The sequence below is a fragment of the Populus alba genome, chromosome 14, assembly GCF_005239225.2.
Source record: "Populus alba chromosome 14, ASM523922v2, whole genome shotgun sequence".
Taxonomy (NCBI): domain Eukaryota; kingdom Viridiplantae; phylum Streptophyta; class Magnoliopsida; order Malpighiales; family Salicaceae; genus Populus; species Populus alba.
The window spans coordinates 9,944,340-10,085,533 of NC_133297.1; the positions used below are offsets into that span (position 1 = coordinate 9,944,340).

Sequence of the window (141,194 nt, forward strand, 5' to 3'; positions counted from 1 at the left end):
AGAAATCACTATAGTATTGCATGGGGCAGAAAATTATCTTTAGAGAACGACCAGCACACAATAGGCATGCCCTATAATAGTCCAAATGGCCATGCCAATCAGCACATTTTGGAACAAATATATAGAACTGTTAGCCGAAGCAACATGGAGTTGAGGCACTTATGAAAATCACAAAGTCGGACACACAACTCCTCAGCATGCCTTACAATATTCTTCTTCTATCTTGTAATAATATAAAAGTTGATAAGATGGCACAATGAGACAACTTTCAACCAAAACAAGTCTCTAATCATGCTTCCAAATTACTTTGAAAAAGAACACAACTTTTCAGGAAATAAATGCAATTAATGCGACTAGAAGATGATCCTGTCATCAATTATAGATATATGTAATTGCAAACAAGCATATGCCAGCACATTATGTGCATGTTATAGATCATGTTTGTGCCATTTTTATCTCTTTTTTCTTGGCTTTTGTCTTTTTTCTAAAGATACAAATTAAGTAAACTAAAAACTTTCATGATGTGCTAATGTTCTGAATCCATGTCAGCCTCCATGGAAATGCAACAAAACCACAAGCTAACTAGTAAACTTTTGATTTCATAACATCCCATTTGCTTAGAGAAAGAAAAATAAAAGGTATTTATTACCTTCAACTCCAAAAGTTATGTTCTTACTAAAAGGAACAGCTTTCAATTTAAAATGATGCCCAGGTAGTGCATGTGGATCCTCTTCCAAAGCAAATCCATTTTTTCTGACCATCAGAAACACCAGAACACGCATCATTAAAAAGCATAGAAATTTTAGCAGAAAGTAGAAATTACAAACAGAAAAGGCTAGTGATGATTGAACCATATTTCACCTGATTATGTCTAGGTTCATTGAAGCAACTACTTCCTCTTCTGGAGATAACTCCAGCCTCAGTGGCCTGTGCATGATTTTCAAAGAAAGAGAGCAGAATTTGATGATTAATAAAGTATTGGCTTATTCAAAGCATTAAGTGAAAAGTGCATCAAAAACAGAAGTGATGCAAAGGAACTACCAACAATGTAACCTAATACATTGCAACGTATTATCCCTCGCTATTGCTTTCACATCCAAATATCCAGGTGAAAATTATGTGCCTGAGAGCCCATAATGCTTTAGTAAATGGAGAACACAATAGTAATCCTAGTATCTGTCACTCTATTCCTTGACTGACAAGCTACATGCAAAATTGAGTTGAAAGAAATACTAACAGCATATAGAAATGCAGCAACTAACTTCAAGGACACTAAGTTCCCATTTCGTAGTGTAATAGCTTCTGCTTTAGGTGTTTTTCAAAAGTGCATTTCACTTGAAAATGCATCAAAATAAATTTTTTTCAGGTTTTTTTTTTTTTTTTTACATTAGTACATCAAAATTATTGTAAAGCACTAAAAAAACATCAATTCAATGTATTTTCAGGGCAAACACACTTTTATAACGCACTCAAACATAGTTGCAAACGCAATATAAAACAAGCACTAAGTGATAAAGTGGATAAGTCCCAAATAATGTAAATATCCTATTCCACAGGTCCAATCCCCCTCTTGACAAGTGAGCAAAGGGATGTACAATTTCTCTTTCCCTTGATAATAACAAGTCCATTTTGATTTTCAATGGCTGGATTACGAAGAACTCATGTAATGTAGGCAAAGAAAAAGGTGATGTTGGCTCTTCTTTGCTTAACAGGAGGCTCACTGAATGGTTCAATTGGTTTATGTTTTATCTTAAAATCAGGAATTTTGGTTCTGTGTCGTAATAATGACAAACCCTTGGAATTCAGGAATGGGAATCTAAACAGTTTGAGATACTTTATACTACTGAATATAGAAGAGCTTCAAAGCAGCAATAAAGCACCAGGAGGGAATATTTCGAAATAAATCTTACACAAAATATGCTACATTAGAGAGAGTGGATAAACAACACTGGGGGGGGGGGGGGAGAACTTTTCCACAGTCCAGAATATGGTGTTGATCTCTTTTACTTAGGGGTGATGGCAGGGGACAACTTATTAGTGGACTCCCTGTTCATTAGATAGAGAATATACCCATAATGTCATGATCTCTGAAACTTATTTTGATTAAAAGGATTTTAGATCGAGTAGGTATTTTAACACTGAATTAATCCGAGATCCACATTCACTACATTGCAATTTAGAAACTATATCAAGCATCTTACATTCCCAACTTACAAGAGAGTTAGCAAGAGCAATTCAAGAGGTCATAAACTCCTTACCGAAGCAAGGGCTGCTGGTTTAAAATCGTTGATTGACAGAGTCTCTCAAAATTATACTTCTCATCAGCAGCATGCTAAAGAAAAATGGAAAACAGTATGAGAATTCTACACATTCTCCGTGTAAGTGCAGTCTCGAGGCAATTAAACACAAGCATTTAATCAACTTCAGTGTTCAAATGAAATAGTCAGAACACACAAATGATGAAAAATAGATGCCATACACAATCTAGGATAGAAAATCACCTGATCCACGATAAACAAATCCTGATCTAATTTCCCAATGATAAAACCAAGATTAAATTGACCAATCACCTACAGGGAAAAAAAACAGTAACCATGGGTCATCCACCAGTTTGTTGTCATCATAGAAAGCATTCTTGCTAAAAATTTGGCTACCCTAAAGTTTCACAAACAGACCAGCCCAATTTAAAAAGGGCCAACCACAATGCTGAAAAACTCTTGTTTAAAGATCTTCACAAGACACTGAATTGATTCATGAAATGATGAATAGGACAGCAAAAAAATAGAAAAGGAAAGACTATGTACACAAGTAAACTTATGCTTCTACTTAACTATGTGCACTGTTCAAGCATATGATCAAATAAATAGAGTAAACAACAACCTTCATTCTACCAAAGTCTTCTTTTCTGAATAGTCTTTCTAACTCAGTTGTAGCAGCAGCTAAAGCCCTTAATTTCCGCTCCTCATTGTCTGGTTGGGAGAGCTCCAGTGTAGCAGCAGCATAGCTCCTATGACTGAGCAAGAAAAACCAAGTTGGTTACGAACAGAAGAATTTATATTTCTCGACTTGAAGAAAGTCATTAATTTGTAGACCTTCTCTTTGTGCCTCCAAACGTGAAATTGCCAGATTGCAACCTTGACAACCTCTGCATCCTTCTTGAATGCAGGTCTTGAAAGCTAAAGTGCAAGGTGGAGCATATCTGTTGGGCAGAAAAAGGCACTGGAACATCTAATATTTCGATGGAAGATTGAGTTGGAGGAGAGGCAACAGGAAGATCCTCTAACAAATTTCCAAGCCCTTTGCAAGGGGAAGTAATTGATGGGACATCATCAGGAGAAGATGAATTTTTCTCACCTAATGGATCCTGCGGATAAAGTAGTAAAACTCACACATTAAGAGTTTAGGCTGCAATCGTGCATTAGGTCACACATACATTCATGTGAAAAGGTTAAAAAGGTTTTCACAATCAAACAAGAAAGGGAGGAATTATTTTGAAAAAGAGCTAAGAACCACGTACCTCCCCAAGTTTAGGCTGCAATCCTGAATTATTCCTTGTTTTATTGATGATCACGTCTGTGCTGTGATGTTTGGGGGGCTCAGCATCAACAAACTCAGTAGAGTCATCAATGTGGTGATGATTAAAAGGAAGGCTTGTAACCGCATCATGCATGTCAATATCACTTTTCTTCAATTGACATTCAGAGGTCTGATTTCTTAGAACAGGAACTTCAGACAATTGTGTAGTAATGTCTTCACGCTTTCTCTTATTGACAGTTAAAAAATTGCTGAGTTTTGATTGAAAGGAGCCAGAAGGACCATTTGAATCCCCCTTTACTCGCTCAACCACTCTTGACAGGCATTGTGCATTTTGATCCGGCACAGTATTGAGATGTGTCGTTGCTTTGCAGCTGTTACTGTTTGTAAGATTATCAGTTTTCTTAATGCCATGTAATCTAAGAGCAAAGTCCTTCATCATAAACTTTTCTTCGATGTCATGGATAGATCTTTCTCCAACTTGAAAGGGCTTAGATTTGACTTCAACTGTCATGAGTGGACTGCTGTCCTCTGCATCTGTTTGAGTTTCTTCACTGTCATTGCCATTTGCAGATGATTGTTTTGATAACATATTAGATTTCTCACGAGGAGAGCACAGCTGAGAGCTATCTGCTGCCTTAGCATGATTCTCAAATTTATTAACAGAATAACAGGAATTACTTGAAGAATAAATCATTTCCAGTCCCTCCCTTAGAGCAAGCAGTATAGAAACCTCATCAGAAAAGAATATTTTTCTTTTGTCAGGAGTTACATTAACATCACACGCTGTAGTTGGAATGGTGAAATTCATGATTGCAATGGGATATTGTCGGGAGTTTGCACCTTTGTATAGTTCATTCACAAGCTTGCTGACTTTAGGCATGTCCACTGGTCGACCATTTACAAAATAGTATTGTCTATCACCCAAATTGCGACCACTGCCTTGACCAGACTTAGAAAGGAAGCCTTCAACCTTGCAACTGTCTGATATATCTATATCCACAGGCTCTAAGCAGCTGAAGGTGTTCACACCAAACACTGTTATGATGTTATCTTTAAGGGAATCACTTCCTTGGGTTTTTAGTACTACAGACTTTGCATTTTTACCAGTTGTGTTAGAGCAGACTATGCGAACGCCTTTTGAAATAAGAGCATAGGCCTGAAAATAAGGAAAAGGTCTTTAATTTAATGGACAATCAGAAGACATCATCATATAGCAGAATTACTATATTCTGTTTCATAGGCACACCACATAGCATTTCTTTGAAGTTCAATCAAATCCCTCGTATCCAAAACACTAAATCTAATAGACACAAATGTTATGAAATGAAGAGAGAATTAACATCAGAAAACACTCACATTCAATAAAGAAATAAGCTTTCCGTATTCCTTGCGAATGTTGCGGCTAAATTCTTTGCTTCGCACCGGCAAACTGGAAAACAACTTCTTAACAGTGACTGTCGTACCAACCTGTCGGGCTGTCTTTCTCTCGGCTGTTAACAAACCTGAATGATTAAAAGTCAAGTGTGTAGCCACCGACTCGTTTTTGGTCCTTGTTTCAACGGTGAGGTCTCCTAACACGCAAAGCGAACTCAATGCCTCTCCTCTGAAACCAAATGTGGTCAAAGACTGAAGATCATGAAAGTCCCCCAATTTGGACGTGTGGTGCTTAAGTGCCAGAACCTGCGGCAACAAGCACGCAAGCAACATAACCAGATACTCAATGCTTAATCAATCAATCAACAAAAAATAATTTGTATTACCTTGAAATTATTAGGAGAGACGCCGCAGCCATTATCAATGACCTGGAAGGATTCCAGACCGTAGTCTTTCAAAGAGATTTCGATGGAAGTAGCGCCAGCATCCAAGCTGTTTTCAACAAGCTCCTTGACTGCGGATGAGAGGTCCAAGATCACTTGACCAGCGCAGATTCTGTGGACAGCGGCTTTGTTTATAGGCCTGATAGTGATAGCGGAAGATTCCATGGAAGCCTTAAATTGAACATTAACCCTAGAAACTTGATTTTGTAGAGCAAAGAAGAGAGAAAACAAATGGGGTAGAATCAATTTGGTTAGGGAGCTAGGGTTTTGGATTTGGTAGTGAGAGAGAGAGAGATAGAGTGGGGGACTGGAAACTGTTGCGCTAGTTGATTTGCCGCCAAAAGAAAAAGGTTGGATTTGGTAAAGTATTGTTTTTTTAAAATATTTTTTATTTAAAAATATATTAAAATAATAATAATATTATTTATTTATTTATTATATTGAAACATCAAAATAATATAATAATATCAAAATAATAATAATTTATACACGTTTTCAAACCACTAAAACAAATAAAACATTAATCCAAACATGATGAATATCAACTTGATAAATGAATATTTTTTTATAGTTATTTCACTTGATAAATAATAAATATGATATAAATATTGTTAAACTAATCTAAAAGAAGCTCGAACATAGTTTAAAAATATATATTTATAATATATAAATATATTTACAAAACATAAATTTTTTTAATACTACATAATACGCATCTCATATTCTCAATATTAATATAACATACATTTATATAAAGACTCGAACTCACACTATGTGGGCGAATCTTGCTAAGAAATCCTTAGGTTTTTGGTACATTGCATTCTCACTGATGTTTGTCTTACTTAAATCAACATTCTTGTTTCCGCTTCATCCATCCGTGCTCGTGTAGGTACTTCTTTTTAAATGAAATACTCCTCTACTTATGTATTTTTACATCTTATATATTAATTATTTTATTTTTTTATTAAATGATAAATAATAGTAATATAATGAATACCTAAAATCTAATAAATAGTTTAAATAATAAATAAAACATGAGTATTAATAAATATAATCTTTGTATACCCATTATCCATCTCTAAAGTCAATTTCCTTTTACGGAATCTCAGAAGCATGCTCAATGAGAGTGATTTTTTTAGCAGGATTTGTGAAATCTTAATTTGTTTTAGCAAGTTTCCATGTGTGGTAACGTTTTCGTGACATTATAATATGTGCCTGCTAGGAAAAAAAAAAAGTTTAATGACGCTACAATTTAAGTGACTTCATCAGTTTTAGAAAACTTAAATAAATCATGGAAAAATTATATATATGAAAACTAAATTAAAAGAAGCTAAAAATCATTATACTTTCATTATACACCTATTAGTATATACCTAAACCCAATGTTATTATGCATGAAAATACTAAAATGGTGATTTTGCCCCTCTATACATAACATAACTGGCCTTGGCAGTTGGCAGTGAGGTTATAATTTTATTTTTTTTCCTTATTTGCACGGCTTGTTTGCTGGCAGGAGTAATTATTTTCAGTTTAGTTGGTTTTTATTAAAACAAAGTAACCAAACTGATTTTTTATATATATAAAAAAAAAACTGAGATTGAATCGGAATTTATTCAAACCGACTAGTTTTGACTCGGTTATTTTGAAACAAAAACCGGTTCAAACCAGCTTGACTTGGTTTTTTCAGCTTGACTCGGTTTTTTTTATTTGATTTTTTTAGTTTAATACTTATAAAATTGAATCGAATCAGTTAATTTTTTTTAAAATTATAATCGGTTTTTTTCACAATTTAATTTTTTTAATTTAATCAATTTTTTAATTTTTTTACTCACTACTATCTACTACGCCCTAGGAGGCAAAAATTAAAACATTTCATGGCAGGAGCACTTTTATCTTTTCCGTTTCAGTTGCATGGTAAAATTAACACATTATCCTTAAATCAGAATTGTTTTGCCTTGGATGATACGGTATTTTTTGTTTTTTTTTTCATTTATTTGTGGTTATCTAGTTTGATAATGGATTCTTTAGTATTTTTACACAAATCAAAATATTATTCAATCTAAAAAATACAATTATGTGTAAATGATGCAAACACACGTAAGTTCTGCTGTGTGTGGCAGCATGTGACAACCGAACTCTAACTTTCAAAATGAAGTTTAAATCTTAAGAGCATCACCTCCATTAATAGGCGCGACACGTGTGGCTAGAACATGTTGGTTTTGTATTGGTGGCCTTTTTTTTCTTCATTTTTCCTTCTTTTCTCAATTCTAAAGCTAACCTACATATTTTCAAAACAACCTTTTTATTTATTATTCTTTTAAATTTAGTCCCTTTTCTTTTCATCGCTATTTCTTTTATTTTAGACTATCTATAGAATTGAGACTTTCTTTCAATTTAATCATTTTTTGGTTTTTTCACATTTCAAATTTGGTTCTCATACTTTTAATTTTAAATTTTTAAATATTTTTTTAATTAAATTATATTTTCAATTGCATCTCTTGATATTTTATACCATTCTCTTGATTGGATAATTTGTTCAATTGTATCCCTCGGTATTTTATATCATTCTCTTAATTAAATTTCTTTTTCAGTTACATCCTCTATATTTTAGTTTGTTTTATTTTATGTCAGATTTGATCACTATTTTTATTTTTATTATTTGTTTTGCTTTTAATTATGTTTTTGTTGAAATTTTCTTTTTCAATTTCATCATTTAATGTTTCATTGATTAGGGTTTTGTTAACCTTTTGGGTCATGAGTTTGAAAGATTGGGCTAGATTAGTTTAAATCTTTTTTTTTTTTATCAAGTGTTTTTTTATTGTTGATTTTTGCTGATATTATCCTTCTATAAGATTATCACAATCTCATGTGCTAGACCACAGGTTTCACATGTTCCCCATTTTTGCTTGAGGCAATATCATATATTTTTAATTTACTTGTTGTTCTTGCCAACTAATTATTTATCACATTATTAAATTAATAAAGGTTTGACCTGATTATCGAGTTTTTCTTATTTTTTTAAAAGCACAACTCTTTGTTGAACATTTTTTAATGTTGAAATTTTTTTGGTACGACCCGTTGCATCGCGCGAGCCACCAATCTAGTAATACCTATAAGTGGGGATGATAGTAAATATTTATGGAATATTTGTTATTATATCCACACCTTATTCATTATTAAACCAGAAAGACATTTAGGTGTTGTTTGGTATTCTGAACAAATATAGACTAGACAATATATTTTTTTATGAACTTATTTGGTACATTTTTAATAATATATATATAAAAAAATTTATCCCGTCCTAGATTGTTCTAGTGAAGAATTTTTGTCCCATTAAAATAAGTAAGACAAGTTTATCTAATTCTAAACCCAATGATTAATCATAATTTATTTGAGCTTAACTTTAAAGTGCAAAAACTAAAACTTTACATTTTAGTCGTCTAATTGATTATAGATTATAAAGTAAGGAAAGAAAGTAATCGGTCCATAAACTAAAAATTGTATATAGGATTAAAAAAAAATTGAAAAATAAAAGAAAAATGCTCTCGCCAATAACAAGTTAACAACAGCTAAAAAAAAACCTTAGAAGACTCCCAAAATCCAGAGAAAAAATCGTATAAAAGATTATTGGAATTTTTAATAAAAAATAAGAATAAGAATAATGTTATATAAGTAAAGTTTTTTATATAAAATTATCATACGAACACACGCTTCAATTATTTTTTTCATGAACGGTCAATGACTTGATACTAATCTTAACGGGGTCAGCACTTTATAACTAAAAAGTTTCATATTCTCAAACGGCAACACTTTGACTACACTTGCCTCTCCATGTCTCACGCCGTAAAGAGGAATTATTGTGGGAATGGGCAGGGATGCAAAGTGGCAAGCACAGCTTTCGCTCCCATTGTTTATTAGTCAACTCTTTCACAATCATAACAGCAAAAAAGTAGTAATTTGAATTTTTTTTTTTTGTAAAAAGTCTCTAATCACCAGTTCCACTGATTTTTTTTTTTGTGGGGATATTTTATGCAGTTTGGAGAGAATCTGTGGAAAAACCTCGAGGTAAAAGTAGAATTCCTAAATAGTTTGCTGCCAGGTGGGTAAGAATATGTTGCCAAGAGGTGATTGCAAGTTGCAAAATTAAGTTGAAATCAGTGCCGCCGCCGCCGCCACCACCGCACCTCAAATATTCGATTCTGTATGATTTTTTGAGCATAAAAAGAACATCTGTATAGAAAAATAGAAAGACGTCTCCGCTTTTATTTTCAGTTTAATTTAATTAAATAAGCAGAAAATGGAAGTGATGACCCATTCTTCCACGTTCCTTCTTCCCAGTAACCACCACAGCTCTTCTGTAACCTACGCACTTGTCGTCCTTAACCGACCCCTCCCCAGATTCACCCCGCTTCTCTGGAACCACGGTTCGGTTTCCCTTGTGGCTTTATCTTTCTTTCTTTGCTTGCCAGCGTGAGCGTGACAATTTTTTTCCTGTTTTTTGGGGGTGTGTTTTGTGTGTTGAACAGCACAGGTGAGGGTGTGTGCTGATGGAGGTGCCAATCGGGTGTTCGACGAGATGCCTCTTTTGTTCCCTAGCGATGACGCTCTCGATGTTCGACAAAGGTCTCTTTCTCTGTTTAATTTTATATACATAGAGAGGTTGCTTTTGAGATTTTACATGATAAAAATCTGTTCATTCAATTTACTATTGGGTCTTAAACTGGTTTTGATTGACACAAAAACGAAATCTTTTTTGACGGGATCTATGCTAATGGTGGATCCATGGCTGAATGAGATCAGCAAGGCCAAGTCAGGTGTGGATAGAGTTGTTCTAAAATGAACGAACCCGGAATTATTTATTTTTGTTGGAAAATCTTGATGCTTGTTTTGAAGTTTTCTAGGAAAGAATACGTATTCGTGCGCAATGATCTGCCTCTTAAAATGTTTGAGGGACTGTTGAGACCTAACTCAAAGTTCTATATTGGATTAGGTTTGTCACGGTGTCCAAACATGTTAGGCAATTTAGAATTCTTAAAAGTTACTAAAACTTTTATAGTTGTTTCCAAACAACCTTTGTGCTTTTCTGATTGACATCTACTGAGCATATCATCGTTACTCTTTCCCCAGCAAGGCAGTTCATGAAGGCTGCTGTCAGAGCAGACAAGAGTGAACACTGTAGAGTTTTAGATGATTTGGAATATTAGTTAGACATATCATACTTTAGAGGCATGAATTATGTGTGGTGGTTCTTGACACCGTGGTTCTCAAATCACTGCTTGTCATCTTCAGTAATTCCGACTAGTAGCTTTAACCAGGTACAAGCCGGACATAATCAAAGGAGACATGGACTCAGTTCGGACAGAAGTACTGGACTTCTATACCAACCTGGTAATTCAGTCTCTTTGCCCCACTTATATCACAGTAGTATCATCAGGATGTTTTCCTTTTATTCTTCCGAAGTATCATCGTTTCATGCCTTGCCAGCTTATCGTGCTAGGAGTTGCACCTTATGATTGAAGCTCTTTCTTAATCTTCTCAATTGTTTTCTGGGCCATGCTTTTACATGATTTTTTCCCCTGAGTGTGTTCAGTCAAACCTTGTTCAGATACTTTTGTTTGCTTCCAAAATGCAGGGAACCAGGGTAGTTGATGAATCCCATGATCAGGACACCACAGATCTACATAAGTGTGTAGCCTACATACGGGACCTCACTCCAAACTCGGATAAATCGAATGTAAGATAAACTTATTCATATCCAAATCTTCCTTTTCCAAGGTGCCTCCTCATCTCGTGCATGTACCATCTACCTGGACACTTGTATAAAGAATTTTGGTTGATTTACTTTTTGAGTCCCTGTGATTTGGTGAGTGCAGTGCCTGCCTAAAGCGTGCATGTGTGAAGATTTTACGATAGCATATGTTTGAGACACTAAGTTTTTAGTGCAGCTTAACTCTCACTCCTTGTAAAACTAACACAATAATTTCCGACTTTATATGATTCCAGTCTTTGCCTGTTTCCATATGCTACACTGTAAGTCATTTCGTTTCTTTAAAAGTACAAAGTTCAAAATTTCTGAACTTCCTAGAGTTGCAAAATAAATTACAAGAATCATGATCTCCCTGTTCTTCATAACAATCCCGGCTAGTTTTTGCTTAAGAACTTGTTAGTATTAATTAAACTGCACCACCAAAGTTGTGACTGTTCCCTACTCAGATTGGCAATATGACAGGTTTTTAGCTTTTGCTTTAATTTGCAGCTCTGCATTCTTGTAGCTGGAGCACTTGGTGGACGATTTGACCATGAGGCTGGAAACATGAACGTGCTGTATCGTTTCTCAACCATGCGACTAATTCTTCTATCAGATGATTGCCTAATCTACTTACTTCCAAGTACTCACCTTCATGAGATTTATATTCAATCTTCTGTCGAGGGTCCGCATTGCGGACTCATTCCCATAGGGATGCCATCTGGGAGCACCACAACAACAGGGCTTCAATGGGATCTCAGTAAGTATATTGCTTTGAAATTATTCTGGTGATTGCTCTCATTTGCTGAGCTAATAAGCAGAAATATGTAGTTTTTTCAAGTTTTTTATTTGATTAGATGTAATCTTTCTTTTATGCTATAGTGACCGTTCTTTTTTTTTTTAACAGGTTCTTGTGGTTTTTTTTTTAATTTAAATTGGTCCATTAATTGTTATTATTTATTCTTTTATTATCTGATTAGATTATAATTGTTTTTGCTTCGAGTTGGTTTTGTTTTGGTGTGATTCTTTTCGTCTTTAACTTCCTATACTCATCGAATAAACTTGTAGTGATAGTTATTGTCTCATAATTTTCTTCCATCCTCTTTTTCAGCTATAGCGTTGTCTTCCGCAGGGGTTTGGTTTACAGTTTTTTTTTTGTTTTTTTTGCAGATAACACGGAGATGAGGTTTGGTGATGTGGTAAGTACGTCAAACTTAGTCCGGGGAGAAAAAATAACGGTGCAGTCCAGTTCCGATCTTCTTTGGACGATATCCATTAAGGTGTAACGGTGCAGTGGTTTGTTCATATAGAATAATTATTCGGAGGGAACGCTATATTTTATGCTGTATTAGCATTCCTTTTTCAAGCCCTCCAAGGCTGCTCCTATTTTTGTACTTCGCCTCCAGTACACTGAGGAAAAATAATTGTAACAGGTTTGCCGTTGTTTGGTTTTCACTGACCGCCTTCTCGTGTGTTTACTTTGTAGCCTTTGATACTTTTAAATTATTTTGATGAATTGATATAAAAATAACTTTTTAAAAATAAAAAAATAATTTTAATACAATCGTTACCTTACTTGATATGCAGGATGTTGCCTAGAGGGAAATCTCATGATGATGTGTGAGAACTAGTAACATGACCTAATTTCTCTTGCCTTCGGATAACTCTCTTTTCTTTAAAATGAATACAGATTAGCATTTTCCATTTTCCTTTTCTAAGGAAAGGTCTCCCTGACATTAACATCTCTCCTCCTTCAAAAGGTTTTTAAACTTAAACCTCCTCTGCGTGTTTGGTGTTCTAGGCATGAGGTATTTTTAAGCCTCTCTGGACTTGTTATAGAGATTGAAATGATCTCAAAAGTCGCTAGGTGATTGAAAGAGGGAAACGCCAAACATCGCAAGCCATGAACCTGATCGATTAAATTTAGATATATCACGAAATTAATATTAAGATACATGAGAGGCGAATAAGGTAAAAACTGCTTTATTCATTGATCAAAACTAGTATTTACATGCTAACAAGATGGGGAAAATTGAATTAAGAAAAGAGAAAAAAAGCAGCTGTGGCCAAGTTACCTGCAAATAAATATTGGTAGAAGTCCTAAACGCGGTGAATAAATTAAAACCTACTCTATGGTACAGGGAGGGGGACCCTGCAACGGAATTTCCAAAAACTACAGGTCCCCCACCTTTTGGGTGAATCAGGCGACTCAAGAACAAATTAAACAAGAAATGCCTATACATAAAGATAGGATCTCTACATGAAATAGCTGAGCGATTTCTTCTTTCTAGATCCACCTTCTCCATAAAGATCATTCCATTGGAGAAGTTCGTTCATGTTTGTGGACTCTGATGACACACTTGCGCACACCTGCAATAAAAGTATCAAATATGACGTGAAGTTCATGACTTTCTCCGCCCTCCATGAATAATTATGACCAAGCAGCGGAATATTAGACATGCTCATTTACAATGTGGGGATTTTAGAAGTACAGGGACTGACTGGTGTTCAAACATACTAAAACATCAGAATGTAAATTAACAAAATTATCCAAAAGGGGTTAAGTGTTATAACCCATTATGCTCTCTCTTCCTCAAAGCTATGGGGCGTTACTATGGCTGACACATTTTTACTAGGAATTTTTAGTCATTTATTCAAATTTTAATTTAACATTTATTGGGCCACACCATCATGCAATTTTTACACATCTACCAAACCTCATTTAATGTTTCACTCACCCCTTGACATCGATCTAAATGCAACCTCAAAAGAAAAACCTCCCAACCAAGCAAAGACTTGACAAACTATTGTCCACACTGAGAAACTAGACCAGACGTCCAAGAGAACATATCCGAGCCAAGTTGTGAAATTAACAAGCTACATTGAAATGAGTATATTATCCTACTCAGTCCACACCCCAAACAATTAATGTATAAGTTCTAAATTATCATACCTGTTCATGTGCATATCTAAAATCCTCCATCTTGAGAGGGCGGATGTCAGCACTGCTGTACAATATGGGTAAAGGACTATTCTCAGCCAATGCCAGAGTTCTTTCCTGAAATTTGTGCCCCCCAAAAGTCAATGCTTAGCCAATAAGTGAACAAAATCATGTGCGAAAGTCAAATCACCACGTATAGGATTTAAAAAGGCAAGCAAGCCAGTACTTTAGAATTTTGTCACACCAAGTTTCCTCCCAAAATTTGTCTAAAAGAAGCAGCACAACCAAATAAAAATGATTAAAATAGGTCCAAAAGTTGAATCAGGACATCTTGAGTTTATAAGTCAACAATCGACTATATTTGAATTTCAAAGAAAACCCTAAATGCAGTAGATGGTTAACTAAAATGTTACTGGCAATGTGAAGAGTCTTCACATTACATACTAGGACCTGGTACTTCCATGTCATATTTAGAGCAGCCACGCTAAAGTTCCAAGAATGTATCTACAAACATAAACCACATGGCACTTTCATAACTGGTAGCCGCTCCTTGAGTTCCAAGAATGTACTCTTCCCGGCTCACTAACAGCTTAACAGGAAGAAGCAGGCAAGTAATTATGAGCAAAACTTGTATTACAACAATGTGAACTAAAATGACTTCTAGGCAAGAAACATTTCATGGAATACATATCCACAACCAGTAACAATAGTCAGAATCTATACACCCACATTGCACTTAAAGAACCAGATATAGGGTTTCAATTAGACATCTTCTATAATACAAAACAAAAATATAATTTGCATTAAACTAGTAGCAATGTCCAACAAACCTTCTTTTCCTTCTCTAATATTTCTCGTATAGGACAATGAGCAGCAGTAACACATAGATTCTGAAGAGAGAGAGAGCGAGAGGATTAGAGGAGAATGATGAGGGAAAAATCAAATGCTATGTAAAGAGTAAAACAACCTTCAGGTCACTTCCAGAATAACCATCGGTCATATTTGCAACAGCTTCTAAATCAACATCAGGTGCCAAATCCTCTTTGGCCAAGATAACCCTCAGAATTTTTTCTCTATTCAGTGCATCTGGCAAGTTAACCATTAATCTGCCAACCATTTGTAGAAGAAAGTCAATGATGTTTCTGCTGTGCCAGTTTAAAGAAAAGGGTAAGATAAACATTAGATAGAGTACCTCCGGGGAAGCCTCCTAATAACAGCCTCATCAAGGTCAAAGGGCCTGTTTGTGGCAGCAAGTACCAACACTCGTTCTTTGTCTTTTGTACGCAGACCATCCCAATTCACCATGAACTCATTCTTCATCTTACGCATAGCCTCATGTTCCCCTGGATTTTCACGTCTTCCCAACATGCTATCCACCTAACAAACATAAGCCAAGTGAGGCAAACATCTATTTCAAACAGACTCGAATGCAGTTCTTGTTGTTGCTATAATTACCATGATGACAATGATGGTATGCAATATAGCCTCTTATGCATTTTGTTAATTGCCTTTTGTTGCGAGTTCACACTTATTTCCTTAAATATCTGGAAAGACATGTTTGAGAAGTTGGGAACTTTAGAAGACTGCTAAACAAAGAGAGAGAAATGGTGGGCAACAGTCTAATAAGGGCAAAAGAAACACTATCTTTCTTAAAAAATGCTGGTCACAGGCCTTGTAACAAAAGGATGTCTTAAAAAAATCTATACTGTTCATATATGTTGATTCAATTATTCCATTAACATCATTCCAAATTAATTATTATGTTTCAGTTGTATGACCAGCAACTGCTTTTGTATCATTTAATAGAAATTCTATACGCCTATTAGGAAATTTAGCTTTTAACATCGCTGAACATAACAGGAGTAAAAAAGGAACCAAAAACGGGATAAAATGAAGATAAAAAATGTGAATCCAATCTATCAGCCTACCAGCAATGGCCATGGACAATCAGGGGGTAGGGGTTTGAAAATCAACTATCAGAATATGAGAGCGACCAGGAGATATAATGCACAAACCTCATCAACAAAAACAACACTGGGAGAAATTTTACTAGCTAAAGAGAACACTGCCTTGACATACTTTTCGCCTTCTCCAAACCACTGCAATAAATATTGATGCAAACAGTTCAGTAAACACTCGCAATGCTCAAGTGAAAGCTCCCAGAATAACAAATAACACACCATGTACACATCAGTACCTTCGAAGTAATGCTTGACATAGATATATTTATAAAGTTTGCACCAGCCTCAGTTGCAACAGCCTTTGCAAGCATTGTTTTCCCAGTACCAGGAGGCCCAAAAAGCAATATTCCCTTACAAGGCTGTAAAAGGAATACCATCTTGTAAAGACAGAAACACGTATACATATAGCAGGAAAAAAATACTGTATTTTGCAATTAACCTTAGTCAGCTGTCCTTTGCAAAACAATTCAGGTCTTTGCAGAGGAAGCATAACCAATTCCTTCAAGGTATCCTTCACATTTTCTAAGGCTCCAATGTCGTCAAAGGTAACTCCAATGTCACTAGGAGGAATAACATCTGCTAGAAGTTTCTTCTCAAATTCATTCTCAGTGACCACATCCTGAAAGATGTTTTATGTTAACTTGATATGTAATGAAAACAAATGTTAGATAAGTATCATCTGAAAAGATGCGGCCATCAACTTTACCTTCAGTGAATTCTTCAAGCTCTTGCTTTCATTTTGTATGCCCTGAAGAATGCTTAATCCATACATGACGCTGCAGCATATACATCAAAGAAAATATTAATACACGATAAGTGTGGCATTTCATAATTAATGATGGAAAAAAATATGGAGAAAAAAATAACCTTTCAGAAGATATAAGAAGTTTGGAATCTTTGACGGAGGCTTCAGAACAATGCATGAAGTGGTGACTCAAAGCCCACCCCACCATTTTCTCCACACCTATTGAAGTAAAATAATAGCACCATTGAAATATTGCAGTTTAAAGTAAATATCAATAAATAAATAAAAATAGAGAAGAAGAAATGCAAGACTTGAGTCAACAACTCTTACTCTCGGTCGCAAGGGCCTGATCTTTAACACATATGGTTTCTAGGTCAGGGCAACACAAACCAACTCGGTTAAGAACCTGCATTCATCACGTGGAATGTAAATAAGCAAATAACACAAGTCAGAAACAACATTATAGTTTCTAATTTCTAAATTTAGAAAACCAAAAGCATTAAAACAACATAACAGGGGGGAAATGTAAGATACAAAGCGAAGGCTTAAGTTGAAATCTTCAAACGGATCCATATAGATAGGATTGGAATAACATCTAATGTGGAAAACATATGTAACTCGGCAAAAAAATGGTTCTTCATAGGCAAATCTAAAGCAGAGAGTCCACAGCAGCATGTAAGGACCTAACTAGAAAATTTTTCTAAGCTAGGAGGAATCTGTGTGCTTGGAAGCCACACACAAGCATGAAATGAATCATCATTTGACTATATGCAGGGGCACATCAAAAGCAGTAAAACTGCAACAGCATCAGATAACCAAACAAGAACAATGTTTGATTTTAAGCATGGAAGCATCTGTGTGTTTTGATGCCATGGGCGAGAGCAATGCTACTCATCATTATAAGCAACTTCAACTGCATAAAGGTTGGCTACCATGCATACACTACAGGAAGTCATTTCAAGACAAGCAGCTGCCATGTAGAAAGTAGGAAAATCAAGATGAAACTGGAAGTAACAGGTCAGGATACAGAAGAGATAACACTCACTGAACGAACACTAGCAATGTTGGCCTGCACTTTCAGAGTTTCAATATCACGTTCCAGCTGCTGTTTCCAGTCCACAAGCAAAGCTTCATCCTGCCAGGATGCTCAAAAATGTAGGCTAAGGCATGCAAGGGATGGAGAATAAAAAAGCTTGTCTAGATTATGAACTGAATGCATGAACAATACCTGAGGCAACTGTACTGTCACTTTGTTTGGGAACAGCCGTGAGAGCTGCTTCATTGCTTTGGGTGTTTCTTTGCTCCTATCACTCAGTCTACCAAAGCTATCCTGAATGAGAGGCAATACTTGCATCATTATCATTCTTCAGTGATGTAAAATTAGTGTAAATGACCTAAAACAACCAGCATAGAAGCTTTTGAAATTCTGGATAGTAATAAAATGAATCCAGTCCAAATAGCTTCATAGTCCGATAAAAATCCATTGTGTATGATTATAATCAATGAGCTCTACTTGCACATAAGAGGTAACGTACAAAAACTTTACAGTTTTACAGTGAGAATGGGTACAAGTAAGAGCAAACAAGATTGTTTATATAAGAGCTGTGCCGAGCAATCAAATCTGTAATCACCTCACCACTGCACTCTTGGTCTGGTTATGTCATGGGTAGTAGTTAAGCTTTATACCAGGTGAAAAGATGCATCCGGTGTCAAGAGAATCATGCATAACAGATTTTATACTAAAAAGAATTAAAGAAAAATCGCATCCATAGCCAGGCTACCAAGGAGAGTAATCCATGCGCTGAGAAATGATAACAGGAAAATAACTCATGTTAAAGATCCTAATGTTGTAGAGTTTCTCAATCGTCGATAATCCTAATGCTATAGCATTTCTCAGTAGTTAATTAATGGACTTGCATGATCCTCAGCCTATCCTACTACATGTCAACCACAAGTATTATGATTCTAAAATAACAGAAATTCACACAGAATAACAAAATCAGTTCCTTTCAATTTAGATGTCTTCAAATGGGCTAGTGAAACACAAGGATTTGCCTCGTTATAAGGTTCCTCCTGGAGCTGGATTCTGCAATATGTAGAGGACCAATCTGAATTCATTTCAAAATATTTGGAAATGTTTCTATAAGTTCCTGAGATAAAATGCTTTTTACTTCATAACTGCAAGCTTTGTAGCATAAGTGTGCAAACAACAATAGTCAAACTAGAGAATGAAGGCGTTTCATGTTATAGTTTCATCACATGTAGGAGACTGGCATTGAATTCTTTTCTTGCCAGTATGACATCTTATTTTAAAGTTTTCATGTCTTATAGCTTATCACATGCCGATTTCTGGGAATACTTCAAGGAAAGAAATCAATTTTTTGACACAAATGCCGATCATTAAACCTATTGACTTGATTTAATATATGATGTTGAAAGCTACTAGCTAAATTAGTCTTTTATGATTTTAAGTCAAATAATAAATACCGAGTTTACCAGGAGTTCAGATCCAATTGTTGGAATAGAAAACGTTTATACATTTTTGCTGGGCAAATTTGTTACCATTATTTAGGTCCAATAGGGAACCCTCCTTTTATTCTGCATTCAAATGAATTCTTCCAGAAATCAGCAGATTCGGCCATCATATCATCACCAAGTAAGTCTTTTCAGCCCAATCTAATTCCTAAATCTCAGCCAAGGCATAACCTAATTGTTCAGGCCTATCTCTACAAAAAGGGAGGTTTCTTGTACAAACCTACCCACTGCCAAAACCATCGAACTATCAAGAAACATAACACTAGAATGTGCTCGTATTGTTGAGGAGATCTGCATTAGAGAGTCACTTAGGCCTATATGGGCTTGCAAGCGTGAAGGCTTACACACAAGTTTGGACACCACTTTAACCCAAAAGTATTTGGTTATGGGTCCATCTTATATTTAAGCACCTCACTTTTCTCATTCCCTTTCAATATGGGATAGCTATCACTCACATGTGCACCTAACAGTATTAATCCATATAGCAAGCAAAAAAAAGGCGGCAATGAACAAACGATAGGAGAATAGTTCAAACTCACATCATTTTTACCCATAAAATCATTGGAAGCATAATTGTAAAATTTGCAGCATAAAGATTTGCCTAGCACAAGCCTGGATAATAATATGATTAAATATGCCCAAGCTATATCTGTTTAAATATACCTCATCACATAAAATGACAACAAAGCCTTTATCTCAAAATTGTTGGTATAAATTAACAGGTATCCGAGTAAACAAACACGGCTATCGTGAGAAGAGAATGGTTACGTGGTTGACTCTATCTCTATATGCACAAATGTACACACACATGCACTATGGAGGGGGGGGGGGCAGATCAGCCATCAATCAGAAAATGCAGAAACATATAAAATAGAAGTTACTCTACGTACAATCATGAATTTGAGAAGATCAATATGGAGTAGAAAGAAAAAAATACGTCCATAATCATTATGGCAGTGCTTTGCATACCGGGAAAGCAAGATCTAGTAATGCAGTGTGGTTGCCTCCAAACTTTGTAAATAGAAGACCACCAGCATGGGACTGTAAGATAAGAAGTCAGAGAAAATGTATGAAATTGTCAGGGTATTAAAAAACAGTGTCAAAATAGCAAAGATAAAAATACAGTTACCAGAATATCTGCAACCTGCTTACCTTCTCCTTACGATTGTCAATCTGGGTATGGGAGCCAACTACAACAACTTTCTCTGGTAAACTATCAAGCTTACTCCTTAAGGAAGAGTATGCATCTTGATTTCCCACCACTGACTTTTCTAAGTCTTTCACAAACAAGATTAGGGGGCCATTTTTACTTTCATTTAAAGCAACCTATGAACATGAGAACATTCAGCTCAGAGCCTTATATGAGAACAAGAAAAGGAAGAAAGCACCAACCAACATCACTCAGTGAAAGCAGCAAGGACCTCAAAGAGCTCATTAATAGCAAGCCTGTCAACATCTTCTCCTCCAGAAATATCCAAACGAAGTGAATTGGCTGCAGAGTAAATAAGGCATTAGCGACAATGGATTATGGACTGTGGCAAGCAAGTACCACCATCTAATTATCTAATAAATCAGTGAAAGAGTCTAGATGGTTCAAGAAAAGCACCAGTACAATAGAAACCATGATCCTCTTCACAACGACCACCCAGATCATTGCCTTCTGGGATGGATCTATCAAATCTAACGCCAATTTTAGAGGAGTCATTTCCTTCAAAAGCAAGGACCACCTTGCCTCGTAAACCAATTGTCGGTCCCCTATCGAGAGAGAAAAGGTTCCAATCAAAACAGAAAGGAATACTTAAAACTAAGCAACTGGTTGAGTATGGTATCCAGGAAGCTGGGCAATTTTGAAATTCAGCCCATGGCACTTATGACATAACCAAGAAGCTTGAATTCAAGACAAATTAAAACCCCGTGTACTTGGGAGAGCTACAGCCAATAAATTGGGAGGAACCCAACAAGACACTTTAAGAAAAAAGAAAGAAAAATACTTCAAAGGAGGCTGCAACGAAGAGATTGCAGATGCTAAAGAGGCGCCCACAAACTTCACTCTGTCACCTGCAATTTAACAAACTGTAAGCTCAGCTAGCAATTTAGGTATTAACTCTTAAGGTAGTCTATGAAACCAGAACTAAAAGACAATTATCTCAAAAAAACTGCTGTTAAGCAAATATGCCTGTTTTAAAAGTGTAGTTTTTGGATGATGCGGTAGAAGTTTCCTGCTTTGGCCGAGCATGAGAACTGAATGTGGAGCAACCAGTTATGTCGGCCTCAACACTAGAAGTAGGTTTCTTAGATTGTAATGCCGCCTGCACGGCTCTTTTGGCAAACACAGAGACTCTTTCAGATTTTGAACTTTCTCTAGAAGAATCAGCTTCTTTGGGTATTGATCCCTGAATTTATTAGAGCGCAGTGTGAGAAGAAATTAGTCAAATAAAAAATGCTTACTTGGTGCTCCAAAAAAGCAGCATATCCTAAAATGGATGGAAATTTGTGTGAGGCATGCCTTAAGGTATGGTAAAGCATGCTCACATACAAAGAACAAAAATATAGATTCTGAAGATATCCAAAGAGCTTACACCAGGCAGTTGAAGTGAATCCACAATTAGTAGTCTAGCACCAACATCTTTGGCAAGTGCCTTTGTCAGAGTCTCCTGATATATTTCTGAACCTACAACAAAATTTCACAAGAATAGGAGCCAGTAACGATGAACATACAAAATGAGGCACGAAAATAAATCATAAAACAAATACGAGGGGGACTACCTGCAGGACCAGATAGTAACATGCGCGGGGACACAGTAGGGAGATCGCAAGCAAACTTTGCAACTTTGTTACCACACTTCAAATGGATGAATGCAGCACCTATCAAAACTTTCTTAGTTGTATCACTGTAAGAGAGCTCATTGTCAGTAAAAATACCAACTTCCAAAACACTTGGGATCAATTACAATAAGTAGTATCAATTTGGTCCAGCACAAGAAGAAATAAGATAACAAAACAAATGGTTTATCAGTTATGAAGAGCTTGATTAGATTAGTGACTTCTGTGGAATTTAACTCAATTCATTGCCTTTTTCCAATTCCATTGTTCAATAGTGAACTAGAGTATAGTTGAATTGAAAGGGTGAATTTGATACAAGTGCTAGTAGTGCCTTTTATAATCTAAAAAGGTTTGATTTTCTTAAAGTAGCACATCCTTTTCATAAATCTGAGAAGAGGTTAGATCCCACCAAGCAACGGTCATATTTAACCATTTTTAAATTTGTTAGTACACGGTTTTGTCCTTCCTCCTTGTGTTTTAAGTCGTAAGGGACACACAAGCATGCAGAGCATGAATAATTTCCATGCTGAACTGGTTCATAGCTGAGAATAATATATTCAATGAGATAAGTATTTTATTCAACTACTTAACAAAATGAGAATATGCACCTTAGATAATATGGGAAACTGTCAAATGAAACTTCAATCTCTTCAGGATTTAGAATTCCTTTTTGTAAACTATCCTTGAACAATTGCCGTCTAGTGGACATCAGAACTGGTGGAGGATCAAGATCCTTGATGATTTCTCTCCTTTCCCTCTCATCAAATATTTTATCAAGTTCAGAAGATGAACCTGCAAGCATCCGCAACAGTGGCTTTAATTCATAAGTTGAATTTGGAATCCTTCCAATAACCGCATCCGTACAAGCGCCCGATCCCATGCTATCAACATTAGCATTTTCACTGGCAGCGTTAGAAGATGGAACAGCAGCTTTCTCCCCAGGGGAGACATCAGCAGTATCATTATTGCTTGTGCCGTCCTTCATTTCAACATCTGGAATACGAACTTCAGATGCTTCACAACCAGAGGGCAAGATGGAAAAGTCTGTATTTTGCTGTGTCTCCTCACCAGTTTTGGCAGTAGGTGGAAGAAGATGTGACAAAGAAGCCAATATTGAAGCGCCTGTATAATCTGAGGGATCTCTAGGCCTTGCCTCAATATGAATCCCTTTTATAGGAGCGCTCTGGGCTTCTAAGATGCTCATGGAAGACATACCTGGAGTGCCTACGTTATTGCTTGTTAGCTGCTGAAAAATCTAGAATTCCCATTAAGGAATTCAGTGATCCTTAGAGGAGGTAATGGACATTTTAGTCAAATGATACAATGCAAACACACAAAAATCTAGATAGGAAAAGGAATTTTCCTGCTATGCTTTCACACAGACAAAATAGTAATACAAACAAGAAAATAATGATGATGATGATGATGATACATAGAGGGTGTTTGGGAGTGTGGTAGCGGTTGCTTTTCAAATAGCTTTTCATGCCGAAAAGCATGCAAATAATGTTTTTTCATTTTTTAAAAATCATTTTTGATATCAGCACATCAAAACGATCCAAAAAGTACAAACCGCACTCAATTTTAGCAAAAAAAAAAAATTTGACGAAAACCAGGTTCAACCTCAATGCCAAACACCCTCATAACGCCACATTATTTTGCCAAAGGCAAAGCAAAGAAAAAGGATACATATGCATGTTTGCCAGAGGTGGTGAAAATCACTTCATCGCCTCCGTTTAATACTAAACTTTCATTCTTCTGATAAAGTTTGCCATTTACTTGGACCGCTCCTTTTCCCCCAGTGATTTCCAATAAGACAACAGATGCACCTCCACGCTGCAGGGTGATTATAAACAGATTACCAAAGAGGAGAACAGAGTTGCATTACATAATAATGGAAAATGATGCAATGTCTTACTTTGATGCATTTATTTTTTGTTAATTAAGAAGTAAAAACATTACAGGCATTAGATTGTGCAAAGAGTACTACCTCTATGTGCTTCAGTTTGCATAAAACAGAACTGATGGATGGATCATTAAGCCATAAATTGCATTGACGACTTTGACCAACAGAGAAAAGAGTGCTACTCATCAGCTTGTGAGGATTCTGGAATGAATAAACGGTTAAAACCATCACAAACAATCACTTGTTCAATTCCATAAAATATGGTAAAACATCCAGATCAATCTTCAGAATTCTGCCTTTAAGACAGAAGAGGTAAACAAAATTCAGCACTAGTTTTCCAGTTGCTGTCATAACTTAGAGAATGAAAAAAAGAAGAAGAAAAAAAGAACCAGGCATCAATTTCAAAAAAATAAAATAAATAATCCCCATTTTCCCAATTGAAAAAAATTCATGATATTAACAAAGCGAAAAAAAATAAAATTACAGGCTAATATAAAATCTTCCCAACTTCCATTCATTTTTCAAAACCAAATCAACAATCCTTGCATAGGGGAATTAAGAAAAAAACATATTAATCACAAGAATTTTTGTTTCAACGGCTGCTTATATACTTGAAAAGCAACAGAATGACCTGGATATGATAAAGTAAATGATCTCAACATAACAAGAATATACAACTAGCCTTATTAAACAGAGATATGAACCACAAAACGAAATGAGCAAAGAAACACTGAAATTCCATTCCCTTCCCTCTTGAAATAAATTTACAAGATTTTTCCCAAGTAAAAAACTGGCAATAAATAGACAATTTGAGACCCTCACTAGACAGCACTTGGAACCTCACAAGAAAAAGATCCAATCAAATTTCCCCACAATTTTTTCCAGGCAACCACATATCTAGAAATGAACTAGACCTTTATGTAGAGCACTTAAATACCCTGTGAGACACAATCCCAGGTAACTTAAAATGTGACATTAATGATATATGTCTAGATCTATACACGAACTTGTAAAATGCATGCAACCGTGAAAGAAGCCACTAACTCACATAAAGAAAGTTTTTTTGTTCTTAATTTCATAGTGATATAAAGAAGTCTTCATCAATACGCACACTCATAGCCCGCACAAAATGCATGCAACCGCGAAAGAAGCCCTAACTCACATAAAGAAAGATTTTTTTGTTTTTAATTTCACAATGATTTAAAGAACTCTTGATCATCTCGACTAGATTCACAATTACTACCCTCAAAAATCCAAAGGCTTAAAACATGCTAAAACAAAGGTTTATTAGTGAGTCGCCTGGCAATAATGGTCTGAAAGGTTTCAGCAAAAAAATAATTGCCAGGCAAGAAGTCTGAATTTGTGTCAACAATGCAGGAAGAAACTCGTAGAGTGATACCATCTCATGTCTAAAACAACCTTCCTCCTGATAAGCTCTCTAGACATGAACCATAAACATAATACTAAGTGCAGAAAAAGTCGAATAACAATACAAATGATAAAGATCTTTAAGATCATGGAATAACATAGCTGTGTATAAAACCAAGGCGGATGAACTCAACAAATATTGGCAACATGCAGACCCAGTGGGGAGCTAATAGCCCAGAATTGTGAAAACAAAACTCCAATTAACAAACATGGAATATGGCAGTACAGCATCCCGGACTAAACTAAAATTCATCATCTTTTCATAATCAATCAAGCACACCATCGACTCACCTGTGAACATTGCGACAACAATTGGCCCCATGCAGCTTTGGCACAAGATTTTACTGATTTTGGTACTCGTTTCTTTGACTTATTCAGCAGTACCGCAGCCTTGGATTTCTCTCCAGCTGTAATCTCATATAAAATCAGAAAAAGAACTTTTTTTTTTCAACAGCAAAAATAGAATAGAAAGAAGATCGCACCTAGAGACATCAAGTCCTCAGCTTGGACATCAGCGGATTTCTCCTCCTCGGGCGGATCTAATTCAGGTGGTGACCCGGATTCCTTTTCCGGACTTGTACTTTCTAAGGGAAGCACCGGGGGCGGTGTATCGCTTGTCGATGATGACACCTCTAATGCAGCAGCAGCCACAGCAGCCTATAAAAAAAATCAAAAAATCAAAACGTATCACAGCGAAAAAAAATCTAATATGTAGATGAAGAGAGGGAGTACTTTGCATCTTTTGGAAGAGGGAGGGGGGGGAGAAGAGGGGGGAAGGGAGCGTTTGGCGGAGGAGGAGCTGCGTCTGGTTTCGACCATATTATTGCTGTCGTTTTGCGTCCTGCTGTTTGGTCGTTTTGATTCAGGAGAGGTTTGGTTGTTTGCTTTTGATAGAGAGAATCGACAGAGAGGAAGATTGAATGATTTGAGAGAGAGTGTTTTTGTGAAACGTTTGTTTTTATATATCTTCGATTTTTAGTGGCTACTAAATAAGAAAAATATTTTAATATTCAATTGGGGCAAGCGGAGGAGGTTATGGTAACAAAGGAAAAAGACCTTTCGGTTGGTGAAATCTACTAATTTATAACACATACAGAGTAACTAATTACGGTGCTTACTTGGCGGATTCGGATCAAAACTTAATTTTAATATAAAAATATTTCCTGACGCCGTTAGGATTTTAGAAAAAAATTAAATACAAACTGAAAATTTGACTTGTAGTATGTTTAGTAGTGTGATAATGGTTGGTTTTTAAATAACTTTTTATGTCGAAATATATGCCAATAATATTTTTTTATTTTTTAAAAATTATTTTTAACATCAACATATTAAAATGATCCAAAAAATACAAACTATATTAAATTTTAATAAAAAAATTGAACTTTGTGGAAACGCGGTTTCAACCGCGTTTCCAAACACACTCTAAAATTAACATTAATCATTAAAAAAAAACTAATTGAATCCGTGTTTTTTTATATGTATCTACTCGCAAGATATTATTTATTGTAATAATTTTTTATTTTATATTAAAAAAATATTTAATTTATTAAAAATTAAATTTCATGACTTGTTATGTTTTTTTTTTAACGTGATTATCTTAATATTATGATTTGTATCATATATTTGGTGGGTTAACTTAGTTGATTCGAGTTTTTTTTTTAATTTCATCTTTTAATATCGAGTTAACTGAGAACCAAGTTTTGTGATTTGTTTAAGTTTACTTTCTAAAAGGTTATTTCGGTATCATGGCTCGTCATGGATTTTTCAAGTTAACCAGTTAGACTCGAGTCATTTTATTGTATCATTTATTTAGATTGAATTTATTCCAAATTCATTCTTTTGCAGTGGGTTTGTAGGGGTTGAGCTTAATTATTTGTCCCGGTTAACTTTCTATGAGGTTATTTTAATATCATGACTAGGGTTGCGAATGTCACGGGTTAAATCGGGTTGACTTGGGTCATTCTTTTATTGACTTTCTATGATATTGCTCTGATCTTATAACTAGGATAATGAGTTTGGCAAGTTAACTCATATTGATTTGGATCTTTTATTTGTGTCATTTTTTAATTAATTTTTTTTTCAACTTTAACATTTGATTGATTGGGAATTAAACTCCATTATTTGTTTGGATTTACTTTTTATATAGTTATCTTAGGTTTTAAAGGTTAACTCACGTCATTTCTTTGTGTTTTTTTTAAATTACTTGTTTCAATTTCATCATTTATGTTGAATTCTTTCTTTTGTTGCCAAAAAAAATTATCTAACCGTGGCAAAGTGATGGTTGCATAGCTAGTGGAAATACTAAAAGATGTGGTGTTTTCACTTTGCACCGCCTCGTAAAATACTATTCATTTGCAATAATGTTTTTAAAAAAATATATTTTTTATTTTATCATTTAACATTTAATTTATTAGAGATTATGTTTCATAATTTATTTCGTTTTTCAAACTAAAAGAGGCGATGCTTTCGCTTTGCACCACTTCATGAAACATCATTCCTTGTAGTATTTTTTTAACTTTTTTTTAAAAAAAACTATATATATATATATATATATATATTTTAATTTTATCATTTAACATCTAGTTTACTGAAGATCAACCTTTACAATTTGTTGTGTTTTGTTTTGCATGTAGTTATTTTAGTTTCATGACCTATACTATATTTTTAGTGGGTTTACCTAGTTGACTCAAGTTTTTTTTTTTTAATTTCAATCTTCAACATTAAGTTTATTAGGAATTATGCTTTATAATTGTTTCAGTTTACTTTCCATGAAGTTATTCTAATCTCATGACCTGAATAATGGATTTTATGGGTTGACTCGGGTTATTTTATTGTGTATTTTTTTAAAATTGATTTTTTAAAATTTTATAATTTAACAATAAGTTGATTAAAAATTAAACTTCATGATTTATTTTAATATGTTTTCTACTAGGTTATCACAGTCTAATGACCCGAGTCATAAGTTTTACAAGTTATGTTGGGCTGACTCGAGTTTCCTTCTCGGTTTAATTTATACGAGACCATCCTAGTCTCGTGACTTATGTAATGGATTTAGCGGGTTAACCCATGTTCACTCGATGTATTTTTTCTGTTTTTTTTTCTTTTCAATTCCATTCTTCAAAACTAAGTTGATTGAGTTTAAGCTTCTTGATTTTTTTTATTTACTTTTTATAAGATTATCTTAGTCTTATGACCCTTATGAGTTTGGCAAGCTAACTCGATTGACTCGGTTATTTTTTTAATCTTTTTTTATAATTCTTATTTTTTCAATTTCACTATTAAACACTGGTTTGATTAAGAAATTAGAACTGTAATTTGTTATGATTTACTTTATATGAGGTTATCATAGTCCAATGCCATAGGTTGCGGATTTAGTTGGTTCACCTAAGTGAAACCATGCTGACCTAATATGTTATTATCTTAATATTTTTTTTAAAAAAAAGATGTCATCTTATTTTTATTTTTTAGTCAAACTAAGTTTTCAATGATCGTCCGGGCTGTCTTTAAGCCTGCCAAGTCAATCGAGTTATATTGAATCAACTCATATAAAATTTCATTTTTTTTTACTAGAAAAAAGTCAAGTGACACCTGAAAATTTGTTTTTACTTAAAAAGAATTGATTTGACCTATAATATAGTATCGGTTAATGATCTTGTAAATACAAAAAAAAAAAATTATGTTAATAATAAAAAACTAAATTGGGAAGATGAGGGGTAAATGTAGATAAAGAAACATGTCCTTGTGTCATGTTATGTTATTTAAGCTTCTTTAAAAAAGTAAAAATTCAAATTCAAATTCAAATTCAAAGGAAAAAAATAATTTTCTAATATAGTTCCTTCTTTTTTATATATATAAACTTCCTTACTGTATGGGCTTTTGTATGAACCTAGTTTAAAATTAAAACATGTTGAACTTGGTTTAATGTGACATGCCTGGCCTAGTGGGTCTAACTCTTACTTTATCATTCAGTTTGAAACTCATTTTTTTTTTTTTTAAATCCAAGTAACAATTATTTTATTGACCCATGTTGATATAAACCTGTCATATGGGTCACAAACTCGGTTAAGTTCAAAAACTTTTTTTTTAATCAAACATGTTATTTAATTATACAATACCAAAAATAGACACGTAAAGAAGAGTGAATGAATAAAATACAAGAAAAAAAACATACCAGGCTGTACAAAAATAGCAATTGTTAATATTATATAAATATGTTATAAACCTAATAAAACAAAAGGTTGAACTATACTTTATTAAATAATATTTCAAATATATTTTTAAATAATTTATCTATATGAGTTTTAATTAAAAAATTTGAAGTCGTGGTTTGACTTTAAAAAATATATTTTTTTAAGATGGTGTCGATTCATTTTATTTTTTTAAAAAAAATATTGAGATGACGATGTTTTGGATAGAAATGAGCTAATCTAGTCAACCCATTAAGCTTGTGACCTGAATTATAAACTTATCTGGATCTAATAATATTTATTTTTGAATCCATCTTTTATTTAATTACACATCACAAAAAACAAATATTTTCCAAGTAAGTGATCAAATAAAATTAAATATAAAAAAAACATGTTAAGGGTTGTATGGAGAAATCATTTGCTATTATTATAAAAAAAAATGTTATGGTATAATTTGAAAGGGGAAATTATCCTTAGTATCTTATAATTTAATCAAAATTAAACATGCTTACCGAGTTTTAAAAAATTATAATTTGCATCATAAATTTTGGTGCGCGAACAACCGTTTACATTTTACATTGTCTAGTCATTTACGAGATGACATACCCGCGCGCTGCCGCGGGCTTATAAAACAAATACACTTGATAGTGTTATAACTGTGAACCAATACTAGATAAGTAATAGAAATTAAAGATATGATAGAGCAAATATTTCATGATGGGAAAAAAAGTTGTGTTGGTGATCAAAAACTCAGAGACTGAACAAAATGATTTGTAGATATCTATAATGTGTTGTGAGGAAAGATACAGTGCTTTCACTACATGATTTAGCTTTTTAGTTAATAAAAAGAAAAAAAAATTACAAAACTAAATTCTCTATCAACTTAATATTAAAAAAAAAAACCAATAAAGATAATTTTGGAAGGAAAAAAACCCATGAGAAAAAATATTACAGCAATTGACAATGTTCTGTAAGGAAAATTATAGCGCTTTTCCCAATAAAATAAAATAAAAAACCATTTAGAGAAATATTATAGCAATCCATAGTGTTTTATGAGAAAAACTACAATGCTTTCCTCATATGATTTAGCTTTATTGTAATTATAATTTTTAACCAACTCAATATTAAAAAAAAATCGACAAAGATAATTTTGGAAAAAATAATAAAAAAATCACATGGGAAAACACTACAACAATTCATAGTGTTTTAAAGAAAAAAATATAAAGCTAAATTCTTAATCAGCTCAATATTAAAAAAAAAAATCGACAGAGACAATTTTAGAAAAAAAAAAAACAAAACAAACACCAAAAAAAAAGAAAAATATCATGTTGGAAACACTGTAGCAATTCACAGTGTTTTGTGATGAAAGCTACAGTGCTTCCCCACATGATTTAGCCTTATTTGTAATGACTTATAATTGTAATTCACAAACAACTCAATATTAAAAAAAAAAATTTAAAAAGGATAATTTGAAAAAAATTATAACAAAAAAAACCATGCGGAGAGACACTGTAGCAATCTATAATGTTTTATGAGCAAAGCTACAATGCTTTCTCCACATGATTAAGTTTTATTACAAAGTTAAATTATTACCAACTCAATATTAAAAAAAATAAAATGGATGAAGATAATTTTGAAAAAAAATATTGCAAAAAAAGAAAACACAAAAGAAACTGGAAAAAAAACCATATGAGGAAAAATTGTATTAATCCATAGTGTTTTGTGAGGAAAAACTTGTAATTGCAATTCTTAACCAGTTTAATATTTAAAAAATAAAATTGACAAAGATAATTTTAGGGAAAAACATAACAAAAACAGGAAAAAACCATGTGAGAAAAAAAAACTGTAGCAATAAACAGTAATTTTCGAGAAAATTTACAGTGCTTTCCTCACATATTATAACTGTAATTTTTAACTAGATCCATATTAAAAAATAAAATAAAAAAAGATAATTTCAGAGAAAATAAAAAAAAATCATGCAGAGAAACATTGTAAAAATCAACAATGTTTTAAAGAAAAAAATTACAAAACTAAACTCTTAATCAGCTCAATATTAAAAAAAAATTGACAAATATAATTTTGAAAAATAAAAAATAAAATAGAAAAAATATGTGGAAAAACATCGCAGCACTCCATAGTATTTTAAAGAAAAAAATTAGAAAGCAAAAATTTTAACCAAGTCAATATTTAAAAGGTAAAATCAACAAAAATAATTTTGGAAAAAAAATTAATAAAAAATGAAAAAAAAATAGGAAAGTTGAAAAAAAAAGTAAATTTGAAAAAAAAAAGAGAAAAGAAACGAAAAAAAAGAGGAAAAGTTAGAAAAAAAAAAGAGAGGTGGAAAGCACTGTTAAAAAATGAAAAAAATAGGAAAGTTGAAAAAAAAAAAAGAAAGAAAAAAAAAGTTAGAAAAAAAAAAAATACTGTGAATTATTGTTGTAATCCACAATATTGCTCTACACAATTTAGAGTATTGTATAATAAGTTTTTCATTGTTTTTCATTTTATAATTAAAAAGCCTCTGTTACGTTAAAATAACAAAAATGCCACAATAGCCCATACCCCACCTCCACCCCAAATTTGAATCTACACCACGCATCCACATTCGCATCAACACCTCACCATATTATTTTTTAAAATATATATATATCAACAACACTTCACAATCTCGTAGCTCATATTTGCACCTGAAATATGACGCCCACTCCTTTTCTTCTCCTTCATTTGGGCTGATGCGAACCTCTAAACTAAGCAAAAAGCCAAAACTAGGTTTCTAGGGTTTAACATTTGAACCCTAATTTTAATTTTTTCCGTTAAGATAAACTCGAACCAGTCATGTAAACAAACTTCTTAACCCGACTCGATATCAACTCGAACCGAGTCATGTAACTTTTTACAGTGTAAATCTACTTGAAAAGTCTATTAATGATTCCATTAGGTCATCACAAGTTGGAAACCCAAACCGGATCTGTAAGGCCTCCCAGCTGATAAATTGCTATAGTTTCTTCTATCTCCTGAAACCAAGCTACTGCTCACTCATTCGAGTGGAAACTTGCCGTAAAAAGTCTATGCTAATGACTAGTATTGTGGTAGTTAAAAAATTAAATATCCATGTACACCCATCCGAATAGATCGTCCATGTTAAATCATCAAAATCTTAACTTCATTACCCTTGGCTAGTTTCAGTTATCTCCTGGTTGATCGACTTTAGGGTGATGATGATCATTGATTGGAATTATGGGGGGATTTGGTAGGGATGGCATGTAAGGGTGATTATTTTTTGTTCGGTTAGGTTTTTATAAAAAAAAATAACCAAGTCGGTTTTTTTTTAAACCGAATTGAAACCGGTTCAAACTGATCAATTTTGGTTCGGTTATTTTAGAACAAAAATCGGTTCAAATTAATTGGTTTTGATTTGACTCGGTTTTTTTTCCAGTTTGGCTCAGTTTTTTTTTTTTTTTTTTTCAGTTTGGGTTTGATTCAATTCGATTTTTTTAGTTTCATGCTTTTAATTGGAAATGAAGATTTAATTTGGAGATTAATGTTTTGTTTTTCTAAGCATATTGAATTTCTTTTTCTATTCATGCAAAAATTAAAAAAAAATCTATTTCTATTAGAAAATAAACACATGTTAAACCATCAATGGATTCAATTTTGTTGCTTAACGATCAAGAAAAAAACTAAAAGATATGATAAAAACATCATTTACTCATATCTATAATATTATGAATTATAATAGTAACACACAATGATTTCTATCTTTTCTTTTTCGCATTCTGGTCCTTTTTTTCATGTGGTTATCAAATCTTTGTTTTTTTTTTTCAAACTAGTCCCTAGCTTGTGTGTTTGTTGAGATTTAAAGTTGATAACTTATTTTATTTTATTTTTATATTTTTATAATGATATTGAAAAAATACTATAGCATCAAGTTGACGCTCAATTTTATAAAATAAAATTTGATTTTGTTGTTTGAACAAAATTTTAAACCAAGGATCAAGATAAAAAAAAAAAAAAAAAAGGAGAAAGAACAACCCTTTTGTTGTTTTGAAAAAAGGTGTTTTTAAATCTCATCCTTTGTGTTTTTTAATTTAGTCATTGTTATATTTTTAATTTTAATATCATTATTTAATTTGATGGCTTGATGATTAGAATTTCTAATTGATAATTTGTTTTAATATAATTTTTATTTACTCATCATTATGTCAAATAATTATCTTGATATCAGATTAGTTATTAATTTTGTGGTATATTGTTCGGATTATTTGTTTATCTAAAAAATAAGAGTGGAGGGAATAGAATTAAAAGAAAAATTATGTAAATTTTTAGTAGTTTTGAATTTATAAAACTCGAATAGGTGATTTATAAAAGGAAAAACTAGAATTTGATCATGTGAGCAATATTTCTTAGAGTTATATATATATATATATATATGTGTATATATATATTATTTTTTTGATATGTGCAATTTTGTCCGATCATGGTATACGTGATTTTATAAAAATAAAACGAAACTAATTTTATGATTTTTATCCCGTCACGAACCTCACAATCCTTTCATGTCATTTAAACTGGAAGAGAAAAATCAAAATAAATCACTGCCATCATCAGTGAGCCACGACCCCATTGGCCGAGACAACTGACTTACCAGCACTCCCGTCAAACACCATAGCGGTTTGAGCAACTGGAATCAACGGCAGATATAACGCTACCGTGCAATTCCTCTCTGCCGCAGAACCGACCACCTGATTGTACTTTTCAGACCAGAAAGCAGCAGTGGGGACAGCGATTTGAGCCACTCGAGGGAACAGTGGAAGTCGATTCAGTGAGCGCCAGGCCAACACTGCAAACTGCTCAGCTTACTGGTTCATGCTTATAGTACGGCCCCTAGCCGTGGGCTCGTACGTGGTGTACATCGTCTTTGTAATGTTCTTCGCCGCGTCCACCACACCAGCTCGCTGAACTTCACAGGCTACAGCTCGAGCTTGACCCGACACCCACTTCACCTGTGATGGCACTTGCCTTTCCAATTCCCTCAAAGATTCATCAATCTGCCTCCCGGGAGTCCAAAAGGAAAAATGAAACTTCGTCTCATACACAGATCAATTAAATGCAACATATAAATAGACAATTAAGAGATATTAGATATCAAGATTTTGAAGCATAAATCTTCCAAGAACATGTACGGCTGAAAGATTCAAGAAAATTATCCAGATTTCATGGTTCATTTCTAGAAAAACTATAATCTATAGCTACGAGATCTGTGCTTCAATTTTTTTAAAAAGAAAAAGAAAAATAAAAAATATATAACACTGATACCGATCAAAAAAACTTATTTATTAGCTGGGTACATGGTAAACAATTCCACAAAATAGAGATAAAACTATTTTGAGTGCTTAAACTTATATATTTTTTATAATTAAACGTCTGATCTTTAATTTTACTTAAATAGTTATATGATATTTTTATTTTATAAAATAAAATATCTAAGTAGATGTATTTTGATGAAATGATGATATAAATACTAACATCTAACAAAATATTTAAGGTTGATGTCATTAATAAAATGTCAAAGCAATTAAATAAAAAGGAAAACTCATTCCAAATCCAGTTGAAAATTAAAAGACTATATATATATATATTAGAAAAATAAACACACTTAAATCAAGTGATATAGCTGGTAATTAGTTGCCCGGTTGCGAAATAGATTTGGAATTGGAGGGGAAAAAAAAAACTGACCTTGGAATCATGGAACTTGTCGTAGACCGGTCCGATGACAGTTCTGAGTTCTGACGGTGTCCTCGACAGTTCGGACCCCCGGTTTCAGAGGACCAGAATTTTCCTTGGCATATCTGTAGACGCTTGAAAAACAGACCATCACGTAGATAGGCACCACTTGAACATAATCTAAATACTTCAGCTTTTTTCTTATTGTCTTCAACCTAATTAAACAACATATTATGTCCATACTCGTGCAGTTTATTTTTTTAAAAAAAATTATTTGATTTTTAAACAACAAATTAATAATATTTAGAATTTTTTTCACATTCAAAATAAATTATTTAAGCGAAAATTAGTCTTAAAAATACAAACATGATCTTGAATTAAATAAATAAAAATAAACAGCTAGAAAAATTGGAACAATTTTTACTTAGAAATAAATTAAAATAATTTTTTTTTTTATCTTTAAAAAATTATTTTCAATATTAACATATTAAAATAATATTAAAAAAAAACATTTTTTAACAAAAACAAAATTTTAAATAAAAAAACATGATTTAAACTACATCCAAACAAGTTTTTCTTAAATAAAATCAGGGCAAACTGCGAACCCAGAAACAAACAGGACTAGTCTCAGTCTCCCAGCCAGAAAACCTTCGACCGAATTCGCGAAACCAAAAAAAAATGGAAGATGAAAAGGCGCTTCTAAGACAAATCTTTGGCGACTCATCAGACAGCGAAGACGAAAGTGAAGAGAAAGAAGATTCGATATACGATGTTGGATGCCAGTCAACCTCGGACCCAAACTGCCCTACTTGGGAACCAATCAAGGAAATCAAAGGTTTATGGTTGTGCCGACACTTTCTCTCCCCTCATCAACAATCTACCCTCCTCTCCGCTATTCAAAACGGTGCGTGCGTTTCCATCCAATGCTTTCATTCTTCTTTTCTTGGTTTAATTTAATTAATATTCAAGAGAATTTCGCTTCTTATAATCTGTGGAAACGCAGAGGGATGGTTCCTTGAAGCCTCCAACAATCAGGTGGGTACACAGCCTAGAACTGAACTCGATTTTTTTTTTGAATCAGAATTAGCGTTTTAGAGTTTAACATAATCATGGGCTGGAATATTGATGTGATTTTGTGATGAATATTTACTGTTTCTTGTAGGCTATGAGATTTGGAGATCTTCCATCCTGGGCCATTGAGCTCTCTAATTCTATTCGTGAGGTGGTTCTATACGGTGATCGTATCCATGAACCTCCTAGCTGTGCTGGCTCTGATAGGGGTGAAGCCGCCTGCTGGCTGCCGCCTGATTTGCTGTCGAGAGAACCCGTTTTTGATCAACTAATTGTAAATGTATACCAACCAGGTGAGGTGCGACTTCACTTTCTATATGGTCCGCAGATAAATTTTTCATGTGAACTTTTATACTGCTAAGCAAACTATGGTCGAACCATATCATTTTAATGGCAATGATACTTTCCTTCATATGCGGTTGCTTTATTGAGCATTCGCAATGTTTACTAAATTGCTATAATCTGCATACATGGATACCAGTATCGGTTTCCTATATAGAGATCCAAAGCCAAAACAGAAACTGGAAATTGAAGACATTGATATGCATTTTGCCTATGGCATTTATATTATAGAAGCATTTCAAATAATTGCCAAACCAATCAATTTACTCTGTTAGTCTTTTTTTCTTAACAAGTATACATAGGTGGGACAGATGGCTATAAGTTGTGGTTAGAGAAGGCTAAGAATCATTCCTTGTACTGTTTATACTTGTAAAATTTCAAGTACGCTCTGTGTTTGCTGCTATACATGTCTTGCTTGAAGTCTCCGTAATGCATATTTTAATGTGTCTTATGTTGCCTTGGAAACATAGTTTGAGAGCAATTGGGGATAGGACTGCCTGATAACATTAACATCAATTCATAATGTTGCCATTCTGTACAGTAAATTTTATCTTTTAGCACTTTGCATTAATATGTTCCATCTTGAGCAACTAAGATAATTCTGTTTGCATTTGGTTGCTAGTTGAGCTTATTTTTTGATTCCATCACTGGTAGATTCAATGTTCTGTAGAGACAGAGTGAACATATTACTTTACCCAGATGTTCCTTCAATGATAAGATGTTTGTATTTGAAGGGGATCTGTGCACATGTTGACCTCATGCGCTTTGAAGATGGCATTGCCATCGTCTCCTTGGAGTCCTCCTGCGTGATGCACTTCACACAAGTTGGAGAGGTCTCTGACTGTGGCAAGGAACAACCAGAGCTGCCAATGATAAAGATTCCTGTTTTCTTGATGCCAGGATCTCTAGTTCTATTGTCCGGGGATGCCCGGTACCTATGGAAGCATGAGATTAATCGAAAACCAGGATTTCAGATGTGGGAAGGGCAGGAAGTAAATCAGGAGAGGAGAACCTCTGTAACTCTGAGAAAGCTTTGCCATGCCGAGTAGCAAGGCAATAGCACATTTTCAGCCAGAGCATGAACTAATTTCTTTTGCTTTTCCAATTTTTTCCTCCTGGCAGCATGTGCTAATTTGGTGCTTGAGTTCGTCAGGATATCTTAGTACAAATACATATCTGATTTATAGCATTTTTTGAAGCATTTGGGTCCATTGTTTATATCTGATTAGCATACATGTTACTTTTAAAATAAATTGACAAAAACTTAAAATTAAACCTCACAAGATATCTGCAAAGAATGCATAAGCATTCAGAGGTGGAGCTAGAACAGTAACAACTGGAGGGCAATGCGAGCAAATGTGTAGGATGAGAATGCAAAAATATTGCTCAGGTAAATAACTAAAACAGGGAGCCAATAGAGTAAATAAGTGAACTTTGAAGCCATATTTCTCGGTAGAAAAAGATACGATGTGGAGGCTAGAGAAGGGAATTTCACGAACAACATAAAAGCTTGTTGTGGCATCAGCTAATATACAAGTGCATTTCATTTTCATTATAAAAGAAGAAGAAAAAAAAGAGGCAATTCATTTTGACATATAGCCAGCAACAAGATTTGAGCTCTTATCCCTTAAAGGGAAACATTCACTTCAAGGGCGGAACCTGCAAAACGTTTTGAGCTCTTCTGCTGGTTTATCTCCTGCAAATCCACTGTCAACCCAGGCAGAGTAACCCCCTTCCATGTTTGTTACATGCTCGAAGCCCTGCCATCACCAAATCTTTCCATGAATGTTTTCATAGTTTAATGTTTATGAACATATATAGTTGAGAATATTTAGTGCGTGTGTATGTTAATCTGCTTTTAATTAGCTAAAACAAAGCCCATCTACTGCGAGGCTACGGTAAATTTCTTACAGCTGAATACTCAATTCTATGGTTTATACTAAAAATGTACATAGAAATGCTTTGTTAGAATTTGAAGTAAGCTTACCGCACCCAGAAGATCAACACAGGCACGGAGTGATCTGCCTCCGCTGTTGCAACCCTTCACAATTTCGAACAATTTCTAGAGTTAGATGCAAAGTTTTAAATATGCATTTCTTGTAGAGGTGCTCGACTCCGAAGAGCTAAAAACACCAAATACTTCTTTTCATAAAATGAAAGGCGATCCGACTAAATAGCAGCTTAGATTTGTATTTGATAGTGCAGTCGGCTTTTTGAGAAACAAGATCTGAAAACTCCACTTTGGTGCTGATGGATTGTATCAGAAAATTAGCCTCCCTTAACAATAAATTATTGTTTTAAGTATTCTCTTGAAGCAATATGTAACTAAAAATAATCAATCTCATATTTATATAAAGTTTAACAGATTTTATTATTTCGTTCGGTTCATTTCATGCCATGCACATAGCAAATATTTTGTAGAAAAAAAAAGGTATGTGCTTTCCAGCACCATGATCTAGGATTTACCACCACAAGATAGTCATCCTTGTTGCAAATTGAGGCAACCTTGCTGAGAAATTCAGGATTTTTCACTCTGCCTGCTTGTTGCAAGAAAAACCAACAGAAGCTCATTAGTTTAAATCAATTGTTATGTTATTCTCTTTGGGCTTCTTCATAAAACTATCTTAAGAAAAGTAATTAGATTTCACCAGTTTTTTTATTTTTTTATGAAACAGTACTTTTATTCATATTTTATTCATAAATATAAAATCTGGCTTGAACAGACCCGTATCAATCTAAATAAAATGATTTTATTATATGATTTTTTTTAAAAAAATATTATTCTAATTTTTTTTTAGAAAAAAAGTCCAACATGGTCTTCCCAAATTTTATCTGGGTTACGAATAAATTTATCATATTAACTGGATTGTTTTTATCTAATTTGATTTAAAATCCGGCTCGATTAGCAAGGGTCAAGCTAGGTTTTATAACCATGCTATTAAAGTTTCACTATATAAGAGATCCAAAAAATGGTTTAAATTTACCTTCATCAGTTTTGAACATAAAAGGAACGTTCAAGGCATTGTCGACGTGGCTCTTGTTGAACTCCTCGGCGGTTCTACAACCAATGAAATGATTGTCAAACAATTGGATCACAAGATTTCTCTCCCGGTTCTAAAACACTTTACACACACACACACACACAATAACCAGGTATTGTAATTAAATTAAGAACTTAAAAAAAATGAAGAAAGGATATAAAAAAAATGGGGCATGCTTTTATTAGTAAATGAATAATATTAATTTCAGTTAATTTTGTTTTGAGTTTTCTTTTTAATTTTTTTTCTAATTTTTAAAATTTCTTAATTGAACTATTTTTCTTCTTCTTCTAAACATTGATTAAGGGCATTTGTGATACCTGAAGGCAGTCGGGGTTGTTATAAATTATCTCTCTCTCTCTCTCTCTCTTTTTATGTATAATCAAATGCGTTTTATTTTTCAAAAATTGGAGTGAGAAGTTGCTCTTTCCCCAAGAACCAAGCGATCATAATTTGACTTCAAGGCCAAGAACACCTACCTTACGTCCAAATAACGGTGACCGGAGGCGATGAGACCTTTGGCCGCATGAACATCGACAGTGACAACATCTTGAGGCCTACATACAATGAAAAAGGAGGTGAAAGAACCGGGGAAGGGGGATTATTACAGTCTGTATTGCAGCTTCATGAAAGAATATTTGAATTAAGATGGGAAACTTTACCTCTGGGTGGCATCCATATGGAAGATTTGCAGTGAAGGCAATATCTCTAGCGTTATCGGATCTGAAACTTCAGGAGGAATGCGCCAATCATACAGTCATTTGATTATATAGATGAGAAAACAGAACCCTTTGCTCTAACAATTTGACCTTTGATCTCAATAAACAATCCATAAACTATCATTCCCGCCCTTTTCTTCCGGCTGCGGACGTGTGGAATGACTAATGTGAAGCTCCAACGGACACGGCATTATTTGGAAATGATAACTTAGTTGACTTTAGCTTCTTTTTTATTTATTTTTGGGAAGTTGCACTCCAATATAGAGCTCCATGCTTTATTTTGCTCCTGCAGATCTATCCACCTTTGCTTGATTGCCTCCGTAGTCTTAAGATTTTGCAATTTTATCCATGTAGTTTCTTACAAGTTGCAATATTATCCCTAATCACTCTCTCGGATAAATCAAAGACATCATTTTCCATCTATATTCTCTCATAATTTGTTTTTATTTATTCATATTTACTTCTGATATGGCAATGTAGGTGATGGTAACTGTTTTAAAAGAGTAAGAAAAATTTTGGGTGGGGACATTGGTTAGAATGAGTTCAATAGTTTAGTTAATTCAATAATATAATTAAAAAAGCTAACAATATAAAAAAAAATCAACGACTAATTGAAAAAAATAAACTCTTGCTAGTATTATAAAAAAATACCCTTTAAATATTTTTAAAATGTTTTAATAATTTTATCTGATAACAAATTATTATATATTTCAATGACCAATAAAATAATTAAATTGTAAATTTCAAGATTTACATAAAATTTTAAAAATAAAAAATTTTAATTTAATAAACACTAACAATATTTACTTAATAGTTGAATAATACACGTGCAATGTCAAGAACTTGCCTGATGAAAATGCCTCTCAATTAAAAGAAGTAATAGTTTTTTTTTTTTTAATGGTTGGATAGGTATTTTCACAAACAAAAATAAAATAAAAAACATAATGTTAATATATTTATAGATAAAAGATATAAATAAATTTTTTTAACCACAAATGCTATCACCCTCCCCTCCCAACGCACAAAAATACAATTTGACAAAAGTTTAATAGAATTAAACTAGAAATATATACGAACACACCGGTGTCCTATTAACTTTTCAAAGAAAAAGGAGCTTAAGATTTACAATGGCTAAAAACGAAGCCCATGCCAAACAGGGCTTAACCAGATCGCCTGCAATGGGATTCACCTCTTTGAACTGTCGAGAACATCCAACAAGAGCCCCAAGCGTAGCTAAACAAACCAGCAACCCCACCCACGGCGCTGCCATCCGAAACACAATCGGGTCCCAAGCCAGACTCAAGCCTAGCTGAGCCAAGTAAAGATAGAGAGCCGCTGGGTTCCTGTGGAATCCGCCTTCAGCCCAAACAAGCCAGGCCGAGAGTCCCATCAGGAAACTCGAAGTCATGGAGGTCACGTGCAAGGCCCACGGAGGTGGGAACCAGAAGGGCATAGATGTACTCCCGGTGCTCGTTCCGTAGCCCCTGGTTTTGCCGAAGAAATACAGGTTAGAGAGGGTCAAGGAGAGAGGAAGAGCAACGGCTATGGCTAGTGATCTAATTCCACGTTTGGCCATAGCTACTCTCTTTTCACGTTTGAGTCTTACGGTCTTGCTGTTGTCTTTGCTCTTCTTGGTGGGGTTGGAGACGTTGGGATCGTAGTCTGTGTCTCTGATACGCTGTTTAGCATTTTGGGAGTCCATTTCTGAATTAGATTGAGGGAAATTTAGACAGAGAAACAGAGAGAGATGTTATGGGAGGAATTTAAATTTAAGGGGAGGCTGTTTTAAAGAAGAGCCATGCATGTGTTTTTTTTGGGGTCATTTTGGACAGGTGAGGAGGAAGATGAGTGATACGTGGGCGAACGAGGTGGAAAGAAGTGGAGAAGAGGGGTAACACGTGGCTGACAAAAGGGCACAAAGAGATTTGGTCCTCCATGCTCAGAATAGACTAGCTCAGGGCGTGGTGATGATGCTGGAGGCGCGGGGGAGGTGCTAGTAACGTGTTTGATGATGCATTTTTAAATATAAAAACATCGTCTTTTTCATAACATTGGAGTGCTTACACGTGCCCATGGCTTTTGACTTGCTTGGAACATCTTCTTTAGCTGCCTGGATTAGCTTTTGTGGCGGTGGCTATCCGCAGGATCTAATTTGTTGGTCCAGTAACCAGTACGCCACTGTTGCTGAGTGATTGTTTCTGTGGTGTTCCTGTATTAAAAAAAAAGATTTTTTTTTAAATTTTAAATGAATTTTTTTATATATTTTGATGTAAAAAATAAATTTAAAATAATAATATTTTAATATATTTTCAGACAAAAAAAAATTTAAAGCATAATAATTACCAACCAAATATTACCTGGTCAACCCGTTACCTAAGAGTGTGTTTGTTTACTATGATTATTGCAGGATGTAACTGGTAAACAAGCATGCATGGATGTGTATTTAATAATGTAATATATAATTTTAATATGTATATTTTTTAAAATAATTTTTATTACGATAACAAACGAATTCTATACATACTCGATGCACCGAGTTTAAATTCCATGTTTCATGAGATCAAGGATATATATATATATATATATTTTTTTTTTTTTTTTTTCTGTCCAGGAGAATCTCTACTTTAACTCTCCGTAAAAAATGATAGAGGAACGAGGCATACAATTTCTATATTAATATCATATATTTGAGAATAAATTTGTCTGACGGGAATAATATATATATATTTTTTAACTTTTACATTAATTTATGATTAATCTAATCCAAGACATGATTGATATTCATTCAGGTATCTAGAGGTGTCTGTAAATATGATAAATATTATTTTTTAAAGTTTTTTGTACTTGAAAAAATATATTTTTTTTTAATTTTAAAAATTTATTTTTAACAATAACACATTAAAATAGTAAAAAAATTTAAAAAATTAATTTTAAATAAAAAAAAAATTTAACCTCAATTTTAAACAGGATATTAATAGAGAAATTTATTTTATCATACAATGAAAATTAGATAATTTAATAACCAAGAAGAAGAAAAAAATTATCAATTTCTAATAGGTTGAAAATGTATCTAAGATCTTGTTTATTTGCTATAAAGTAGTTTTATTTTAAAAAATAATTTTTCTAGAAAGTGAATTTCTAAAAAATAAATTGTTTTATGATATTTAGTAATGTCATGAAAAATAAATTAAAAAATATTTTATAGAATTTGACCATGTTATGAAAAATAAGTTAAAAAAATATTTTATCAATGTTTATTTTTTTAAAGTTTGTTAAAAAAATGAGGATGAATTAAGTTTGTTAAAAGAAATTTTATAGATAAAAAGTTAAAGAATAAAATTGAAAAAAAAAATTAAATTTCATAAATTATTTCAAATAAAATAAATAATAATTAAAATAAAAAAATCAAATTTGATAGACAAAAAAAATTAAAATATGATGAAATTAAAAAAAAATTAATTTTATAAATTATTTTAAATAAAAATAAATAGTAATAAAAAGAATAATCAAATATGATAAATAAAAATTTTTAATTAAAAAAATAAAAAAAATAAAAAAAAATAGAATTAAAGTTGATATAAAAATTAAATTTTAAGATATAAAATAAAAAAAACAATTAAAAATTAAATTTCATATAATAAATAAATAACAAAATATTTCTAATTTTTTTAGTTTTTGAAAAATATTTTTTACTCAAAGAAATTATTTTTTTAGAAATAAAATCAAATTTTTTGTTAACAGAAAAAAAATATTTTTTATTAATAAATTTTTTAATGGTAAATAAATATAATATTTTTAAAAAAAGTAACATAGGAAATATAAAATAAAATAAACAGGTTCTAAAAGAATTTGATAATTTCCGAAGTGTTTTTTTTTTTTTTTTTTAACTGGTAAAAGAATAAAAAGAAAACCCTTCTATTTTCTCAGGAAAGCCTTACAAATTGAACTAAAACCAAATTCCAGGCAGCTCTCCTTTATTCTCTATCATTAGCTCCAGGGCATGTATTCTTGCCTCCCTCTTTCTTTCAATCGTAACTGTAACGAAGCATAGCAGGGAGACGACAAAGGAAAGCCATCCCATGGCTCTCAAATCAGGCAGAAAGCTACAACCCTCTCGCTCACGAAGACCCCAGATTTTGAAAAACCCCAAAGCGGCCTTCGCATTGGCTTTAATTTTCATGGATGCCCTCCTCGTCGCTCTTATCATCGCCTACGTTCCCTGTAAGCTCATTATTTCCACTTCCTTTTGTTTCTTTCTATATATTTATCTGGCCTTTTGTTTTTTCGTTGGCATAAAAATGTTTGGTTTCATTGATTCTCAGATACCAAAATTGACTGGGACGCATACATGTCACAGGTGCTGATTATTTATTTTCTCCAGGAGTGCATGTTTTTTAATTGCACTGAAAAATGGCTGAGATTCAATTAATACAATTTTGACTTTTGGGCATCTTTAATTATTAGTTGAAACAACTAATGAAGGGGATAATGCAAAATAACAAACAGGTTACTGGGTTTCTTGGAGGAGAGAGGGACTACACTAACTTGAAAGGCGATACGGGGCCACTGGTTTATCCTGCTGGTTTTCTGTATATTTACTCCGCCATTCGATTTATTACAGGAGGGGAGGTTTATCCAGCTCAGGTAATCAATCTAAGTCACATTTTGGACTGTTTTAGGGCGTGGAACAAGTACTTCTCTTCATAACTGCTTATCATTGCTATATGATGCAAAACACCCTGTTTTGAACAACTTGCTTGGTGAAATCGTGTTTGTGTTATCAATTCATTGAGGGCTGCGATTAAACGGGTTGTGTCTGCTATAATTATTGGTTTTGATTGTGTAAAATTGAAGTCTGTGACTGCTAATCAGTAATACACCTTTGTCTGCTTTGTCCCTTCTACCAGCTTCTTGTTTTCTTTTGGTTGTTTTACAGATGTTCCTTGTATTCAGTTAGCTTTTGTGCTTGCATGGTATTATTACCTCACTGTTTCTGTTCATTTTGTGATTGCAGATCTTGTTTGGCATCTTATACATCATAAACCTGTCTATCGTCATCTTCATCTATGTGAAAACTGAAGTGGTATGAAAATTTTCTCCAGTTTTCTTAAAATAGTGTTTTTTGCATCACTAGACATCTACATGAAACTGATGTGTGGTCAAAAGCAATGTGAATAAAATGTAGCATTTTGATGCCTGAAATCTGGAAATTTAAATGATGGTATATTGTTATTATCCTAGTATAGTTAGAGCATCCATTTTTGTGGTGTTCTGAGCTGCCAAAATCTCCCACTTTATGCATATTAAACAATTTGATGGCAGCAGAACAATCCTTTTGAGTTGGGAATTAAGTAATAAGAGATTTCTGAGGCTCAAGCAAGCGCGGATGGGTCCTTCACTGTAGTCACTAAATGATGAGGTAGGAGCAAAATTGTGAAGATGTGATGAAAGCATAACAGCTGCTGCTGCTGGACACAAACGTTGGATATAGGCTCATCAAGCCATATTTTAGTACAACTATAAAATCAAATCTATTGCACTCTCCAGTCATTAGACATAATCCAGCATTGATAACTATCACAATGCTTTCTCTGATAGCTTCACTGGTGGTCGTGTTGATATCCCAAATCTTTGAATTGCTCCAGTTTTGAGGGGAAAGCACATTTATATGATGAGTTAGAGGGGAAAGCGCATTTATGTAATGAATTATGTTCTTAAGACGTATTGCTTAGGTAAAAAAAATGTAGTTTTTTGTGGGGCTTTACGCCAATAGTTATTGGATATCTGGGAATGAAGCTTTAATAACTGTGTATATCTAACACCTCAAACATTACTCTCAGCTGTGCACCTAACCAATCTTAGTAAGAAAATTCCCATTTAGGTTTATTATTTCTTTCTAGATTATTCACAAGTTTTCTTTACTCCACACCTTGATAGTGGCTCACATTTTTTCTTAATTCACAGCTTCCTTGGTGGGCTATTATCCTGCTTTCTCTCTCAAAAAGAGTGCACTCGATCTTTGTTCTTCGTCTCTTCAATGACTGTTTTGCAATGACACTCCTCCATGCTGCATTGGCCATGCTTCTTTACCAAAAGTGGCATCTGGGACTGGTTCTTTTCAGGTTGTGCATTTACTTTCTTTGTGAAGAATTTGATATTAAATATAGATATGTAACTATCTATATGTGTTTGTGTGTATTTTGTGCAGTGGGGCTGTTTCGATAAAGATGAATGTGCTCCTCTATGCTCCACCTTTGTTACTCCTCATGTTAAAGGTATTTTATTATCTACTCATTTAGTTTCTCAGAATGTACATCTGAATTTCTCAAGTTTGCATTTCTTGTATTGGAAACATTTTCTGCAGGCTATGAATATCTATGGGGTGATATCGGCTTTAGCTTGTGCAGCCCTGGTTCAGGTGCTCTAACTTTCCCTCTTTTGTTCTCAGGGATGGAATATGTACTCATCTAAATGTCCCTCAACATTAGGCACTTAAATCTTGTGTCCAATCATGATATTTTTTTTTTCATGAAATATACTTGCAGAGTGTTTCTAGTGTTGGAAGCTCGGACACATGATTCTAAATTTCTTTTCCACTGTGGTTAGGTGAGTTGGACTGCTACTGCAATTAATGTGGTGAAGAGGCCTTTGTCTTAGCAATTTCTTCATTCATTTCACATCATTGGTCAATGGTTCTGCAGATTTTGGTGGGGCTGCCCTTTTTAGTCTCACATCCAATCGCATATATATCAAGAGCCTTCAATCTTGGTCGTGTGTTCATCCACTTTTGGTACTAATTTAATCCTTGTTCAAAAGATTCTTAAGAACTGTTTAGAATGTACTTATGTATTTGCATTTTTGCACATGTTTTAGGAAATTCTCATTAGACATGACAGTTATAGATAGTTCAATGGGATATGTTGCTATTAACTAGGTTGTAGTGGAGAAGGGATGCAGTAGACAGAGGCTTGGGGGGGAGGAGCAGGCTATCTTGAGAGTACAAAATGTTCTCAGCGTAACTATGTGTTCTCTTGAACACATTAATCCAAGCCTTTGACACCCTAGGCATTTGGCACAATCCTAATGGGGCCTTTTGATCATTCACTCAAATGAGAGCTTCTCTCTCTAACCTCACTTTCTCTCACTATATAGCCTTTTCCTCCTCAGTGCTTGTTTATTCTCTTATGTTGTTGCGCTCCCAAAGTACTCCTTGGACACTCCCATTTACCACACAATCATCACCTCAATATTGTAGTGCTTTGTCACTTCACACCCCACTAATACTCTTAAGTTCTCACCTGCCACGACACTCTTTACTGTCAAGATTTCCAGCTTCTACTACATCCCTTCCCCATAACATCATTGCTATTATACAACACTACCTCATTGCCAGTACCTTGAAGAACCCCCACATTTACAACAGTCAATGCTAGTACTTTGAAGATCCAAAGAATATAATTATAGAATTCCTTTATGGCAGTTTATACAGATTAAAATCATTTTAGGAACTGCATAACCACAATACCTGACATTGATCCATCAATTTACTGAAGGGTGGGGTATGAAAAGGTTTTCCATAGCTTGCCAGCTGGAAAGTGAGAATTTTGTATAGATAGCATTGTTTGTTGTTTGTTGTCTGTTCATTTTATTCATTAAGTTCTCACTACGCATTGCAGCTAATTTATGGTTAATATTAGTTTTTTTTTTGTTTACTAGGAGGCCCAATGGGTTTTGGGCTACACAGTGGGCCTAGCCTTCTCCACCTCCTAAATCCCACCCTACCCCTCCTAGGGTTCAATAGCTAGTGCACGATATTTTTGGTGCATTTGTTGTGTAAAATATTTTCAAATGTTTGGTATACGATTACACAAAAAAAGGGTTATGATTGAGAATTGATTATGGTGGTCAGTTGGGTAAGTTGATGTTGGTTGTGGTAGTGGTGATTGATGAGACAACAATGAGAATGTTAGTGGTGGGGTGGTTGCATGGTTGAAGTCGTTGGATACTGGTGTTAATGGGAGAAAGTGAGTTTGTAAACTCTCTATAAAATATTCTCCCCATATCATGATATGAAAATATGTTCTTTTATGATGAACAAATATTTCTGGTTGATTAGAAAACTGTTTATTTTGATGAAGTTTCCTGTGCTGCCCAAATAAAGGAAAATGTGGATTATGTAAAATATTTTATGCAGAACCCCATGTGATTTGGTGCTCTTTATTAGTTAGGCTTTGTACTATTTTCTTTTGTGATCATTGCGATTGCTTTTTTGTTGAATCATATCTTTGTTTTCTATTAGGTCTGTTAACTTCAAGTTCATTCCTGAACCAGTTTTTGTATCAAAGCAATTTGCAATCTCTTTGCTGATTGCTCACCTTGGGTTGCTTGCTGCTTTTGCTCATTATAAATGGTGCAGGTAATTACAGAGTCAATTCTCTCTATTGCAAGTACTAAATCCATATCTGTGATAACTATTGGGGCTATGAGATTTTATGGTGGAGACTGAAAATATTTTATGAGAAGCTACTTAAGTGTTTTAAGTATTATGATTCTACGTATTCATCCCTGAATCATAGATATACTCCATGCACGGGATCATATCTTACTTGATGTAGTAAATTCACTAATTGAAGTCAAACAATGTCTAATTTGACAGCTGTCTTACTCTCTTATCATTCTATTTTTGGACATACTGGATAGATAACCATGTCTGTGTCCATATAAATTGGAACAAGATGGCTCTAGCTGATGTTTTTCCATGTTTGCATAGAGAATTGGTTCAGCAGATTCAAATTCTGCATTTTTTGAGCGCTATTGTGGAAACTTTGCTGCTCTAAAATGCTCTCTAAAATGTTCATTTTAATACACTTGTGACAATTTCTCAAAATAAAAGAGAGGGAGAGAGAGAACGCACCCGTGGCTCTTTCTGGAGTTGTGCACTCAATACTTGTTGATATTTTCATTTCAGGCATGAAGGAGGACTTTTCAAGTTTTTACATTCTAAAGTTACATCTGCACTTTCAAGTTCTAGCAGTTCAGGCCTTAAGATTCTCAAGGAAGAACGTAAGTTGTGACTATCTTATTCTAAGGATGGCAGGGATTCTTTTCCTTTGCTTCTCTATTAATTAAGTAGCTGTCTTCCGTCCACTGCCTCACTTTTTCCCTCTTCTTGTTTTGTACACTAAATTTTGGTGTGATGGATTCAGATATCATGACAACTCTGTTTGCTGGGAACTTCATTGGCATTGTATGCGCTCGCTCGCTGCATTATCAATTTTATTCTTGGTATGTTCTTTTGCTGCTCTATCAATTTTATTCTTGGTATGCTCTTTTGACATGACTCGTGTTTTTCCTTGGCTACATCTTTCTGTTCTTCCCTTTTCTGTGTTTGTCTGTTTGTTTGTGATTGTGTTCGCCTCCATTTTTTGGTACATCTGTCCACCTTTCTGCAAATCCATTACTGTGATAACTGCTCATAATACATCAACTTTTCTCCAACCAGGATTTTTTGTACCTCGATTTAACTAGATGTGAGGAAAAACCTTATGAAACTTGAAGCCCGCTCATTTGAATGAACTATTCTTTTCACCCAGTCTGAATGTTTTCAATATCTCTATCAACCAGCTTGTCAGAGTATATTAAGGAGGGAAAATGCAGTATGTGAAGGAGGGAAGAGGCATGCCTTGTAGGGTATGACCAAAGCGCCTCCTAATTACCTTTGTGATGGCTGTCCATGCCATGTCCCTGAATGTATATGTCTTCTCACCTGTCTGGAAAGCTGATGCTTTTATTAACTAACTGCAAAACAATTCTCTATTCTACTTGTGTTTTCTGGATACAAATAGAATTCATAAAACCAACTGTACAAGTGCACATAATCCAGTAAACTTGACTGCAAATTGTAATCTTTATGGCCCAATTCCATTTAGTCTCTCTACTATCTGTCAAGGGTGGTCCACTCCCATCTTTCCTCTCATTCTTCTTAATGAAAGCAGAAGAACAAAAATAAGATGGACATGCTTTATGTCAGGACTAGTAGTAATCAATAGAATGTTTTAATTTTTTTTTGTTTGTTTGAATTGAACATATCAATGTTCACGAGGTAGAATTTGTCTGCATTTCTAGCTATGTATTTTCAATAGTAGCTCCTGGTGAACCATCCATTTTATTTCCTCAATGTCTATAAAGCACTAACTTAGAGCTTTGCCTCCCTGTTGACGTACATATATATGCATTGACTCATTCACAGTAGAAAGATATGACTAAGAGGAGAGTACAATATTAATCTATCATGATATGATGATCCGCTTTGTAACCAGCGTCATTGGTTTTCTAAGTGTCTTTATTATTCCTATTTTTTCTTTATTTATCTTTTCATTAGGATGGTGTTATCATGCCCCAAAAATTACAAGCCTCACACGAGGCATGTCTCTTTAATAGATTTATATTTCTTTCATTCCTTGAATATTTTCTGCTGCATCTATATATTCCTGTGAAGATGGTACATGGCTGGCCCAAATTCATGACTCAGGATGATATTGGAAAAGTATGAAAATTTGGCATCTAAATTTCATGTTCTGCTTTTCGTGTGAATGAAATAGTAATGTAATGGTACATCTCCTACTTCAGGTACTTCTATAGCTTGCCATATCTACTGTGGAAAACACATTTCCCAACAGTACTCCGGTAAAATTTTTCCACTTTGCTTCCCTGCCCCAACAATATTTGCCTAACTTTTCTGCTTTATCATGATCATTATATAATCAGTTTTGGTGTTCTGGCATGCAGTTTGATTTTGTTTGTAGGTGTGGAGTTTTGCTGGAATGTCTATCCTTCAAACAATTATTCATCTGCTCTTCTTTTCTGTCTCCATTTACTTATACTCTGGGGCCTATGGTCTGCTCAATCTCAATATCCTTATGTGGAGGAGAAATTGTCCACTAGAAAGAAGGAAAAATGAGCCTCCAAGGTTTGTTTTTGTTTTGTTTCAGAAGAATTCTCTCTTTCCCCCGATGTAATTTTGGAACTCAAAATCAAATATGGAAAAGCAACATGAATGCAAAACAGAGAGAACAACAGAGTAGCTCCTTCATCTGCACTCCTTTTTATTTTTATTTATTTTTATCTTCGTTTAACAAATTGAAATCTCTTATTTGCTTTTATGGTTTGATTGTGCCAGACTCTCGTTTTTTTCTTTACCTGGGAAGATGTCTTTTCTCTTCGGCACATGCTTGTTTTCTTTATGGTGATGCTTTTAAACTTGTTTCGGGTTATTAGGTGGATGTTATTATAGCAGTAAACCATCACTTAAATTTCAATCCTGAACTACATATGTTCTGGGGTTGATAGCCATCTCCATTTCTTCTTGACTAGGGCAGTTTACTCTCTCTCTCTTTCACCAATCTGTAGTTCATAGTTTATACACAAAGGGTGTGATGGCATGTTCCAAGTACCAAAATGACTAGTTTAGGGATGATAATTTAATCCCAAATGAGTGTGTTTTTGGATAGTTATGTTATTTTATGGATGATGGGCATTATGAATACTGTCAAACACAATCCAAAACTTGCACGTCTGAATTTAATTCAAAATATATATTTATATTACCTAAAATTTTATTAATTAATCGACCCAAGAAAATTCTTGGTGTAGTGATCTTGATTTTAGTACAGTCGAGTTAGTAACTGTACCATGACAACCATATACCGATTATGGAGTTATATATATAATTTTTTTTTTAACAATAAGATATAATTAAATTATAGACTAATAAGATAAACTTTTACGGTATAAAAAACACTAAACATTATAAGTTATAACTGTGATATCTTCATGTAGTTACCGAAACTTGTAATAATATTTATTGGAGTGTCGAATATTTAATACAAACTTTTTCTAATATAGGAAAATACTTGATACGCTCTGAAAAATCGAGGTTATTAATTCTTTATAGTTGGTTTTGGACTTTTGAACTTCACTTTTTTATGTTTTTTTTGAGGTAGTTTTTGTGGTTATAACTTTTAAAAAATAAGTTTTAAAAAAATGTGGCTTGATGTGATTAGTTGGATTTACATACGTATGGTAAATATTATGATTGAGATTTATGTGTAGCAAAAAACATGTATAAAATATTTTTTGAAAGTGTGGTTGCGGTTGCTTTTCAAAGTATTTTTTTTAAAATTATTTTTGATATCATTGTATCAAATTAATCTGAAAAAAAAATATTAATTGAAAGTAAAAAAATAAATAAAAAAATTTCAAAATTTTTTAAAAACACTTTTAAAATACAAAAATAAATAACGTTTTATGAAACTCAATTAAAAAAACATATAAAATCTGCTTCACAAAAACTATATTTTAAATTTAATTTTTTAATTAACCCCATAATATAAAATATAATTTAATATGTTACCAAACACTTTACCGTATTTTTTGCATTGCAAAAGCAACATTCAATGTTAAACAAACGCACCATAATAAAGGGCTGGACAAAAAAGAGAGAAAAGATTTTGCGAGTGGACCGGCAGATGTGTCTTTTAGCCGGTTTGCTAAATTTGAAATTCAAATTTTGTTAATGGCATATGGGTAAATCAATCATCATCACAAGAAGAAAATTTTTGATAAACGCGAGCCTTTCCTTTTCCTTTCATTTTCACTCTCCTTGTTTTTCCTTTAATGCTCAGTGCTGTATACTATCAGTACTAGTATCATTACAGCCTCTCTAGTACCGTGCAGACAGAGACCAACCAGCATAGCAAGCAATGGTTACTTCTTTTTTCCTCTCTTTCCACTCTTAACTTTTCTGATTTGCATGGTTTTAGGGTTTCAGAAAATTTAATTTTCAAAATGTAGCTTTTGGTGCTTGATCAGATCTTTTCTATCAAGCTAATCAATTTTTTAATTTTCATTTATGGAAAGATTTATCCTTTAGTTTTAGGTTTGATAATGTTGTTTATCGAGATGCTGGTTATTTTGACAGGAAGGACATGATTCCGAGGATCCCAAGCAAAGCACTGCCGACATGACTGCTTTTGTGAGTTCCTTAACGTTCTCCCTGTTTTTGAATGGTCTCTTTAAATACTCAATTAGTCCCTGGTTTGCAACAACAACAAAAGTACTCTAGACTCTGTTTTGTTTTTTTTTAACGAAGTTGGAACATGAAAAATCTGAGCAGTGGTTTGTTTGGCTGACATGGTTTCTAATTTTTAAAATTTCTTGTGTTTTGCTATTCCTTTGAATTTGAAACGTACTTTCTAGAAATTCGCGGAGCCAATCAAGGATGATTTGATGGGATTGTGTTGTATTTTTTGATGAACCTATGTTATATTTAAACCATAATTCTGACTTAACTGTAATGGCTTTTTCAGGTCCAACATCTTCTTCAGCAGATGGTGAGTTGTCATTTAGATCTCGCTTCTCCTTTTAGCTTATACTATCGTTACTGACTGATGAATCTTTTTTTTGGCAGCAAAGTAGGTTTCAAACAATGTCGGACTCCATTGTTTCGAAGAATATCCTCACTATTGTTTTTACTTCTCTAATTTGGAGGGGTGGGGGGGTGGGAATCTGACATGGGGTAGGAACAGACATATTCTAATTTGCTCCGTGATTGATATTAATGGGAGGTGCCTGTCATGTATACTATGATCTTTTATGCAGAAAAGGTGTCTGATATTCTTGTCTGTGCTTTTCACTATTTATGGGTCCATGGACATTGTTTATTTTGTTTCCTTGACTTCAATGCACTTGATGAAATGGGAAACCGCATAGATGACTTGGAGAAGAGCATTGACGAGCTTAGAGAAGAAATGGGAGTTGAGGGTTCTCCATCTCCATTGGCTCCATCCAAGGTTAAGACAGGGGAAGGTTCTGCTTAGAATCAGTCAAGCAAATATTATGTGGAAATCCAAGGACAAGTTTAATTTCATGCTGTCTTCTCAACATTTATGTTGCGAGAAATCTAAATTTGTGTTTTGTATTTTGCTCCTAGCCCTGTTTGTCCTCTCGCGTCAGTTTGGGGACTGGGGAGTAATAGTTACTTGTGTAGAAGAAACTTGCTTACAAGTTTGGGATGATGTATGGCAATTGAAAATTAATCCGCTTTTGCCTTCTAATTTAATATGGTTCCATCATGTGTACTCTGTAACTTGCCATAAGATTGCTGGCCAATTATCCTATATACTTAAGGTTAAACTAGCTATTAATTTTGCTTAAGTGTTTTTTTATCTGCACATGAGCTTTTGATCACGGTGAACCACCAAGTCTGAGCCTATCCGTACTGCCTCATTTGCCTGTAATGTGATTTCTGGTATTTGCACGAGCTTCCAGTTACGAAGGCTTTTCAAGTGTCCACCTTTCGGAGGTTTTGCTGGAACAACACTTGTTATATCCGTTCTGCTTCGTAGCTTAATGCTTTTCATTAGATACTCTGCTCCTGGTAGGAAAATTGCAGGCAAGGACCTGAGAAATTAGCAGAAGTACAGGTCTTTAATCCCCGACAATTAGCAGAACTACAGGTCTTTCTCTATTGCAAACGGCTGATGTTTTGTCAACTGAGAGATTCGAATCATAGAATTCACGGCGTGGGGATACGAGATTTGTCAACTACTGTCTTTCAATTGCCCTTTTAGTTTCAACGCTTTGAAGCCATAAAAACAGGTTCGTCAACGGTTATAATTTTTCTCATGCCTTGATCATAACAATGGATTTTGAAATGGAAGGATCCAAGGGCTCCCACGCATCTTTCAAAAGAAGAACATCTAGCATATGATGTCCTCTCACTCTCCCAAATGGTCGTGGTTTAACAAACCAAACCCCTCAAAAATTCTTGCAACTTGTATAATTAGTAAACAAGAAGATAGCCAGGAAATCGAAAGTAGCAGAGAAGAAAAGCAGGAAGCAACGAGGACATGGCCATGTATATCAATGGAAAAACAAATTGCTGCGTTTATATGTGACCCTTCACGTTTCATTTAGAAAAAACAAGATTGACCATGGGTTTCAAAAAGAAAAAACAACAATTAAACAAACTAAATACCATACACAAAACATTGCAGAGGTAGTATAACAAGAAAAACAAAAAATCACCCACTACGGCAGCGAGTAATAGCACTGCAACCACGACTATAAGGGTTGGCCTGCGCACCTGTCTTGCAATTGTAATAGGATGCACCTCTCTGGGAACATGGTATGTTGTTCTTGTCCAAAGCATCGTAGCTTATGTAGTTGCTAGTCGCCAATATCCGCCTGTTGATCTCCGAGTCCATCTCAAACTCATCGTTTCCCATGCACTCTGCCACCGTTCCTCGGCATCCTCTGGCTCTCGTTGGGACCCAGTTGAGGTTGTGATCTTCACTCGCATCGACGGTGGATGGAGAGATGATCAGAGCTGAAAGGAGTAACACGAGGAAGAGATAGCGGTAGGAATTGGCCATTGTTTTTCTTCTTTGTTTTCTCTTGCTTCTTTTCTATGTTTCTTTTCTCCAGTGTTGCATCTTCTTCACAGAAGCGTAATTTAATAAGAAAACTGGCCAGCAACTTGGTTACGAGTAGTTCATTGTGAAGACAAATGACCTTAATCTTGTATTGTTTTACAACTATGACACCCTGGCCTCGTCAACACCTTCTGAATATGAAATTGTTTTATTCATTATTTAATGAGTTTGGTAACATGATAGGTATAATGTCTTTATAAAAGTGCACATAAATATTTTTATTTTTAATTTATTTTTATGATTTTGACATCTTTATATATTAAAAGCATTTAAAATATTAATTTTAGTCTATGAGCTCATTCATAATTATTAATTAGGTTAATAACGTATTGCAATAATTGGTACTTACTGAAGTTATTTTCGTTGTGTGCTGTATAATTCTTAACAAGCAAGTTTTAGAAACTGCTTGGTAGTGCGGTCGAAACTGCGTTTCGTCAAATTTCAAATATTTTTTTTTTTTTGCTAAAATTAAGTTCGGTTTGTACTTTTTGGATCGTTTTGATGTGCTGATGTCAAAAATGATTTTTAAAAAATAAAAAAACATCATTAGCATGTATTTCGGCACGAAAAACTATTTGAAAAGCAATCGCTACCACACTATCAAACACGCTCTTAAACGAAATGGAAACATGATGCTTATGGTAGTTCTGCAATTAGATGGATGTTGCTGCCCTTTTTGTACGGAAACATGCTTGGAATGGTAATAAAATTTGTTTTTAAAAGTATTTTTGATTTAGAAATTTATTAAAAAGATATTTTTTTAAAATTATTTTTGATATTGACACATTAAAATAATTTAAAAATAAAATAAAAATTAATTTTAAATTAAAAAAATCTAATTTTTTACAAAACTTGACGGTGCAAGTCCACCCTAACAAGGACTATAAAATAATCAGCACAAGAACACGAAGCAAAACCTAACCCAAGAATCGAGAATTTTTTAACAATAGGTGAAGTCAAATCTTTGACCAGGCTCGTTCCTTTCACGGAACAAGTTCAAACTGGTTCTAACCAGCATGAGGAAAATCTGATAATTCTTGAACTCTTCAATACCTAATAGGAGAAATTGATAAAAAAAAAAAGAAAAAGAAAGGGAAGAAAACGAAGAATATGCCAGCACCCATTTTGTCGTATGTTGAGAACTTCCCTGAGCATACACACACGGTTAAACGATTTCAAATGAAACTTGCTGCCAAGAGTTGAGGTCTGCAGCTCATGTCCAGTTCATTATTGAGAGAGAAAATGGGTCTTAACTTGGGAAATTCACTGCAATAGTATATCTTTTAAGATGGAACCCTAGCTTGGGAAAGAGTCTCACGAAGAACAAATCTAGCGGCCATTGGAGTAAAGTTGAGTTCTTCATGAATGTGAGAGAAGTATGCTGCAGTGTCCCATCCAGTAAGAGCTGTGGATCTTGCTTTTCCCTTTCAATAATTATCATGTGTTTGGTGGATTCTTACCCAAATATTTCTACATCTCCAAAAGGAATCTGGGAAACCTGATTTGCAAAGACCGATATTTGGAAAAACGAAATTACATTATTTATGATGCAGAACGTGCGTTCAAATCTTGGAAGCCAATGAGCAGCTCAGTTCCCTGAGAACATTGTTCAAGAATCCAAGAAACAAAGGGTTAATAAAGGCAAGGCGTGGCGTTTGGGACATCATGATCCGAATGGAAGTTGATTGTATAAATAAATAAAACCGAGAAGCTCTGCTGTACGATAGAATGCGTGAACCACCATAGTACTTTCTAGTCAACATCTGTATCTCCATTCTCTTAAATATTTGCATGGTAAAATTCACAATAATTAGAAAAAATAAATGGATTATAGGTTTTCTGTAATGCGGCAAACTTTCTTCCAGTAAAATCACTTTTATAACAGAGATGGCACAATGAGATATCACTAAGCATGGTATACAGATCACAACATCGATCACAAAAGAGGCAGAAAGAACTTGCTTATTTTTGTTTTCCCTCAAAATTCTTTGAATTGCCAGAACCACTGACTGCTATCTTTCCAGCTTGCTCAAGAATGCTTCTATTGGTGGCAACTCATTTACAATCTGTGGCGGGTCAGGCATGCCCTGCAGAGAAATAGGAGTCACCGACGATAGCAGAATACGAGGAATTGTAAATTCTAATTACAGTTCAAGAAGTCCTGCTCTGACATACAGCAGTCAGATGGTAGCTCAATGATTGCAAAATCGGTATGTAACATGGATTCAACAGCTAGATGCTTTACAAACATCAAATGCTGATGCTGGATAACTGATGAAAGACAGGAATAATTTGATGAATTCCAGACTTCCAATCTTTACTGCATTAAGTGACCAAATCAAATAATAAAAACTGTTATCTCTGCAATGTGACCTTCAACACAGCTCAAGTTTCCCTGGTAGTAGTACAATCTCCACTAAGCATGCCGAATGATACCATAAGCACTTACTTTCAGACATCCTCACCAGGAGCAACTCCTTCAGACTTCTGTCGACCCCTTATCAGCCTAAATAAATTAAAAAGTCTTACTAACCGGATGAAAACTAAGATCTACAAGTTAAGCAGGGGTCAAAAACAGTGAGGCGAGACAAACAATTTTCTGCTTATAATTCATCCATGATCTTGAAAGGTACAAAATCGTATGATCCCAGGATAAGTAAATTGGCATAATGCTTACATGAAGAACCTAAAAATGATAACAAGTACAAGAAGTCAAATATCAATTTGTTTCAAAAATGAACTACAGTCTAACTTTTGTGACGGTAGAAAAATGAATACAAATTGAGCAGCATCTGACCTTTCCCATTCAACTGGTGATACAACCTAGACTCTAAATCAAATCTCAGCTTTCAACTTTGATTTTGCAATCACAGAATGAATCATTTCTCGAAATCTTCCTAGCATGGTGTCATCAAAGCTAAGATAAAAAAAAAATGAACAAAAGTTCTACTAAGCTATAAGATCCCAAACGAGATAAGATTGGGAATAGCGAGAAAGAAATCCCTAGAAAATGAACCTGGCGTTGACAGCATACTAATGGAAAAAAGCTGCAATACTGTCCCCACATATCCTTAGGAGCGAAAGAAAGAAACACTCGACGAACCTTTATATCTGACCCCAGTAGAAGGAAGAGGAGTAGCTGCTTTTTGAGGAACACAAACCCTTTCTTCTCTACTTCAGGAGCCCTGCTTTCACCCCAAATAACAGGAACTAAAAGAGCACCTTGCCGGAGGAGCTCAGTTCAGAACCTCTCAGCTTTCTGCATGGCCGGGGAAACGGTCTCCTTTCCCGCTAAAACCACCTCAAACCCAAGCCACATAATTTAGGGCATTAAACAGATAATATTTTGGATGCTAAAATAAGATGCTGCAAAATGTTATGAAAGTGAGATACGTAGCTGGCTGGTAAAAGTGGAGCTAACAATCTAAACTGTTTCAATTACTTCAACACGGCAGAAAGTATCACGATACAATATTATGGTGCACTTTCAGATGGTGTTTTCCTTGTTTAGAATGGAGGACAAGGCAATATTTTCATAGCTATCTGTTCATATATTTAGACCGGACATTAGCTAAAAAGAGCAGGAAAGCACTTTGTTGTTATTAAGTTTGTAATTATGAGACCACAATGTATGTAATTTGATGGGTAAAGAACAAACAAGTCTTGTTACTAACTGGTCTAACAGTGTCTCGAAGCTGGACAAGTTTAACAACCTGATTTGTGGAAAGGTGCGAAGGCAAGCTTGACAGAGTTTCGTCTTTTGTAATCTCTGCAAGTTGCTCTTCCCCTCTCTTATTGTCCCAGAAAAATAATGCCACAAGAACTATGATGCCTGTAGATTGCTGATTCAAAACCTTAGTCATTTTAGAACCATGCTATAAGGGTCAGTCAAAGATCATATTCAGTGCACTCATCAATTATACAAGTAAACAGAAGAAAAGAACTAAATTCAAAGGTTCTCTCACCAACTACAGTATAGATCAATCTAACACAGTTTTTATGTATGAGAGACGAAGGTACCTCCAGTGTTGATGGCAGCATTTCCAGCAGTTTCCCAGAGGTCAGGGGCATCACCACCACCTTTAATAGCACCAAAAATCCTTGGAATTGTGAACAACAGTGAAATACCTGCAGCTGCTGAGAATGCCGCATAAAAGAATCTTGTAGCACTACGAGATGGGGCCTGGACCTCACTAATAAGTTTGAGATCTCGATGAAAACCATAGCCTATGTCTTCTCCATCTAACCTAGCCTGTAAACATGCCAAGTGTTATGAGAGATAATGTCAAAGGATTTAAAGTTTAAACCTTTCAACTGTAAAAGCCAAGAGCTGTCAAAATTCAATTATATAGTATCATAATCCAGAGACTTGTGGTTAAGCTCATGTAGAATAAAGAATGATGGGATGAATTTGAAAAAGTTTAGGTGCAAACCATACCGATATGACATGTTTATTTTCACAATCTGAGATTGAAGTACAAATGTTAGCCCAGAAAAAGTGATTCGACAAGCTTAATATGTAAGAGAAAGCTGAGTGGTAACCCCTTCTTGCTATTCCCTGAACTCAGGCAAAGCTCTAAATGAGGCCAAGGCAGGATAATTCAAAATGGTGCCAAACTTGAGGTTATAATCCCTCAAAGCAGTACATAGGCAATCCAAGGCTTTCTTCCCTTCCCCACTTCCTCAAAAACAGAAAAGAAAAGAAAAAAGCAATGCTCAGATAGCTTCAAGTGTCAAATCTCATGGTTCACAGAGAAAAATAGAAGCTTCAATAAAGACTCCAACCAGAACTACTTTTCATCCTACAAAGGAAAGATACATGGAAGTTGAGAAGTGATCTGGTTTGATGTGCAAGAATTGAAATTACTGTTAAGCTTGTGGCGTCGACAGATTGATGGCTTTACCTGAAACTCTTCCAAAGTTTGAATTTTGAGTTAACTGTCAGGTATTAAACAAGGAATAGACATTTTGAATACAACATTGTCATCAATTTATGCATGGAAGCAACTTCCTGCAAATGCCCCATTTTATGGTCCATTAAGTTTCAGTATAGTTATGATCACTCTACTCTTACTCAGCATCATTGTATCATTTCCCATGAGCAAGTAGCGTGATTATTGATAAGAACCAAATATCTCCTTTTACACAGAACAAAAACCTAAAATTACATGTATAGTTTTAAATTATAACATTTAGGTTCGGTTATGAATACTTGATGGGTACCTATACCAATCGGGTCGGATTTAGGTATAAAAAATTAATATCTTTTCGGGTTAATATTTATTCGGGTCAGGTTTGAGTAGTTATTTTAAGTTTAAATTTGAATATAAATAGTATAAAACCTGATTCATGGGTTTGTCATTCCTAACTATACATTGAATTTGTTCAAAACTCCTTAATCCTAAAAAAATCTTAACAATTAAGAAAGTAATATAATAATAATAATAAATATGCTAAAAATAATAAAGAAAGTGCCCCCGTCCTTCTGCAGAATTTAAAATTGACTATATCAAAGGAATAGACATTTTGAATACAATATTGTCTTGTTCTAAATATCTTAAATCTTATTTCAACAAAGATATTTTGATGCAGAATTTCGAAACCTAGTGCCTAGTTTTTGATAGGTTCTTTTGTTCTAGCTATAAAGGGTGGCTTTTTGGAAGCAAATGACTATATTCTCTCCAGGAGCATCGTCTTTCTTAGACTCATCAGATTCGTTTTCTAAATTGTCATCCTCATCGCTCTTCTTTTACAAAACTTTTCAAGTAGCTAGGGTTACCCTTTTGGTTTTCCCCTCACCCGCGAAAAAGGATTTATCGAAATCACAAAACGCTGTCATTAGCTTGAGCCACCATTAAAATTCATAGATTAAAATTCAGTCCGACCGGGTAAATTGATCCATAACCAAAACAGAGCAGAATTTATAAAAAAAATAAGGTAAGTTAAAAACTTGAGTGATCCAGCAAGATCCGATTAAAAACTTGATTGCAATAAAAACAGATCATAGTTTTAAAACCCGGTCTGACAGATCGACCCAAGACCCGACTAAATCAGGGCTAGAACTAAACTGGATTTAAAAAAATAAGAAAAGTTAAAAACTCAGGTGACTCGGGAGGTTGATCCGGCAAGACTTGATCAAAAATTCAATTATAACATGTTAATTACTTATTTAATTTTTTAATTGAAACAATACCGTTTTAATTATTATTTTTTAAATACTAGCATAAATAAATCCTCTGAGCCTAATTTTGATGTCTTTTGAACATCATCCGATTACAGACATCCAACGCCTTCATAGAAATTGGTCTTTGGAACCTCTTATTAAAATTTAAGGACAGACCAATAATCTAATAAAAAAGTATGGGTCTATTAGTAGTTCGATCATTCAGCATAAACTAGGCTGCTTTTATATATATATATATAATCATATAACTATATATGTAGCCTAGTTATAACAAATCTGTAATTGACTTATCAGAACCATATGCATCCCTTTGTCAATCTCGTGCTCTATATTTTTTTCTCCTTACTATTTGGGAAAATGTTTGTTTTAATATTCAAAATAAAACAGCCACTTCATAATTGCAGGTCACAGAGACTGAACAAATGGTTAGAAGCTAGCATTTTCCTTTGGACTACAATGATTCTCTTTTTCTTTATCGATCATGAATAGTCTAACATTTCCGTCCGTGTTCATTTCCTTTCTTCCACATCAAGATTCACACAAGATCCTTACTTTGTCTCTTCCATGGCCGACCTAGCTAATGCTCCACGATATTTTCCCTGCCTCTGCAGTTCTTTTATCAAGTTTTACTACTATTCTTATTAACAGACATCCACACCTTTATATTTACATATGGTAGACATTATAATGTATCAAGAATTGAAGAGGAAGAACATTCATTTTAAGTTTGGCTTCAATTCTATCACTAAATTATAAAATTTAATTTTGAGCTTGTTTTAAGTAGTTGTATTACTCTTTATTTATGTTTTAGTTTATTATAGAGCATGCAACATTTAAAGGTTATTTGAGTTAGGTTTTATTTATTATTTTAGTTATTTTGAGCCTTTAATGTGTTAATGCTTATCTATCAAGTTTAGGTCTTTTTAAGTAAAATTAAGGTCAATTTTCTACTATATAAACCATAGCTTTCTCTTTGTATAGTTCAATGATCTCCATACTAAATTCTTGATAAAACTTGCAAATTCTTTGAAGAATTGATCAACTTCTTTATGATTTATACTTTTTATTTGTGTCTCGTTATAAATATAGAGTGGGGTGATCAAATTGCATATAATTTTGGTTCTTCAAGGTAAAATTTCGTCGAAACCTCAAATTAGCAATCTAAGGTACAATTTCACATCAAAACGGGTTACAATGAAAAAATAAATAATTTTGCTTACTTGATGTGATGAATTTTGAAAAAAAAAAAAAACTAGAACAAAGATATTAGCAGATTGAGTGTTGAGATGGTCAAATTTATGATGATGAGAGCTTGATTTGTGACAAAATGAGGGGGGAAGAGTGTTGTTTTCTGCAAAAAAAAAAAAAAAAAAAAGAAGAAAAAGAAGAAGAAGAAGAAGAAGAAATGGGGGAGGGGGGGTTGTCTGACAGGTTATAACTTAAATATTATCGATGAATTCATTGACAAACATTAACGATAGTTATATTTCATCAGTAATTTTGTCTGTAATACCAACATGTTATTTTTTTATTCCTTAATTTTCAACTATAATTCTTTCGATATTTACTGATGGAAAATTTTCATTTGTGAATACCAATAAAAATGACAACGTCATTTTCTGTCGCTAAATATAACCATAATTATCGACGGTATTTGTTGTGTTGGTAGTTTCATTTGTATTTGATGATTTTCTAGTAGCAATAACGTGGTTTAAATGAACTTTTGTGCGTTCTAATTTCTAAGATCTAGATCGTGTAATTTCAATATGAAAATATTTTCATGTAGTGGAAAATAATAGGTAACTGCTGGTAGTATATGCTTCTCGCTCCTTTCACGATATGCACGGGAGCAAGTATAGGACACCATGGATATTCTACTATGGATTAAAAGGAGAAGTCAAGGTGGAGGATATGGCGATTCCCAAAGTGATCATGTGTGGGACTCAAGGTTCTTCTTGTCGCGAAGCATCTTCATTTTCAAGTAGTTGATAGTGAAAGCTGCTTTTCAATCTCTACCTCTTAATCAGATTTTGTAACATCAAAAATACCCTCTGAATAATTAAGAGAATGCATCTACCCCGAATATATGCATGGTCACCAGGGTGATTTGAAATTAATCAAGTTCATAATTATATATCACACAAAACTAGAAATTAATTCTAAGTACATCTAATGCTATCGACGATTGAGAGAAAGAATTGCCGGTCACTTGATGGTCCCAATTGATAGAATGCAATCTAGAAAGGACGAGAAAAAGCTAAAACCGACCATACAAGCTAGCTAGCTTTCATGTTAAAAAGATGGAACCTGCTGGTATCCCTAGAACTCATTGAAAGCAAAGACGGTGCATGTATAGGAATATCCATTTGGAAAGTGCAAATCTTCATATCTTATTTGAAAACATTCACCAATAGAAGGTCGAAAGTGTGGAAGTAATTCCTGCAAATATTTTAATTTAAAAAATAACATAAATTATATTTTAAAATTTCATATAGTATTTTAATTTTTTGAGTTGAATGTTATAGGAATATTCATTTGAAAAATACAAATCTTCATGTATCAACTGTTTTTTTTGAAAAACATCCACTAATAGAAGGTTGAAAGTGTGGAAGTAATTCCTGCAAATATTTTAATTTAAAAAATAATATAAATTATATCTTAAAATTTCATATAATATTTTAATTTTTTGAGTTGAATGTTATAGGAATATCCATTTAAAAAATGCAAATCTTCATGTATCAACTGTTTTTTGAAAACATCCATTAATAGAAGATCGAAAGTATGGAAGTATGTTTTATTTTAGAGAATAATATTATAAATCATATCTTGAAATCTTATATAATAGTTTAATTTTTTGGGTTAAATTAGTTTATTGACATGGTATCATAGTTTTAATAACTAAATGATCACAAGTTCGAATTTTATCATCTTTTTTTATTTGATAAAAATAAAGCATGAAATAGTATAAATTTACACAAGTTTCAAATTTAAAGTAGTTACATTTAATAAGATATATTAAAAAATAATATAAATCATTCAATAAAAATACTTTGGAATTAAATTTGTTCATTGAGTACAGTGCATGCTGAATCATTTCTCAAGTTTCATAGCACTTCTATTTCAGTATAGTTATCAGTACTCTTCTCCTATTCAGCAACATTGTATCATTTCCCGTTAGCAAGTAGCATTATATATTATTCATAATAGCCAAATATCTCCTTTTACACAGAACAAAAACCTAAAATTAACCCAAATTAACATTACAAGGCTATATACAAAGTATAAACCAAAAGCAGCGACCAAGCTAAATAGAGACAACATTTTTTTTTTCTCACATAAAAAATGAAGACAAAACATTAAACTGCTTGAACCCCATAACAACCCTTTTTTATTTCTCCCTAGCTTTCCTGACTTCTCATTGATGTTACATGCATGTTGCAAAACTAATCCCCCCACCTTCGAGCACAAAATACTTGATTATCTTAGCCACCACATAACAAATATTTTACATAACTGAACATCCGGTCTCATTATCATCATCACCGTACTCATTGATTGGATCGGAGGGTGGAGCTGGTGGTTGGTACCTGTTCTGGTAATAGTGAATATGATCGTGCATGGGATGTGTGTAATAGGACTCACTAGCACTAGGATATGCTGTTCTGTAATTTATTCCATAAGCTGGAGGAGGTGGGTAATGCATTGGCGGATAAGGGTATACATGCGGTTGGGGAGGGCTTTGAATCATCAAGGGCATGGGAGGGGCTGAGTAAAGAGCAGCTACGGAGGAACCAGTATCAGCCGGTACACCACCAGATTCAGCACCATTGGCGCCATTGGTGGAATTGCCGTTTGGCCTTTTCTTCTTCTTCTTTTTCTTCTTCTTATTCTTACCACCGCCATCACCACTGGTGGCCGCAGCGACAGGAGCAGGGCTTTCTTCACCAGCATCATCACTTTCAGCATCTGAGTTTTGATCATCACCACCATTTCCGCTACTAGTTTTTGCGTCCGTCTCAGGATTTTCAGCTGGAGTACTCTTCTGATGATGGCCATGATCATCACCAACTTCTTGAACATCTTTTGGGCTCTTCTGCTTGTCATTTTTGTTCGATTTTCCAGACCTTTTCTCCTTATTCTCATAGTTTTCAGGCCAAAGCTCAGCGTGTTTTCCTGATCTGACCAGCTTCTTGATAAGAGTCTGTGCGTCCACGTTGCCAGTTACAGTAACCTTATGCTGGTGAGAATCGACTTCTGTCTTGTAAACACCTGGTCAAAGCATAAAAGAGAATACGCAAAGTGATCATGCATTCAAACAATAAGTTAAAATTGAAATGATTTACAAATCGAATATAAATAAAGAATCAAGTATTTAATTTGAATAGAACGTATAACATAATACCATCAATGCTTTGAAGAACTTTCTTAACTTTCTTCTTGCATCCTTCACAGTGGATTGAAACTTTCAAGAACCATGTCTGAAAAAACAATTGAGAAATGAACTCAGAAAGCGAAAACAAAAAACGCTAGAAACGATGAAAGAAGTACTAGGAGTAGGTGGTCGTCCATGCACACACACATATAAGATTCTTTACCTGGTATTTTAGCATGTCTAAAGCCTCCTCAGCTGGTTTTGTGGCCATCTTGTACAGATGGAAAGTTATGGCCTATTAGGTTAGAGAAGAAGGAAAGGACAGCTTTCGAGTGTGTAGGCAATCACTTATGACTTAAAATGAAGGAATGGAGTCTTGAGAGGGTAAAAAGAGTGGGAGATGAAGAACGGAATGGAGAGAGAGAAGCAACATTAGGAGTGGAGTGGATGCCACGTCACCACTGGACCCAATAAACTAAAACTAATGTGTCAGAATGTTTTTATAGATGATAATTCAATTTGCTAGATTTACGATGAGCTTAAATATATATATAAGTATGATAAGCTGTTATATAGCCTCTCTAGATTTAGCTATTTATTAAACTTAATTACATGTTAGTTTGATAAGATATCAAACTTGATATTTCTTAGGCTTCACATCTCACCAAGCCTAGATAGATGTAGAATTAATGATTTTTGGAGACCTTTATATTTTTAGGCTCAAGTACGATCTGACCACATGTATATACAAGTTTGTCAAATTATCATACCCAACATCCCTGAACTCAATTACAATCTGGTACATGTGAGTCTGACAAGTTACTAGACCCAATATTCTTTGGCCCAGTTACACGTTGAGCTCAAATACATATAGCTCTGGCAAACTACTAGACTTGATATTCATAGGTTCAACATCTTGCATGAGTGCAGATGAATATAGAATTAATTGTTTTTTTAGTTCTTATATTGGACCACATGACTCCACTTGTTTTTTTTTTTTATTTTATTGTAATCCTTAACATAAGATGTTAAGGTCAAAAGATAATCATTTCTCTGTATCTGTAGGTGTATATAAATTTTTGAAGTGACCTACAACTTATCCCTCATTAATGATATGTAATGAATATTTATCTTTTTTTAAAATTATTGGGATAAAATGACATTTCAACCCTTTTTTTCTATAAAATAACAAGGTTCATGGGTTATAAATACCTCATGAATTCTTTAAAGACAAGGGTACACAATTTTTTTATTCTCAATATTTTTAACATATAAAATCTCAAAGTATATATCTCTAAAATATAAGTTTTTTCTTTAAAAAAATATAATTTATTAAATATAAGAAAGTTCTTAAATCTATTAAAAAAAATCTTTTATAGATATCAGTCATTTTAATTTACCAGATGCCAACTATCAATTATAAAATAAAAAAATTATCTCATTATCTAATATATAAATCTTACTTTTAAACAACTTGAATATTTTTGTTACCTCTTCGGAATATTAACACAATAAGCATGTCACGCGTTCAAGTCACGTGACCGCCACAGGATCATTTGTCTCCTTGTATCCTGTAGGCAACTCATCCCCTGGAATGTAATGGTCAGAAGCTTATAATATAAAGGAGAAACTTCCAGGACTATCATTCATGGCATGTGGTGGAACTTGTACACCTACTAGTCTTACTAACACTGTCTTAAAAGGATACGTTAGCTGCTGAAAAACCTGGATTCTGGGTTATTTAACGTCTCAATTTCAAGACTAAGGGAGATGGATGGAAGTTTGAAGTTGAAAAGCACCTATCAAACTGTGATCATTTAAGTTTTTACCACACTTTTTAACCACAACGACACTTTATCAGGGTTGATCTAAGATATATTAATTGACCTAATAAACAAAATAATAATAATAATAATTAAAAAAAATATAGTTTTTAGTAGTAGGAAAATGTACCTACCACACCAGGAAACAAGAATTTCCAGCTTCAACAGATCAAGAGAGAGCAAGTGACCAGTTTAGTGATGCATCGTGAAAATGAAGTTCCGGACCCCGTCTTCACCAAGGATACAAGTAATGTCTCCAAGGATGTAATGTCGCTAAATCATATGCAAACGACTTTACAGCTTTATAAATAAAAAAAACCTGTACTTGCCATTATTTTTAAGAAAAGGTTTGGAAGGTTGTTCATTTTTCCAGTAGATTCTAACAAGTTGCTTAGAGATTGGTAAAACCTAATTAAGACTTCTTTGAATCTAAACAACCAATTTTACTCTCCATGCCTTCCAATTTTCTGAGATTTTAGCCAATCTCATTTTGGCAGGCGAGCCACTCCTTTTCCACTGATCGGCCAGGAAAACAGAGAATTGTAGCAAGAGTTTCAAGTAAGAACAGGTGACAAAGGGCACGCCAAAATTTTATAAAGCTTTCCACACTGAATTCGAACTCCCAATGTACAGTCATTTGCTTTGAGTAGCTAGGTCCATTTTTCTTTTAGTGGTACTTGGTTCTGGAAAAGAGGACTTCAAGAAAATGACTTTCTTCCTTTGTCAACATCATGATGTTTCTGACTAAAATAACTGATATAATTTCCTTCTGTCCTATAAAACTTCAACTTCTGTCATCTTTCTTCTTTATTTGTAGGGATAGCCCATCGCTTTTCTCAAACTCTTACCAACACATTTGCCTCGATAAGCTATTACATCTTTTATATTCAGCTATGATGTGTGTATATAGTTCATATTACAGGCCAGCAAAGATCTAGCAGGCTAGCAGCAGTATTTATCATTTGATGTCTAATTCATCACTGACCATTCTATTACCTGGATTTCATCCACCATAAATTCTACCATCTTAGGGAGAAGACCATGCTCAATCGGTGCCTCCACCTTCTATGGAAAAGTCACTGAGGACCAAGTTAAAGCTTAACGAGAAACCCCCGTTGCATTGGGTGGCAAGCAATGGATGTTACCGATCAAACCGGTATGAACAGGCATATTACGTCAAAATATAAAATTATTGGCACCCCTTAGCTGCCAACTTTAGTTCAAAGCAGGACAAACAGTCTTTAATAATGCAGCATGTTGTTTATAAACTATCCACGGTTCTCGCAAGTAGACACTCGATATTGAGACAAAAGAGAAAATCATGCTGTGCAAGAGATGATAGTCAACATTTTCAAGAAAAGGAGCTAATCACTTCTTGGCACTTCTTGATTATCATTTAGCAGATAGAATTCTAAAGCAGGACAAATAAAAATCTCTAACAAAGCCAATATTTTTCTAATATACCACTTTACTCGAGCCAATGGTCTTGCAAAGCTTTTACTACTGGTGTGACTTGTGACAACACTTGGCACTCTCAACAGTTATCGCCTATCGCTTTATATTCTTTATACAATAGCCAGTAGAATAAAAAAGAAGAAAAGAAGAAAAAGAGTTAAACACCATGAAAAGTATTATGGTCATCCAAACCTAATTAGTAAATGATATCTATAATTTATAATTCTAATGCGGTACACAGCCTCACATTGAAGTGAATTTGGCTGTTCTTGAGATAGGACCATATGCAGATTCATCAAAAGAGAAGGAAAAAGGCAACACGATATGCTTGAAGTGATATTCATATTCAGCTTGGCCAATTGAGACACAAGTGGAGATGTGGCCTTTCAGAAGGCTCAACTTCGCGGAAAACGACACCATTAAGAAAGTCATCAGTTATGACCCATCTTCCATAGAAAGGGATCTCTGTGCACTGGAAACCAAGCTTTTTGACAGTGATATCATCTGTAGCAAGCTCTTGAAGGCATAAGAGATTTTCCAGCTGGAGTGACAGAATGCAATTACAATTACTGGGAAGCAGAATCAGTCCTTTAAAGTGATGGTATATTGGTATCATTATTCATGGATTAAGGGAAACTAATAAAATAAGTTCTAGACAAGAGAAGGCATTCTTTTCCTCACAAGTATTTTTACAAATGCCTTGCCATTGTTTCACTTTCAAAGCTTGAGCTTCATCAACAATGTCCTACAACAAAACTCTTCCAAACTCAACAGATAAAATCTCGACCTCTTCAGAAGAAAGCAGCAACGTATCTACAGTGAATTATCTGTATGAGAAAACACGACAGTACATGTACTTCTTACATAGTCTGGAAAAATGAATTCAAGGCCTAGTATTCTATTCTCAAATCAGGAACAGCTCCTCTGTTTTGCGACAAAGCACAAATAAAGACATTTACCGTCATGATGAAGCACAGATTCAGATCCAAAACAGCTGAAAATCTAATTTTGAAAATAAAATAGACTCCACAAAGTCAAGCAATACAAATTCAAGATTCTCTACTATAATGAGCTAAAACTTTTTTCCCTGCACCCCCAGTAAAAGTGGACAGGACAGCCTAGAAGGCTCCCTGTATTGAAAGCCATAATTCAGATTATGTAAAAGGCAATGTAACCTGGAATAATACCTTCTGAAGCTGCTTCTCCAGGTAGAGCCAGTGTTATCGATGGCAATGTCAGCCTCAGACTTAAAATTAAACACCCTTTTTGAGTAAGCACATTTTCACTGTTTGTCTCGCATTCTTCCTATTATTGACACTTTAGATTAGATTTTTTATACGATAAATAATTATTTTAGTGTTTTTTTTCCGTTATTGATAAAAAGTATACAATATTTAAACTCAAAAATAAAATATAAAAATGTTATTAGATACTACAAAATACGTATTAAACTTCGATTCATTTTAATTTCATTCACCTAAAGTTTTTTAAATTAATTAAAATATTTAAATGGAATTTATAGATTTACCCACAGCAATACGTGGGCATTATACTAGTAATATCTTTATAATCGACATATTTAAATAATTTTTATTTATTGATATTTTAATTTAATATTGATGTTTTATTCATATTAGATTGACTTGTTGTTAAAAAAAGTTTTTTTTTTTAAATCATATTTGTTCTTTGTTATATTGAAAAAAAAATATAAAAAATACACCTATGTGTTTCGATAGTTCAATATTTTTTACAATACATTTGAAAATTTCAAAAAAAATATTAACTCTTAATGATGTCATGGTTAAAAAAATAAAAATAAAGATCTCTTAGGCAAGAGTAGAAGCAAGATGTAAAAGTCGGGATCATCCAATAGACAATACAAATACTAAGGTTCTATTTGTTTTCCGGAAAGTGATTTCCGGGAAATCATTTTTTAAACTTTTTTATATTTATTTGCCATTAGAAAAGTTAGTCATCGAAAAACAATTTCTAGTCAAAGAAAAATTTAGCTTAGTTTTCAGAAAAGTGTTTTCCTGAAAAATTTGGACGGAAAACACTTTTTGGAAGTTATGAAAAATTTAAAAAATACCATATTATTTTTTGGTTATATCAAATTTGATCCTCAAACTTTTGATTACTATATATATATATATATATATATATATATATATATATTTGAATATTTATTTTTCAAATTCATCTCTTAAAATTTAATTTTTATATTAATTTTGATCTTCATTTTTATAATTGTTATTTGCTTTTCTCTTATTATTTTTTTATTGAAATTTTTTATCTATCAAATTTGGTCCTCATTCTTTTGATTGTTACTTATTTTATTTGAAATAATTTATGAAATGTTAATTATTATTATTTTAATTTTTTCATCTTTCATTTTTTATTTTTTAGATTTGATCTCTATTATTTTGATTATTATTTATTTTATTTGAGATAATTTATAAAATTATATATATTTTTTCAATTTCATTCTCACTCAAATTTTTAATTTGTAAGATTTGTTCCTTATTATTTTAATAAACTCGAGAAAAATAAAATATTAATAAGTTATTTTTCAGCTCATTTTTCATGACATAACCAAACACTAGAAAATGTTTTTCAATTTATTTTCCATTACATTACAAAATATCAAAAAATAATTTACTTTCCCAAAATTTATTTTAAAAAAAAAACTATTTTCCAGCAAACAAACGGGGTTTAAGAGAAGTTCTTTGTCAACAATGTTAACTTTTAGTAGATAGATAAATAGATAGGTTATATTGATATATTTTAGAATTTTAATTACTAAAATATTATAAAATAATTAAGATGGCTACTAGAATTTAATTAATATTCTAATTTTTTTCGAAAAATATACAAATTCTATATATATATATATATATTAATTCATCGATTCCTTTTATTTTCTATTCTAATTGCCCGATTCTCCCCGAGAGTTTCCACCGGGCACTAGCTAGAAGACCTCATTAGTGAAGCTCCACATCACTCAATAGAAGGTTGATATAATTAAATATAAGAAAGTTTGGCAGAAGCGCATCTAGTGTAGTGGTATCATAGTACCCTCCCACGGTACTGACCGGGGTTCGATTCCCCGGATGCGCATTTATTATATATGTATTTTTTGTCCTCTCCGATTCCATGGATCTCAGAATTTCTTTTACGCAAAAGGGAGAAAGAATCGATCAGTCACTGTTGACGGCTGCGGCTTTCTTATAGTTTGATTTGCTGAAGAACACCAGTTTTGGGGCTGCTTCCCCCGCACATGTGATGAGAACATTCCAAGAGCTGAGCCCCATGATAAACAAGATAATCAATCTGCTAAACAAATGTGCTTCTCCAACTCACATCCACCAAATCCAATCCCAAATCATCCTCCATCATCTCCATTCCAACACCACACTTGCCTACCACTTCATTACTGCGTCCCAAAACGTTTCCCTCTTACACTCATGCTTACCCCTCTTCTTCACCCACCTCCATAGACCCCATGTTTTCATTTGCAACACTCTCATCAGAGCCTTCTCTCGTATCCATGACCCTCACATTCCTTACTCAATTTACATCCAAATGCACTACAACTCTATCCTTCCTAATAACTACACCTTCCCTTTTCTTTTCAAGTCCTTGTCGGACTGTAGGGACTACCTCAAATGCCAATGTGTTCATGCCCATGTCATAAGATTAGGTCATTTGAATGATATTTATGTCCAGAACTCTTTGCTTGATGTCTATGCTTCGTGCGGTTACATGGGGTTGTGCCGTGAAGTGTTTGATGAAATGTCTGACAGAGATGTTGTGTCGTGGACTGTTTTGATTATGGGGTACAGGAATGCTAAGAATTATGCTGATGCATTAATTGCGTTTGAGAAGATGCACTATGCGGGCGTGGTGCCCAATCGTGTTACTATGGTGAATGCATTGGGTGCGTGTGGTAGTTTTAGAGCGATTGAAATGGGTGTTTGGATACATGATTTTATAAGTAGGAATGGATGGGATTTGGATGTGATTTTGGGAACTTCTTTGGTTGAAATGTATTTGAAATGCGGGAGGATTGATGAAGGGTTGAATGCTTTTAGAAGCATGAAGGAGAAGAATGTTTTTACTTGGAATGTAGTTATTCAAGGGCTAGGTTTTGCTAAAAGCGGGCAGGAAGCTGTTTGGTGGTTCAACAGAATGGAGGAAGAAGGATTCGAGGCGGATGAAGTCACTTTGGCTAACGTGCTTAATGCTTGCATCCACTCAGGGTTGGTTGATGTGGGTCGACAGATATTTAGTTCTTTGATCAATGGAAGTTATGGATTCTCGCCTAGTGTGAAGCATTATGCGTGTATGATTGACCTCTTGACACGCGCCGGTTGTCTTGATGAAGCTTTCAAATTAATCAAAGAAATGCCTTTTGAACCCTCGAAGTCTATCTGGGGATCATTTCTGACTGGTTGCAGGGCTTGTGGAAACTTAGAATTAAGTGAGCTTGCAGCTAAGAAGCTTGCGGAACTGGAGTCAGATAATGGCACTTACTTTGTTTCTTCTATCTAATTTATATGCTGAGGTGAGAAGATGAAGTTATGTTTCAAAAGTGAAGGAGGTAATGAAAGAAAGGGAACCTGAGAAGGACTTGGTTGTAGTTCTGTTGAATCCGGCGCCTGGAACATGATTATGAATCGCTAATGCAAGGAGTCTCTTTGCCTTTTCATAATGTGCACTATAGATACTTGTTGTGTCGAACCATGCCATGTCTAATGTGATCTTGATGCCCCTGTGAATGCTTTGTCGTTGACAAATACTGACTTTAAGGACTGATTTTTAAGACACTGAAGCCACAGGCAACTTTTTGCAGCAAGCCTTACTTAACTCTCCACCTGCCATTGGCATTCTGAATTCATTGCAGGTAAATGATATTTCAATATTTCACGTTGGCTTAATATCCTTTACTTGTTTAACAATTAGCATCAGGAACTGTTCCTAATAGTCTTCAGCCCTTTTATGTTCGGAGGCTGGAACCTGACCAGATCGTTGCGTCATCCTGAGAAACAGATGCTACACTGTGACAGAACTTCGGGATTTTAAGAAACGCATTGTCGCACTCCCTCTTGACAGAACATTGTCTGATGACGTTGGAACCATCTGCTTACCAGCTACCTTGTAAACAATGAGTGCATGACGTGGTCAATCTCCTAGGGGTGCAGACAGTCTCCAGCTTGGGTCAAGCCCAGATGACCAGCAGAGGTCGCCCGGGCTAGACCTGAGCGATCAGATATCCTGGTCGCCCGAGCCTACCCCGGCGACCAATACAATTTTGTTTTTCTCTCACATTTATTTTCCCCGCAACTAACAGTTTTAATGTGCAGCATTCATAATTTTTCTATCTCGCATGCACAAGCGTTTTGCAAAACAAGTATTATAATTATCTATCAATAACTACATTTCTGCTACGCCCACCAACATACATAAAAACCAATTAAAATAATTATACTTCGTCGCGCAGACAAGGCACGCCATCTTCTCCTCCAATCGCTTGTTAGGTATAGAACCCAAGGCGTTGTTAATATATCATGAAACGCCACGCGTAGCCAGATCGATACAACAAACTGAATATTGAAAACCAATGGTTAAATTACAAATAAGCAACTCGCAAAATAAATCATATCATTAAAAAAAAATCAACTGATATCCAAATTATAAATAAGAAGAATATCCAAATTAAATCACACCGTGAATAAAAAACTCGAGCACGTGTCCCAGGATGGTCACTGAGAAATCCTGATCTTTATTGAATCAGACTCTAAAAATGCAGACAGACGACGTTGGGCAACTGTAAAATGATAATGGAGATCAATAAAATCATCGAGCATAGCTGCAAACCCTGAATGTAAGGCAAGGATGATCACTATTCATTTGGGTATGTGTCAGGAAGTCGAAATGGTGCTGTAACTAACCCGCTGTTTTTAAATGTATTAAAATAATAATATTATTTTTAATTTTTTAAAATTTATTATCAAAAATTACTAATAAAAAATAACTAAATAAATTTAGGCAAAAAAACAACCCACCCGCCTAGCCAAACAGGACCTCGTTAATATGTTATCGAAATGGTTCTGAAGGAGGTTTATTTTCATGGGCCTGATTCAAATCCATGAAAGCAATAGATAGAAAGAGCTATTAAGTATAAAGGTAAAAGGTAAAAGGTGCGAAGAAAATATTGTTTCGCCAACATTCATTAGCATTATGGATTCTAATAGTCATCTATACTCTATAGTGTTGTTGTTTTTGCATCTTAGTTCCTTTTTTTTTTTTTTTAGTTCTTATATGATATATTTATACATTTTAAAATTGATAGTTTATTTTAATTTGCTTTTTTATATGGTTATCAATGTATCCAAAAAAATCCCAACATCGGGTTAGTTTCAAAAAAATATCTCGGCATCGTGATATAATTTAGTTTTTTAAAAAATATAATTAAATAAAAAATAATTTGAAAAAAAAAACTAGGATATTAAACTTTATGGAGTCAATGACCCTATTTACAAATTTAGTGAGGTAACCCTGGTTGTCTCAGTTTATAGGTTTAGCGATGGTTTTTTTTTTTATTAATTAAACTCGATTATATGATTATCTATTTTTTTTTATCATATAGTTAATAAAAAAATAGTTTCAAAAAGAAAAAAAGCCGTGTTATTAAATTTTAGAAAGTTCATGGGCATATGATAGGTTTAGTAAGTTTAACTTTTCTTTTTAAAAAAAATTATTTTTTTCGATTTCATCCTTTAATATTGAACTAATTGAGAATTGAGTTTTATAAGTTGTTTCATTTTGCTTTTTATAAGAATATCAGAGTCTTAAAAAAAATCCCAGTATTGATTTAACGTTTGATTTTGCAATCGTCTATTTTTGTTATTATATAATTAAATAAAAATTAGTTTAGAAAAAAAAAAACAAGTTATTAATCTCAATAGAGTCCATTACCCGATTTGCAGGTTTGACGTGTTGACCTGGGTTTTTCGATTCACAGGTTTATCTATCAAACCTGATATGTTTGTGTTTTTAGTTTGTGGTCCTTTAATTGTTTTTAATTATTTCATTCTTCTACAATATTGGATTGCTTAGAAAATGAAATTCATGATTTATTTATTTTTCTACTCTTTATATGGTTACCATGATCTCAAATAAATGTTTTTTTTAAAGTTGGTACTCGATTTTGAAAGCATTTAATTTTATTATAAAATTAAATAAAAATAATTTACAAAACAAAAAAGTTATTAAACTCATTGAAGTCCATGATTTAGATCGCAAGGTGATCGAAGTAGATTCAATTTGGTATTGCCTCAATATTAAAAAATAAATTATCGTTTTAATTTTTCTTTAAAACTTATGTTATATTTTTACTGATCATTCAACTTGTTTTTGAACCTATTAAATTCAATGATTTATATTGGATTAGTCCCTACGTAAAAATTAAACTGAATAAGGAGACAAGTTGATATTTTTCAAGATTAAACTATTGGATTGAATTTAATAATTTTGTTAAAAAAAAATTATATTTCTAATATATTTTTTTAAATTTTTTTTAGCATAACATGATCCGAATTGAAGTCCAACGGGAAAGTAGTAATCTTTCCCGAATTCCGGTTAGCGGTGCTGGTCATCCTATTATTCTCGGAGCAATCATTTTGTTTAATGGATTCGCACTTATTGTTCACTTCTCTTGCTCCCAGACTTCACTAATCCTACGGGTCTATGGACCCATTGATAAGATTGTTTTGTTACGTATCCGTTGCAAATAAAGCTCCTACTATGTAGGAAGACTTTTTCTTTGTTAGACCATTTCTTTATGCATGTTACCACTTTTTGTTAGTGTAGTTAGTGGGCTGATTTTCTGGCTTTCCATTTCTGTTGTAAGGCTATATAATAGCCAAAGCTTTTTATCAATAATACAGTCATTCATCCAGTTTCTTAATTACATTGCTTTATTGTTCTGTTCCTAACAAATTGGTATCAGAGCCCCCACTGGGACTGAGAAAATAAAAGCCGCAGCTTTTGAGTGACTTTCAAACACAGAGAGATTGAGAGAGGACGATGACTTTTGAAGGCCATTTTGTGCAACCTTCCATCCCACGTTTTGATGGTCATTATGACCATTGGAGCATGCTCATGGAGAACTTCCTTCGCAACAAGGAATACTGGAGTCTAATTGAAACTGGTTATGAAGAACCAGCACATGGAGAGCAGCCATTATCAGAAGGACGACAGCGAGAGCTAGATGCAGTAAAGCTCAAAGATCTCAAGGCAAAAAACTATCTTTTCCAAGCAATCGATAGAAGTATCCTGGAGACAATTTTGGACAAAGATACCTCCAAGAAGATATGGGATTCTATGAAGACCAAATATGAAGGGAATGCTAGAGTAAAACGTTCCACTCTTCAAGCTCTGCGAAGAGATTTTGAAGTTCTTGAAATGAAGGTTGGTGAAACAATCACTAATTATTTTGCTAGAGTGATGATAGTAGCAAATAAAATGCGAGTCTATGGGGAGATCATGACTGATGTCACAATATGTGAAAAAATCCTACGATCTCTCACAGACAAATTTAATTATATTGTTTGTTCCATTGAGGAATCTAGGAACTTGGATACCATCACCATTGATGAACTTCAAAGTTCACTTACTGTACATGAAAAGAAATTTCACAGAGGCAACGGTGTGGAGCAGGTTCTAAAAGTGACAACTGATGACAGAGTTTGGGGCAGAGGACGTGGAAGAAATTCTTTCAGAGGAAGAGGACGTGGAAGAGGAGGAGCAGCATTCAACAAGGCTATTGTGGAATGTTATAAAAGTCATAATCTTGGACATTTCCAGTATGAATGTCCAAAATGGGATAAAGAAGCAAATTATGCAGAAGTGAATGAAGAATATGATATGCTGTTAATGTCATATCTTGAGTCACCTGACACCCAACAGATTGATGCTTGGTTTCTTGACTCAGGATGTTCCAACCATATGTGTGGCAATAAAGGTATGTTCACAACCTTGAATGAGAGTTTTATTCATTCAGTTAAATTGGGAAACAATAGTCGCATGAACGTGATTGGCAAGGGGAGTATTAAGCTGGTTTTAAATGGAATCAGTCATGTTGTCCATGAAGTGTATTATGTTCCAGAGCTCAAAAACAATCTCTTGAGCATAAGACAACTTCAAGAACGAGGCTTGACTATTTTAATTCAAGGAGGAGTTTGCAAAATATATCATCCAGTTAAAGGTCTGATTATTCAGACAGAGATGAGTATGAATAGAATGTTTATACTGCTATCACACACTCCAGTATCTTTGACTGCTCCATCAGAAGGTTGTTTTTATACAAGTTCACCTGACCTTTTCCATCTTTGGCATCGACGATATGGTCACCTGAGTTATAAGGGATTGAAAGCTTTGCAGCACAAAGGGATGGTTCATGGACTTCCTCAGTTTCAAGTCTCAGACACTACGAGCATAAACTGCATTCATGGCAAACAACATCGAGGTATCATGCCAGCAAAGAGTACGTGGAGAGCAAGTCAGCCTTTGGAACTTATTCATGCCGACATATGTGGGCCAATTTCTCCTATTTCAAACAGTGGAAAGAGGTATACTTTATGTTTTATTGATGATTTTAGTCATAAATCATGGGTCTACTTATTGACAGCAAAGAGTGAGGCGCTGCTTTGTTTCCAGTTTTTCAAAAAACTGGTGGAAAAGGAGAAAGCATTCAATATCAAATGTTTACGGACAGATAGAGGGGGAGAATTCACTTCGACCGAATTCACTGACTTTTGCAAAGCAAATGGCATCAAAAGGCAGTTAACCACTGCTTACACACCACAACAAAACGGGGTGGCCGAAAGGAAAAATAGAATTGTGATGAATATGGTTCGGTCTATGCTGTCTGATAAGCAACTTCCCAAAACATTCTGGCCAGAAGCGGTGAACTGGACATTCTATGTTCTGAATAGATGTCCTACTTTGGCAGTGAAGAATGTTACACCGCAAGAGGCATGAAGTGGACATAAACCTTCTGTTGAGCATTTTCGTGTTTTTGGATGCCTCGCTCATGTTCATATACCAGATGTTAAACGAGGTAATTTAGATGATAAAAGTTTTCCTTGTGTTCTATTGGGAGTTAGTGATGAGTCCAAAGGGTATAGATTATTTGATCCTATAGCTAAGAAAATAGTTGTGAGCAGGGATGTTATTTTTTAGGAAGATAAACAGTGGGATTGGGATGTGAGTTATGAGGGACAAATCTTATTAGATTTAGAGTGGGGAGACACTGACGAACATTGCAGCGAGGGAGACGATGCAAATGACAGTGAAGGAGACGATAGTGAGGGAAATGATAGGGTAAATGCAAATGGAGACAGTAAACAAAATGGAGAGAATGCAATAAGAGAAACATGGGGGGGGAGAAGAAAATGATACTGAGAGAAGAAACACAGAATCACGGGGAGAGAGTAGTGTATTACAAGGTTGTGATGCACCGGGAGAAGGAAATGAAAATGAGAGAAGACACGCAAAAACACGGGGAGAGAGTAGTGTATCACGGCAGGGCTGTGAGAGTGAGAGAAATTCTAATGTTGGCTGTGATACGCAAGGCTGTGAGAGTGAGAGAAATCCTAATGTTTTTGTTGATGAGCATGCAGGGAGGGTTTATGAACGAAGAGTAAGACATCCCCCTTCTTATTTAAGTGACTATGTTACTACAGATGAGCTAACAGAAGATGAGGCATACATGGTTCAAAATGTTTCAACAGGTGATCCTATTTATTTTGAAGAAGCAATGAGAGATGAGAAATGGAGGCAAGCTATGGATAGTGAAATTCATTCTATTGAGAAGAATAAAACATGGTCTTTGAGTGAATTACCTACTGGAGTAAAAACAATTGGCGTCAAATGGGTGTACAAGACCAAATATAATGAACATGGAGAGGTTGATAAGCACAAAGCACGCTTAGTAGCTAAAGGCTACTCACAAAAGCATGGCATAGATTACACAGAGGTTTTTGCACCAGTGGCAAGGATGGACACCGTAATGATGATCATTGCGTTGGCAGCACAAAAGAATTGGAGGATTTTCCAGTTAGACGCCAAGTCAGCTTTTCTTTATGGAGAATTGAATGAAGAAGTTTACACTGAGCAACCAAGAGGTTATGAGATGAAAGGCAAGGAGCATTTGGTCTACAAACTACATAAAGCATTGTATGGATTAAAACAGGCTCCACGAGCTTGGTTTAGTCGAATTGAGGCACACTTTATCAAGGAGGGTTTTCAGAAGTGCGACAGTGAGCAAACATTGTTCACAAAGAAGAATGGAGCAGGAAAAATCATCATTGTAAGTATTTACGTTGATGATTTAATTTTTACTAGTGATGATAAAGATTTGATGTGTGATTTTAAAAAATCCATGTTGAGAGAGTTTGATATGACTGATTTGGGATGCATGAGATTTTTTCTTGGCATTGAAGTACTTCAAAGAACAGATGGTATTTTCATATATCAAAAAAAATATGCTCTGGAGATTCTGAAGAGATTTGGAATGCTGTATAGCAATGAGGTGAGTACTCCGATTGTTCCAGGTTTTAAGATAAGTAAGGATGAGGATGGAATTACAGTGGATGAGACATTCTATAAGCAATTAGTGGGAAGCTTGATGTATCTCACTGCCACAAGACCAGACATGATGTTTGTCACCAGTCTCATAAGCAGATTTATGGCAAAACCAACCGAACTTCATCTACAGGTTGCAAAAAGAGCTCTTCGATATTTAAAAGGGACGGTGAACTATGGTATTCATTACAAGAAAGGTGGAGATGATGGACTTTTTGCTTTCACAGATAGTGATTATGCAGGAGATGTGGAAGATAGAAAAAGCACAAGTGGCTATGTGTTTTTTGCTGAGTTCAGGTGCTGTAACATGGAGCTCGAAGAAGCAACCTATCGTCACTTTGTCTACTACTGAAGCAGAATTTATAGCAGCCGCAATATGTGCTTGTCAAGCTATATGGATGAAAAGAGTGTTAAGGGAGCTTGAGTACAGTAATGAGACTTGTACTCTAATCAGATGTGATAACAACTCAACCATTAAATTGTCAAAGAATCCTGTGATGCATGGTCGAAGTAAGCATATTGATGTACGATATCATTTTCTAAGAAATCTCACAAAAGAAGGTTCGATTGCTTTAATTCATTGTGGGAGCAAAGATCAGGTGGCAGATATAATGAACAAACCATTAAAGGTTGATGTTTTTCAAAGGCTTCGAAGCTTAATAGGAGTATGTGAGATCATAAACTAACTGTTTGATGACAGTAAGTTTCAGGGAGGGATTGATAAGATTGTTTTGTTACGTATCCATTGCAAATAAAGCTCCTACTATGTAGGAAGACTTTTTCTTTGTTAGACCATTTCTTTATGCATGTTACCACTTTCTGTTAGTGTAGTTAGTGGGCTGATTTTCTGGCTTTCCGTTTCTGTTGTAAGGCTATATAATAGCCAAAGCTTTTTATCAATAATACAGTCATTCATCCAGTTTCTTAATTACATTGCTTTATTGTTCTATTCCTAACACCCATCACCCACCTTTCATCCTTTGTTTAATTTTATGGCCGATCGAGTTTTCAGCAATGAATACCAATTATGTTGGCGTGGCTACATTTTATGGCCGATCGAGTTTTCAGCAATGAATACCAATTATGTTGGCGTGGCTACATTTACTGTAGCAATGCTGGTTTCAAAACCATAGTTTTTGTAGAAACCAAATTAATATTCTACGACAGCCACATGGGGCAATCCCCCACAATTTTCCGAAATTGATTCGAAGTTTCAATGCATTAAGATCACAATCAACGCATATTCGTCAAAATACTTGAAATAAAACAACAGAACCCTCTTCAAGTTTCATTTCTCACCAAAATTCATACCCTCCGCCACTTTCTTAAAAGCTGGCCTAGAGGAAATGTCCTCCCACCATGCCTTGACATGCGGGCGGTCATTCACCACCGTAGCTGCGGGGGTCTTCATGAGATAATACGCGTAAGGTAGGTGGTGAAGGTCAGCCAAGCTGTAGAAATCCCCTGCAAGGTACTTGGTGCTAGCCAGCTTCGCTTCATATATGTCAAGCACTTTTCCTAGCTTCTCTAAGTTGGTGTCAATGATTGTTTGATCTGGTAAATTGCCTTGAAGTGGAGACACTAAGAATTGGAAGATAATCGGCGCTATCGCAGGGTGGAATTGTTGGGATTCTACCTCTGTCCAAACCTTCACCAGTGCAGCTTCTTTGATGTTTTGGTGCCTTGTAAGATCGTAGCCAGTTTCCTTGAATCTTTCAGCAACGTACGATGTGATTGCTCGAGATTCTGGTAAAGAGATCAAATATTGCCGTCAAGTTATTACAGAGAGACCTTAAGATGGCTATGGAGTAAAGAGTCAACTGTCCAAAACCTTATCGTCCAGTTACATCCTAAAGTATGTCCCATCAATTAATCTTGGTCCAAAACAGAGCACCTAAGAACACGTACTAGCCACTGGTTTGCAGGTCCAAGTAATGAGACAATTTACTGATTCTTGCTAGGATTGCATGAGATACTACAGTTATAATCTGTTAAATACATTCATTTATTGCACCAGAGAAGCCTTGTATATAACCATTTTGTGGATCAACTAGTCAATCCCCTGATCACTGTGATTAGGGATAATCAAGTGGGATTATGACTTATAAAGCGTCTTGCTACCCTACGGATGCATTTATATGATCATGTTAGATCGTGGCGAAACAAACCAGTCGTTTTAATCGCAGTTTATCAATGTATGGGTCGAGCAGAGGCACCCTATTGAAATATATAATAATATCTTGATTATTTCACAAACAAAGTGTAGTCGCCTGTTGTGTTAAGTGAATAAATCATGGCTTACCAAATAAAGTAAGATCATCATCTTCAAGTGCTGGAATCTGACCAAAGGGCTGCATGCATGTAAAGCACTCATCAATGGTGAAGGACGATGGAATCAGATACCAACACAAAACAAAACGAAAATTCGGAGCTTACGTTTTTGGCCAGGAAAGGAGGCTGCTTGTGTTCGCCGGCGAAAAGATCAACTATGACAAGCTCAAAATCTAACTCCTTCTCATGCAGACAGGTCAGAACACGAGAGGTGCAAGTGGACATGGGTGCTCCATACAACTTAAGCGCCATTGATGAAGACAGAGCAATAGATTTCACTAATAATTTTTTATTTTTTAAAAAAAACGATGAAAGAAAACCACACTCCTTCACTCCTCTTATACTAGTTACCTGCTGCCTGGCTAGTGACTTCATTTTTTGGCTTTTCTACCAAGTTAGCTACTGGCTTCTCTGAAATGCATGTGCTCGCTGTAGTTTTTCTCTGTGTTTTCCTTGTTCTTGTTCACGGGAAACGTGTAAACCTGCCGGTCAATCTTTCAAGAACAAGAGTTTTGACTAACTGGATTAAATTTTTTTATAATAATAAAAAATTAGAGTACTAGCCAGCTCATTATCTTGTTTAATCTATGATTATTTTTCTTAATGATAGTTTAATCTATGATTTTGAAAGGGTGTCTGACGACTTTTCAACCGTGCTGGTTTTTAATCCTAAAGTATTTTGCAAAACATTATATATATTCTTAACTATAAATTGGGGTAAAAAACGAGTGAAAAAAATAAAATTGCTTTTCCACGTGGATATTTCACGATTTAAATAAAATAAAATTATATTCTAGAGAATCCTTCAGATTTTGTCTTGTCATGGACCAGACCTGACGCTAATCTGAGATTGTTTTTCGCTGAATATCACATGGGAGAGTTATGCTAAATTTCATGCATGCGCTGGGTGCTCTTTTGTGCAAATATTTTTTTTTTTATTCATATATATATATATATATATATATATATAAAGCTAGTTCGCAAGATTGTGCTCGGTGAGTAAGAACAAAATGAAGGAATTTTTTTGAATAATATTAATTCAAAAGCAATGTGAATTCATCCCGTATATACAGAAATTAATAATATGTTATAGTCATCGTGGCTGCTATCATGGCTGTGTTTGTTAAAAAATAAAATTTTAAATTTTTTTAAATTATGCTAATAAAAAAAAGGGTGTTATCTCATCAAATAAATAATGCGATGATGATTTTTACTAGTATAATAATTACTGAAAATTTATATAATTATTAATTTTAAAATATATAAAATTAATTGAATTACGTTTAACTTCAAGTTAATTCGAAAATCTTTATTAATAATAATAATAATAATAATAATAATGCATGATTATGTCACTCTTACCAGATGACAGAAGAGCAGCATTGACCTCTGTCTTCTGAGGCACATGGGCCATGAGAACTAAAACTTTGATGCTCTTTAATATTTAATTACCAGTATTAAGTGTGGCTACGGGTACGTGCATTAATAATAATAATAATAATTAGGAATAGCTGGTTCTGATTTGATCCAGTCAAACCGCAATTCCCAGTGCATTATTATTAAAAATGTCTGTCAGCATCCATCTCGAGATGTGCTCTCTCTCTCTTTTCTAATGTAAGTGGCAAAAAAGCAAAGTTCTATTGACCGATGGAAATCAATTCATGAGCCAAATATGCTCCCACTCTATTTATTTATTATTAATATAAATATTTAGATTCTGAAATTAACAACTATATAAAGTTTAAGTAATTTTAGTATTTATAAAACTTGAACTAATAATTTTTAAAAAATAAATCTAAACCTAACTAATTAAACTATATCCCTATAATTACTTAATTTAATTCTTATAAAACTTGTATACATTCACTAATAATATATTTTTTTAGTGAATTGGAAAAGTAAATTTAATTTTGATGTATGAATGATGGCATGGAGTTCTTGAACTTAAAAGGAAAAAAAAAAGATTGAGAAAAGGAGAAGTGGTGTGCTACTTCAATATATGATTAATCTCATTTGGAAGGGAGGATAGTTATAACATCATGGAATTGTCTCCAAACATAACTCGATGAGTCTCAGATTTTTTTATAATTTTTTAATAAACTCAAAATTATAAAGTTGATTTATGAATTTACAGCCTCCCATATTTGTTATTTATTAACTTTTAAATACAGAATAATTATTACACACCTCATGCTCTCTCTATATATTTTTATTACTATTCTATATCCCCATACGAATCCACCGTATGACTCGGAACTCGATGTCTGGGCGAGGAGGGAGGACTGTATCAATAGACAGAAAACAAAATGAGTGTGTGGGCCTCGCTCGGCCCAAGCCAAAAGTAAAAAAGGCAGCAGGAGCGGAAGATACCTGTACGGCGTTGTATTTAAATGATATAAGCCACCAAAAGATGCGCCGCATATGGATTCGCCCATCTAATTTTAGATACGGTAGGCATCGAGCCACATAGTTCACACGTGCTGGCGGGGAAGGAGTCGGTTTTGAGCAGCAGGTGGTGAGATTTGACAGCAGAGGACGTTTTATACCGCAACACCTGTCCGGAGATTTTTTTTAAAAATATTTTTTATTATTTTTTTAAAATTATTTTTAATATTAATATAATTTAAAATAAAAATATTAATGCATAGTTATAAGGCTTCAGTGTTCAGGCTTTCTCAGGCCTTAAAGAACGAAGCAGAGTGACGAGTTTCTTTGAGTTTTACTGGGAAAAGTGGTTATCGTGCAATAAAATAAAAGCGTAGAACAAGTTTTGGTTCAGTTTCAAATGATTGGAGTTGCATTTAGACTTGCAAGACACGGATATTAATTAATGTCATTAAAACAAAGTAGAATTGTGATTTAAAATTCAATAGATTTGGGGGTGTGGGGGGTGCAACGCCTGAACTGAGATCTACTGATATTGTCAAGCCAGGCCTGAGAGAACATGTACAATTTACTGGTTTGTGCCTTCTCAAGCCATACATCCAAATATACGTTTTCCTAATCCATCATGCAAAACCTGACAGTTATTAAGAAAAGAGATGCCATTTTAACATAATTTGCTATTCAAAATGGCATCCACATTACATCAAATCATCTCATTCCTTTTCCCTTTCTTTTTGCATTTTTTTTTCACGTACTTTACATTTTTATAGTTGCATATTTACAGCATAATAAAGCCATCTGGATGAGGCAATGCGGGGAAATAGCGAAAAAGGGAGAAAAAGGAAATGTATTTTCAAAGTGAAGACGAGATGCCTTTTTATAAGATTGCTTCTGGCGGGTTCAAGAAGTTGTGATATTCCAGCTGAGTCATCTCTCCACCATTCACAGGGTCAAACTGACATCGATAGAAACTGCAATCACAGCCAACTCTGTCAACAATTTTATTCCACCTGTTTCTTTTATCATGGAATTAACTTCTCAAGCAAGAAAAACTTAATGGCTAGAAGCAGACGCCATTGCAGCGAGGAGAGGCAGGGTGAGAGTAGGAGGCGAACGTGGAGACCAGACAAAGAGCATTATGGGAAGAGATTGGGACAAAAAAAAGAAGAAAAAAGGCTAGACTGGAGCACGACTTTATAGGGAAAATTCCCAAGAAAAAACTGTGACTTCCATCCCCCCGCCCCAACCCCCCTAAAAAAAAAAACCTGATTTATCTAGAAGGCTTTTTCAACAGATGGGGAGGTTGTTTCTCTTTTTTAGGCGGTGCATTAACAGATTTAGGCTGTCTGGAAATTACCATGTAAGCTGTAACTTATTCACAGAAACAAATTCTACCCATTACTTTAAGAAGAAATTTATAACAAAATGAAATGAAATCAACGTAAAACTTCTACAGCAATAGAATAGAACACACGCATTATTTTCTTACCTTCCATCCAAACCAAGGATAACCACTGTATTCTTTTGGTGACCAAAAGCAACAATGTACTGAGAACCCTCAGGCAAGTGAAACTGAGCCACTGACCACTCTGAGCTAAAATACTTCGGTAAAACTCCTGCAGATGAAATCATAATTAAAATACAGAGACAAAATAATGCATGTATAAATTGTCCTGATACTGCAGTGGGGATTGGAAAATAAAAACTTTTTCAGTGGATAGATGTAAACACCCACTTGCTGTATTTACAAGTGCTGTATTGAAAGCAACACACCTTTAGGAAACAGTTAAATAGAGTCGATGACTTTTCATTATTAATGTTCTTTAACCAGCAATGGTATTCAGACATAACAAACTGCTTAAAAAGACCTGTATTTAGGGTTCGATATCAGATGATTCCTTGTCCTTTTCTTCTATTTACAAATGGAAAACATTCATGTACTTTTTTAAACAGAAGTTGCAAGACTTTGTTTCACTAAACTTGTGAAATATTTTAGTAATTTTGCAAATGCTGGTTCTCAATGTTTTCTCCATAAATATTCCATTGACATGAAAAAGGATAGAGTTGCGATGCTCAAAAAGTGACAACAGCATAATGTTCAAACATTTTACAATGGAAGAAGAGATGGGTTAAGGCCATTTACCTTTGAAGAAAGATAAAGAGGAGGCAGGTGATGTAACAGCAAGATTAGGCTCATCTGTGCTCTGTGACCTGTCAATTCCTGGAGATCCTGGATTAATCTTAAGGCTGAAAACATGGACAGTGCCCTTATCACTCGAGACAGCTAGCCATTGGGCAGTTGAAGAGAATGCCAAACTATAAATTTCTGCTCTATCCGCACCCCTCCTCACCTAAATTTGTTTATCTAGTTAGTTTGGGCATATAAAGAATTTCACAAGACTGTCACTTTATAAGAATCACCCTCACTGAACAGGGAACGAGAATAAAAAACCTTACTTCTCTACAATATACACAGAAAATAACAGTGGAAATGCAGACATGGCATAGCTGAGGACTTGGGGAACAGCCAAGATCAGGATAGAAAGAGGGCATTAATTCATTGAAGGGCATGGAATGGAGATTACATAAGAACCAAAACGTCATAGGCCAATTATTTAAACAATGACTATAATTCGAAGCACAAATGTAAATATAAGAATAAATCAACTGAAAGGATTCGGAACAGAGTTAGCACCCACGTGCAGCATTACAAAAACAGTGTAAAGATCCCCACAAAATATCCAGTTTCCCCATCAAAGACTGCATTTGCATGCCAATACATTGAAAGCACCGACAATCTCTACATCATATTTCATATGCCATTATGAATAACACAAAGGAAAGAACTTTCCTTACATTTTGACCTGAATTACCTCAACTATTACAGCAGGAGCAGGTGGCATGATATCACAAATTGATAAGAGCAAACACCTAATTCATGGTACAGACTAGAAATCATATCCAATTTCTATTTAAAAATTAAAAAGGAAGAGGTTAACAAAAGCCCCAGATAGTGGATACATCCAAAGCTAACGTTTGTCTAGATCAACTAACACTAAATGGTCATTCATACCGCTTCCTTCGTTTTGGGAAGTGTTAAAACGAGATTCAACTCCTCGCAACTAATTTTCAAATCCTTTCGAGAGTCAGAAAAAACACACCCAAAATACCAGCTCCACAGCAATATATTTCACTTCCAGCTACCTCAACTATTTCCGAACCACATTACACCAACAACACTTCAAACTCAATACAGCTAGCTATATAAATTCACATAACTTCAAAAATACAGTCCACGTAAACAAAGCCACAAAGCACAAACAAAAGAAAAGATAATGCACACACACCTCTTGAAGCAGGGTACCATCAGCTGTATTGAAAACCCGAACGAGTGTCCCCTTAGTGCTAGCAGTAACCAACAACTGCCCATCCTGCGTGAGGGAAAAACACGCAATCCTCGAATCATGCGCCATAATAAACTTAGTTCGTTTCGACGCGTAATGCTCCACCCGAACCTGTCCTTTCTGCAATCCTGGACAAACCAAAACTAACGATCCTGCACCATGTGAAACCGCACAAAGCCCTTTCGGATTCGCAATTGTTTCAATCTGATGCAAAAGCTTCAAATCCGCAAAGTTATAAACAAATATCTTCTGCTCCAAGACAACAATAATCCTATCCCGTCTTAGCTTCACAGACCGGACCTCGGACCGAAACGATAGCTCCCCGATGCATCGGCTCTGATGATCGTCCCAGATCATGACCTTGTTTGGAGAGTACTGGGGGTCAGGTCCACCACCAACAATAGCTAAAATATTGCATCTAAAAAGCATCTCAACCACTCCAATCCCTCCGCCGCCGCTATTTCCATCGCCATCGAAATCGCGACGGAAGATCTCGCGTAAGGGGTCACAGTTGTAGATACGAAACCCGTGGTCAGTTCCTGCAGCGAAACACCCAAAATCCTGGTTGAAGGAGAGATGGAGGAGAGAAATCAGAGGAGGCGTTGAGGTTGATTGAGGTGGAGAAGATATAGAGGTGTTGTAATTGGTAATGAGATTTGGGTTAGAGTTCGGGCCCGGATCCGGATCCGGATCCGGAGGCATAGTAGACGACAGCGAATCGTTAGATTGAGACTCGGACGGGGAATGAGCTTGCGAATCGATTTCATCTTGAGTTGAGAGAAGGTCCGAGTTAGGGTTTGAATTTGGCCATGGAGGAGAGGAGTAAGCTGAGAGAGTAGACATGGATGCCGGCCGTGAAAGATAATTTTCAAGTTTAAGGGGATTATTATGAAATGGGATAGCAATCATAGCATGGGCGTCCGGGTTAAGTTGAAATTACTATATTGTACATCTTGATTAGCTTGTTGGAGAATTGAAAACGGGGATAGTTTTGTCCTAGTGATCGTACGATGTTGTGTCGTTTAATGATACAATAGTATGTGGTGATTCGTTTATTTGTGGACACGTGTCGTGTTTGGGACGCTTGAGAGGATTGAGGGGGTGATGATAGCTTCGTCTTCGAGGAAATTTTTTGCAATGGTGTAGGGGAAGACTGCTTCTTCCGTGCAAGTTACTAATTATAAATTATATAAATATTTAAATTTCCTTTTGTTTTTTAAATGTTTCAAAAATTTATCAAGCTAATGATTATGTAATGTTACACTTAGTTGTTGCGTGGCTTGACAGACAAGTTTATATGTGGTTATTGATTAATGTGGACTCTGTTTGGTAAAAAAAAAAAAAACAATCAATGCTTCTCCAATATAACTTTCATTAAAGTTTTTTCATCTAGATTATATTTTTTTTTATTCCAAAAACCCCCTAAATTATATAAGGATATGATAAAAATAATTAAAAATATGGGTATAACAGAGACTCGCCAATTGTATAATTTATTATAAAATTTTTATTCAATTTCATAAAAGCTGTATTAAATCTTAAAAATAAATAAATATTATCAAAACTGTTTCTTGTAATAAAATTATCTCTATCGTATATTTTTTTAAAGAAATTACAAATGACACTGTTACTTTTTAAACCGAGTTATCTATATGAATTGATTGGTTTTCAATCATGCTATTTCTTTTTTAAAAAATTCTATACAATCCTTCTCTTCTTTGAGAAAAAAAAAAAAAAGAAACCTTCGAAAAAGGATCCCATTTCAATTTGATGGAGTCTTTTACCTGTAGTTTTAAAATTCGGTTTGATGGATTGATCCAAAATCCAGTTAATATAAAACTGATATTGAGCCTGATTGAAAAAAAAATAATAAAAAAAAAAGTTTAGTGTGATTCAGCTGACTAAATAAGTTGATCCGATCAAAAACTCGGTTGCAACTCTTTAATTTTTGTTTTTTTTATTAAAACAACAATACTTTATTTTAAAAAAAAAAATAATTAATTCAGATAATTCAGTTAAAATTTAAAACTTGGATCTTAAACCGGCCTAACTATCTAATGAATCTAAAAACTATGTTTTTACTTGTTGTAACTCGACAGTCGTGGGTATTTTAAGTCGGAGCTGGGTACATAAAAATAAACTATTCCAACCCGACCAATCGTGAAACAAAATAGTTGAGTTTTGTCCAAAAAAGAAACAACAGAATTCTGAAAAAGCGCGCCTGCTTTTTCTACAGCTTTTATAGGGTAAAAATCTATTTAATATTTGTGCTTGTTTTTTTAAATATAATTTTAAAAAATATATATTAAAATAATTTTTTTTATTTTTTAAAATTTATTTTTATATAAATACAATTTAAAATAAAAAAATAAAAATTTTCAAATTTGTTTAAAAAACCAAAACGAACAGTATTTGAAAACGAACAGTCTAGATCAATCATTTCAATCATCCAGGCAGTTAAATCAGTCACTTTTCCGTCAAGTCAACAATAAAGTAGAGTCCGAATACCATACAGTAGTCCCTCCCTCATCCGATCTCTGCAAAAGTAGAAGACATCCCGCGCAATTTTGATTTCTCTAAAAAAGAAATAAAAATAATTTTTTCATTCATAAAATAAGCATACGAGAGAGAAGCCAGAGAGGTTCTCAGGCAGAGAGAGAGAGAGAGAGAGAGACAGGGGGAGAGAGAGAGTTGATGAAGAGGAAAACCCTAACAAAGAGAAGCTATACGAAGAGAAACAGGAGGGCGAGCAGCACCACAGCCAACATGAAGAAGGGCACATTAATAACCCACTTGCAACAGGTTCAGCACCACCAAATCCAATCATCTTCTGCCACCTCAGCAGCAGCAGCGTCATCATCTCGCTTCCAGAACGTTCTGGACTCCGACCCCATCGATCCTCAGCTGCTTGCCGAGGATGTTGATGGAAAAGATTTCATCCTCAGTCAAGATTTCTTTTGGTAATTTTTGTTTCTTTTTTTAGAAATATGAGTTTAATAATAATGTCTTTCTCGTTATTGTTTGGTGTTTTTGATAATAGGTAATCGAATTATCAATAGTTTTAATTGAGACGCAATCCTCTTTTTTGTGTCACTGAATCTGTATATGCAATCTGCAAGCAGTTGAATTAATTTTTTCTTTAATATCTTGTTGTAAATGCAGCACTCCAGATTATATCACACCAGACAATCAGAACTTGCTCTACAGTTTTGATTGCAACAAGGTGATGCCTTAAACAGTATTATATTATATACACATTGACACATGCTTGCGAATTAAAAATGAATTTTTCGATGGTTTGAATATTGGTTTGGCACAGGAAAACATTCCATGCCCCAAATCACCGGAGAAAGTAAACACTGTCATAGCAAAAAAGCTTCGACAGGGTAAGCTGAGTTCATTCGCATCATGCTCGATTCTTGATTGATGTTTCAACTGGCTTCGCTTTGCAAAATTGAGAATACTTGCATTAAATCTGTTCATATCATCTCAAGCTTTACTGAATTCTCATAGCATGGTACTAGATGCTAATTACATGTATTCTTCTCTCGTGTGGTATTCCCAGTTCATCCTCTCAGTCCTACATTGTCTGACCAGCAACCAATCGTGGATATCGGGAAAGATAACATCTGTGCAGAAGAAATGTTAATTGAGAAACCATCAACTCTGGAAACCAAAAGGCCTCAAAATTATGTATCACAATCTGCTGTTTTTTTTACGCTGTCGGGTTATGCCCCCTCCTTGCATCAAGAACCCGTATTTAACCGATGCTTCAGAAGTGGGTATAGATCCATTTGGAAATCAAAGATCAAAATGCGCAGGTACATTCCTGTTTGTTATCAGTGAACAACATGATTATGGGATGATTACAATTACAATTACAATTTCTTATTCATTATTTTTCTATAAATTTTAGAAGCAAAACTTTCTCCAGAGAAATTCTTGTTACTTAATGCTGCAATCAACAGGATTTTTTGCAGCATTTGCAGGCGGTGATGGCCTGTCACGCTATCACACAGACTTTCATGAAATCCAGGTATCTATCCAGATTCCAAAAGCTCTAGACTTATTCAGATCACTACATTTCATTTCTTGTTATGTTTAGTACTTTGCCTCCCTTTCTAGCAAATTGGAACTGGGAACTTCAGTTGTGTTTTCAAAGTTCTGAAAAGAATCGATGGTTGCTTGTATGCTGTGAAACATAGCACAAGGCAGTTGCATCAAGATGCAGAAAGGTAGTTTCTTCATGCTTTTTAGATACAAAAATCAATTGTTCAACCAACACATTGAGGCTGTACTGTTTAAATTTTACAGGAGGAAAGCATTAATGGAGGTTCAAGCTCTAGCAGCTTTAGGTTAGTGTAGTACTAATTTCTGAGCTTTTTGTACTTCAGCTAGCTGTGGCATGAAGAATTGTTTTCTAGTTGATTTCATTGTCTTACATCCTTAGGATATCATGAGAACATTGTTGGATACTACTCGTCTTGGTTTGAAAATGAGCAACTCTACATTCAGATGGAACTCTGTGATGGCAGCTTATCCATTAATAGATCTTCTGAATCCATAACAGAGGGAGAAGCACTGCAAGTCTTACTTCAGGTGAACATTTTCCATGGACCATATAAAACTTGAAAGCTTCATATGAACTGGATAATTCTCAATGGTGGCACATATGCATTGCCACAAAGGGTTTTTTTTATGATGATGTCAATAAATTTCTTATTGAAATAATAGAAGCTATTTCTAACATCAGAAGTCTTACAGATTGCGAAGGCATTAAAGTTTATTCATGAGAGAGGAATAGCTCACTTAGATGTGAAACCTGACAATATTTATTTCAAGAATGGAGTTTATAAGCTCGGTGATTTTGGATGTGCAACACTTCTTGACCAGAGTCTACCAGTTGAAGAGGGTGATGCACGCTATATGCCTCAAGAAATCTTGAATGAGAATTACAATTATCTTGACAAAGTTGACATCTTTTCCTTGGGAGCAGCTATTTATGAGCTTATTAGGGGGTCAACTTTGCCACAATCAGGATCCCAGTTTTTTAACCTTAGGGAGGGCAAACTGCCTCTCCTTCCTGGTCATTCATTGCAACTTCAGAACTTGCTAAAGGTATTACATGTTATTTTCTTGTCTGCTGTACTTGCGGTCCATAGGAATGGCAAATAGTTACAGTTTTGTCCTCCCAGTCATGTGCCCTGTTCTTGAGCAGATCAGAATTTGTTTGACTCATCATGGAAATCTTAAAAAGAATCGTTTTAGAATTTATGTGAAATATATTATTGTAATAAATCAGTAATTTATGTATAAAAATAAAAATAAAAATTAAATTAGTAAGTGTGCTAGTTTGGGGTTGGGGGCGCATCAACCTGCCCCTGCTGTAAAAGTTGGGTTTTTTCAGGCAGATTGGGTGGGTATTCACCGAATCTGGCCAAATTGTCATCGTGCTTGCAGACTTCTATGGAAATGGGTCTAAACTATCTTGAAGGCGTCATCTTAAAAGAAAAAAAATGGTATTTAATGACCATGTTCTCTTTTACAGTTTTGTTCAAGTACTTAGTTCAGAATGGTTCACTTACATTTACTTGCTGCTGTATCTTATTTCATTGGTTAGAATTGTCCCTGTGTAGTATAGTTTGCAGGAGTTGTATATGAAGTGAGAACAAAATAACATGTTAGTAGCCTTTCTGAATTTCTTAAGGTGGCAAACAAGTTTCTTTGTCCATTTAAGTTGCAGGATCCCTGTAATAACCCAAACCTGCTTGAAGCAATTTATATACTTCATTAGTGAGGTGAAAAGTTTGTTGTTGTAGATGAAACTTGTTCTTTCACTGTGTATCAAGTCTAGTATTGTATTGCATGGCTGATTTATCTGACGGTTTCGTAATTTCATCAGGCCATGGTTTGTCCTGATCCCATTCGGCGGCCTTCTGCTAAGGAATTAATCGAAAATCCAATGTTCGGTAAGTTCAAAGAAATCTAATATCCCAAGCAAAAGCTTAACTGGATTTTGACAGCAACACGAGTTTTGTACGTGGCTGCATACGATCAGCTACCCTTCCAAGGAGGCCCAATTACAAGATTATGAATGGCCAATTTTGTGAGATGCAGTCCCTTTCAGAGTACAGGCACCAAATTTTTCTACCTGGCAGGATGAATCACGAACGTGTCATATACTCGTCAAATGTTGCTTTATGAGCTAAGGTATGCAATTTCAATGAAACTGCAATCAGGACTAGAATACTGATGATAATCTGATGATCTTGTGGAATGGTGCAAACGACTCATGTAGCCGATCCCAACTAGTTTGGGATTAAGGCTGGGCTGTAGTATACCGTGTCAAAGTTGATGGTTGATTTAAACAATAGATCAAACAACTATTTATGTTAGGTTTTTCTTTCAAACCCGGTTCATAAAACCTCGTTTCAGCGTAATCTATCAATACAGATTTCTTCTACTGTTCTTTACATATGAAGTGACCTTCTGCAAGTCACTTGTCGTGTTTTCCATTTCACAGAATTCCGGAACATTGAAAATAAAACGAGTCAAATTTACAAGCAATAAACTTGCAAAAAGCTGCATCTTTTGGTACTCGAGGTTGCTTTAAATGAAATTTTAGACAAACAAATGAGCTTGTAATTAAAACAAAAAAAATGGTGATTGGAGTCTGAGCTCATCTCTGCCATGCGTGGTTGAAAAGCTTCTTTTTTTTATTATTATTGTTTTTATTTTTTATGGTGAAAGGCAATTTACTAGTAGCTAAGAGACCTGATCTAGTGTTTCCAGGTGCACCGTTGGTCGTGATTTTTTATATCAATAAATTAAAATAATTTAAAAATATATAAATTCAAAAAAAAAAAAAATTCAAAAGCATTTCAAATTGATAGCTGCTTGTTATTTCCTCCACTGAATCTCTTACATGGCATGAAGCCGCCAATCATAAACTGCTCTTGATGGTTTTGGTCTGGTCAGTACTTGCAAACTTGAGCGTTTTCTTCACCGATGTACATGTCATCGCTCATCTGGTCAAGGAATCAAGATGCTGAAAGCAACTGCCACCGGCAGTTTTGGATGCTTTCAGGTGACATGATTGACCTGGTTGCAGTGAGATGATCATTTCCCATCTTTCTTGCATCTCATCAAAATGCCCTTGCCTTTGCCGGCTGTCTATTCAGGCCATCTAGTTTCTCTCTGATAAGAGTAGACATTCTGCTACTATTAGGCTCATTTGTTAGGTGAAAAGGAGGGTTTTTTTTGGAAAGTGATATTTTAGGAAAATGAATTTTTAGGAAGTGAATTGTTTTTTTATATTTGATAGTATTATAAAAATAAGTTGAAAAATATTTTTTAAAATAAATAATAAAAAAATAAGGATTAATTTTTTTTATTAGAAAATATTTTTTGTTGATTAATTTTTTTAATGATAAAAAAATATATAAAAGTTTAAAAAATTATTTATCATGAAATAAACGAGATTAATATGTGGTTGAAGTGATTGTCGTTTACTTCAACTGAAAGCTAAGTTATCCAAGTGACAAACAAAAATGTTGTGTCGGCTTATTGCAAATCTACGTGTGTTTTTCATCCCTACATGGATGGAAGGAAACCTCTTGAAGGCCATTGTATATAGAAGAAAGACAAAGACCTAGCTAGCTAGCCTCGGAACCCAAAATCAGCTTTTATTTTTCAACTTGTGCAATCCACGGATGTTTCCTTGTACCATACGAGCAGCAAGTTTCAAATGTCAAACAAAATACACGCATGTGTGTTTTGTTTCCACCAGGAATTTCTGTTCATTCATCAATCATGCGTATGCCCACTGCAGTGTGTTTGGTATTATGATAATTTTTATAGTTATGATTTTGTAGTTTTGATTTGAAAAAAAATATTTTTATAAAAAGTATTTTTAGTTGAGGTTGGTTTGATATTTATATATGTTTAGTTAAAATTACAGTTGAAATTGAGGTTGAACAAAAAATAATTTAATATGTTTAGTTAAAAGAATGTTTTTTAAATTGAGGTTATAAAATAATTAATACACACACACATATATATATATATTAATAATATTGATGGTTTTTAATTTAAATATTATAGATTTAATTATTGTTATTACATCATGAAATAAATAATACTTATATTAAATACTTTTTATTATTTCATTAAACTATTTATAATTTTATTATCTACGAAATCTATCTAATAAGAACTACAGTTTTCTTGATTTTTTAAGTGCATAGCAACATCAGGTAAAATATCATCAGGAAAAAAAATTAGAATTGCGATCAAATTCTGCAAATATTACATCATCAAGTGTTCTACTTTTATTTTTTTGAATAAAACACAATTAAAAATAAAAATAAAAAATTGAATTTTTTTTAACTCAATCAGACCATTTCAATGTATTTAGTTAGCTTTGGAATTTAATTATAGTGGTTGATTTAAATTCAATTCATAAATAAGTTGAAATAATTTTTTTAAAAAATTATAAAATTCAATTCATTTTATTTTTTATGTTATCTTTATTTTATTTTTTTCAAAGGTATTGAAAAAAAAGGCTAGATATATTTTTTTTTAATTTTTTTAATATTTTATTTTTATTTTTATTTTTATGATATTTCTAGAGATTAAATTTATTTTTTTATTAAAATATTTAAATTAAACTTTATTTCAAAGGGTAGAAAACATGTCGTGTAACGTTTTCTATTGTCAATCACGTGTTTTGACGTCCATACTTTCCAATGCTGAAGGCAGCAGGTTTCAACTTTGGGGTTTCTGCAATTAGAATATACCACTCGGATTCTCATTAGATTAGCATCTTGAATAAGAAATATAGTTATGCCCAGTTCTCATTATATTAAATATTTAATTTTAAAAGGTATAGTTTAATGGATCAAATTTTATATTTGATTTTCAAAGATTATTAATTTGAGTGTTACAAATTTATGTCCATTAAAAACTTATATAATCATTAATTTTAAGATTTTAGAAGTTAGTTAAAATATAAATAAACTAGTCGGATAGTTATAATTAAAAAAAAATAAATCTAACAAGAACTATGCAAGGTAAAACTATACAGATCATCAGATTACTCACGGCAAGCAAAATGAAACTGAATAATAAAAAATCAACGAAATAGTTATTAAATATTCTTGGAGGGACCATTTATGCGAAGAAAAAGAGCAACAATAGACTAGCGTCCAAGGCATCGTTTCTACTATAGTGGTATAAAAAGCATCCACTGGCATAAAATTCCACTATCAATGATAGGAAAAGGAGGAACATAAGATATATTTCCACATTTTGGTTTTTAATTGAAAAATATAACCAAAACAGTTCACTAAATAGTAGAGCATGGTTAAATATTTGACAGCGTAGGAAGTAGCTCCTAGCTGCTTATTTTTTTCTTGCGTTTCAAACACAGCACCCCATGAAACCTATGAACAATAATAAGCGTTTGTTAATTAATCAAACAACTTGCAAAATGAAACCGCAGGAAACATGGACGCTACCACATAGCCAAACAGATAATTATGTGAGATGGCTTACTTGATGGTTGGTGTAGGAAGATGGTTTTTTTTTTTAATAAAAAAAATAAATCAGCCCAATAAACTTAAAAAACTTAGGGGATATTGTTTAAAAAAGATTTGATAAAATGATATAGTTAAATCTTGTCACGCTTCAAAAACACGACATCCATTACATGTCACACTTATAAAACATGAAAACTACATGTTGTATTTTTGAAGTACAACAACTTAAGATGTCATTGTTTCTCTCATAAAAAGAACCATTGATAAGTATTTCTATGTTAAAAAAAATCCATAAATCTCTTAAAACAACAAAAAAATCTAACTCATCTTAGTCTCCAAATATCCTTTGTTGTTTTTGTGTTGAAAACTCATTATTCCCTTTGCCTCTTCAGCCACTACCTCATCTCTTCTTGTAGACCGATAAGTAAAGCAAACATATTATTCTATTAATTTGTATTTGGTTTAGTTGAAATTAAATAATTATTTTGGTTGAATTTAGGGTTTTAAAAGAGTTTGGGTTGAGGGTGGTTACCTTTGGGTTTGATGTAGGGTTTGGAAGAAAACCTAGTATTTATATATTTTTTTAAAATGTTAGTCGAATCGGTTTAATTCGATCCACTTTAATTATTTTAAAATTTTTAAAATTGAAACTAAACTAAACTAGAATTTTTTTTAGGATTTTCTAATTAATTAATTTGATTTGTTTACTTGATTTAATTTTTTTTTAAAATTTTTTCAGTTTAATAAAAATTTTACTCATCTCTAATATACTAAATATTTAAAAGGGGTTAAATAATAAAATTTAAACTAGTAACACTAAAAGGTGTCACGTATGCGAAAGCCGGTGGCCATAAGTAATCGTTTTGATTGAAGTAAAGTTTACAAAAAAGGTATTTCACTGTTAATTGTTTGATTGAATTTAGGGTTTTAAAAGAGTTTGAGTTGAGGGCGGTTACTTTTGGATTTGAAAGAAAACTTAATATTTATATTTTTTAAAAACTGTTAGTTGAACCGGTTCAGTTCAATCCAGTTCAGTTAATTTTAAATTTTTAAAATTGAAATTAAACTAAACTAGAAATTTTTTAGGATTTTCTAATTAATTAATTCAATTTTTTTTCTTGATTTATTTTTTTTTTAATAAAAAAATTCAGTTTAATAAATTTTTTACTCATCTCTAATATACTAAATATTTAAGAGGGGGTAAATAAGAAAATTTGAACTAGTAACGCTAGAAGGTGTCACGTATGCGAAAACTGGCGGCCATAAGTACACAGGGAAGAAGAGAACAACTTGCAGTACAATAATAGAATGCTAGAAGTCTTCCAGTGAACACCCTGATGCTCTGAACACAGCCTGCCCTATATATGACCTCTCAACGAACGAAAATAAAAGCATGCGGCCATCTGCTTCAAAAGTCTAATCTAACCTCTAGTTCAAAACATTAAAGGCACAAGCCCCAAGGTCGGCCAAGGAGATATGTAGACCGTGGTCAATATTTTTTTTTAATTAATGTTAGTTTTTGAAGAAGTTTGTATGTATCTCGACTAATTTTATAGGTCTTAAAATTAATAATAATATAAGTCTCTAGTGATCATTATATTAGCAACCATATTTACACTAATAAATGTGTAATTTTTTTTTTATTAATGCGGGTGTCCGGGTCAGCTTACGCGCATCTCGACTAATTCCACGAGCTCTGAAATTAACAACCATGTAAGCTTTTAGTAGCCTTGAAGTTTGTGAGACTTGAAATGGTGAATCTAAGAAGCAAATTTAGGGCTTGACCAATTAAGCTACACCTCTCAGTGTTATCATTGAAGGTTAGATTGGAGGTAAAAAAAAATATGTATTTTTTAAATGTTTTTATAATATTTTCTCAATATTTTTTTAATTTTCAATATTAACCTATCAAAACTATAAAAACGTATATGAAAAACATTAATTTATTTTTTTAGATAAAAATAATATTTTTTTAAAAAAAATACAATACCAAACATGCTTTTAAAGTGACTGAAAATTGTGAGTGGCTGAATTTTTGTTCTTTCTTCTGGGAATCCTCTTCAAATCAACAGTTAAACATGGTATTCATGTGCTTTCAAGTCAAACAAGTTAACCTTCTAGAATTACAAAAAAAGTATTTCACTGTAAAAAGTTCAACAATGCAGTAGTAGTTGTCACCTTCTTCCATTAACTGATCAGTGAAAAATAAATCTCAGCAAACAAATTTAAGATTACTACAAGGATCTTTTGCTGAGCACTACTAATTTTAGTTTATCACACACCTGTTATTATCAGTTATTAATTATCTGGTTTTTTATTACAAACCATCAAACATTTTAACTAAAAAAAATCAAATTTTTTTAAATTAAAAATTTAACTAATTATTCAATACAGCAATTTAATTTATTTATGTACATCTAGTCATCATCAACGTATTATAATTAAACTTGTTTGTTTAGAAGTATAGTTATAATTATTTTTAAAATGTTTTTTTATGCTGAAATGCATTAAAAATATATTTTTTTTATTTTTAAAATCAATTTATCAAAACAATCCAAAACATAAAAAAAATAAATTAATTTTTAATATAAAAAATTAAAATTTTTAAAAATACAAATATAATCGTGCTTCCAAGCAATCCACAGGACAGCCTTGGAATAATCAACGCGGGTTGTGTGCAAATGCTTGCTCTGAACACAACCCTCCCTCCATATGACCTCTCAATATTTTCCATAGTTATTAAACCCGGCCCGGCCCGGCGGGTCAACCCGGGACCCGGTCGACCCGGTGGCTGGACCGGTTCGGGTTTAATAAAAGACCGGCTGTGGCAACAGCCCGGCCAAACCCGGGCGACCCGGTGGGTCGACCCGGGACCCGGGTGACCCGGACGAGACCCGGACAAGACCCGGGTTTTTTTTAAAAAAAAATATGGGATAAAAAAAATTGGTTTAAATATTTCAACTTAAAATGATAACATAGTATCTTTTCAAAGTGGGGTTTAAAGCCCTTTCATATATATACTCTATGTTTACATGAAAAAATCATGTTTTTTCAATGTGGGATTTGAAACCCATTAGTATATATACTCTATGTTCCCAAGGAAAAAATCATGTTTTTTCAATGTGGGATAAAAAACCTTTTGGTTTAAATACTTCAACTTAAAGGGATAACATAGTATCTTTTCAATGTGGGATTTGAAGCCCTTTCATATATATACTCTATGTTCCTATGAAAAAAGTTATGTTTTTTCAATGTGGGATTTGAAACCCATTAGTATATATACTCTATGTTCCCAAGGAAAAAATCATGTTTTTTCAATGTGGGATAAAAAACCTTTTGGTTTAAATACTTCCACTTCAAGGGATAACATAGTATCTTTTCAAAGTGGGGTTTAAAGCCCTTTCATATATATACTCTATGTTTACATGAAAAAAATCATGTTTTTTCAATGTGAGATTTGAAACCCATTGGTATATATCTTCTATGTTCCCATGAAAAAAGTTATGTTTTTTCAATGTGGGATAAAAAACATAGAGTATATATATGAAAGGGCTTCAAATCCCACATTGAAAAGATAATATGTTATCCTTTTAAGTTGAAGTATTTAAACCAAAAGGTTTTTTATCCCACATTGAAAAAACATGATTTTTTCCTTGGGAACATAGAGTATATATACCAATGGGTTTCAAATCCCACATTGAAAAAACATGATTTTTTTCATGTAAACATAGAGTATATATATGAAAGGGCTTTAAACCCAACTTTGAAAAGATACTATGTTATCTCTTTAAGTTGAAGTATTTAAACCAAAAGGTTTTTTATCCCACATTGAAAAAACATGATTTTTTCCTTGGGAACATAGAGTATATATACTAATGGGTTTCAAATCCCACATTGAAAAAACATGATTTTTTCATGTAAACATAGAGTATATATATGAAAGGGCTTTAAACCCCACTTTAAAAAGATACTATGTTATCATTTTAAGTTGAAATATTTAAACCAATTTTTTTATCCCATATTTTACATGGATTTTTTCATATAAAATATTAATTTTTTTTAATCAACCCGGATAATCCGGGTTGACCCGGGTTAACCCGGGTTGACCCATGAAACCCGAGACCCGGCCCCTTGGCCGGGTCAACCTCCGGGCCGGGTTTAATAACTATGCAGGAAAGTCCCTCAAATGCCAGCCAAAGTTGACTTTGCCACAAGCGAGGATTAATCAATAATAAGATGCCACTAAATGATTTTCTGTCGACTCTCTTTAAAACTGTAGTATTCAATGAACCTTTACCAATTGAAGTTGATTTTCTATAAGATAATAAAATATTGATAATTAAATTGTTATGAGAACAATGTATAGTATTACATTTTAACATGTAATACTATAAATTGAAATATGCTTTGCTAGACTTTTTATTTTACTTATTAACATGTGATTTGTCTAGACTTTTAAATTGAAATAACTATTTAATCAAAAAATAAAATTAAGCTTTACAAAAAAATAAAGAAAAAATAAAAAGCATTAAGTTCCCATTTATTTGCCAAGAAATAGTCTTTGTTTAGAAAATAATTTTCATGAAAAGTGAATTATTTTTTGATATTTGATAATATAATAGAAAATAAGTTTGAAAATATTTTTTGATGTTTAGCTAGATTATGAAAAATGATCTAGAAAATAACTTTTTTTTAAAAAAAATTTATTCAAAAAATAAAGACCAAATATGAAAGATGAGACTTTTAAAGAATGATGAAATTAAAAAAAAAAAATTTAATTTCATAAATTATTTTAAAAAACAACAGGAAATTCTGTTAAATTTTTTAATATTTTTAAAAATTTTGAATATTTTTGAGGTTTTATTTTGATCCGTTAAAATGTGGATCTGTTAGTTTACAACAGGAAATTCCTTCTACAAAGTCATAAATTGCTGTGAACATGTTTTTTAAAAGTCGAATTTTCACTAAAAAAACATCAAAACGTTATTTTAAAATACAGCAATACCAAACCAACCCAACGAGTTCGTCGACTTACTGTGTACGAGGTTTCATTTTATCCTTCCTTTTGACCTAATAATAAATCAGTCTATTTGTAGTTCGCACTTTCACATGAACTTTAATCACAGGCTTGTTGCGCTTTGGTGTAGAATTAATTTTAATATGTTAATCTGAAACTTCTAATTAATCATTAATCAATTACTATATATGAAATTGATTTTAACTAACTATTAAAAATATCTTAAGAACTCTGTTTTTTAAGAAAGTTTTGCTAATACTACAGTTTGCTTATAATGACATTTCAAGTAATTTATAATTATAATCTTATTTATGACAATTTTTATTGTTAATTATAATTTTCTTGGATTGGTATCGTCTTATTTTTTTTTAAAAAATGATTGTATATATAATAATTATGGGCTTGTAAAGGAGGCACATGCGGTTGAATTGTAAAGGAGCGAGGATTTTTTTCCCCATAATTATATCAATTTAAATATAGATGTTTTGGAAAGAAAAATAAAAATCTTGACCAAAATTAAGTATATAAAACCGATATATATGAAGATTATTTAGTAGCAAAAATAATAATATGTAATTTGAGCCATAGATTTCGACAGCAAGAAAATAAAAATAGAAGGATGAATTGTATAATTAAAAAAGAAACGTAGAAATAAAACAAGAAATTACATTAAAGAGATCGAAAGGGGGGCCATTTACCATCTCAACATGTTCCCCTCGGACATCACGTTGGGAGTTGATGAAGATTGTAATGAAGTTCGATGCCGCCTTACTTCATACATCACTCGTGTGGTGTGGGCCATGCTATGATCACACGTATGGTGGCTCTCTTTTCTCTTCATATAAATACCACCCTTGATCCTCCCACTTCTATAGGAACTCCATCCCCAGGTTTCAAATCCTCCACCTGTATATTTTAGCTGTGAATTTGTTGATCAAATTCTATTGCGCCTACATAGATTAGAGAAAATGTCTGATGAAGCAATAAAAGCTATCAGTGAAGAAAGCCGAGAAGAAGTGTTTTCCCAAAAACTCAATGGGAAGAAACTCTCTTGGCAAAAGCTGCGCCGGAATGACTCCTTGGAAATGGAATCCGGCAAGTTTTCTGGCCGTCAAGCCCACGGCTCCGAGGTCGGCCTCCATTTCTGCTTACCATCTGACAAAATAAAAACACGGGATATTTATAACTAGACAAAAACACTCACTGAGTCATTAATCCCATATCTTTCAGTTAGTAATTATATCATCATCATCATCATTGCCCTAAATCCTCAAGTATATATGCTGATTGTTTCATTTCTTCTTTGTACAAAATGATTATCGTCTAACTTCATTTTTTTTTGGTTTTCCTAAAGGGTGCAAGTTGGCCTGTGATCTTGCAACTAGCATTCCAAAGCATAGGAATAGTGTATGGAGATATCGGTACATCACCTCTGTACGTCTACGCCAGCACCTTCGCCAAGGGGATCAACCACAACGATGACATCCTGGGTGTACTTTCTTTGATTTTCTATACTCTCACCTTGATCCCTCTTATCAAGTACGTCTTAATCGTCTTACAGGCCAATGATAACGGCGACGGTAAGTTTAGGCCACTGTTTTTTTATTTATTTATTATTATTATTAAAGAGATATGCCACTGTTTATCCTTCTCTGTTGACTTTATAGTCTAGGTTCATAAGATTTGGGATTGGCCTAAACTTTTTATTTTTATTTTTATTTCTCAACCTAAAAAATACTTTTAAAGAGTATGAAGTGTAAAAGACCCCTTCAAAAATACTTTTTATACCGCTTAGATACTTTTCTTTTATCACACGAAACACGTCAGTAATGGGAAAATGATGATCGGAGGGTGCGGTGCGGCATTTGGAGTAAAACTATGGGCAATATAATATATACAGATGTGGCCAAAATGACGACTTATGAGCACTGTATATTATTTCCACAGTGGTGGTGTTCGTTCTTTCTTTCTTCTTTTTTTCTCCAGTAGAAGTGGGCCAAATAGCGTTGAATCTACCTAGGATACGTCAGTCATAGAATACCATGTCGTTAATTACCAGGAAAATGAAAAAAAAAAATAATCAAATCATGCAACCTAGCTATGCCAAGAGGTTTTAATAGTCAATCTTTTAAAAGCATGAGCAGCTACGTTAGCAGGCACTAGTTGAGTTTGAATGATCTTTTGGTACTATATATGGAGCTGCAAATCTTGAATATACATCAACAGATGCGTGCAGTATGTTCATTTATATTTTAGGCTTCATTAAATCTTAATTACTTGTTGATATGAAAAAATAAAAATAAAACACTGATCATATCGTGTTAACTTGAATATTCCAGGAGGGACTTTCGCCTTGTACTCACTTATATGTCGATATGCCAAAGTGGGTCTGATCCCTAGTCAACAAGTCGAAGACCGCGATGTTTCCAATTTCCGGCTGGAGTTGCCAAGCAATCGCTTACGTAGGGCATCAAAGCTCAAATCTAAGCTAGAAAAAAGCAAATTTGCTAAGCTCTTCCTCCTGTTTGCAACAATGCTCGGTACTTCCATGGTTATTGGGGATGGTGTCCTCACTCCTTGCATCTCAGGTTCGAACCCATCATTTTCCAATTTGACGTTTTTTTTTCCATTCATTTCCCATTATTAATTTACTAATTCATAATCATATTTTGTAATTAAATATTTGTAACTCTCAAACAAAATGTTTTTCATTTAAAAATATATTAAAATAATATTTTTTTAATCTTTTAAAATTTATTTATTTTTAATATCATCATATTAAAATGATATATATATATATATATAAAAACTCTTAATATCCTGCTTATTGGTCACAGTTTTATCTGCTGTGGGTGGAATCAAGGAAGCTGCATCGTCGATGAGCCAAGGTACAGATTAATTATGAGCATGTGTATATTTTAATCATACCGCTTACTTTGACAAGAGAGCTGAAGACAAAAGCCAGCTTTGAAAACAATGACCCAAGCTACAGATTATCAGTAGCATGCGTCCTATATTTTTAAACAATGACCCAAGCTAGCATTGAAACTCATGTCTTTGAACAGCACCATGGAATCTAGACATCTGAAGTAACCAGCACGTTGAATGGAATCTTTCCCATCTTTTAGGATATTATAATTGAGAATCTTGGAAAACTCAAAACCCACCGGTCTTGGACAGAATTTGTTCTAGTAGTTTATAATGTTTAGCTACACAAAAGAAAACATAGGCTGTTAATCAGTCTTTTCGTTCTACTGTTGAGGTGAAAAGACATGCTGGCCCAAGTTATCATTTAATTATCGATGAATTTTAAGTAATCAGCTACTGAAAGATAAGGTTTTACTGTATAATTAATTTCAGTATTTATTTATTGGGATTTTAGTCAAATAAAAAATTTCAACTATAATCTCGTCATAACATAAAATAACAAAGTCATAAACCGATACACTAGCGTGTTAAAATTATCCAACAGAGTAAGGAGTACAATCCTTCACGTTTGGGTTTCAAAGGCGGCGGCGGCTTGCTGCTGCTGCTGCTGCTGATTTTACTGTGATTTTTTGTTTTCCTGATAGATAGTTGGCTGGTCAATTCAAATCATTTTTCATGGCTACAACGCAAATGCTTAGTCAATAAGATCTAGTTCGATTGATCATCAGAGGCCTAATGAATTTCTAAATTAACACAAATGCAATATATATATATATATATATATATATAAACTTCATTTGGATTTTTGGATATATACATGTGTGTTGAATTTCTCTAGTGATAAAGTATATAGCCACAAATTTAGGACTGTTAAATAATGGAGTTAGCTCGCCAGTAAATTTAGAGCAGAGGAATCCCTGAACCTGCGTCATTAACTCAGATAAAGTAATAATTCAAATAAACTAAAAAGAAAGAGAGAAGAAAAAGCCACTCATACTGTTCAATCTTGCGCATGCAGATACCATCGTTTGGATATCGGTAGCGATCTTGATCTGCCTATTCATGTTTCAGAGATTTGGAACAGATAAAGTGGGCTACAGTTTTGCACCTGTGATTTGTGTCTGGTTCTCATTGATTGGCGGTATTGGCATCTACAATCTCTTCAAGCATGATCCAGCAGTGGTCAAAGCTTTGAATCCAATGTACATAGTTGATTATTTCAGGAGGAACAAAAAAGATGCATGGATTTCCCTTGGTGGCGTTGTCCTTGCCATAACAGGTTCTATTTCTTTCAATTCAAACAACAAATACTGCTTGATTATATATGAATTAACTTTTAAATGTTTGCTCATTAGACAGCCACTAACTAGAAACTTGCGTGCAGGAACTGAAGCTCTATTTGCTGATGTTGGTCATTTCACAGTTCGGTCCATTCAAATAAGCATGTGCGCTGTGACATACCCTGCTCTCATATCGGCTTACACCGGACAAGCCGCCTTCCTTAGAAAGCACAACGATCTTGTCTCAGCGACCTTCTTCAAGTCTATTCCAGGTTGATGAATTTCCTTGTCTGTTAATTTTTCATTATAGCTATAATTTTTCTAACCATTCAAGGCAACTGCATTATATACAGACCCGCTGTACTGGCCAATGTTTGTGGTGGCCGTAATGGCATCAATCATTGCAAGTCAAGCCATGATTTCGGGGACATTCTCCATAATTCAACAATCACTAGCACTTGGATGTTTCCCTCGGGTGAAAATCGTGCACACATCGGCGAAGTATGAAGGGCAAGTCTACATCCCAGAAGTCAATTACCTTCTTATGGTGGCATGTGTCTGTGTCACGCTTGGCTTTAAGACTACTACCAAGATTGGCAATGCATATGGTAAACCGCAGCTCTTCACAGATTATTTTAGCCTCTTTCAAATCTCAGATGATGCACCCGTAACTGTTTTTAATAAATTCAATCTGCCAACTCTTTGAGACTGATAAATTAGTTGCTAACTACAGGGATTGCCGTGGTCTTTGTAATGACTCTCACATCATCCTTCCTGGTACTCATCATGCTAATGATATGGAAAACCAAAATATTTTATGTAATTGTCTTCGTGCTTACAATTGGAACTGTGGAGCTTCTGTATTTAAGCTCTGTCCTCTACAAATTTGACCAAGGAGGATATCTGCCATTAGCATTTGCTGGGGTTCTAATGGCTATAATGTATAGCTGGAACAATGTGTATCGAAGAAAGTACTATTACGAGCTTGATCACAAGATTTCTCCAGACAAGCTGATGGAGGTTTCTGCAGGGAACTTTAGCAGGCTTCCTGGACTTGCCATGTTCTACTCCGAACTTGTTCACGGCATCCCACCCATCTTCAAGCACTATGTGGAGAATGTGCCTGCACTACACTCAGTCCTTGTTTTCGTATCCATCAAGACTCTGCCAATTGGCAAGGTTCCAGCTGAAGAACGTTTCCTTTTTCGTAGAGTGGAACCAAAGGAGCTCAATGTGTTCCGTTGTGTGGCCAGATATGGATACACGGACGTGCGAAATGAACAAGAGCCTTTCGAGGGAATGTTAGTTGAAAACTTGAAGGAGTTCATCAGAAACGAGTACTGGTTCTCCCAAGCATGTCTCGCTAATGGGGAGGTGACCGAGAAAGAAGGAGAACCAGATGATGGACAAGTTGAAGATACGAAGATGAAGCAAGCTGCTGAAAAAGAGAAGCAACAAGAGGAGGCAGAGAGAGAGATCGAGATCATCGACAAGGCATGCCGTGCTGGTGTTGTTCACTTGATTGGTGAGAATGAAGTGATTGCAAGCAAAGGAGCCAGTTTGGGGGATAGGATTTTAATCAATTACGCCTACAATTTCTTGAAGAAAAACTTGAGACAAAGTGAGAAGGTGTTCGACATTCCTCACAAGCGCATGCTTAAGGTTGGTATGACTTACGAGCTGTAAGATAAAATCAAGTGCTGATGGGGTAAGACAAGCCTGCCTCTAGAAGCTTAGATGTAATTACTACACTACAAGACCGCTGGTAGCAGATACAGAGAAATGTACTTCGTGAAGATCATACTGGTTTTGTACAGAATAAACAGAGATATGAAATTATAAATCCTAGAATACCATATATAGAATGTTAAATCGAGCACTTGTTAAGACGAATTAGGCGGTGAGCAAGGATTTCCCGTAATTTACCATACATTTTCATGCAAGTGTTGCACTGTTGTGTACACATACGATAACCACCTGTGTGCAGGGCAGCGATGTAGTAGCTGTGTTTTCTGCAGATTCTGCAGGAGTGACTTCCACAAAACGTTGCAGTAATTTCAGTTGTTTCCAGTAGATATAAAAACCAGTTGGGGTTCTTATCTATCATAAAATTAGATGGTGATTTTTTTTTTGACGTTTTTTAACGCTTGGCTCTCAAAGATGTGTTCAGCGATTATTTAATAATATTACGAGCAGAACAAAGGGTATCCTTGAATAGCACAAATTCCTATTCGCTTGGTTAAGAAAAGTTTTAGCAAGCCAACGGCACTAAAAATTTAAAAGAGTTTTATAAAAGAATAAAGTCTTAGCTGAAATAATTCTGCTTTCTGTTTACTTTTGAAATGAGTACACACAGAATTTACCACAGTTTTACATGGCGGAGCAATTCGTCTCAAGATTCTAATACTCTCTCCTTTATCGAAATGCTTTAGACAAGAACCAATTATTGATGGCACTCAAATGATCGCATCACTAAGATAATCTGCCTGTACAAAATGGTGGCCGGCAAAAATATTTCTGCTTAGACTAGCTAGCTAAATTGCACCATTTACAACTCCACCACGTGTCCTGAGGCACATCGGCAACGCATGCCCGACTGCTAGATGTCACATGGAGAAGTGCTCATACCCACTTCCACTTTGTCCCGTTCATGGGTGTGACTCGTGGTCCGTACACTATGCGTACGGGTACTGTACCGAGTGACAAAACTCGTCATTACCCAAAAAAAACAGTGTTTTCTACTGGTTTATCATTCATGTATTATTAGATGGGCATTTGTGTATTTCATTTTAGAGAAATTGTAAGGCAGTTCAGAAGAAAAACTAATCTGTTAGCTCGAGAAGGCCACACGAGTATGAAAACTTCCTAGCTTTTGTAGAAGAAGAACGGAATAGCTCCCCAACATTGAAAGAAAAGCGTAAATCTTGTTCCTCTCTCTTGATCTTTAGTAATAAATTATCAGCTAGCTAGCATATGTAATAAATTAAATGGCCAAAGTAGAATTTGATGCCTTACAAACCCTAGTAATGTTTACTCTAATAGCTTCTCCATGATCTCGTCCCTATCTTCTAAGAATCTAGACAATATTGACTAATCCTCGCTTTTGGGAAGATGATCCAAAACATTTATATAAAAAATTGCAGCGTGATCGAGACTTGATGTGTGTGTGTGTGAGAGAGAGAGAGATCACGACAAACTAGGATAGTTCGAGACAATTGAAATCGTGGTCCCGGATCTAGGGCTTTCAAAAACAAAAACAAATAAAAAAACCATAGACAATATATGGTCTACCAGGAATATCACATGGCTATATACATGAATGGCGAAACATGAACCCGCCAGGATTGGGACTTGTAATGAAAACACATGGATAGAGACGGCAACAGGGGGCTTAATTCCAGTACTATGAATCCTTCATGACACAGTAATCAGTATCATATATAATTTGTATGATTTAATTATGGGTTAATATATTATTGGATGATTTAAAACACGACGGCAGCATTTTTCCGGATTGTGTATATGAAAGACATAATATTTTCAATCTTGAGATTTTATATATTTTATTACATTTTTGTAGTTCAAAATAAATGCAAGAAGTACTTGAGATCTCATGTTCAAGAGATTTCATGTTCAACACTTTTCAATATTCTCTTATGACCACCACAATGTCGAAGGCCTACTATACTTTTGTGTTAAGTTTATATATATATATATATATATATATATATATATATATATATATACACCATCCTTATTTACAATTACACCAAAACAGCCCAATATAATATATAGAATCCGTTTAGGAGAACGGGTACTTGTGGTTTATGGGTTTTTTTACCCTAAAACGCCACTTTAAACTCAATATTTCAAAAACTGAAAAACTAGTTTTTAGATTTTTCAAATTTATACTTATAAAACACATTTAAAAGGTTCTTGATGATGGCTTTTCAATGCAAGTTTTCCTTCATTTTTTTTTTAAAAAAACAAAACAATTTTCTTTCTTTATATACAAGTATATTAATTTTAGCAATATAAAAAATTAAAATTATTTTCATATATTTTCATATTTGATTAGTGTCATAAATTAATTTTTATTATAGATATAATATATATATTTTTTGAGTTAACAATAGAGCTTTTTATTATCATTTTTAATTTGAATGGAATAAAAATAAGATTCTATAATTAGATTATCACAATATTTTTAGATCGTTTTGATATACTAATATTAAAAATTAAAAAATTATTTTAATACATTTCAAAATAAAAAATATTTTTAAAAGCAATCACTATCACAACTCCACTACAGCTACACCTAGAGTTATAGACACAACTAAACGCCAAACCGACAGTACTTAAATAAATTAAATGATAAATTAATTAAGTATTATTTTTATATATATTTTAATCAATTTACTTTATTTTCCATCCATTCTAATTATACTTTAAATCAAAATAAACAAGCTCAGAATTACAAATCATATGACTTAAGATTCGTTTTGAGTACCATAGGCAGCTGTAAATCTAATTGATATTTTGAAAGTTCATGAATTTCTTTCCTTTTTTAGCAATTGCAACCCTAAAGGATAAATTATCTCATGTGAATTAGGGTTAAAAACAAAAGGAAACGGAGAGAATCCTTATCAAAGATATTAAAATTAGCAGGCATGAGTTAATAGCAGGATTTAGCTTGAACATTGAACTTAATTATCAAAGTCTTAACCTTAATTTCACATAACTCTTACTGTAATTAATAACAATCAATCAAAAACAAACCCAAGAATTTTTAACGCCCATAGAAATTGATCGAACACAGCTAAATCAGCCTCCCTAGCCCCTCATCAGCAATGCCCCACTATGATCACCACCACAAAAAAGAAAAAAAAGAAAAAGAAAAAGAAAAAGAAAACATAACCAAAGATCATAACAACTAGCTAAATCAATACCAGCAATATTATTTAGGACTAATTAAGGACTGTTACCATACTTTGTTCCAAGAATTCAAAATCGCCTTGAGAGGCCATTACTTCTATCAATATTACCAGGGAGCTTCAATGGAGTATGAGGAGAAACAGTAGCCTTCAAGATCATTGATTCACCTCTATACCTCGACGATTCATCCTTTTCTTCGCTGTTGCTTGCCTTGCTATGGCTAGCTCTCTCTCCTTCCACCTCCCTATATTTGTATAAATACCTCTTTAGGGGCTCGGAATAATCATCAAACCCTAGAGATGCAAGAGCCCAGCAGACGTCGTCCCCATTTACTGTCTTGCGCTTCTCCTTGTGACACTTGTCGGATGCCTCTCCAGTGACGAAGCTGATGAACTCAGACACACATTCTTGCATGGTTTCCTTGGCTTCTTTCGAGATTTTTGCGTTGGGAGGCAGAATCTGCTTCATTATCCGTCCCACGTTAGCTATGGGAAGCAACCTGTCTTGCTCCTTGATGATCCCATCATCACTGGTACTGCCTCCAGCAAGGTCGTACTTTAGCCATTCCCTGTCTGAATTATTATTGCCTACGTTATCAACCATCTGAATAAAGAGAAAATTGATATCCTGTTAAACAAAGACACGTTGCTATCCCCTTCTCCCTCTCTCGCTGATCATTTATAGAAGCGTACATGTGTGACATGCCTATCATCTATGCATGTCTATGTGTATGCGCACCATCGTCATGGGGAATCTTGACATGACGTTGTGTTTTGTGAACGAAAATTCATCTAATGATTGGAGTTAATTTAAGTGGTTAAGCCTCGGATTTGTGCGGTTTCATCGTTATATATTATTATGCTTATTTTTCTTAATTTAATTAAATAAAGTTATTTCTCATAAGACAAAAATGAAATACAATGACGTCAAGTTAGAAGTAAATTTAAGAAAATTGATACAAAACAAATTTTATGAAAAAAGAATATAGTGTAAGTTAGCATGCATATATAAGTTTTTAAAATTTTATTTTTTTATTTAAAAATTTATTAAAATAATTTTTTTAGTTTTTAAAAATTTATTTTTAACATTATCATTTCAAAATAATTTAAAAATATGTATAAAAAATTAATTTAAAACTAAAAAAATAAATAAAAATTTAAAAATACAATTAAATCATAATGACAAGACAAAGAGACAACATGGTTGGTTATATATGGTCAGCAGGATAAGAGTCTCCACATGACGTGGCAGATCGCGAATGGACTTGGTCAGTTATTTGTAGCTAGGGCCTACGGGAACGCATTGACGGGTGAATGCTTTAGCTGGTATGAGTTAGGTCTTCTTTTCAACACCTAACCATTTCGGGTTACAGGAACAATGTAAGACTGTTTTTTCATTTTTCTAGAAAAAAAAAATTTATATTTTTTAAATTAATTTGATATGTTAATATTAAAAATAATTTTTAAAAAAATAAAAAATATATATATTCTTTTAATATATTTTTTAAATAAAAAATATTTTAAAAAATAATTATTATTATACTTTCAAATATTCCTATCAATTTTAAAACTTGGGTTAAAAAAAAGTCAAAACTCGAAAACTTATCAACACAACATGGTCCCCCCTCCTTCCCCTTAATTTGATATTGAACCTCTATTGCTCTCAATAAATTTGAACCATATATGAATGTTATATTAATCTTTTAAATTTAAGTTTGTGGACCGCATATGTGAGGTGTGCTTCTTAATTTGTACATACAACCAAACTAACACCTAAAAAGAATCAATCAATTATAAATTAGAAACCCTATGGTTATTACCTAACTATATACAACCTGGAAAATCATTTTATTTGTTGACCGAAATTCATGAGGTGGTGTTTGAGTCCAGAAACTTTGCATCATTGCAATAAATAAATAAATAAACCCTTGAGTAAGCAGAAATTTTGAATTTATGAGACATGTTGACACGTGGCAATCACTGATAAAATATGTGTAGATTGTGCATAATTTTCTAGTGTGGTGACTAGTAGAATATTGCATAACATCGACGAAATATTTTGTCGATTTTTAAACACTATTTATGTTGGAATAAAATTTAACAATGAAATCATAGATGGAAGATTGTGGTTGGAAATATATCATCGATGATTTATATGTTATTGTTCATTCCGTCGATAATATAATCACCGATGAATTTATAGAAAGAAATGGAGCGCCAAACAAAAAAGATTAACCAATATCCATTTCATCGATAAATTGATCGGTGATTAATTATATTATTGATGGAATGATCAACAATATAAATTGTTAATCATTCCAATGGTGATCATATGCATATTATTGCAAAATTAAATCGTCAAAGAATTATATCTAACAGTGACAAGTCCTGTAATTTTTTCCCAACTCTCTAGAACTTTCTGATGGACTTAGTCCGTCGGTAATCTCGTTTGTAATTGTCAAGGGCAATGTCTTGTAGTTTTTTTTCCAACTCTCTATAACTTTTTAAGGGACTTAGTCCTTCAGTCATTACATCGGTGATGTAAATTCTGTCAATATTGTATTTAAAAATTAAAATAAACAACACAAAAAGAATTAAAATAATAAAAAATTATTATTAATTTAATAAAATATTATTCAATACAATTTATCTAGTAGATAAAACCTAGAGGATGAGGCAGAGGCGGATCTTCATAGGAACCAGGAGGCGAGGAGGTTGACCACATGTACTAGTGAGGGTTGCCAATAATTGCATGAGGAGATTAAATTTACCCCTCATATTAGTTGTCTCAGACCTAAGTTGGGTCAATTCATCACGAAGCTGGGTCGTTTGAGCTTGGATTTGTTCTCTTACCATCGCCTAGACTGGCAAAGATTGATGGCTCTATCTTGATTGTGAGGAACCAATGGTCAATACACTACAACACGTCCATTTATCCTCAGCCGTAGTGTTGTAGATACCGTAAACTTAATTTTTATTAGGTCCACTAGTAGATCCAGCTTCTAACCATAAATTTAAATCAAGTTCTGGATGGATTGAATGATCATCCATCTATCTCTCATGCAACCAGGCATTATATATTTTATGTAAAAAAAAAAAAAACAAGTCAACAAATTAAAATAGCTTAAGAAAATCCAACTTTCCACGAATTTCTAAGCTCAGCTATCCATGAGTTATTGCACACTCAATGGTCCTCATTTTGCATATAGGTTTCAATAAAAAGCTTCATCAGTCTTGGATCGCGTCCAAACACCATAGCCTGCAAAAGGAAGCTCTTGTTCGTTAAACATTTTCATATAATACAATAATTTCTTAAAAAAAGAATTATCTTATAAAACAAAATTTTACCATCCATTTTGCATACGAAATGGATCTGCTGGTGTGTGTGGTAAAAAAAACCATGAATCTTCTTGGTTTGATTCTTCATATCGGACTGTGCTCACTGCACAAAAGCTTAGACATCATATGCTAAATATAAGTGTCCTAGATAGCCTTTAAGATGGGCGGAGGTCTAAAATCCCTCAACACGATCATATCTTCCCAGCCTGGAAGACCTCTTTCTTTTGTATATTTCATTGATTTTTCTTGCACCTCGTACCAAAAATCACATAGCCTGGTTTGTAACCAAAAATCACATAGATGGGCGGAGTTTTTTTTTTAAATCACATTTTGTATTCAATCTTACCTAATGATGTTGTGATTCCCCTACTCTCCCCTGAAAATAGCGTTGGCACCCTCTTTTCATTAAAAAAATTTCATTGTACATCAATTTCATAAAATAATTAATTTATTAAAATTTAAATAATGAACGAAATAAATAATTAAAAACTATTTATATACATACTAATTGTGAACTTTCTGAATCAAGCATCAATCATAAGCTTCCATTCAAGATTTTTGGAAATGCAACTCCACTGAAACAAAAGCACTTTCATCAATGATTTCATCATCAATGTTATCATGCGAGCAACCTCCACATTTGTAAATCTTAAATTCCTTTTGTTCATTGAAATTAATTATTAAAAATTATCCATTTTTGTTTATTTTTTTTATCAAGCAAGAAAGAAAAACAAACTTATATGTTGTCGTTAGGCTTCCACTAACCAATATATTTCCCAATATATACCTGCTACTCAGACGGCGCACCTCCGTGAATTTCCCTTGCTCTCAATAAGCATGTGTAAAGAAAAGGTGTTGCCTGAGGTCATGGTTGGCACCTAACAATTTATGGTCATCAAAAGTGTTACCAGAAGAACCAGCAACGCTCCTATCCAAATTACTATTTAATGACAATATTCTCTTCGTCATCTAAACAAATTAAATATAAGAAAGGTAATAACATTATCATTATATTTATTTTAAAAACATTCTGGCAGCACCTCTCTAATACGAGAGACTATCCAAAATTTTATTACTTGCAAATATGCATCAATAAATAAATCCACAACACAATTGATTTTATTTATGACAATTATTTCATTTATTTATTTTGAAAATAACCACAAAAAAACTCAAATATTCATTTTTACTTTCAACGTGATATACATCAACTAACTCATCAAGTTGAAAGAGATTGTCTCCCGCAGTTACTTCATTGTTACCATCCTGAACAACTTAGACACAACCCCTAAGTTTGGTTTTCACTATAAATAACAAATCAACCTTAGAATGATCATTTATAAAGGAAGGAATGTAAGTTTAATAAACTTGTTGGCATTACTTGAAAAAAAATAAAGACATCATCCACGTTGTGAAATCTAACATTTGTATTATTTTGACCAAACCATGGTGGCCATCATTGAAACCTATATAGAATACTGATAACAACATGTTTTAATTAATAATGTTAGTTAAACAAATTATTGGTATGCAGTTAATTAGCTATCATTGATTAAATTCAAAATTATTCAATCTATTTTAATAATATCATTTAATGATTATTAATTTTTCCTAAAAAAATTCAAATTTCTCTAAATTTACCTAAATTTTCAACTTAACAATGAAATTGATAAAATATGAAACGTGCCCATTAAATAAACTATTATTTATTTCATTATAAAACACCTAAGTTATAAAAAAAAAAAATCATCAAATGACAAACAAATATAATTTTTTTTAAATCTCAAACAAACCCTATCATTTACAAATCATACATTCATACAACAAATTTCTATAGAAAAAAAAACAATAAAAAAATTTAATACACAAACAAACTACATATACTACATAAAAATACCAAAAACTTATAATAAAAAAAATAGGCAGAGATTTGTTTGCTTGATGTGGCGAATCTTAAAAAAAAAAAAAAAAGTCAAAACATGGATACTGACAGACCAAGTGTTAGGGTGGTTAAATTTCTAATGATAAAAACTTGATTTGTGTGATAAAACGAGCGGAGGAAAGGGTGTTGTTTTCTGCAAATAAAAAAAAAAGAAGAAGAAGAAATGGGGGAGAGTGAGATGAGGGGTCATGTGGCAATTATAATTTAAATATTATCAATGGATTCAATAACGAGTATTAGTGACAATTATATTTCATCAGTAATTTTATTTGTAATACTAATACGTCATATTTTTATTTATTTTTCATTCCTTGATTTTCAATTGTAATTTCCTTGGTATTCACCAACAAAAATTATTCGTTGATGAATAAAGAGGGAAACAACATCATTTTCCATCAGTAAATGTCACTATAATTTATCAATAGTATTTTTTTCATTGATATTTTTATTTGTATTTAACAATTTTCTAGTAATGGGTATTTGATATGTTCATTAACATATAAAATTGATAACTTCTTATCGAACCCATATATTCAAAATTTTAGTAACAAGGTTTGGGTTCTAAATAAGATGTTTCATGTATTTGATTCAAGTTAAAACTTTTGCAGTTCAAATTTTGAACTAGCTGTTACTTTTTTCAATAACGAAAAAAGTTGTATAAAATGATTTCACAGAGTTCAACGATAAAATATTCTTTATAAAAATTTCAATAAATATTTCAACCACAACCTATTACTTTTTATTACGAAAAGAATTAGACATTCCCAGCTGCTAGTTTGCTCATTTAACTTCATTTTTTACAATTTTATATCCTTTGTTCTCCACTCATGCAACTACCAAATAGGAGAAATATTTTAATTTTGATTTACTTCCTTTTCCCTTTTCATCTCAACCCTTTCACATATTAACTCTTCGTTTTCATGTATAGTTATCCACACATTTACAAGCGTAGAGAGAAAAATTCTAACTCGATATGGCACCTTTTACCTCAACCTCAACAAAAGTAAAATCAAACGAACTCGCATATGTCATCATTTGAAACGAAATAGAACCAAGGAATCAGGATATTTAGAAAACTTTGGATGGTGTAATGGCGATGAAAGAATTTCAAAACAATATGAACTGTGATATTCTGCAGGAATGGACGTACATACCTTAATTTAGTGCATATTCCTTGGAAAAAAATTTAACGCTCTTAAAGAATATATCCCATTACAATTTTTATATGAACATGTGTCAGCTTGATGTGTGTTAAAAGTTTATTGCTTCTCGCGAAACAGGTTGTCTAATTACCCAAAACTCAGCATCAAACTGCCTTTTCCTGCGTGTATCCACTGTTCACAGAACATGGTTGTGGTCCTCGCATCATAAACAATTGCAAAGTTTTCTCAAGATCATTAAGTACAGGTCCAGAAAAGCAGAAGACATACTTATGGGTCTCATACCCTCTGCTTTAAACTTTTTTCTTCCTTAATGAAAGCTGCTGTATTTTTCCATATATATATATGTGTGTGAGTGTGTGTGTGTGTGTGTTTCTTCTTATCTTCATGAGCTCTGACATTTATGTAAAGAAACCGCCATCCCAAAATTTTGAGGTTGTCCGTTTAATTTTCTATCTAATTGAATTACTGACATGAGCAATAAAACCCCAGATGTGCGTTGGTGGTGGTGGTGTAAGACTTTTGCTGTGTGTTTATGTGACAGAGCTGGAGAGAGACGTAACAAGCCCAACCAAACCATTTGGGGCTTCAGGGTTGGACTTCAAAGCAGTTCACAACTAATTATAAAGTATTAAGAGAATTTAACTTAATCAGTGAGTGGGGGAAGGAACTTAATCTCTGAAAGGGACTTGGAGGAACCCTAAAATTATTTAAATTACTTAAGGATAATGTATATAAAAAACATTAATTAAGCTCTCGGAGGACCTTAGGAAAGGTATACAGTACTTCCTGTTTTTCAACTTTTGTTAGGCCACACTTCAACTTTTTCCATCTTAAGATTCCTCCTCTATCCCACTCCTCACCTCTAGTGGGCATCTCAGCTGATCTGATCTAGATTTTCTGAATCGAGAGCTTTGTTATAGTGGGCTATGGACCAATCCGAGAAAGTCTACTATGCATTAGGAAATAAAAAACTCCCTCCATTGTATCTTTTTGCAGTTTGTTTAGGGTTTCGTTAACCCATATATAATAGATTTTTCTGCATTTGGAATACTCCTTTTCAAGTTGTATTTTTTTAATTATGTGCTATTCTACCACTTGACTGAGAAATCTTTGCTCTAAACGAGAGAGCTCTTTTATTTTTTTTCTGTTTTTGTAAATCACAGACATGCAGCAGTCTGATCCGGGAGATTGGATTCAACAATGTCTCTTTTGAAAATCACTTCCAGAAAAATCTACTTCATTCAATGAGCAGGTCCCATGAATTCAATGGTTGAATTCTTTTCCCAGAAGATCTTGGGAAGAATTCGGTAAAATTAGATTCAGAAACCTTTGAAGGCTTAGTGCACGTAGTTTGGTAAATAGGTTTGTTCCTCGTATTATCATCCGGGTTGGAATTTTAATCTCGATGGGCTAAAACTATCTCGAGGGCTTTACCGTTAAGACAAAAATAATAATAATAAAAAAATTTCAATTCAAATTAACCAAGGTGTAATTAGAAAATCCGGTGGAAATAGAGATTTTAATTAGAAAACCTTTTGTGAGTGCATGGCTGAACTCTCTGCGGAAGTATAATTAGAAAATCTGGAAGTGGAAAATTTAATTCTAAATTCGTTGCATGAGTTGAGGAATATGGAAACAATATTAGATAGTCTCTTACACGTTTCAAAAATTGAAATAGATGATCTACAAATGTATTCCAATGAAATTAGTGTTGGAAAAACTATGTTTCATAACATGGTTAATGAGCATATTTAAAATCAAATTAACATATTAAATAATACGTGGTTAGCTTGGTGAAACCTAAATTTTTTTTAAAAAAATGATATCCCACATAGAAAAGAAATAAAAATTTCTTGATTTTTATAAAGTGGGAAATTATAAAATTAAAACTAAGCTTGGATAACACAAAGCTTTTAGAGGGGATGAGTCCTAAGCAAAGAGAGTTTTGGACTCCAAAACCCACACATACACATGTCGCCTCGTGCTTGGACATAGTTCATGAAGAATTATTTTTTAGCCTATTGATTTGTCCAATCCATTGAAGGAAATATTTGATTAATTGTTCCATAACTCTTTTAACTTTAGCTCAAAAGTCACATGATTTAATTATAATTTATTATAGGTAATTAAAGTTGTTAATGATTTCAACTTAAAAGTCATATGATTTAATTCTTGTTTATTATGGATAATCAAAGTTGTTATAGTAAAGGAAGTCCATGGCTTTTAGTTCATAATTTTTTCTTATAAAAAATGGTTGAAGAGGAGTGTTTAGGGTTGGTTAATTATGTAATGTTTTTATAGAATTTGACATTATTCATCACCTTATTTTCCAACATGTTCTTCTAGTTTTAAAGCCTCGTTTCATCTTAAAATTTACTCATAATCTAGAGCTTAGGTTCAATTTTTGTATAGAGATAATTAAATACTATTTTCTAGGTTCATTGGACCTTGTTTAAAAATACACCTCAACAAGCTAGTGTTGTTTGCATCCTAAGAGGTTTATTGAAGAAAGTCTTATTACACAAAGTGGGGAAGAATAAAATTTTAAGAATAAAGGATTGATCCTTAACAACAATAAAACTTGATTAATTTTAAAATATTTCAACAAGTACTTTTCTTTAGTTTTGTTTTAATTTTACAAAGACATATGTATGATTAGTGTGCATGCTAGTATTGTGTTTCAATCTTTTATTTCAAATTATTTATTTTCTTAGTATATATGCCAATATTCATGGTAGTAGCAAATCTACCATGATGTTATATAAATTAAACATATATTTTCCTTACTTTTCTAGTTTTGAGACCAAGATATGAATTATATAAACCCAAGAGCTCTCTATCACTTAGAGTAAAAAATAATTCATGGAAACCACAATGCCATCATATTGTTCTTACTTATCTTTTATGTGTCTACTTCTCTTGGATATTTTGTATTTACTTACAACTTTTGGTTAAGTTGTTCTAAAACATTAAGGTTCTTAATGAGATTTTCAAGAGTGAGTATACAAGTAGGTGTGTAAAATTCAAAGTAATCACTAATTCACATAACCTGATAAAATAGAACCTATCCTCACATGGTTGGTTTTAAAATTAACTTATATTTCATATAGGAGTGTAGTAATTGGATATTTATATGTCTAAGATTTGCCTTATTCATATTTTTTTTTAACCAAAGGTATCCCCAAGCCTATTAGACTGAGACTACTCCCCTTACAGGTCAGGTACTACAAAAAATCTTCAAATACAAATGAAAATACTAAATGAAAAAAATACCATATGTAAATTACAGTAACGTTTATCGACAGAACATAACATCATTGCTTTCATTGATGAATACAAACAAAATTACATAACGTCATAGCTTGTTGTGAGCTTACTTATTTTATAATTTTTTTCTATAGAAATTTGTTGTATGAATGCATGATTTATACATGTTAGAGTTTGTTTGTTATTTGATGAAACTAATTTTGATTTTATAACTTAGGTGTTTTATAATGAAGTAAATAATGGGTTATTTAATGGGTATGTTTCATATTTTATCAATTTTATTGTTAAGTTAAAAATTTAGGTAAATTTGGAGAAATTTGAATTTTTAAAGAGAATTGATAATTATTAAAGAATACTATTAAAATAGATTGAATAATTTTGAATTCAGTTAATGATAACTAATTAATTGGGTACCAATAATATATTTAGTTAATATTATTAATTAAAATATGTTGTCATCAATATTCTATATAAGTTTCATAGAAGTAATGGATGGTTGTTCATGGATATATTAAGTTTCACCCGAAGGGTTGCACATGATGGATTATTGTAATGTGGTTGAGGATTTTATTAATGACACATTATCTAATCTGAAAAATATTAGTGGAGGCAGTATTACATGTCCATATAAAAGGTGTAAAAATAAAAAAAATTTCAATCCAGATGTTGTTATGATACATCTCTTATAAAAAGAGTTTATAGAGAAATACATGTGTTGGTTTGCTCATGAAGAACTCTATGTTCCTTTCAAGACCATGGTAGAAATGATGGTTGGGTTGACTTCTAGTTCTAGAAACATATATAGAGTTATAGATAATAATAGTAATTGTTATATGAATATGATTATGAATGTAATGAAAATGAATCAGGGGTATGTAGGTGAGTAAGTGAGAATCACAATGCAATTAGGTAAGATTGAATTCGGATTGTGATATTTTTTGAAAAGAAATTCTTAAAATTTTATTTTTCAAAAAATTAACTGATAAGGTTTTTTTTTCTTCCTCTAAAAACCATGTTGCGTAATTTCTAGTATAGGGCCCATAGAAAGTCAAAGACATGCAAAAGTAAATGATCTTTCATGCTAGGAAAACATAACCGTACGTGTGGAGGGATTTCAAACCTCCACATGTCTTGGAAGGAATCCAGGATGTTTATGTCTAACACATGACGTCTAAGAATTTTTTATGACAATCACAGTCTGATACAAAGAACCAGATCAATAATATTCATGGTTTCATTATCACGCATACCAGTATATCCATTTTGTTTGTTTCACATGTCTTCAGATCATTCTTGCAGTACATGATTAAGAAATTATTAGGCATATGAAAATTAAGTGTTCTAAAATTTTTGGGAATAGAAGGGAACAATTTTTAATTTTGGGAAATCATGTTATAATAATCAAATTCTTTTTCAAATAAATAAATCTGTATTAAAACAGTAATTACTAATTAACTAGTCTAGCTTTTATGAATCAGATCCTACTGCTGAAGTCGTTGCTTTATCACCAATGACCCATAAGGAAACAAACCGTTTTGTGTGTGAGATATGCAACAAAGGGTTTCAAAGGGACCAAAACCTGCAATTGCATAGGAGAGGCCATAATCCTCCATGGAAGCTCTGGCAAAGAACTGCCACTGAGGTGAGGAAAAGGGTCTGTATATGCCCTGAGCTAACATGTGTTCACCACACCCGGCTCGATCAATAGGAGATCTAACTGGCATTTAGAAGCATTTTAGCCGAAAACATGGCGAGGAGAAATGGAAATGTGACAAGTGCTCGAAGAAATATGCAGTACAATCTGATTGGAAAGCTCATCAAAAGGCATGTGGTACGAGGGAATACAAGCGTGATTGTGGAACCATCTTTTCCAGGTTAGCAAAAAAAAACAAAAAATTATCATGGAAGAAAAACATGGATCTAATTTTGTTTTTTTAATAATCATGGTCTTTTTATATGCATGATAAATTATAAGTAATTAATTATATTTGGGATGTAGTTGACATCTTCATGCAGCCAAAACCACTTCAAACTCTGTTTGATATTGTACGTAGATTTTTTTGCAGTAGTTATGGTAAAGATGTGAACTATGGTCACTTTCCAGATAGAAAATATGGTTGGAATCGCCGGAAAATTGATAAATTTTTGAACATTCAAGTTACAAATCACTAATCTTCAGTCTCGTATCAGTATTTTAACTCCTGGATAGCAGCCTAACGTGACCCCACTGCTACCAATCATGCAGAATAGATTGCTTCATCACCCACAGAGCTTTCTGCGATGCATTAGCAGAAGAAAACAACAAAGTAAACCAAGGAGTAATGGCCAACATGGTTCAAACTTTGCAAATAACCAAATGTCAGAGCCCATGTCTTCAGTGTTAAGATTGTAATTTGTAATTTCAATATCATTGAAATGATTGTTTTTATGATCAAAGAGCTCTTTTGTGTTTTCTCTAGATCGTTTGGAAGTATTATGGAGGTTCATGTGTTTTCCCTCAGTCGAGATTGTCTATCAATACTATATCATGAAATCTTTCACATTCTGTCATGTAATCAGAACAAAAGTATGAATAACAGAAGTCTAATGAGTATGCAGCAGCTCTACCAATTATTTTATGTAAAAACACAGATAAACTCTTTATTTCATTTATTCTGTTGACTGCTATTTATTTTTCACAGCATTCAATGCCCTGAGCACCAAACACCTAGCACAGGAAATTGGGATACCATATTCAATAGCTTCGACCCAAGAACTCCCTCAAGAAACTCGTTCAATTCCATTCAAGGTCCGGGTCCATGATACATGGCAGGGGCATGTTTTCGAGCATGCTCGGCACCTCTTCGGCAGTCAAAGAAGCATTTCCTCAACTTCTAGTCTCCAACTCAGTTCCAAGGACTCGTCTGGGTTACATTATCTTCAAGATAACAAAACGTTGCCCAATTTCGCCTCTGCTCACATTCAGCAACAGCCATGTTGAAAAAGGCAGCACAAGTATGACGTGCCACCGCTAGCAATGAGTAATTAACTCTGGCCGTGATTTGCCAAAAGAGCTTTGCCAGTAGCATGGCAGGTCCTCATGATCAGCTTTCTTCTATAAAACCACCAACTTATGGTAGGATTCAGCAGCAAATAGCCACCTCCTATGACTTCCCACCATCATGTGTCGGGTCAAACGTAGCATGTTGAATCATTTAAGGCGTTGGAGGATTTAGTAACCAGCCCTTGCAAAGAGGGCCACAGAGAAACCATCACAGAATTGACCTAGTGTGGTAACAGATAACTCAGCAATGAACGACATGGAAGTTTTCACAGTGTTTCATGAGCAACGACCAAAATCCAGTTCACAAGAAATGTGAACAGGTCAGGATAATGCCAGTTCTAGTTTGATTACAGGAAGAAAACCATTAAACGGAGCGGAATCCAAAAGACTTCAATGTTTGCTGCTACGTCTATTGAAGAGTGTTGATATGGATGACTCGTTATTAATGGGGGTTGGAGGAGTGCAAGCCAACAATTGCATGATCAACGACAGCAGCTTCCAAACAGAGATTGAAATGGAAGATGAGCCCAGCACAAGAGAATGCGATGATGAATCCCTTTCAACAACAGCCCTCACTTAGGGAATCAGCTATGGAAAAACCTTCTATATGGGATGTTGACACTTAAATATATAGTCAGCTTCTTCTCGGCATCCAATCGATCATGAGCTATTCGCCATGGCTAGTAAAAGCAATCATTACTGCACTGGGAGACCACGGTGGAGGTGTGGCCATGAAACGTTGAGGTGAAGATTATAAATGGGCTTTGAAAGGCTCCACATTCATTTTAATGACGAGTGGGGTATCTCGGGCCTCTGTCTCAAGCGTAGGTTGAAATCTCAACTTGACCGAAAACCAAAACCTGAAACTGCTAATTGTCCGATAAACGGGGCTGGTCCCTAAATTATTTATGGTACTGGAAGCCCATTAAACTCAAGCGAAAACCCTAACCCTAACATGAAGCTCGAGCGCCGCTTCTGAGAGAGGCTCTCTCTCTCTCTCTCTCTCTCTCTCTATGTGTGTGTGTTATAATATAATATATTTATAATATAGAAGAGCAGCAAAGCAGTAACGAGTAATATCGCAAGCCTCCCTTTCTCTCTTTTGATTTTTTTCGCATGCAATTTATTTGTGTTTGTGTTTAAGTATTGGATGAGGAAGAGGAATGTATATGGTCAGTGATGATGAGAACTACCTATTTTATGATCTTCTTGTGATTAATAAAACACCAATGATCCTCTGAGACCTCTACCTCTTAACTTCTTTTTTCTCATTCGTTTACAATTTTCTTCGTTATAATTCCCTCTTTTTTTCGTAATAAAACAAAAAATGTTAGAGAGCCATTGAGTGATGATATCCTTGACGGAATTATAAAATGTCGAATAAAAATTTCAGACTACAATTATCTGATCGCTGGCTCTCTATTCTATTCATCTCATTTTCTTTTTCTTTTTCTTTTTTTTTAAAAAAAAACATTTATATAGCTATGCCATGTTTTAGTCAAGAAGATTTTGGGTCTTAAAAAAGAGGAAAAGGAGTGAAAGTAATTCTCTCTTAAATTAGGAGGGAAATTCTTTTTTGTACTCATTTTATTTTCATAATTTTCCTTCGCATTTTTGTATTTTGTATTATTATTTATATAATAATATCCACTGGATTCCAGACCAGGATCAATAATGTGATGCAATTTAAGGGGTTTAATCTTCTGATTACAAGAGATAAAAGTTCATTAAAAATGATGCTTAGCCCAAACCCAGGAATTCAAATGCTGAATGCCTTGACGACCAAGAAATTTTGAATATCAATTATTATTTGATCTCGTTATTTTTAATGGAATAATTAATTAATCTTAAGTTAATTGAAAATATTTAAAATATTATTTTTTATATTTAAAAAAAAAAGTCTTGAAAAATACGGAGGCTAGGGGAAGTGCGATTATTCGAGCCTTGAGAAGGGAATTTTCTTCGGCATGTTGATTTGATGAGTTTAAAAAAATACTTGAAAATTAATAAAAATTAAATTGCATTAAATTTTTTAGGAAAAAATTAAAGACAATTACACTAAACTAAAAACAATGATACCACCCAAACATGAGACTAAAAAATGAATATAAAGTTTTAAATCGAAAATACTTCTTTAAACTTTTCTAGCCAAGTAAGAAGTTGACACCTAATTTCTCCAATTTTTTCACTTTGATAGTTTGTTTTTCATTGTCTTTTTTTAACAAATTTGAGGCAATTGGCCACTAGTTTAGCCTCATAAAGACTCAATCAAGACCAGGAATAAATTTTAATGACCAGAATAAAAAAAAATACACTTAACAGTGAATTTAGCTACAGTATCTTACCCACCCTTAGTTTCTGTTAATAATAATTTACTGATAAATTTGAAATAGTTGTTTATATATATATACACACACACCCTCGTCTCCTAAGCAATTAGACAACTCCTTATTCCACACCCGTCTTCGAGGGTTATGGATAATTATGTATACAAAATGGAAGGAGAGACCCTTCGCCAATAAATGCCCTGTTCCAATACAGACATGCAGATCATTGGATCATCAGCTGCCCCCTCTGATGCATCCGCACTGTTCTTTGAAAAACTTGGGGATGGGACGTCCCAATCTTAGCAGAAATCAAACTTGAATGATACCACAGGCTGCCTTCATGTTTTCCTTTTCTGCTTCTTCCGCCATGTCCATTGCATCCCTATGATGCCACCCAGAACAGTATCTAATATAGCACAGTGATGGTGATTGAGAACATGAGCAGGCTGAATTTACATACCGAATCAAGATTCCGGGGGGCATGGAAATTTCTACTTGGAGTGATTTATTGCTTTGCAACAAGTGGCGTGTTGTACGCTTAACCTCTGTTCTCTGAAAGGTCTCAAAGATTAAATATAATGCGAGTGCTAATTACCACTAATTAGCTCAACCGAAGCATTTTGCATAGCAAGGCTTTACATGAAAACTAAACGAAGCCCTCCAATCCAAACTAGTTGGGGTCGGCTAAATCGATCTGTCACCTCCATTTAGTTCTGTTATAACCTAGGGTTTTCAGAGATATGTTATTTTGGGACTTCCTGTCCCTGTATGTTCTGTAACCAGTGTCCCTTTACCAACTTCTAGCGATCGGCAAATGTGATGCTTATTTTGGGATAGCAGTTTAGCACAGCACTGTCTCAAGCCAAATTCAAACTTTGTCACCGGCTGGACGAGGTCCGGTGAGGTCGGACCATTGATTTCATTAATCCAGCAAGTCTTAAACGGATTCCTACCACGCAAAAGAATAGGGCAAAAGGGCAGATCGTACCAAACAAAAGTAAAGATTATCTTTCAGAATTTGTTATTAGACCTAAATCTATCATTTGCAGGTATACAATAGTGCCAAAACGCCAGGAGCAGGGTGCACATGGCTAATGTATCTCTGAAGCAAACAGAGACAAATACCTCTGGAAACTTGTTAAGGTTTTTTAACAAGTGAAGAAGAAAGGAGGTAAAGAACATAGGAATTGCTAGAGAGAATTCGAGATAGAAGAGATGAGACTGAATTGACTGTATTCTATATTTTTCGTGTCTAATGTGATTCTTGCCATCTGTTTTTATAGTCATTGTAATAACTACTAACTGATTACTCTAACTAGCTCTAATTGTTGTAACAAACTCTGTTAACTGACTTAATGCTAACTAACTAACAGAATTTCAACAACCATCAGTAGGTTGCGTGCTGTAGACGTTATTGATCCTGCACTTCCTGCATTCTTCTTCTTTTCCTATAATGCACCCAATTCTGGCATCCAGGTACGTAACAGTACCCCATCCTTGAAAAGATTCTTGGCCCAAGAATCTACAGCTTGAACAATTCAAGGATCAATACTGAAGTCTGGGAATTGCAACTGTATCTCAGTCAATTCCTCTCACGTTGCATCTTCAGGAAACGAATTTGACCACTGAACTAAGCCTGCAACCACTTCCTTCTAAAGCCAAGGTTCGTAACAATACTCCCTCCTTACAAGATTCTTGTTCTCAAGAATCAAGGCAATGAAAGCTGTCATAAACTCTACTTTTAGGCTCATGAGTCAGGAGTCCTCTCTAAGGTGCTCTTTATCATGATCATGTATAGCATGCCATTCAGTTTTGGCATTTAGGCAGAGGGAACGAACAGCTGCTCTTTTCAAGAATCGAGGACTCTGATCTATCCTTCAAATCAAGATGCCTTTGAATATACCTTGCAAGAGCTAGGTGTTGAGCTTCCTCTTTTAGAGTCCCTCTTTTTGAGCCTCTACCAAGATCATAAGCATGCTGGAGAAACTCCCAGGGATAGTAATCTCTCCCATGGAAATAGCGGCATTTGTAAAATGAACCTGAAACTCTAACTCTAATTCTTTCCTTCTTCAAATCTTTATAATGCCTTTCTTCATACCTGTAAAACTCGGACTCTCTTATGTTCCTTTCTTGTGATCTAAGAGACATCACTAACCCTCCAAGGCTTGTTGAGAAAGAAGCTGTGATATTGGATTCTTGATCAAAAAATGGAATTTAGTGGTTGTTGTAAATTACAGCTTCTTTACTATTTTGATCTTTCCCATCAGAAATTGTGCTAGCTCTTTCAACTTCTTGGCTTTCTGAGTATGTTTTTAGCAGGGCCATTAAAACCTCCAATTTTGATCCGATTTCATCAAGCTTTTTGTTTTGTTCCTGCCAATGTCTCTTGTTTTCAGCTCTAAACTTTTGAATTTCTTGATTATTAATTTGACCTTCCTGTACGTACCTGGATCCTTGTAATACTCTTTCTTGATTGCTGTGAGTACCATTTTTTTCTTCCATTGTTGGAGTATTCAAGATTCCTTTAGATTTGGCTCCAACTTCTCTTCCTGCCATCTGAGTAGCAAGAAACGATTGGAACTGATTTGATAATGTTTCAATCTGCAAACTGATCTGATCAGTTCTCTTGTTTTGCTCCACCCATTGTTCTTGCCACTTGCTTTGTTGATCAGCCATTGATTTTTGAAATTCTTGGTGAAAGCCTTGCATTCTTTCATCCAACCTCTTGCAATGTTCTTCAACATTTTTTAATTTGTGATTTTCCACCATTTTGATTGGATCTTAGAGCTCTGATACCAATTGTTAAGGTTGCTTAACAAGTGAAGAAGAAAAGGAGGTAAAGAACAGAGGAATTGTTTAGAGAGATTGCGAGAGAGAAGAATTGACACTGAATTGACTGTATTCTATCTTTTTCATGTCTAATGTGATTCCTGCCATCTGCTTTTATAGTCATTGTAATAACTACTAACTGATTACTCTAACTAGCTCTAATTGTTGTAACAAACTCTGTTAACTGACTTAATGCTAACTAACTAACAGAATTTCAACAACCATCAGTAGGTTGCGTGTTGTAGACGTTATTGATCCTGCACTTCCTGCATTCTTCTTCTTTTCCTATAATGCACCCAATTCTGGCATCCAGGTACGTAACAAAACTTACATGGGAAAATATCGGAAATGATCGTCATTCAAAGAAATGTTTCCATTCTGTTTCGCTTTTCCTGTTAGATTTTCTTCTTCGTCCATCCGAATACCCTGGATCTACAAGTACCTTAGAAAATGTGATAGGATCCAACTGCAGAGTCACTTGCTTGTATATAGGGTTTTTTTTTTTTTGTCCAAAACTTGGCCTGAGCAGTTGAGCTAACCAAAAATTTTAAAAAAAAATTTATAGATAAGATAAATTTTTTTTATTGAATCAGGCTTACGAGCCCACTTGACTCTTCTTCTTTTTATAATGCACCTTTATTTTTTTTATATGATTTTTTTTTATTTTATAATAAGATTCACTTTATATATATTTATTAAAATGATATTTAAATAATTGTTTAATCATGTCATGTTTTCAAGATATTAGTTTTTTTATTGTAATCTTAACAATTACATTTCAAATAATTATATATGAATTTAACATGTGTAATTTTTCTAAAACATTTACTTGTAAATATTTGACACGAATGAAATATTTATTTTGTTATTTTTTATATAATGTTTTCTTAAATTTACTATTCTCATATTTCTTAAACATGATTTTTTCTATTGAAGCTTGCTTTCAAGATTATGATAAGTTTTAATTTAAAAAACAATCCTTCTAATAAAAAAGACATATTCCTGACGGGAAAAAAAAAAAAGTAATGTATGAATAAGGGAATGGGGTTTTGATTAAATAGATGTATTTTTCTCCTTCTTAATTTTGTAATTTTTTTAATAGTTATTTTAATTGTCTTTAGTTTTTTTTTGCAATAAACCAAATACCTAAAAAAAATGTTGGTTAAGAAAAAATACATTAATAAGAAAAGGAGAATTTAGAGTAAAAATCATATTTTTCTACATAATCTAAATCATTAATTTTCTTACAATAATTCATTTTTATTGTCATATAATTAAATTAAAAAAATAATATTTTTTAATTTATTTTATTAAACATGTGCATCATCTTTTTAAAAATAAATCGCAATGTGAATACTTGGCTAATAACAAGAGCAAACAAGGAACTAGGATTTGGAATAGAAAATTCAATGGAGAAATAATAATATTAATAAGCACGGGTTCGTAATTGTTAGTTTTATTTCAATGTTCCTTTATATTTTATTTTTTGCAAGGTTAAATGTTGGGTTGCAAGCAAATGTAAAGACAAATTGATAAAATCAACTGGTTTGGAACTAAATTGATGTTAAGAGTAACATATCAGGGACTGAATTGAGATTTTCCTCTTCTTTTAAAACTTCATTTCAATCACATATCATATTTCGATATCAACGATTCATTCATGGCTTTTTATTATTATTATTAAAAAATCGTCCTTGTTTATATTATCATATTAAAGAAAGGAAGAACTGCAACTTCGTCGAAGTATCACACGCTTTCAGTCAAGATTTAGTATCGAGTTACCAAGTATCTAAACAATTGCATTTGCTGTTAGAATTTGCACCGCTTCTTACCTCTGCTCATCACAACTTCACACCCTATATTAGCATGTATATCTCCGTCGTTACATTCACTCTGGACAACGGGTCCATGATCGGCCAAATCATGAAAGGAGCTTTCATTCACTCAGTGCCGTCTTCTGTTTCCATTTCCATTCCGGTTACGGTCCCTGTACCCAGAAGAATTCCGTTGCCTGGACCTATTATCAGGCAGGTAGTCCCATCCGGAATTCGTCCTGCCTCCTGAATGGTTTCTCCCTGACATGTACTCTTGTGATTCAAAACGGCTGTTCTCCGGACTCCAAGACTCAAAACCCTCATCACCCAAATATTCATTTCTTTCCCGAGGAGGACCTGACCGCAACTGTGGCTGCACAGGCCCTCCATATGGTGGCTCATAGTTATTTTGATTAACACGAGATGGGGAATTTGATACTAAACTCTGCCTAACTCTCCAGGAATCACGCATTGGACCTACATCGCCAGTATGTGGCCACAACGAGTGTACGGTGGGAGGTTCGTTTATATGTGACTGTAACTGTGTTGGTGCTGATACTGCGGATGTTGATCGTGGAAATGGAACTGGCCATCTCTCTGGTGGATTTGATGTGAGAGAAATGGATGGAGCTGGTTTTACGTTGTTCATGGTTTCAACCCACATTGAAGGCCCAATTGCAGCTGAAGGGTTCGGTAGGGAAGGGGTGTTGACGGGTAAATTTTTCATGGTAAAAACAATTTCTGAGGATGGCGTATGTAATATTGATGAATTGGTGGGATAACTCTGTTGGGATTGGAGAACCATCGGAGGTTGTCGGTTTTCAGGTACTATGATGCTTGTTTGAGACAGTGAGAAAGGATGATGTTGGGATAGTAATGGCATGCTTGCTTGCTGCTGTGGTGTTCTGATGTTAGTGGCTTGATTTTGACGTTGCACCAAGCTTGTGTTCTCGGCTAGAGGAGCAACGGTGGGGACTCCGGGGTCAGTGTATGCAACTCCGTTCCCCGATGAAGCCTGCTGGGAAAATGGATTCTTGTCACCTTCTGATCTCCATCCACTCTGCATATTTTACAATGTTAACAGATAGAATATTAGTAGATGCTCATTGTAACCAAGGAAGAATTCTGTAACAAACACATACCATTTTATTTTTCTGTAATGTTATTTTTAGTTCAAGTGACAACACCTATGAGGGGGCCCACTACTTTTTTAGTCAAGAGCACAATTTTCCCAGAAGCATGCATGGGACACATCAATCCACCATTCCCAGCTTATGGAAGATACGATCAATCAGTGGATGGACAATGGCAAAAAAAATGCTTCAACCATATATCTTCCGACCTTTGATGGCAATTTTAATCGACGAGGTTGAAAGAACCATGTGACCAATTTCTAGACTGCTTAAATCATCAAAGCAACTCCCATGGTCAAATCCCAATTCCCATAACAGGTTACATTACATCTCTAATTGCTCAAAAGTTCATGTTTACCTTTATTTTAGTTTGGCTTACATAAACAATGTTGGGCTTTGTGCAACCCAGATTTTAATGCATGATTCCCCGTGAGATTTTATATATTTACTAAATTGTAGGAGCAAATTGCTCTACCCATAGGAAGTTGACAACAGTTTAATGATTTGTAGCAAAATTTGCAATATTGGCCTAAATCACGCACCGTTCCAGGATTGCTTGACGGAGTTGGTGATGGAAGAGAAACTTCAACCTTCTCCTCTACTTTCCCACCAAGCCCATTTAAACTACCTGCCAAACCAGCCCCTCCAGCCTTTATCGTATCAAGCAGCTTCACGGTGTCATCACTTGATAAATTGCCGGCTTGGCCAGAAGTCAATGCAAAAACCAATTCTGGATTTTTTAGCAATACAGCAAGCAACTCAAGATCTGGTTCAGTTGCACTCCCTCCACCAACCTGAGGCAGGGAAGGTGCTGGTGATGGTGCAACTATAGTGTTTACATGTTCGGTCAGGGAAACCTGTATTTCTGCACCATCAGCATCAGGTGGCTGTTCAATTGGAATTTCTGGGGTCAATGTGTCATCATAGTCCATCTCGAGGTCCCATGGTTCCTTGGGGTTAGATGGTAACTCCTGGACTGTCTGATAGATGGTTTCTACCTCCCTACGGTTTCTGTTTTTCTGAACATCAACTTCTTTTCCATTTTCACCAGTGCTCACTCTCCAGAGAAAGTTGAGTTTTATTTCTGCAGAAAAGATAAGTGCATAAAGGATGAAAAACCAAAGAATGTGCATTGAGTTAATAAGAAAAACCAAAGGAAGACAGGAGTGGAAGAGAAAAGCCTAAGCAAAATCAAATAATTATGCACATTTACAACTAGCAAGCAGCTTTTAACTCCGCTGGGTGACAACCCATGAAAAGTTGAAGACAGCAGTTTGGTTTTGAGAGGAATAGGAAAGACAAATGGAAGTGAAGGAGCTCAGTCACCGTCAATCTGCAAAGAGAATACTGTCGGCCTCTCTCAGCTTAGCTAACCACTAAATCTGGCCAAAGTCCAGTAGTGCAGAAGCTAATTATCCACTAATGTGAAACTGATTCTCTATTTATAGATTCATAGATTTACAAATTTGTAACAAGATTTTCTCTGCATTGAGTACAGCATCCAGGTGTTTGGGCCTCATGCTGATAATATACAATCCCCAACCCAGAATTGATAAAGCACTGTGAAACTCTTTTCACTCATAATTTTGTGCTTGATATGTGCTCAATTCCAAGATGGGAAATGAAAAAGTTTCAGGTTGTATAGAAAACTCATTGGCAAATCAAAAACACCATATGGCAGAAATTTCACCTTTACATTCCATCCGTTCAACATAATTGTATAAAGATGGTCCTCACGAAGTAATCCAACAAACCATATTCAGGAGTTTCCAGGTTTGAAATAACTGACGTGATTTGATACCATATGGTATGTGGATGCCATAATTGGGAAAGAATTAAAAATCAATGTGTACAAGTCCTAAGATAGATAATCCATGTTCACAGTGCAAATGAGAAATCTTCAGGCATTTACTGCATCAAGTTATGAGGCTATTGTCACTTGCTACCCACCAATGCTATAAAATCTGGTTGGAAGCATAAACTTCACCATATAAAGTATTTTGCATTATTATGACATTATGCCAATTTCTCACAACATTAACAGTTGCAATACTACATTCTTTCCTGTTGATAAGTTAGTATTAAGCAAACTAATAGCTTGAAAAAAGTTTTTAATTCAAGCCCCCACAACTACAATAATAGTCTTTATCAACAGACCAGTTAGCATCTTCAATGCACATCAGCAAATGTTGTATTTGTAAAGGCTATCCACTTGCTGTATCAGACAGCCAATCCAAATGCTAAAATCATTGCGATATAATGGTAGGGAAACAAGGTATGGGCAATTGAATGGAAAGAGTCACACGAGATATTGAATATCAACATAGATCCAAAAGCATTAAACTGCAAATTTTTAAACACCTGTATCTTATCTATTCTACACATTGTTATACAGTGTAAAAAGGTGCCTCACTTTATCCCCAAAGCACCTACTCATCTGCACTAATATAATAACTGATCAAAAGTTGAAGTAACCAACAAAGAAACACCAAAAGCACATGTACCTGGAGGAGTCTTCCATGGGATCTTGACTTCAATACAAACTCCCCCCATGGGTTCCTTTGAATCAATTTCTTTCTTTGGATTGAGGGACCCCTCAACCTCACAAGAAACTTCCAGGGGAGGCATCACAGGTTTCTTGTATTCCTCAATCTTTGGCCGAATATGAATTTTGGAAACTAGAGACAAGCTTGCAGACATACTTGAAGGTCCATTTTTCATACCAGTATTTCCATTAGATGAAAGACCTGTTTTCCCATGCTTGTTCTGCATGAATAAAGCACGCATTTTTGCTTTTTGGATATCATCAGCAGACATTGGGCGACCTGTACTAACATGAGCAGCTTTAGTGGCCTGAGGGCTTCTGCCTGCTGTTTTCTGGCCAGGCTGTTCCACAAGCTGAACTTTTCTACGTTCTCTTGTATCTGTTACTAGCTAAGGAAGCTACTTATGCATTTTTCCTGACTGAGAAACAAGAAAACTACAAATGCACATTCATCATTGAGGTGCTTCAGTAGTTCAAGAGAGGATGGATTATTTCCAATTCCAAGAAAAAAATGTCTTAATTAGGAACTTTAATTTTTTAATGCCAGACTGAAAATGCAAAAAGATACACTTGATAATTAACAAGTCTGAGACCAATTTTGAAAACAAACAGAACTACAGTCAAAAGTGCTCTTGCACTTCAAGCATTATATTTGCGATGAGGTAAATTTAATCAGTAAAAATGACCGAGCACAGATCACAACTTTATTAACCATTCAACCAGAATTCCAAAAAAAAACCATAACCAATGCAACCAACAATATTTCTAAGGTTATGCACCCAAATGGATTACTGAATGGGATTTCTCCTCATTAAACTGACCAGAAGCCACCAACAAAACCATGGAACACAGATATAGAAACAAAAAGGTTCAAATTGAAACTACTGACCATCTACTGCCATATTTATACCTTATAATTTGATAATAAGCACAAGCCGTCAATTAATAGCCATCACAAATTGAAACATTTTGAGATTGTCAGTCAGGTTAATGTTGTTCATTCATTACATACATGTACGGAGGTGGTGAGAGAAGTTGCAGTATAACTTTTAAGTGAGGTTTAACAAAACAAATTGCAAGGTAATCAAACCTGAAATAGCCACAAACATCACCATCACCAAGGAACACATTAATTTCATTTTTATACTCAGCTAGATTATAGCATATTTTGCCCCATGAGTTGACATTTGATTGATTGACACCAAAAAAGTGGGTGAAATCAATTATTGCAATTAAAAAGGCTATTAGAAAAGAACTGAATTGCACTTTTTAAGAATACAAGCATGTAATCAAATGTTTTGAAAAACTTGCCCCCTGCATGTGTTGGTTTTGTTTGCCAGTTCACCACCAAATCAACCTGACATTAGCCAGAAGGCTGGTGTTGAGGCTGCTGTAATTTTTCAAAATAAGTTCATTTCAGCTATTGATTTGAGAAAAAGCGACCAGCATTTAGTCAATTTGGTGTCAATCAACCAACTTTGAAACACGGGTAAGCCAGTCATTTGCTACAAGCAGTGGGGAAAAAAGGTGGTTTTGCCATCCAAGTCAATGGTTTAGAACTGCCCTCACTATTATAGTCACTGTAACAGCTAGCGTAGGGGAAGCGAGTAGCATCTGTCAGTTCTTGCCATCCGAGTTCCTTAGGCTAAGCCTTTAAACCATAAGACTATCAGGAAAACATATTTGACCTAATGGCGAACACTTTGACTAGGCATTTCCCAGACCATTGCCTATATCATAAATAAAACGGTAAACATATCAAGTGGCTTTGGACTTTTCAGTTAAAAATACAGCTACAAGTTCACTGTATAAAATAAGCATGCACCAAGAGATGGGTGTAACTATATGAAGTAAATAAAAGCTTCATCCCTCAACCAAGGAAATGTTAATTCTATCAATTTTCCTTCAAATGCCAGCTAAGTTGCAAGGCACCACTTAAAAAAATACTGAGGATACGGGATGAAGGTGCACCTAGTATGTGCTTTCTGCTCGGATCATCTGTTGATGCTGGCAACAGCTTCAATGCTTGTGAAGACTCGATTTTCCTAAAAACAAAGAAATTTATGCTGAATATCCAAACAAACACCAATATTATTCCCAGCAGGCTGATTGTAAGTCAAACCAAAAAACATATCAATACCTGATATTTTCTGAACTTTCCAATGAGAGAGCAGGAACACCATACTGTGCAGAAATAAAAGCTGTTAGAAAACATCCTATAACATCAGTCCACTTTTGACCATGTAACGGACTGTGCATAGAACTTACAGGATTACCGATATCAGACTGCCATAATTCATTGCCCATAATTTCATCAATGCTGCACAAAATCAGTGCCAAAAGATGAGACTTGATTGAACAAATCTTAAGATTATAGGAGGTAATCTCATGAACTTGCCTCTGCTTCAAAATCATGTCCTGTGCATCTGTAGAGAAGTTTACGCCATAGGGTTTTTTCATTGCTTGACGTCTTGCAAACATTTTGCTCCATCTTGATAACAAAACCCTGGCCCTGTTTGATATGTCTGATCTTCAAATCAGATTTATGAGATTCCAAATTATCACAAGGCACATAATGAAAAGAAGCACATTAATGTGTCTCATATCATATAATGCACAACTTGAAAGGATATTATCAAAACAGAGAACTAATAGCTATAATGAACTATAAGAAAAAATTTAATATTTCCATGTATATACAGCAGCTAATTCCTCCATTTTGCTTATTTGTCTGACAATGACAGAAGCAATCTGTGGTCAATGATGACCAGGCAGAAGAGCCATCGAATTGGTTCACAAAAAGTACAGATAAAAAACAAGATAAGAGAACACCATATTAGTTTCAATATTTTTATATGAAATCAAAGCAAACTGATATGAACTTCATTATTCATAACAAGGAAACAAAAATTCCAGAAACTATCCTCCTGAAGCAATGAGAACAATTAAGAAACATTCCAATAGCCCATGAAGTTCATTTATCAATTAATAATTAGGAAATGATATCTGTGTGCGATGCAAGAAGCAGGATATAGGAAGGTCAAAAAGCAAGAGTTAACAAAAGCACACCTGAAGTCCTGTAAAACCGCAGTCTATTAACACCGCGAAGTATGGCTGACATGTGTTCAGGAGGAGCTTTATGTAGGGGTAAATGACAGAAGACCTGAATACACCATAGATGCAAAATACTAAGCATGTTTATGAAGCAAAAATGTTACAAGGAAGACAATAAAATTTTATAACTACATTCAAGGTGACAATAAGAACGCTCGTTTGTTCTTCAGCAGCAGCTTGACTTAACCATGTTACCAAAATCATGACACCACCATTAAATAGAAACCTGGGAACGTGCATGGAAAATATTAAATGCAAACAGAGAAAAAAACACATCTTGTTAAATATAATAGTGAGTTGAAAAGTACCAATTTAGAACAGAGAAAGTATGTATTTGCAAGATCCATTCCATAAGCTTGACCTGCCCAGTAAATGTTTCTTCTTTCCGCAACAAACCAAAAATATTCTCAATAAAATGTTTGTCTAATTCATCTAAACCAGGTAGCATGTCGTCCTGTGTTGAGCAAGAGGGGGCTTCATCAACTCTGGAAGGACCAGCAGAGTTTAAGGGAACAGGATTGTGGGCAACTGAGTCTAAGGGAACTGGATACAGACTTGCAGGGTTTAAGGGAACTGGATTTGGACTAACAGAAATTAAGGGAACTGGATTGGGGCTGACAGATTCCAAGTGAAATGGATTGGGGCTAACAGAGTTTAAGGGAGCTGAAATGGAGCTAACAGAATTTAAGGGAACAGAATTGGGGCCAGCAGAGTTCAAGTGAATTGGATTGGGACTAACAGAGTTTAAGGGAGCTGAAATGGAGCTAACAGAATTTAAGGGAACAGAACTGGGGCCAGCAGAGTTCAAGTGAATTGGATTGGGACTAACAGAGTTTAACATAGCTGGATTGGAGCAAACATAATTTAGGGGAACTTGATTGGGGTCAACAGAGTTCAAAGGAACCAAATCAATAGGCATCAAAGCATCTGATGTCGTTAGGAACCCATTTTGAGGTTCCTTGTGTGCAGTAACTCTAATAGCCTTCTCCATTGACAACCGAATCAGTTTCCTCACTCTCGTACGTTGGCTGGCAAAAAAATCCCGAACCTATAGATGATGCAACACCATGTCATGATCCATAACAGATACAAATCCATCAAGTCTATACACAGCCCTTATCTTCTCAGGCAATGCACTCTTGGAATGGTACTTGATTCTCTATCAATCTTTTGTTTAGATGCAGACTATATAACTTAAAGTAAGTTAGGATCAAACATGAACAGATTGCATAAAAGCAATCAATATAACTGCACGTGTGTCTCTAAATTCATGTAAATACATGCAAGAGTAATAAAAAACAATGTTGGTAAGAAGTTAATGTATGAATTTCGTACATAACCAAACTTAAACATGAAGGGAGGGAAA

At 34.0% G+C, this 141,194-nt stretch overlaps 18 protein-coding genes, 1 non-coding gene and 1 pseudogene across 26 annotated transcripts in view; 8 read left to right on the forward strand and 12 right to left on the reverse strand.

The window, feature by feature from the left end:
* Positions 1-5,684, reverse strand: part of LOC118041445 (DNA mismatch repair protein PMS1) — a 6,852-nt gene extending 1,168 nt beyond the window's left edge. Inside the window, exons 1-9 of the mRNA XM_035048787.2 lie at positions 5,298-5,684; positions 4,894-5,217; positions 3,518-4,693; positions 3,093-3,364; positions 2,881-3,013; positions 2,502-2,570; positions 2,259-2,332; positions 862-927; positions 650-753 (exon numbers count right to left, since the gene is read on the reverse strand). Of these exons, the coding sequence (XP_034904678.1) occupies positions 650-753; positions 862-927; positions 2,259-2,332; positions 2,502-2,570; positions 2,881-3,013; positions 3,093-3,364; positions 3,518-4,693; positions 4,894-5,217; positions 5,298-5,519 (2,440 nt within the window). The 5' untranslated portion in view covers positions 5,520-5,684. The remainder of the gene's footprint in view (positions 1-649; positions 754-861; positions 928-2,258; positions 2,333-2,501; positions 2,571-2,880; positions 3,014-3,092; positions 3,365-3,517; positions 4,694-4,893; positions 5,218-5,297) is intronic.
* Positions 5,685-9,147: 3,463 nt separating this feature from the next.
* Positions 9,148-12,555, forward strand: LOC118041444 (thiamine pyrophosphokinase 1). 2 transcript variants are annotated; one of them, XM_035048786.2, is made up of 8 exons: positions 9,149-9,303; positions 9,390-9,555; positions 9,693-9,778; positions 9,881-9,977; positions 10,670-10,742; positions 10,987-11,088; positions 11,611-11,860; positions 12,271-12,555. In XM_035048786.2, exons 4-8 carry the CDS (start codon positions 9,931-9,933, stop codon positions 12,384-12,386), a joined length of 588 nt encoding a protein of 195 aa, XP_034904677.1. In that variant the 5' UTR covers positions 9,149-9,303; positions 9,390-9,555; positions 9,693-9,778; positions 9,881-9,930; the 3' UTR covers positions 12,387-12,555. The 2 variants fall into 2 exon arrangements, with proteins under 2 accessions (XP_034904676.1, XP_034904677.1); XM_035048785.2 differs by having other exon boundaries at positions 9,148-9,303; positions 9,390-9,778.
* A 512-nt stretch (positions 12,556-13,067) lies between these two features.
* Positions 13,068-26,402, reverse strand: LOC118041443 (uncharacterized). The gene is made up of 27 exons (XM_035048784.2): positions 26,169-26,402; positions 25,919-26,093; positions 25,728-25,843; positions 24,093-24,209; positions 23,792-23,938; positions 22,714-23,360; positions 22,049-22,173; positions 21,862-21,953; positions 21,459-21,675; positions 21,274-21,340; positions 20,889-21,037; positions 20,704-20,774; positions 20,435-20,608; positions 20,252-20,323; positions 17,976-18,077; positions 17,793-17,882; positions 17,078-17,153; positions 16,870-16,966; positions 16,709-16,778; positions 16,442-16,621; positions 16,239-16,361; positions 16,057-16,140; positions 15,234-15,418; positions 15,009-15,147; positions 14,872-14,931; positions 14,054-14,158; positions 13,068-13,470 (listed from the first exon to the last, which is right to left on the reverse strand). The coding sequence occupies exons 1-27, from the start codon at positions 26,253-26,255 to the stop codon at positions 13,357-13,359; spliced, it is 3,681 nt and encodes a 1,226-aa protein (XP_034904675.1). The 5' UTR covers positions 26,256-26,402; the 3' UTR covers positions 13,068-13,356.
* A 7,825-nt stretch (positions 26,403-34,227) lies between these two features.
* Positions 34,228-35,588, reverse strand: LOC118041712 (stress-related protein-like; annotated as a pseudogene).
* Positions 35,589-35,940: 352 nt separating this feature from the next.
* LOC118041703 (uncharacterized) lies at positions 35,941-37,971 on the forward strand. Its single transcript, XM_035049176.2, has 4 exons — positions 35,941-36,251; positions 36,351-36,382; positions 36,510-36,716; positions 37,495-37,971. Exons 1-4 carry the CDS (start codon positions 36,026-36,028, stop codon positions 37,807-37,809), a joined length of 780 nt encoding a protein of 259 aa, XP_034905067.1. The 5' UTR covers positions 35,941-36,025; the 3' UTR covers positions 37,810-37,971.
* A 204-nt stretch (positions 37,972-38,175) lies between these two features.
* LOC118041704 (protein HIGH ARSENIC CONTENT 1, mitochondrial) lies at positions 38,176-40,723 on the reverse strand. The gene is made up of 6 exons (XM_035049177.2): positions 40,461-40,723; positions 40,278-40,355; positions 39,745-39,818; positions 39,227-39,297; positions 38,748-38,801; positions 38,176-38,520 (listed from the first exon to the last, which is right to left on the reverse strand). The coding sequence occupies exons 1-6, from the start codon at positions 40,475-40,477 to the stop codon at positions 38,407-38,409; spliced, it is 408 nt and encodes a 135-aa protein (XP_034905068.1). The 5' UTR covers positions 40,478-40,723; the 3' UTR covers positions 38,176-38,406.
* A 662-nt stretch (positions 40,724-41,385) lies between these two features.
* On the reverse strand, positions 41,386-42,499 carry LOC118041507 (translocator protein homolog). Its single transcript, XM_035048880.2, has one exon. The coding sequence runs from the start codon at positions 42,217-42,219 to the stop codon at positions 41,617-41,619; it is 603 nt and encodes a 200-aa protein (XP_034904771.1). The 5' UTR covers positions 42,220-42,499; the 3' UTR covers positions 41,386-41,616.
* Positions 42,500-44,434: 1,935 nt separating this feature from the next.
* LOC118041494 (dol-P-Man:Man(5)GlcNAc(2)-PP-Dol alpha-1,3-mannosyltransferase) lies at positions 44,435-51,715 on the forward strand. 5 transcript variants are annotated; one of them, XM_073404583.1, is made up of 13 exons: positions 44,435-44,738; positions 44,840-44,874; positions 44,982-45,161; positions 45,532-45,600; positions 46,482-46,639; positions 46,726-46,792; positions 46,882-46,935; positions 47,219-47,307; positions 48,817-48,933; positions 49,486-49,580; positions 49,724-49,802; positions 50,142-50,207; positions 51,147-51,203. In XM_073404583.1, the coding sequence occupies exons 1-12, from the start codon at positions 44,597-44,599 to the stop codon at positions 50,179-50,181; spliced, it is 1,125 nt and encodes a 374-aa protein (XP_073260684.1). In that variant the 5' UTR covers positions 44,435-44,596; the 3' UTR covers positions 50,182-50,207; positions 51,147-51,203. The 5 variants fall into 5 exon arrangements, with proteins under 5 accessions (XP_073260684.1, XP_073260681.1, XP_073260682.1 ...); XM_073404580.1 differs by lacking the exon at positions 50,142-50,207 and adding an exon at positions 51,306-51,715 and having other exon boundaries at positions 44,436-44,738; positions 49,724-49,838; XM_073404581.1 differs by lacking the exon at positions 50,142-50,207 and adding an exon at positions 51,306-51,715 and having other exon boundaries at positions 44,437-44,738.
* A 1,386-nt stretch (positions 51,716-53,101) lies between these two features.
* Positions 53,102-54,663, forward strand: LOC118041496 (heat shock factor-binding protein). Its single transcript, XM_035048859.2, has 5 exons — positions 53,102-53,281; positions 53,497-53,550; positions 53,885-53,908; positions 53,986-54,028; positions 54,264-54,663. Exons 1-5 carry the CDS (start codon positions 53,279-53,281, stop codon positions 54,392-54,394), a joined length of 255 nt encoding a protein of 84 aa, XP_034904750.1. The 5' UTR covers positions 53,102-53,278; the 3' UTR covers positions 54,395-54,663.
* A 772-nt stretch (positions 54,664-55,435) lies between these two features.
* LOC118041495 (rapid alkalinization factor) lies at positions 55,436-56,031 on the reverse strand. Its single transcript, XM_035048858.2, has one exon. The coding sequence runs from the start codon at positions 55,949-55,951 to the stop codon at positions 55,601-55,603; it is 351 nt and encodes a 116-aa protein (XP_034904749.1). The 5' UTR covers positions 55,952-56,031; the 3' UTR covers positions 55,436-55,600.
* A 2,205-nt stretch (positions 56,032-58,236) lies between these two features.
* Positions 58,237-61,095, reverse strand: LOC118041711 (protein LOW PSII ACCUMULATION 1, chloroplastic). The gene is given in 8 exon segments (XM_073404447.1): positions 58,237-58,517; positions 58,809-58,896; positions 59,115-59,168; positions 59,171-59,312; positions 59,686-59,843; positions 60,032-60,263; positions 60,554-60,693; positions 61,086-61,095. Coding segments are annotated over 8 exon segments (879 nt in total). The 3' UTR covers positions 58,237-58,462.
* A 4,267-nt stretch (positions 61,096-65,362) lies between these two features.
* On the reverse strand, positions 65,363-66,946 carry LOC118041497 (uncharacterized). The gene is made up of 3 exons (XM_035048861.2): positions 66,791-66,946; positions 66,598-66,673; positions 65,363-66,464 (listed from the first exon to the last, which is right to left on the reverse strand). Exons 1-3 carry the CDS (start codon positions 66,836-66,838, stop codon positions 65,701-65,703), a joined length of 888 nt encoding a protein of 295 aa, XP_034904752.1. The 5' UTR covers positions 66,839-66,946; the 3' UTR covers positions 65,363-65,700.
* Positions 66,947-72,891: 5,945 nt separating this feature from the next.
* Positions 72,892-72,962, forward strand: TRNAG-CCC (transfer RNA glycine (anticodon CCC)). Its single transcript has one exon. It is a non-coding gene; the product is annotated as a tRNA-Gly (tRNA).
* Positions 72,963-72,975: 13 nt separating this feature from the next.
* On the forward strand, positions 72,976-75,225 carry LOC118041705 (putative pentatricopeptide repeat-containing protein At3g28640). Its single transcript, XM_035049178.2, has 2 exons — positions 72,976-74,748; positions 74,837-75,225. The coding sequence occupies exon 1, from the start codon at positions 73,128-73,130 to the stop codon at positions 74,394-74,396; it is 1,269 nt and encodes a 422-aa protein (XP_034905069.2). The 5' UTR covers positions 72,976-73,127; the 3' UTR covers positions 74,397-74,748; positions 74,837-75,225.
* A 7,459-nt stretch (positions 75,226-82,684) lies between these two features.
* On the reverse strand, positions 82,685-84,268 carry LOC118041694 (glutathione S-transferase F13). Its single transcript, XM_035049169.2, has 3 exons — positions 83,931-84,268; positions 83,797-83,845; positions 82,685-83,240 (listed from the first exon to the last, which is right to left on the reverse strand). Exons 1-3 carry the CDS (start codon positions 84,198-84,200, stop codon positions 82,783-82,785), a joined length of 777 nt encoding a protein of 258 aa, XP_034905060.1. The 5' UTR covers positions 84,201-84,268; the 3' UTR covers positions 82,685-82,782.
* Positions 84,269-86,851: 2,583 nt separating this feature from the next.
* On the reverse strand, positions 86,852-90,497 carry LOC118041381 (autophagy-related protein 18a). The gene is made up of 4 exons (XM_035048689.2): positions 89,558-90,497; positions 88,354-88,561; positions 87,700-87,826; positions 86,852-87,181 (listed from the first exon to the last, which is right to left on the reverse strand). Exons 1-4 carry the CDS (start codon positions 90,455-90,457, stop codon positions 87,088-87,090), a joined length of 1,329 nt encoding a protein of 442 aa, XP_034904580.1. The 5' UTR covers positions 90,458-90,497; the 3' UTR covers positions 86,852-87,087.
* A 1,611-nt stretch (positions 90,498-92,108) lies between these two features.
* Positions 92,109-96,321, forward strand: LOC118041885 (wee1-like protein kinase). Its single transcript, XM_035049395.2, is given in 11 exon segments — positions 92,109-92,574; positions 92,777-92,837; positions 92,934-93,000; positions 93,180-93,325; positions 93,327-93,435; positions 93,583-93,650; positions 93,740-93,849; positions 93,929-93,969; positions 94,065-94,213; positions 94,379-94,732; positions 95,517-96,321. Coding segments are annotated over 11 exon segments (1,458 nt in total). The 5' UTR covers positions 92,109-92,308; the 3' UTR covers positions 95,604-96,321.
* An 8,712-nt stretch (positions 96,322-105,033) lies between these two features.
* On the forward strand, positions 105,034-110,321 carry LOC118041504 (potassium transporter 5). Of its 2 annotated transcripts, none has more exons than XM_035048875.2 (8): positions 105,034-105,300; positions 105,525-105,750; positions 106,510-106,758; positions 107,008-107,058; positions 108,117-108,377; positions 108,483-108,650; positions 108,732-108,986; positions 109,112-110,321. In XM_035048875.2, the coding sequence occupies exons 1-8, from the start codon at positions 105,139-105,141 to the stop codon at positions 110,062-110,064; spliced, it is 2,325 nt and encodes a 774-aa protein (XP_034904766.1). In that variant the 5' UTR covers positions 105,034-105,138; the 3' UTR covers positions 110,065-110,321. The 2 variants fall into 2 exon arrangements, with proteins under 2 accessions (XP_034904766.1, XP_034904767.1); XM_035048876.2 differs by having other exon boundaries at positions 109,409-110,321.
* A 2,751-nt stretch (positions 110,322-113,072) lies between these two features.
* On the reverse strand, positions 113,073-113,968 carry LOC118041503 (nuclear transcription factor Y subunit B-1). Its single transcript, XM_035048874.2, has one exon. It carries the CDS (start codon positions 113,914-113,916, stop codon positions 113,383-113,385), a length of 534 nt encoding a protein of 177 aa, XP_034904765.1. The 5' UTR covers positions 113,917-113,968; the 3' UTR covers positions 113,073-113,382.
* An 18,919-nt stretch (positions 113,969-132,887) lies between these two features.
* The window catches only part of LOC118041942 (homeobox protein LUMINIDEPENDENS), a 9,043-nt gene continuing 736 nt past the window's right edge, over positions 132,888-141,194 (reverse strand). The window contains exons 4-13 of one of the 2 annotated variants that reach the window (XM_035049453.2): positions 140,137-140,876; positions 139,961-140,054; positions 139,784-139,877; positions 139,113-139,239; positions 138,983-139,034; positions 138,855-138,898; positions 138,671-138,759; positions 136,674-137,093; positions 134,712-135,253; positions 132,888-134,096 (exon numbers count right to left, since the gene is read on the reverse strand). In XM_035049453.2, coding sequence (XP_034905344.1) covers positions 133,167-134,096; positions 134,712-135,253; positions 136,674-137,093; positions 138,671-138,759; positions 138,855-138,898; positions 138,983-139,034; positions 139,113-139,239; positions 139,784-139,877; positions 139,961-140,054; positions 140,137-140,876 — 3,132 coding nt within the window. In that variant the 3' untranslated portion in view covers positions 132,888-133,166. Of the gene's footprint in view, positions 134,097-134,711; positions 135,254-136,673; positions 137,094-138,670; positions 138,760-138,854; positions 138,899-138,982; positions 139,240-139,783; positions 139,878-139,960; positions 140,055-140,136; positions 140,877-141,194 lie in introns of both variants that reach the window. The other variant, XM_035049452.2, reaches the window with a different exon arrangement.

Coding starts and splice junctions, on each gene's coding strand:
- LOC118041444 (XM_035048785.2), top strand. CDS start 9,652: ATGGAAGTGATGACCCATTCTTCCACGTTCCTTCTTCCCAGTAACCAC. Junction 9,978..10,669: donor GCTCTCGATGTTCGACAAAG/GTCTCTTTCTCT, acceptor AGCTTTAACCAG/GTACAAGCCGGACATAATCA. Junction 11,089..11,610: donor CAAACTCGGATAAATCGAAT/GTAAGATAAACT, acceptor TTTAATTTGCAG/CTCTGCATTCTTGTAGCTGG.
- LOC118041443 (XM_035048784.2), bottom strand. CDS start 26,255: ATGGTCGAAACCAGACGCAGCTCCTCCTCCGCCAAACGCTCCCTTCCC. Junction 18,078..20,251: donor TACTAGATCTTGCTTTCCCG/GTATGCAAAGCA, acceptor CCTCTCATTCAG/GATAGCTTTGGTAGACTGAG. Junction 16,362..16,441: donor GCAAAGGACAGCTGACTAAG/GTTAATTGCAAA, acceptor TTCCTTTTACAG/CCTTGTAAGGGAATATTGCT.
- LOC118041703 (XM_035049176.2), top strand. CDS start 36,026: ATGGAAGATGAAAAGGCGCTTCTAAGACAAATCTTTGGCGACTCATCA. Junction 36,252..36,350: donor CCTCTCCGCTATTCAAAACG/GTGCGTGCGTTT, acceptor GTGGAAACGCAG/AGGGATGGTTCCTTGAAGCC. Junction 36,383..36,509: donor TTGAAGCCTCCAACAATCAG/GTGGGTACACAG, acceptor TGTTTCTTGTAG/GCTATGAGATTTGGAGATCT.
- LOC118041704 (XM_035049177.2), bottom strand. Junction 39,298..39,744: donor TATGTTCAAAACTGATGAAG/GTAAATTTAAAC, acceptor TGCAACAAGCAG/GCAGAGTGAAAAATCCTGAA. Junction 38,521..38,747: donor GTGTTGATCTTCTGGGTGCG/GTAAGCTTACTT, acceptor TGGTGATGGCAG/GGCTTCGAGCATGTAACAAA.
- LOC118041507 (XM_035048880.2), bottom strand. CDS start 42,219: ATGGACTCCCAAAATGCTAAACAGCGTATCAGAGACACAGACTACGAT.
- LOC118041494 (XM_073404580.1), top strand. CDS start 44,597: ATGGCTCTCAAATCAGGCAGAAAGCTACAACCCTCTCGCTCACGAAGA. Junction 44,739..44,839: donor TATCATCGCCTACGTTCCCT/GTAAGCTCATTA, acceptor ATTGATTCTCAG/ATACCAAAATTGACTGGGAC. Junction 47,308..48,816: donor CGTGTGTTCATCCACTTTTG/GTACTAATTTAA, acceptor GTTTTCTATTAG/GTCTGTTAACTTCAAGTTCA.
- LOC118041496 (XM_035048859.2), top strand. Junction 53,551..53,884: donor CTGCCGACATGACTGCTTTT/GTGAGTTCCTTA, acceptor TGGCTTTTTCAG/GTCCAACATCTTCTTCAGCA. Junction 54,029..54,263: donor GGACTCCATTGTTTCGAAGA/ATATCCTCACTA, acceptor ACTTCAATGCAC/TTGATGAAATGGGAAACCGC.
- LOC118041495 (XM_035048858.2), bottom strand. CDS start 55,951: ATGGCCAATTCCTACCGCTATCTCTTCCTCGTGTTACTCCTTTCAGCT.
- LOC118041497 (XM_035048861.2), bottom strand. CDS start 66,838: ATGGCCACAAAACCAGCTGAGGAGGCTTTAGACATGCTAAAATACCAG. Junction 66,674..66,790: donor TAGACATGCTAAAATACCAG/GTAAAGAATCTT, acceptor TTGTTTTTTCAG/ACATGGTTCTTGAAAGTTTC. Junction 66,465..66,597: donor AGTTCTTCAAAGCATTGATG/GTATTATGTTAT, acceptor TGCTTTGACCAG/GTGTTTACAAGACAGAAGTC.
- LOC118041705 (XM_035049178.2), top strand. CDS start 73,128: ATGAGAACATTCCAAGAGCTGAGCCCCATGATAAACAAGATAATCAAT.
- LOC118041694 (XM_035049169.2), bottom strand. CDS start 84,200: ATGAAGTCACTAGCCAGGCAGCAGGTAACTAGTATAAGAGGAGTGAAG. Junction 83,846..83,930: donor CTCCTTTCCTGGCCAAAAAC/GTAAGCTCCGAA, acceptor ACATGCATGCAG/CCCTTTGGTCAGATTCCAGC. Junction 83,241..83,796: donor TGATGATCTTACTTTATTTG/GTAAGCCATGAT, acceptor TCTCTTTACCAG/AATCTCGAGCAATCACATCG.
- LOC118041381 (XM_035048689.2), bottom strand. CDS start 90,457: ATGTCTACTCTCTCAGCTTACTCCTCTCCTCCATGGCCAAATTCAAAC. Junction 88,562..89,557: donor ATGGTACCCTGCTTCAAGAG/GTGTGTGTGCAT, acceptor AAACAAATTTAG/GTGAGGAGGGGTGCGGATAG. Junction 87,827..88,353: donor CTCTTTATCTTTCTTCAAAG/GTAAATGGCCTT, acceptor TTTCATCTGCAG/GAGTTTTACCGAAGTATTTT.
- LOC118041504 (XM_035048875.2), top strand. CDS start 105,139: ATGTCTGATGAAGCAATAAAAGCTATCAGTGAAGAAAGCCGAGAAGAA. Junction 105,751..106,509: donor GGCCAATGATAACGGCGACG/GTAAGTTTAGGC, acceptor TGAATATTCCAG/GAGGGACTTTCGCCTTGTAC. Junction 108,651..108,731: donor CTTCTTCAAGTCTATTCCAG/GTTGATGAATTT, acceptor CATTATATACAG/ACCCGCTGTACTGGCCAATG.
- LOC118041503 (XM_035048874.2), bottom strand. CDS start 113,916: ATGGTTGATAACGTAGGCAATAATAATTCAGACAGGGAATGGCTAAAG.